General features: G+C 46.7%; 3 protein-coding genes, 1 non-coding gene and 1 pseudogene across 22 annotated transcripts; 2 read left to right on the top strand and 3 right to left on the bottom strand.

Moving 5' to 3' along the window:
• Positions 1–32,913: 32,913 nt before the first annotated feature.
• Positions 32,914–45,954, bottom strand: LOC145537786 (zinc finger imprinted 2-like). Its single transcript, XM_081568605.1, has 6 exons — positions 45,805–45,954; positions 41,309–41,412; positions 40,657–40,704; positions 37,175–37,301; positions 36,888–36,980; positions 32,914–35,466 (listed from the first exon to the last, which is right to left on the bottom strand). The coding sequence occupies exons 2-6, from the start codon at positions 41,339–41,341 to the stop codon at positions 34,514–34,516; spliced, it is 1,254 nt and encodes a 417-aa protein (XP_081424731.1). The 5' UTR covers positions 41,342–41,412; positions 45,805–45,954; the 3' UTR covers positions 32,914–34,513.
• Positions 45,955–65,205: 19,251 nt separating this feature from the next.
• On the bottom strand, positions 65,206–111,335 carry LOC145537702 (uncharacterized). The gene is made up of 6 exons (XM_081568551.1): positions 111,272–111,335; positions 78,038–78,496; positions 73,714–73,803; positions 73,306–73,388; positions 71,184–71,273; positions 65,206–66,216 (listed from the first exon to the last, which is right to left on the bottom strand). The coding sequence occupies exons 1-5, from the start codon at positions 111,333–111,335 to the stop codon at positions 71,241–71,243; spliced, it is 729 nt and encodes a 242-aa protein (XP_081424677.1). The 3' UTR covers positions 65,206–66,216; positions 71,184–71,240.
• Positions 111,336–113,551: 2,216 nt separating this feature from the next.
• LOC145537840 (ubiquitin-like modifier-activating enzyme 1) lies at positions 113,552–131,191 on the top strand. 19 transcript variants are annotated; one of them, XM_081568759.1, is made up of 25 exons: positions 113,552–113,675; positions 116,100–116,158; positions 116,260–116,429; positions 116,554–116,688; positions 117,320–117,426; positions 117,637–117,727; positions 117,834–117,966; positions 120,281–120,378; positions 120,481–120,627; positions 120,756–120,932; positions 121,035–121,139; positions 121,230–121,310; positions 121,668–121,823; positions 123,663–123,828; positions 123,948–124,144; positions 125,745–125,809; positions 126,175–126,370; positions 127,293–127,367; positions 127,481–127,667; positions 129,330–129,418; positions 129,646–129,738; positions 129,973–130,164; positions 130,433–130,534; positions 130,645–130,741; positions 130,900–131,191. In XM_081568759.1, exons 2-24 carry the CDS (start codon positions 116,134–116,136, stop codon positions 130,720–130,722), a joined length of 2,865 nt encoding a protein of 954 aa, XP_081424885.1. In that variant the 5' UTR covers positions 113,552–113,675; positions 116,100–116,133; the 3' UTR covers positions 130,723–130,741; positions 130,900–131,191. The 19 variants fall into 19 exon arrangements, with proteins under 19 accessions (XP_081424885.1, XP_081424881.1, XP_081424880.1 ...); XM_081568755.1 differs by having other exon boundaries at positions 130,641–130,741; XM_081568754.1 differs by having other exon boundaries at positions 126,175–126,373; positions 130,641–130,741.
• On the top strand, positions 119,847–119,919 carry TRNAW-CCA (transfer RNA tryptophan (anticodon CCA)). Its single transcript has one exon. It is a non-coding gene; the product is annotated as a tRNA-Trp (tRNA).
• A 3,636-nt stretch (positions 131,192–134,827) lies between the features above and the next one.
• LOC145537842 (testis-specific Y-encoded protein 1-like) lies at positions 134,828–136,965 on the bottom strand (annotated as a pseudogene).
• Positions 136,966–143,231: the final 6,266 nt, after the last annotated feature.

Genomic DNA, 143,231 nt, shown 5'->3' with positions numbered 1-143,231 from the left:
AACACTTGACATGCATTTAATTCTATTTAATCCTCATGTTTCATCATTCTGCTCATTTTGTGGATGGGAAAGCTGACAGCACAAGAGGTTAAATACCCCCAAACTGGGGTGTCCCAGGTAAAATACATGATAAATACTTAAATTGAAATTTCAGATAAACAATGAATTACCTTTTAGTACAAGTACATCGAAAGTAGTCCATGGGACATGCCAATACTGAAACACAATTTAGCAGAATAAATACAAAATGAATTTTTATGTCATGTAGGACATGACCCATGCAGTGTTTGGAGATACTTATGCTAAAAACTGATCTGTGTGTCTGAAACTCAAATCTCAGTGTGCTGTGCTTTCTTGTGCTGTTGGTAAACCTTGAGCTCTCTCAGCTAGTTACTGGCAAGCTGGAATCCCCCCAGTTCTCACCCCCAGACCCGCTGGCCCAAGTCCTGCCCAGGGAGATGCTGGGGCAGAGGTGAGGACCCCAGACTGAGCTTGTGCGGAGCACCCTCCCTGCAGGGCCGGTCCCTCCCCAGGGCTGTGCTTGGGGGTCTGGGGCTCGGCCCCTCCCTTTCACCTCAATCCTGAGGGCAGGACTGAAGCCCCCTGTTCCTGGACAGCACTGAGGACAGGGAGGGGAGGGCCTGTCTGAACCCTTTGGTCAGACTGCCTGGTAGCCCTGGGACGGAGCTGAAAGCGAGCCCTGGGAATGCTCCAGGAGTGCACTTACTGACTGCCTGCTGTATGCCAGAGTCCTGAGGCCCTTTTGATACCCAGTTGGCCAAGCTGCAGCTTCTTGGCCCCAGCACTTTGTGTCACAGGTTTTCTAGTTTTAGTGGGGGGTAAGCCCCAGGTACCACGAGCTCTGCCCTTGTCCTTGCCAGGCGCCATGACAACCGGTCTCCCCAGATCACATGCTGGGCCTTGGACGGAACCAGGAGGGAAGCATTGTCAACACGTCCCCTTGGATGTTGGGGACCTGGAGATGGGGGGAGGGGATGGACTGTCTGAGTCCACCTGACCTCTGAGAGCCACACCCAGGCCCCCGGCTCCACCGCCGAGGCACTGACTGCACTGTCTCCTGTCTGCAGGGAGCACCTGTGGAGTCACCATGTTGCCTCTGAGCACCATCGAGGGCCAGGAGACTGAGGAGGTTCAAACCAGGCCACCGGAGAAAGGAGGTGAGACCCACGTGGGGTGGGAACTCTGGGCAGGTGGGAGTGGGGAAGTGTCTGGGGCATGGGTCTCCAACCCCAAATATTTACCCTGGCTCTGCTAAAGGAGGAAGGGCCCTGAGTGGTGCCCGGGAGGAAGCCCGAGACATCACCGCATGCAGTAGGCCCCGTGACTCCCCTGCTTGTAGAATACTGAAAAGCGTGCCTGGCACATGGCAAGTACTCAACATGGGTTACTTTTTATCACTGGTTTCATGATGAAGACCTTATTACTGAGTTTTTCAAGCCTCAGAGGGTACGATGGCCTCACACCTCTTTCTCCCTCCCTCAGCTCTGCCTTCTGAGAACCCTGACAACCTGCTAAACAAAGAGGAGAGGAAGATGTCAGCCAAGCTCCTGCCCATCTGTCCCTTGGTAAGTCTGCTCCTTTCATCACTTTTACTGGAGCCCCCTTGGTTCTGAGACGAAAGGCACATACATCACCCTCTCTGCCCAGGAGAACCTGTGGGTGGCTAGGGACCCCTTATACCCTTGAGAATGTGGCCCCATCCTCTGGGGGCTGGTTTTCTTGGAGATGCTGCCCTCTCTCCTGCCTCCTCTCTCTCCTAACTCCAACTTCTGCTCCAGTGTCACCTTCTCCATGAAGCCTCCCTTAGACACTTCCTCCCCATCTGGCTCTAACCCTCTGCCTTGCTGAGTTTTCGTCAGCGTTATTATTGCTACCTGAGAACATGTCTTGTATCTGTGTGTTCATCATCTGTCTTCCCTCCTAGAGTAGTTCTGTGGGGGCAGGGCCCTCCTCCATTGTTCAGTGACATATCCCCCTCTGCCTAACACAGATGTAACCCATGTGAGGCACTGTATACACTCGGGCTGATTAAATGAAGGAACGAATTAGGGAACGGTCCCTCCTACGGAGGCAAGCGTGGCCTTGTCCACCTGGGTACCATTCCTCCTTCTCCTACTAACACCCTTGACCTTTCTGAGGGAGACCACGTGTCTCCATGCTCTTTGGATAAATCTGATCCCATCCTCAGACCAGCTCCAGGTACGCCCCTGACCAGTCAGAGCCGGCGGTGCCAAGGTTCCCTGTGATTGGACCTGGGCTGGGCACGTGACTCACCCTTGGCCAGTGAAGCATCTGCTCTGTCTCTGGGCTTCTTAACAGGCAGGTGGGGAGCCGGAGGGACCCTGGGGAGGACCAGGGAGACCCTGGGGAGGGGTCGGGGGAGGCAGGGGGTCAGATGTCTGCGAGAACGTCTTTCCTGTTAGTGCCTGCCACAGTCCCGGGAAGGTCTGGTTAGAAAATCTTATTAGAAAAGAACATGAGAGACACAGATTTTGCAAAAATAGTATAAAGTTCACCCAAATTCACCAACAGTTAATATTTTATTTGCATGTTCTAATAAATATATTTATACATCCATTCCTCAGTTTTTATGTTCTTAGATAGAGAATGCACTCTTACATAAGTGTGGGCTGTTTTAACATTCAGACTTTTCACCTTAAAACACACGTTCATCTAGTCTTTGTCCATATTCCTGTTTCGTGAATTAGCTACATGCTACCTTGTTTTCATTCTTTTCCCCAGACCACAGGGTACATTCTGGGCCAGGTGATGTGGTTATCTTTGTGTGAAAGTGTGAAAATGTTAGTTGTTAAGTGTGTCCAACTCTGTGTGACCCCACAGGCTGTAGCCCACCAGGCTCCTCTGTCCATAGGATTCTCTGGGCAAGAATGCTGGAATGAGTAGGCATTCCCTTCTCCAGGGGATCTTCCTGACCCAGGGATCCAGCCCAGGGATCGAACCTGGGTCTCCTGCATTGCAGGTGGACTCTTTCTCACTGAGCCACCAGGGACCCTAAGGGTAGAGGCCAGAGATATCTCCCAACACCCTGCGATGCCCAGTATGGCCCCCTGCTCCTCACTGCAAAGGATGATCTGGACCCAACATATCCTTAGTGTGGAGGCTGAGACACCCAGGAAGACAGGCAGGCTGGTTTTGGTCAGCCTTGTTCGGGCTGCCTGTTAGCCCTGGGACGGAGCTGAAAGACCACCCTGGGAATGCTCCAGGAGTGCACTTACTGACTGTCTGCTGTATGCCAGATTCCAGAGGCCCTTTTGATACCCAGTTAGCTGAGGTGCAGCTTCCTGGCCCCAGCAAATTGTGTCACAGGTATTCTAGTTTTAGTTGGGGGTAAGCCCCACATCCCAGAAGCCCTGCCCTTGTCCTTGCGAGGCACCATGACAAACGCTCTCCCCAGATCACATGCTGGGCTTGGATGGAACCAGGAGAGAAGCATTGTCAACATGTCCCCTTGGATGTTGGGGACCTGGAGATGTGGGGAGGGGATGGAGCTGTCTGAGTGCACCTGACCTCTGGGTTCACACCCGGGCCCCCTGGCTCTGCCACCCAGGCACTTACTGCTCTCTCTCCTGTTCATAGGGAGCAGCAGTGGAGTCACCATGCTGCCTCTGAACACCAGTGGGGGCCAGGAAAGGGAGGATGTGCAGACCAGGCCTCCACAGGGAAGAGGTGAGTCACACGTGGGGTGGAAACTGTGGGCAGGCAGGAGTGCGGAGGGCCTCAGGGAAAGGCTGATGGGGAAGGGATGACCCTGAAGACTGGCCACAACCCCAAGTATCTCCCACTGGCTCCTCTTAAGGAGGGGGGCCCTGGGGACACCCAGTCATGGTAGCTGACGTGATGATGGTACAACAGATATTGCCACAATCCACCATGTCTTTCCCCACGTATATTATCAAATCTGTAGCAGCCTATAACTATCACACAAAACAAAAGACATGCCTTTCCGTCACTCAGCTTTGTAGTTCCTTCCCCAGACATAGGTACTTTCCAGCTCCTTGTCCAGTCTTCTAGAATATTCTATGCTCACTCATGGAGACAAGGATGTGTGTGTGTCTGTTACTGTGTATTTATGTCTGATATATGGGTGCATACTACACATGCCACTTTCATTCATACTGGGCCTTATTTCATTTATTTCTGATCTGACAATAAGAATCTTCCAGTCACAGTCCCAAGGCTTTCCACACATCCAGTCATACATGGTTCACAGTGAGGGAGGGACAGGAATTACCTCCTTTTCAGATGGGAAATCTGAAGGGTGACAAGTGTGAATAATCAGCTCACGGTGGGATCTGAACCCTGGCCATCTGGCCTGGGGGTCTTTGACCTTAAGCACTTAAGGACAGTCCCCTGTCCATCTTGAGGACTCTCCCCCTCAGGATGCCCGGTTTGTGTTCCAGCTGCCTGGGATTCCACAGTCTCTCTGTGCTATGTGTGTGTGCTCAGTTGCTTCGGTCATGTCCGACTCTTTGCTACCCTTCAGACTGTAACCGTGCCAAGGTCCTCTGTCCATGGAATTCTCCAGGCAAGAATACTGGGGTGGGTTCCCATTTCCTTCTCCCAGGGATCTTCCTGGATCCAGGGATTGAACCCAGGTCTCCTGTGTCTCCTGCACTGGCAGGCAGATTCTTTACCACTGAGCCATCAGGGAAGCTTAACCAGGTTCGTGCAGGTGGCCATTTGGGTTATTCCCAGTGTTTGATGATGACAATATATGCAAGTAGAAACAGGACTCTACTTGGGTCACATTACACAGGGGAGTGGATCCAGGACCATATGTTTAGAAAGGGAGATGGCAGTGTCCGAGGGGACGTTTGCACAGGTGGCCTGGATGCTCCTCCAGAGAGAGGCCAGGAGTGGAGGAGTCTGTAAGGAAATAGATGGATTTGTGGGCAGCTTTGAAATAGCAGGAACTTGGACTCCAAATCGACATGTCTGTCTTCTTCGAGGAAACCTGAGTGTTTTCTGGAGAGATGTGCCCCACTGGCACCTGCATATCAGCTGTGCCTTCCTCCTGGGCACGGGCGCCCCAGGGCATCACTATCTCCAGAGCTCCTGTTGTCTAACTCTAGCCTCTCCACTCACTGACAAGCCCTGTCTGTTCCCTGGGGACCTTCAGGATGCAACTTCATGCATCTCTGCAGGCACTGCTGTGCAAACTCCCACAAGTGTCCCAAGCTCTCTGTTTCCTTATTGCTAAAGTTGGATGAATACAGTGCCCATCTCAGAGAGTTATTATGAACAGCCAAACAAGCTAATGCCTGCAAAATACTTAAAAACATGCCTGACACATAGCAGGTACTCCACAGGTATTAGCCGTCTTCACTGGTTTCCTGATGAGCATCTTATTATTATCGAGTTTCTCAAGCCTCAGCGGGCGAGATAGCCTCATGCCTCTTTCTTCCTCGCTCAGCCCTGCCTTTTGAGAGCACTACCGGTCGGCAAAGGGGGCCCACCGGAAAGAACGCAAGAGTGTCAGCCAAACGGGCGCCGACGTGTGGCATGGTGGGTCTAGTTGTTTTCTCCTTTGCCCAGAGAACCCTGGGCCTGAGAGGTCAGGCTTATCGGCCAGCCTCTCCGCCCAGCAGAGACCCTTGGGTGCCTGGGTGCCCTGTGCCCCTCCGCCGTCCCAGATGGGACCCCTTCCTGTGGAGGGGATGGTTTTCCTTGAGGGTGCTGCCCTCTTTCCTGCCTCCTTCTCTTTGTTGATTCCAACCTCTGCTCCTGTGTCACCTCCTTCATGAAGCCGCCCTTGACACTGCCTCCCCGATGCCTTGCCTTGCTGAGTTTCTTCAGCACTATTACTGCTACTTGAGATTACACTGTGTATCTATTTGCTCCTAATCTGTCTCCCTTAGGAGAGTAGTTCAGGGGGAGGATGCCAGCAGGAACCCCCATGTTGTTCAGTGACACATCCCCTGTCTAGATCAGGTGTAACCGGTGTCAGGCTCTGTATACACACGGGCTGATTAAATGAAGGAATGAATTCGGGAACGGTCCCTCCTGTGGAGGCAAGCATGGCCTTGTCTACCTGGGTACCATTCTTCTTTTTCCTACTAACCACTTTGACTTTTCCGGGGAGACCACGTGTCTCCATGCTCTTTGGATGGATCTGATCCCATCCTCAGACCAGCTCCTGGTCCGCCCCGACCAATCAGAGCCGGCGGTGCCAAGGTTCCCTGTGATTGTACCTGGGCTGGGCACGTGACTCACCCTTGGCCAACGAGGCATCTGCTCTGTCTCTGGGCTTCTTAACAGGCCAGAAGGGAGCCTGGAGGGACCCTGGTGAGAACCAGGGGCAGCCGTGAGGAGGAGTGAGGGGAGGCCCTGTGTCAAATGCCTGCGAGTATGTCTTTCCTATTAGTGCCTGTAGCACTCCTGGGAAGGACTCCTTAGAAACCACATTGGAAAAGAACGTGAGAGTCACAGACGGTGTAAAGATCACCCAAATTCGCCAATTGCTAACATTTTCTCTGTTTATGTATTTTCTTTAACAAAATGTAATATATATGTATATTTATTGCAGTATATCTGCACATAATATACCTAAGTGTGTATCGCCTGAGAAATACAATATTCTGTTATTTAAGGGTGGGGCTATGGTCACCTTCCTGCATTCAGCCCTGACACACACTTCATCTTATCCCTGTATCGGTTTTGATATTAATAATATGCTACATACTGTCCATTTGGCATTCTTTTCCCTCCAACACTAGGTCTAGTTGTGTATGCAGGGGTTGTACTTAGTAACGTATCTGTAGTTTTGTTTACGCTAGACAGTCTCCTAAGCCTTGTTTGCCTTTTATGAAGGCATTTTGAAGTCCAGAGTCACCCCCATCCCATATTGTGGTTTCTGGTTGTATTTTTGGCCATCTCCCTGTGAATGAGATTCAGGATAAGCTCTGATCTCTGGAGCACCACCTAAGTGATGCCGTGTCCTTCTCAGAACATCAGATTTTGATGCACATGAGGTCTGTGCGCCATCACTGGTGATGTGAATTTTGAGCCATTGGGCCAAGATGCTTGTCCCAGTTCTTTGCTGAATAATATCTGACTTTCCCCTTTCTAATAGGGACTCATTGGAGAGACACTTGTAGATGCACTAAATAACCTAGAAGCAGAGAGAATTCTGACTGTGCCTTCCAGGCCCTTGCTCACTTGTGTCCTCCACAGAACCAGTCATGAACTGAGGTGATGCAGGACCCCAATGGCCCCAGGCCAAGTCAGCTGACCATGGGAATGCAATGGGAAGACGATCCCTCCCTTTCCCCAAATCTGGAGAACACAAGGAAGGGATGGGGTGGTGATTCTCCTCCAGAGGCGGTTTGCCCCTCAGGGGACGCCTTCAATGTCTGGAAACATTTTTGTTTGTGACAATTGAAGGGGTCGTGCTAATGGTATCCAGTGGCCAGGAATGCTGCTTAGCATTTCTGCAATGCTCAGGACACCCCTGCCCCACCCATCGCAAGAAGGACCTGGACCCCAAATATCCCAAGTGGGAAGGGCTGGTAACCTTGGAACAGGAGAAGGATGGTTCTGCAGAGGTGAGGGCACCGTGTGGAGGGAATGCTGTCCTGCCCACCCCAAGCCTCCCAGCTGGCATCCCAGCCCTCTGAGGCTAAGGGCCCCAACTCCAGGGTCTCAGCGCTGGGTTCAAACCCAGCTTCAGCCACTACCAGCTGTGGGACCCGGGACCAGTTCCTGAAATTCTCTGTGGCTCAGTTTCCTCATTTGTGAAACAGGGCAGTAGGAACCCCACATGGGATTACTAGGAAAATGAAATGAATTCACATCTGTGCCGCGCTTACCTGGAACAATGGGCTTCCCAGGTGGTGCCAGTGGTAAAGAACCCATCTGCCAGTACAGGAGACACAGGTTTGATCCCTGGGTTGGGAGGATCCCCTGGAGGAGGGCATGGCAACCCGCTCCCATATCCTTGCCTGGAGAATCAAGAAGGTTATGTACTCACTTCTAATCCTGAGTGCCGCATGCTCCCAACCTATACGTCTGATCAAATGTCAGACTGGGAACGCTTACCAGGGCCTCCCTAGCCCTATTTCCTCATCTGCAGGATGGAGAAATAAGATCAGAGGCCACCTCGTGAGGATTAAATGGGACCTGACATGTCATTCAGGCTGAAGCGTCCTAAACGCTCAAAAACCGCGGGATGGAAATAGTAGTCCTCCCAGAAATTACTACAGCTTCAATACTGCCAGCACTGTGGGTGAAGCTTTCTGTTGGGAAGAAGTGTTTAATTTCTTAGGAAAGCAGGTGGTTTTAAGAAAATCAGCAAAGCAAACATTGTCACAGCTGACGGCTTTCCAGCTCTCACAAAGCAGCAAACTTTGTTACATTTAATGATCCATTTTTGGATTACTTTGTTCAGTCCTTATGCACCTGTGTGAGGGATCAGTTACTTATAGTCCATTATACAGAAATGCAAACTGAGGCCAGGGAGGGTCAGGTTATCTGCCTCAGGATCCCCAGCTGTACTGGGTGAAGAAGGAATTCAACCCCAGGTGGGTCGCCCCTGAAGTCTATTCTCAGCTCCTCAAACTAAGGGGGGGAGCCCTCTCCCCCTGGGCACTAAAGTTCTTCTCTCTCCTCTCTGTGGTCTTTCTTTCCTTCCAGCTGGGTTTTTGCTTCACCTTCTACATGGATTCGAGCGACTCCGAGTTTGACGCGCAACCTTCTCCTGGAAGTTCGAGAGCTGGCTCGAAGTACACCTCCCCTTCGAAGCCTCGTGCAAAGTATCAGGAGATCCAGGCCTGGGAGTGTCCCCTGTGCGGTCTCAACGTCCTCTACATCTCCTGAAACCTGAGGTCCCCCCGGCCTCCCGCTCCAGGCCACCCGCATGCCCCCCTATCATGCATGCTGGGCTACTGTCATGTGAAACCCCCAATATGGCGGCTTCAATGAACCCAACTTGCTGTCTCTCCCAAGGCTGTGGTCTGTGTGTGAAACTCCCAGGGCTGGGGCGGTGCAGCTCTGTGGAGTTGGGCAGCCAGGGTCCTTTGACCTTGGTGCTCTGTGCCACGTGTCTGGAGGGGGCTCACCCCCTACACTCAGTCCAGCTTCTGGTTCCAGGAAAAGTAGGGGGATGAGAAGAGGGGAAGACATGCTTCAGTCCTTCAAAGGGCGACTCCTAGAAGAAGCCCAGATCAGTGTTCCTCACCTCTCGTTGGCCAGAGCGGGTCACATGGCGACATGCAGTTGTAACGGATGCTGGGAAGTGTAGTCCCTAGCTGGGCAATCCTGTGTCACCTAATAGCTGCCATCACTAGAGGAAAGTTGTGTCTGTACTTAGTGCAACTCCGCGACCCCGTGGACTGTAGCCCACCAGGCTCCTCTGTCCATGGGTTTTTCCAGGCAACAATAGTAGAGTGGGCTGCCATCCCCTTCTCCAGGGGATCTTCCCGACCCAGGGATTGGACCTGCATCTCTTGTGTCTCCTGCATTGCAGGCAGATTCTTTACCCACTGAGCCATCAGGGAAGCCCTTTTATAGCAAAGGAGAATGGCTACGGTTTCCACCACTGACGAGATCTGTTATGTTTCATGTTTATGTTGATCTGTTATGATTTATCCCCAGCCACCAGGCTGTGCTGAATCCAGGAGTGAATAAAGTTATTCTTTAGTTCTGTATCTCTCTCCCACTGACTAGGATCTCCTCCCGTTATACACAGATATTTAGAATATTTAGAGCACCGTCCATGTGGGAGGCACTGAGCTGATGTCTTTACACATTTTGATTCCCTTAGTTGCATTCTATTATTCTCCCTCTTTCTGAGATAAGAGAACAGAGAGTCCACGTCACTTGCTTCAGGTCACACAGATCTGAAGGAGTCAAGCCAACTTTCAAACCCTCTGGAGCAGGCTGCCTCCAGAGTCTATGCCCTTAACCTTCATGGTATCCACCTCACAGAGGTGCATGGGGGGAGATTCCCAGACGGTCACACAAATGTGAGTCAAAAAGCCTCTTTCGACACCTAGACCTTCCAACACTCCCTTCATTTACCTCTTCAGATGCTGCAGAAATACTTGGAATATTGTGTGTAGCACGTATGTGTAGCCACAATAGTGCCAGTTAACAACCACCACCACAAAATCCATAGAAGGTGTTCACTGAGGTGAAAACGCACAACATTTGCGCTGTGAGTTCCCATTTTATCTGGGGGATTTATAGCCCAGTTGACAGCCTCTCAGAGAGTGGTGAGGAACTGCTCCAAACAGGTCGGTATGAGATCTGTTTATAAGGAATTTTTGCAAAAGGGGTCCACGCGATCACAGGCACCCCTCATTGCAAGGGTCATGTTGGTTATGTTGCATGGACATCTGCATTAAAGACTGTAGTGCTTTTCTAAGTAAAAAGTGCAGTTTTGGCAGAAATGTGAACAGATATGCTTTTTGTAAAAAACATAGTGTATGAAAACTTTAATCCTGTGAAGTGTAATATGAAAATAATAATATATTCTTGATATATGTGCAAAATTTGAAACAACCACCTTTAAAAACAGCTTTCATGAGCCTGGATACTTTCCTACAAATTGGGGGTCATTTTAGTTCCTATTTCATACGACTCTTGTGAGGGTTACTTGAGCTCGTCCATGTCCAGTGCTCAGCACCACACCTGACAGAAGGAAAGTGCCCAGGAAACCAATCATGACACAGACGTTTCAGTGACCACAGAATTGCATTGGAGAGGGATCCAGGTTTAGTTTTCTTGCCTCCAGCACAATAGCTTCCTGCGGATCCTTCAATGTAAAGGAATCCAGGACATTTCAGCGGCCCCACGTGGCCAGTGGCTACCGCACTGGACGCCGCAGATACAGAGCATTTCTGTGGTCACTAAAGGATCTGTGTCAGGACTGGCTTAGACCGCTTGTGCTGTGCTGAGTGCTCAGCCGTGTCCAACTCTTTGCGACCCCATGGACTGTAGCCCGCCAGGCTCCTCTGTCTATGGAATTTTCCAGGCAAGAATACTGGAGTGGGTTGCCATTTCCTTCCCCAGGGATCTTCCTGATCCAGGGATCGAACCCGTGACTCCTGCGTCTCCTGCACTGCAGGCAGATTCTTCACCAACGAGCCACCAGGGAAACCCTGTAGGTCTCTTAGATTATCAGAATGATCCCACACTGTAGCCCCAGAAAGTGAGGCTGTGGGCTTGCTGTTGGGAGAGCCTGAAGGAGCACAGTCTCATGGAGCATCTCATCGGTGGATCTTGGGGACTCTCGGGTCCACGCAGGGTCCTCTGGGCACTTTGAGTCTCACGGTGGCCAGTGCCCTGCCCACAGGACACCTCCTCTGCCTGGGCCAGATTAACCAGTCGGCGACTGCTGATGATAGATAAATGGTAATATGTCCTGAGAGCTTCTGCCTGTCCCACATGGTGCTGAGCACTTTACGGAGATGCTCTCATGGACCTGTCACCAGAGCCCTGTGAAATACGAGCTAATATGATCCCCAATTTATTGGAGAGAAACACACGGCTCAGAGGAGCTTTTTAAAAACACTACCATTTTAAATTTTCTGCCAAATTCCGCACTATCTGCCTATTTGTGTATTACATTCTTTCAATTCATAGGATTCAAATGTTCATAAAATATTTCTTTCTTTAAAGCATTTTATCTTTTCACTTTTCTTCACAAACTGTCCTTTTGCCAGAGAGCAGCTTGGTTTTATGTACTGCAGGGGCTGGTACAGAAAATTCTCCAGGTCAGAGGTGGGCAGACTATGACCATCCAGCCCAGAGCCTGTTTGTGTAAATGAGGGCATGTTGACACAGCCACACTCATCCGTAGGCACCGTCTGGGATGCTTTTGGGCAAAAGAGGGGCAGCTGCGACACAGGCCTGATGGCCCAGGATTCCAAAATACCTGCCACACACCCTGGCCAAAAAAGGTGACTGGCCCCAAAATGATTGGAGGCCAAACTGAAATCAATATGGCTGAGGGTGTGAGAATGGTTAGAAAAAGGAGGGAAACTCTTGAACTACCGTGACCGTGAGGCACACTGTAAAAGGTATTTTGTGTTTGAGTCCAGTACGCATGCTATTAACACATACGTGTGTTTCTACCTGTGTGGAATTTCTTCACACTCTAAGCACAAGTTTAGGACTACTACTCCCTCTTACTGAGTTATTACAAATCCTAAAGGATGATGCTCTGACAGTGCTGCACTCAATATGCCAGCAAATTTGGGAAGCTCAGCAGTGGCCTCAGGACTGGAAAAGGTCAGTTTCCATTCCAATCCCAAAGAAAGGCAAAGTCAAAGAGTGTTCAAACTACCACACAATCGCACTCAACTCACACACTAGCAAAGTAATGCTCAAAATTCTCCAAGCTAGGCTTCAGCACTACATGAACTGAGAATTTCCGCATGTTCAAGCTGGATTCCGAAAAGGCAGAGGAAGCAGAGATCAAATTGCTGACATCTGTTGAATCATAGAAAAAGCAAGAGAACTCCAGAAAATATGTACTTCTGCTTCATTGACTATGCTAAAGCCTTTGACTGTGGGGATCACAACAAACTGTGGAAAAGTCTTCAGGAGATGGGAATACCAGACTATCTGACCTGCCTCCTGAGAAATCTGTATACAGGTCAAGAAGCAGCAGTTAGAGCCAGACATGGGAAAACGAACTGGTTCAAAACTGGGAAAGCAATACGTCAAGGATGTATATAGCCACACTGCTTCATTAACTTATATGGAGAGTACATCATGCGAAATACCGCGCTGGATGAAGCACAAGCTGAAATCAAGGTTGCCGGGAGAGATATCAGTAACCTCAGATATGCGGATAACAACACCCTTATGGCAGAAAGCAAAGAGGAACTACAGAGCCTCTTGATGAAAGTGGAAGAGGAGAGGGACAACGTTGGCTTCAAATTCAACATTCCAAAAACAAAGTTCATGGCATCCGGTCCCATCACTTCATGGGAAATAGATGGGGAAACAGTGACAGACTTTGCTTTCTGGTCCCGAGGTTTTGGGGGCGGGAGGGGCAGACCCGGGGACTTTGCAATTTGATGGAGGAGGAGGAGGTACCGGGGCTGCTCTCAACCTGGGAAGCCAGCTGGGTGTCAGGGGTCAGGGAGCAAATGAGCCAAGTAGACCTCGGGAAGTGATGGCATGGGGATGTTGTGGGGAGTCTGGGGGGCACTTTGAGGGGTAGGGAGCAAGGCAGGCCCTCTGGACGTGTTTGCAGGTGCGCTGAGATGCATCAGAGGCTTGCAGATGAGAAGGGCACGCGAGAAACAGCTTTTGCGCCTCCGGTGGTTCTGTGCACCTGCAAGGCTGCAGGTGGGGGCTGGGAGCACCCGGTTTTGAGGGGCAGCCCCTGGGGGAGGTGCTGGAGCGAGGCTGAGGGTGGGCCTGGGTGTCCGCCAGAGCGAAGTTGTGTTGGGGAGTGTGAGGGGTCCCTTCAGTCTGTGGGTCTGCCTTTGTGCCTGTCTGGAGGGTGTGTGTGTGTGTGTGTGCACCTGCCTTTGTGCCTGTCTGGAGGGTGTGTGTGTGTGTGTGTGTGTGTGTGTGTGTGTGTGTGTGTGTGTAGGACTGCCTGTGAGGAGTGTGCGCAGTTCTGAGAAGCAGGCCTGCCCACCTGAGTGGTAGGGGTTTCTGAATTTCCCTGGACTTGTCTGCAGGTGTGTTTGTGTCATGAAGCCCTGGTTTCCACAGTCTGCATCTGAAAATGTGTATCACTAACAATTTTCGGTGTGTGTAACTAGTCGACTGTTCCCACTTCTGCACCTGGCTTTTGCACACTTAATGTGTGAGAGTCTGCGGTGGGTCAAAGGATTCTTTAAAAGCCTTAAAGGAAGAGGATTGACTCTACATTACCAGAGTGTTCTGAGTTTGTGTGTGTATGTAATTATACTTAATTTTCATGTTTAATCATTTAGAGTCCTCGTTTTCATGAGGGGAAAGCTGACAACACTGGAGGTTAAATAACCCCTGAATCAGGAGCTGCAGGTAGAATACAGGGCACCTGTTTAAATATGAATGTCATGTAAATAATGAATTATCTTCTGGTAGAGTTCAGTTCAGTTGCTCAGTCGTGTCCGATCTTTGCGACCCCATGAATCGCAGCACGCCAGGCCTCCCTGTCCATCACCAACTCCCAGAGTCTACCCAAACCCATGTCCATCAACTCGGTGATGCCATCCTGCCATCTCATCCTCCGTCCTCCCTTTCTCCTCCTGCCCCCAATCCTTCCCAGCATCAGGGTCTTTTCCAGTGAGTCAAATCTTCACATGAGGTGGCCAAATATTGGTGTTTCAGCTTCAACACCAGTCCTTCCAATGAACACCCAGGACTGATCTCCTTTAGGATGGACTGGTTGGATCTTCTTGCAGGCCAAGGGACTCTCAAGAGTCTTCTCCAACACCACAGTTCAGAAGCATCAATTCTTCGACACTCAGGTTTCTTCACCATCCAACTCTCATATCCATACATGACTACTGGGAAAACCATAGCCTTGACTAGATGGACCTTTGCTGGCAAAGTGATGTCTCTGCTTTTAAATATGCTATCTCGGTTGGTCATAACTTTCCTTCCAAGGAGTAAGCGTCTTTTAATTTCATGGCTGCAGGCACCATCTGCAGTGATTTTTGAACCCAGAAAAATAAAGTCTTGGCAATGTTTATGCCGTTTCCCCATCTCTTTCCCATGAAGTGATGGGACCAGATGCCATGATCTTAGTTTTTGGAATGTTAAGTTTTAGGCCAGCATTTTCACTCTCCTCTTTCACTTTCATCAAGAGGCTCTTTTGTTCTTCTTCGCTTTCTGCCATAAGGGTGGTGTCATCTGCATATCTGAGCTTATTGATATTTCTCCCGGCAATCTTGATTCCAGCTTGTGTTTCTTCTAGCCCAGCATTTCTCATGATGGACTCTGCATATAAGTTAAATAAGCAGGGTGACAATAAACAGCCTTGACGTACTCCTTTGCCTATATGGAACCAGTCTGGTGTTCCGTGTCCAATTCTAGCTGTGGCTTCCTGACCTGCATACAGATTTCTCAAGAGACAGGTCAGATGGTCTGGTATTTCCATCTCTTTAAGAATTTCCCAGTTTATTGTGATCCACACAGTCAAAGGCTTTGGCATAGTCAATAAAGCAGAGGTAGAAGGTTTTTTGGAACTCTCTTGCTTGTTCAGTGATCCAGCGGATATTGGCAATTTGATCTCTGGTTCCTCTGCCTTTTCTAAAACCAGCTTGAACATCTGGATGTTCACGGATCACGTATTGGTGAAGCCTGGCTTGGAGAATTTTGAGCATTATTTTACTAATCTGTGAGATGAGTGCATTTGTGTGACAGTTTGAGCATTCTTTGGCATTGCTTTTCTTTGGGAATGGAATGAAAAGTGCCCTTTTCCAGTCCTGTGGCCACTGCTGAGTTTTCCAGATTTGCTGGCATATTGAGTGTAGCACTTTCACATCATCTTTCAGGATTTGAAAAAGCTCAACTGGAATTCCATCATCTCATCATCTCCACTAGCTTTGTTCGTGGTGATGCTTTCTAAGGCCCACTTGACTCCACATTCCAGGATGTCTGGCTCTAGGTGAGTGATCACACCATGGTGATTGTCTGGGCCGTGAAGATCTTTTTTATGCAGCCCTTCTGTACATTCTTGCCACTGCTCCAACTATATCGTGGGACCTGCATATATACTTAGACATCATCCAGCCAAATAAATTTAAAAATATTAGTTTTTAGTAGACACGACCCATGTAGTGTTTGAATATGACATGTACTAAAAAAAAAAAAAAAAAAAGATCTGTGTGTCTGAAACTCAAATCTCAGTGTGCTGTGTCTTTCTTGTTCCTGTTGTTAAATTTCGAGCTCTCTCAGCTAGTGACTGGCAGGCTGGAATCCCCCGCAGTACTCACTCTCAGACAGGCTGGCACACGTCCTGCCCAAGTTTATGCTGGGGCAGAGGTGAGGACCCCACACTGCCGAGCACCCTCCCTGCATGCTGGCCCCTCCCCAGGGCTGTACTGGGGGGTCTGGGACCTGGTCTTTCCCCTTCACTGCAGTCCTGAGGGCAGGACAGATGCCCCCTGTACCTGGACGGCCCCGAGGACAGGGAGGGACAGGCCTGTCTGAAACCCTTGGTCAGGCTGCCTGGTAGCCCTTTGACGGAGCTGAAAGACAGCCCCGGGAATGCTCCTTGGTGCACTTACTGTGTGCCTACTGTATGCCAGACTCCTGAGGTCCTTTTGATACCCAGTTAGCCGAGCTGCAGCTTCCCGGTCCCAGCACTCGGTGTCACAGGTTTTCTAGTTTTAGAGGGGGGTAAACCCCAGGTACCATGAGCCCTGCCCTTGTCCTTGCCAGGCACCATGACAATCGCTCACCCCAGATCACAAGCTCAGCATTGGAAGGAACCAGCAGACAGGCATTGTCAACATGTCCCCTTGGATATTGGGGACCTGGAGACGTGGGGAGGGGATGGAGCTGTCTGAGCCCACCTGACCTCTGAGTCCAGACCCAGGCCCCCTGGCTCCACCGCCCAGGCACTGACTGCTCTCTCTCCTGTCTGCAGGCAGGGCCTGCCACGTCATGATGCTGCCTCTGAGCACCATCGAGGACAAGGAGACCAAGGAGGCGCAGATCAAGCCTCCAGAGAAAGGAGGTGAGACACACGTGGGGTGGAAAGTATAGGCCGGTGGGAGTGGGGAGGGTCTAGGGCAAGGGTGATGAGGAGGGGTTGACCCTGGAGACTGGACCAGTCCCAAGTGTCTCCTCGTGTCTCCTCCTGGGGTGGGGGGCCCTGAGGACACCCAGGATGGAAGTCACTGACATCACCTCATGTCAGTGTGTCTGTCACTCCTCTGCTCAGAGTCTGCAGCCTGCAGCAGCTGTCCTCACCTCTCTGTGCCTCAGTTTCCTCATCTCTAAAGCGGGAAAATGATAGTATCCATCTCAGAGAGTCATCATGAACGATCAGTTAAGCTAATACATGTAAAATAGGAGAGTGCCTGGACGTGGCAAGTACTCAGCACATGTTAGTGTCTGTCACTGGCTTCATGATAAACATACTGAGTGTCTCAAGTATGGCAGCTTCAATAAACCCAACTGCTGTCTCTCTCAAGACTGTGGGCTGTGTGTGAAACTCCCAGGGCTGGGGCAGTACAGCTTGGTGCAGTTGGGCAGCCAGGGTCCTTTGACCTCGGTGCTCTGTGCCACGTGGCTGGAGAGGGCTCACCCTCCCCCATACACCCAGTCCATATTTGGGGCAAGGTGGGGGATGAGGAGAGGGGAAGGCACGCTTCGGTCCTTCAAAGGGCGACTCCTACAAGAAGCCCGGATCACTGTTCCTCACTTGGCCACAGCGGGTCACATGGCGACAGCTAGTTGCAAGGGATGCTGGGAACTGTAGTCCTTAGCCATCCAGTAGCTTCTGTTACTATCGCAAAGGAGAATGAATAATGTGTCCACCTCTGACTGGGGGTGTTACGTTAATTTGTCCCCAGCACATGTTGTGATGAACACATGAGTGAATAAATGTATTCTTCAATTCTGTATTTCTCCTCCATGGGCCAGAATCTCCTCTCCTCTGTTTTTTTATGCAGATAATTAGAATGAGGACGTTTTCTTGGGTATTGACCATGCGGTAGGCACCAACCAAGTGTCTTTACACATGTCGATCCCCTTAATGCTCACGACCACGTGGCCAATTCTGTTATTCTGTCTCTTTCTGAGATAAGAGAACAGAGGCGCAGAGTTCCTGTCGCTTGCTTCAGGTCACACAGATCATAAGGAGCCATGCCAGGATTCAAACCCAAGGAGGCTGACTTCAGAGACTGTACCAACAGGACTTAGCAGTTAAACAACAACAACAAGCCTCTGTATCAGACTCCTTTGGTGGCAAGCAACAGAAACCCTGATTCAGGGCCTTTGCACTGGCTGTTTCCTCCCCCTGCAGTGCCCTTCCCCCAGGGTTTTTCTGTTGTTGATTCAATCAGCATCTTTTCCAGTTCTTCCTTGCATGCAGGTATTGTTGACTTCACCGCTTATGAGAAATTTATGGCAGTTCTTTGGTGCTGGCTGACTTGAAGATTATCACCAGTTTCCAGCCCTCTGTTACTTAGGAAAGCAGCCACTCATTTCTGAGAAGTCAAATGATCACCCATGAGCTTCAGCACTTCAACAATTTGGAAGATTATAGAGTGAGTTTTCTCTTTAAGATAACGCATGCATTTCACAAGAATCCCAAGTCATAACAAGGTGTATTCATTAAAACAAACAAACAAAAAGCCTCTCTCTCTCTACCTTCTACTTTTGAAGTTTTAATTTTGTGGATATGTATAATCTATTCATCTTGAGAAATTTCTTTCAAAAGTTTTGCCTTCAAAAACCAGATTCCAGGGGTACAAGCACATATCCTCCGACTGATTAAAGGAAAAGCAGGAGAGTCGGTGAGGTGGTGAAACCCCTGGAACTCTTGTGCATTGTTATGTAAGTGTGAATTGGTGCTGCTCTTTAGGAAAGAAAACTGGTGGCTGGCATAACTGCACATATGCATGTCCAACCCCAACAACCCCGTTCTTGGGTATATTCCCAGTAGAAATGCGTATTAAGCTAACAGAGGGTGTGTACGAAGATGTTTCACGACACCTCTCACACTGTTGGTGGGAATATAAACTGGCGCCGTCACTCTAGAGAACAGTGTGGAGGTTCCTTACAAACTAAAAATAAAGCTATCGTATGAGCCAGCAATCCCACTCCCAGGCACGTACCTGAAGAAAACTCTACTTGGAAAAGACCCATGCATCCCTATGTTCAGAGCAGCACTGTTTACAACAGCCAAGACATGGAAGAAACTTCAGGGTCCATCAGCAGACGAACGGATGAAGAAGATGTGGTACATATACACAACGGAGTATCACTAAGCCATCAAAAAGAATGAAATGATGCCATTTGCAGCAACATGGATAGACCTACAGATTATCATACCGAGTGAAGTCAGGCAGAGAAAGACAATTACCTTATGATATAGCTTATAGATGGAAATCCATACAAATGGACTTAGGAAACAGAAACAGACTCGCAGACATAGGAAACACACTTATACTTACTGAAAGGGAAAGGGGTTGGGGAAGGGATAAATTAGGCCTTTGGGATTAGCAGATACAAACTGCTATATACAAAAATACATAAGGTCCTGCTGCATAGTCCAGGGAGATCTATCTGATATCCTGTAATGAAAACCAATCTGAAAATTCATACATATTTCTATCCGAATCACTTTGCTGTGCACCAGAAACTAATACAACATTGTCGTAAATCCACTATACTTCTATAAAACAAAACCAAAAATTAACTCATATATATACACGTGCTGTCGCTTCGGTAGTGTCTGTTCTTTGCGACCCTATGGACTGCAGCCTACCAGTATACATAGGCTTCCCTCATGTCTCAGACAGCAAAGAATCTGCCTGCAAAACTATAGATTAACTCATATATATAGACTCAGTTCAGTTCAGGCCAGTTGCTCAGTCATGTCCAACTCTTCACGACCCCACGGACTGCAGCACACCAGGCCTGCCTGTCCACCACCAACTCCCAGAGTTGACTCAAAGTCACATCCATCCAGTTGGTGATGCCATCCAACCATGTCATCCTCTGTCGTCCCGTTCTCCTCCCACCTTCACTCTTTGCCAGCATCAGGGTCTTTTCAACTGAGTCAGTTCTTCACATCAGGTGGCCAAAGTATAGGAGTTGCAGCTTCAGCATCGATGTTTCCAATGAATTATATATATATATATATATATATATATATATATATATATATATATATATATGCATATAAACTTGATATACATACCTGCCTATGTTGAAAGCATGTTCCTAACAGGTCCATTCGTAATAGTCCCAAAGGGCCAGCTACCTAGATGTCTAGAGCATTTCTCAGCTTTGGGGCTGGGAATCCTCTGGATTAAGGTCTGACCAGAGTCCGTCCTTAAGGGTAAGGCCCGTCCTTCACACACAGGCCAGGCGGGGTGTGTTTTGGCAAGTGCGTGCCTGTTCCAAAAGACTGTCGCTTGCCACCATCTTGGGGGTTTTGCGAGTGGGCCATTGTGAGCACAAGTGAGTGTGTGGGTGTTTGGGAGAGGGGTCCACGCAAGCCTGGGTGTCACTGTGCATTTGGTGAGTCTGCAGGGCGGGACCTCAGCCCTCGGGCCTCCCCGCCCCACCCCCGGGCGTCCAGGCCCTTGTGTCTCTGCAGCTCGGCAGTAGAACACGGTTCTTCCCTGGCAAGCCCACGTCCCGTTTCCTGGAAGCATTGGGCCCCGGGCGGGGACCAGGTGGGGGAGGGGAGGGAGGGGCAGGGGTTGGGTACCGGGGGAACCCCCCGCCAGGGAGTCAGGGATGCCAGGACGCTAGGTTCACAGAGCGGGTGTGAGGCCAGAATTTCCAGTCCTCCGACCCTGATGACAACAAACTTGTTGCAGGCAGTTTTAAGCGCTCGATCTGAGCACCCGTGTGGACTCGGGGCGCGCGGGGGGGTCGTGAGCCGCTCCTTCCGCGCTTTTGCCCTGGTGGCTCCCAGGCACGTTTGGAGGACCACCGTCCAACGCGGGACGCCCCGGTCCAGCACTGCCCCAAGTCCCACGCCACCCCGACTCCGTGCCCCTGGGCACCCGTGCCAAGTCACAGCCGGGTTGGGGGCAGCGGGGGGCAGTCCCGCGCCGCGGCTCTGAAGGGTAGGGGACGGTGCTCAGCGCTGGGGGGCCGAGGGGACCGGGGATGCAGGGGGAGGCGCTTGCAGGCGCAGAGCAAAGGCAAGGGGGCGCCCTGGGAGCGCGTCTGCGGGTGCGGGGTGGTCTCGAGGGGGCGCGGCCCGGCAGCCTGGGAGGGGCCGGCCGGCTGGGCGGGCGCGCGGGAAGGCCCGCGTCTCTCGGCCGGTCTGGCGCGCCGGCCGCCTGGGCTCCCGCGGAGGCCTGCTGCCACCTAGAGGCGGGAGGCGGGGGCCGGGCCCGCGGCGGCCGGCGCGGAGGGGCCCTCGCGGCTGTGTTTTCCCGGCCAGCGGGCAGCGCGGACTTCAGGGCCGGGGCCACAGCAGGGACTCGGAGACCCCGCGGAGCGGGTGGTGGACGAGGTCTTCCGCCCCTCATCCCCTAAGAACAATACAATTGCCGTGTAGTTGCTCAGTCGTGTGCCACTCTGTGCGACCCCCGTGGACTGCAGCCCCCCAGGCTCCTCTGCCCAGGGGCTCCTCCAGGCAGGCACACTGGAGCGGGTGGCCATGCCCTCCTCCGGGGGATCTTCCCCACCCGGGGACCAAGCCCGCGTCTCCTGCATTAGCCAGCAGGGTCTTGAGCCCCGTGCCACAGGCGAAGCCTGAGTGACACGGACTCAGGAAGAAGTTTTCACTTTTGCAACTAGGTATGAAAGAAGCAGAGGCGGCTCTGACATCCCCCAGGGCGTCGCAGCGGGGGTGGGCGCAGCGCCACACTGTTTCTGTTCCCAAGCCGGGAGGGGGCAGCAAAGGCATTGGCGGCCAAGGAACTGCGGCTGCATTCTAACTCCCGCCGGAGATGTTCCAGGTGCAGTCACCCAAAGCGGGACCCTGAATCCTTGAGCTGAACCCCCTGAGGAGCAGAAAACAGGGTGGCGGGGGAAGCAGAGCGGGTGCAGAACCTACGTCAGGCGTCAGCTGCCGCGTGTGTATTTTTAAACAGGGACTAGGGACTCCTGGTTTCAGCAATGCCATCCGCTTCACGGTGGTGTTCAGTGCAGGGTTTCAAGTCACCTAGAGGCACAGCCTCCTGCGATGAATGTGAAGTCACGACTGGGGAAATCCTCGAGGGCCTTCGGAAATGATGTCGCTCTGCTTTCGGGAGGAATGAGGCCCGAGGGGGAGACGAGGGCCTGGGCTCACGTGCTCGCAGGTCTCCCTCCTGCAGGACCTGCCGGTCTCCTCTCCCCAGGGAGTCCGGGGAGGGACTCCTTTCACCAGCCTCCTGGCAGTCTGGGTTTGGTGTGTCCAAGGGAGGGAAAAAGGAACTCATGTTTGCCACCTTTGGGCCAGGTATCAAAATGGCCTGAGAATGGATTCACGTTATCTGTCTGACTGAGGCCCTTCGCTGTACACCTGAAGCTGATCCACAGCACAGACCTGCACAACAGTCCCCAGCCTCCCCAGCCAGCCAATCTCTCCCCAGGAAGAGATTCTTGAATGTCTCAGCCACCAGGGAAGCCCGTAAGTTAGGTACATAAACTGCAAATCCTGGCCGCTCTTTGAGGCACTCACCTCTGGGTGCTTCCCTGTGTCTCACACTAGGCAAAACACGTGCGAATAAGTCTTTGTTGATTTGGCTCTCATTCACCTCGTCTTAGCTCCATTTCTTTCACAGGACTTGGGGTCTATATACCTCACCTGGTGGGCGCGGGGACCACAAGACTGCCCTCTCTTTAGACACCAGACAAGTTTTGTGTGGGTTCTCAGGCTGCCCACCCTTGTGAGCAGTTGGCTACCAGGTCAGGATTCCTCCATTCCCTCAAGTTCTGGTGTTCACTAGAGGGGCTCGCAGCATTCAGAAAAGTGCCGTGCTCACAATGTAATATTATACAGATGAATATGTCCATTAATAGCTATTTGGATTCACTTGGCTGCGCCCGGGCTAAGTGGCAGCAGGCAAACTCTTAGTGGCAGCATGTGGGATCTAGTTCCCTGAGCAGGGATGGAACCGTGCCAAGTCACAGCCGGGTTGGGGGCAGCGGGGGGCAGTCCCGCGCGGTGGCTCTGAAGGGTATGGGATGGTGCTCAGGGCGGGGGGGCTCAGCCGTGTCCAACTCTTTGAGACCCCATGGACTGTAGCCCGCCAGGCTCTTCTGTCGATGGAATTTTCCAGGCAAGAGTACTGGAGTGGGGTGCCATTGCCTTCTCTGAGAATCATCATGAGGATTAAGTAAAGTTAGTATAGATGTAACTGTGAGAACCGTGCTTGGTATGTAAAACCCTGTGTCTCAATTGCTTTCTCCAAATCGGTGAATCTGTGTTTCTCAGAACTGTGTGGGACGGCCTCTTCATGGATATAAATAACAATACTGCAAACATCATGACTGGGGACTTCCCTGGGGGTCCAGCAGTGAAGATTCCGCCTGCCAATGCAGGGGGCCCGGGTTCGATCCCTGGTCTGGGAAGATTCCACATGCTGCAGGGCAGCTGAGCCTGTGCACCAGCCACGACTGCTGTGCCCATGTGCTGTAACTACTGAAGCCTGTGGACCCTGGAGCCCGTGCTATGCAACAGAGAAGCCGCTGCCATGAGAACGCCACACATCGCAACCCCAGGATGCCCTGTTCACTGCAACTCGACAAGGCCCTTTTGCAGCAAGGAAGACCCAGTGCAGCCAAAAGCAAATTAATAACCTAAGAAGCATCATAATCTGAAGCAGTGGAGGGGAGCAGACACCCTGGGTTTGAGCCATCTGCCAACGCGAGATGTTAGCTTGGCTGCTGAGTGGCATGGAAGCATCGCTTCAGGGGTAGGATGAGATTTTAGGAACTGCCTCTCCACGAGCACTGCCCGCAGTATTTCCATCCTGCCGTCTCACAGCTCTGGCTGACATGACTCCACTCACGGGGATCTCACGTAGAACAGTGCTTATTCAGACAAGGATGACCATGTCCCCCTAAAAGGGATCTGTGGCACCATATGGGGACACTTTTGGGTAGAGACAGGGGATGTTGGTCAATCTCCTGCAGTGCACAGGACCACCCCCACAGCAAAGACGGATCCGGCTCCCATGCAACAGAAGCACCAAGCTGGCCGCTTTAACCCCTCAGACTTGAATCCCTGATACTACATCAGCTGAGTGACAATGAGGATTTAAATATCCTTTCCTAAGAATTCCCCTTCCAATGTAGGGGGTGCAGCCTCGAGCCCTGGCCAGGGAGATAAAATCCCACATGCCTTGTGTCCAAAAATACCCCATAAAACAGAACCAATATTGTAAAAAAAAATGCAATAAAAAATGGTCCACATTTTGAAAATCTTTAAAAAAATACATTTGAATCGGTTCTACTGAGATGGATGAAACTGGAGCCCATTATACAGAGTGAAGTAAGCCAGAAAGAAAAACAACAATACAGTATACTAATGCATATATATGGAATTTGAAAGATGGTAACAATAACCCTATATGCGAGACAGAATAAGAGACACAGATGCATGGAACAATTTTATGGACTCTGAGGGAGAAGGTGAGGGTGGGACGTTCCGGGAGAATAGCATTGAAACATGTATATTATCATATGTGAAACAGAACACCATTCCATGTTCGATGCATGTGACAAGGGCTCAGGGCCGGGGCAATGGGATGATCCAGAAGGATGGGATGGGGAGGGAGGTGGGTGGGGGGTCCAGGAAGGGGAACACATGTAAACCCATGGCTGATTCATGTCAATGTATGGCAAAAACTATTTCAATATTGTAAACTAATTAGCCCCCAACTAAAATAAATAAATTTATAAATAAATAAATAAATAAATATTGCTTCCTGAGAGCCAGATACCAACCTGAGTGAGTGCTTTTGCATATGACACACTTTAATCTCCCAACCACCCCAAGAGGCAGGACACATTTTATCATTGCCTCTTTCACAGATAGAAAAACTGAGGCACAGAGCTTAAACAATTTGCTGAAGAGCTTAAACAATGGTGCTGAAGGAGACTCCTGAGAGTCACCTGAAAAGCAAGGAGACCAAACCAGTCCATCCTAAAGGAAATCAACCCTGAATATTCATTGGAAGGACTGATGCTGAAGCTGACGCTCCAATACTTTGGCCACCTGATGCGAAGAACTGACTCACTGGAAAAAGACCCTGATGCTGGGAAAGATTGAGGGCAGCAGGAGAAGGGGAAAATAGAGGATGAGATGGCTGCATGGCATCACCTTCTCAATGGACAAGAGTCTGAGCAAACTCGAATTAAATAAAATAGCATCTTTTTGGCCTCCCTTATATGCATTGTACATCTGCTTCAGTTATTTAGGAAAAGGGAAGCTTGACCAGAAATAATGTCCATGTTAAAAATAAAGATTAAGGACCCTCCTTCTGGGTCACTAGTGCTTGTGCTTCTTTGATAGTAAGAATCCCTTCCCAGGTACCAGGTCCACACTGACTCGATATGTATGTGCTGGTCTCTCTTTTAACACTGAAGAAATATAAGCCACCTGACTTGTTTACTGTTTTTGTTCTGTTGTTTTGCAGTGGCTGTTATGTCTGACTCACTGTGACATCATGGACCGCAGCACACTAGGCTTCCCTGTCCACCATCTTCCTGAGTTTGCATAAACTCACATCCATCAAGTTGGGGATACCATCCAACCATCTCAAACTCTGTCGCCCCCTTCTCCTCCTGCCTTCAATCTTTCCCAGCATCAGGGTCTTTTCCAGAGAGTCGGTTGTTCACATCAGGTGGCCAAAGTATTGGAGTTTCAGCTTTACTCCTTCCAATGAATAGAGGGTTGATTACCTTTAGGATTCACTAGTTTGATCTTCTTGCAGTCCAAGGGACTCTCATGAGTCTTCTCCAGCAAAACAGTTCAAAAGTATCAATTCTTCAGCACTCAGCCTTTTGACAGCCTTTGTTCTGACAATACATGAAACTGTGCTGAAAACTTGGAGCAGCTTGTCAGAATAATCTGGGAAGATGACTTTCAGGTAGGCCATGTTTGCCTTATAGAAATCAAGACATTTTTCTATCATAAGTAAACACAACTCTTCTCTCTTCTTATTATAGACTACTATTATTTTCATTGGTGCTGCTTGGCATACACAGCAGGATATCCGAAAAGCCCACCTGAGTTCACCTGGAGTCTACTTTGGACCAGTGCTCGGTACCAAGCACGGGACCCTTGAGCCCCTTCGGCATCACAGAGCCCTCAGGTGACTCTGTGAGTTTTCCCTTGTATCTGTCGTTCAGTCGTTCAGTCGTGTCTGACTCTCTGCGACCCCATGGACTGTAGCACGCCAGGCTTCCCTGTCCTTCACTATCTCCCAGAGTTTGCTCAATCTCATGTCTGTTCAGTCGATGATGACATTCAACCCCCTCACGTGCAGTCACCTCCTTCTCCTCCTACAACATCTGGATCTCCTTATATTAAGTGATGGTCCACTGAAGAGAGAGATGGTCTTTTTTTCTAGGCAAAGGACCTAGGCGGAAGTTCCAGGTAGGAAGGCCTGGAATTTTGGAGTGAACGGGGTTGGCATGTTTTTTTTTTAGCGTGGCTTAAAACAGGAAATCTAATTTTTGATTTGCATTCTATAATAGAATGAAACTAAAAGAAAGCAGGAGACAGTGCTACCCAGTGAGGCACCACCCTCTGGAGCACTGGCTGGCTTCTGCAATTGGTAGGGAGAACTAAGATCCCGTAGGTCATGTGGTATGGCCAATCCTGCCCCACCCCACAAGAAAAACCAAAGCCCAAGTAAACAAACGACGAAGCCTATGGTCAACTGATCCAAACCAGTCTTCTATCTGAAAGGCCTGAAGTGGGCCAGGTATCATGCCAGTGGGTCCTGTACTTCTTCCCTCTTTCAGGGACCCCCCTGGAGGAGACCTGAGAATCAGATGGCCTGGTCCCAGCACTGGAACCAGAGTGAGAGGAGATTCAAAACTGAGGCTGGGGGCGGGGCATGGGGGTGGTATTTATAAGTTGTGTCTATACGTGTGCTCACATACTTAATGCTATGCTTTTCCTGCATTTTCCTTCGGAGAATCTGTGGCCCCCACCTGCCTCTGGAAGCACAGGGTTTGGCTAGCTTGAGTGCATGCAGCGGGGCAACACTAGGAATAGTAACCCCATTCCTAGGATGCTGGCGTTTGGGGGAATTATAACCAACGAGAAAAAGCCTACACAACGAAGCCTACAACTGCAACAGTATGTGGGAATAACTAAGGAAAACTGATGAGAAAAACAAAAGCTTTGTTGAGAACACAAAGCTTTACCAGTTGATAAGAATGCTTGAATATATAAAAGAACATCATATTCCTGGATGCTAATAAATGCAACAATGTCAATTCTTCCTGATGTGTAAGTTCGCTTCAATAATCATCAAAAAGCTGTTTTTAGTTGGTAAACAAATTTTTTATCCAGAAGAGTAACCATCATATCTTTCTCATATAAGTACACATACATATAAATACACTTTTTAAAGGTACAATGACAGAAAGCTCACCTAAGGCTATATACAAGTTAAAAACATAGATCTAGGATGCGTAAAGGGTGACAAAACAATTTGGATGATACAGATATACAACTGTATTATAAAATAACATATTATGTCTTGATGTGTCATTTATTAAAATTGATGTTGGGGCAGTTAATGGGAGACCATTTATATTTTCACATAATACATTCAAAGTAAATTCAGTAACAGTTAAAGCACATTTTATAAGTAATAAAAACTGCAAGATAAAACATTAACATTTAGAGAAGGTTAGATTTTGTAGGTTTAGAAAAGACAGCAGAAGAATTGAGCTATATAAAAATTGAAACCTTCTGACAAAAATTATCCAAACAAACTGGGGAAAAATGTTTATGGCCAAAGTTAAGACAGAGAATGTCCTTATTATATAAAGAGACTGCTCAGATAGATTGGAAGATATTACAGCCACACAGACAATGAATGCAAAGAGGAGAAATATAATTGCTTAAGAAGCTCAGAGGAAACTATCCAGTGTCCTTAAAAATGAAATAAAAAAAATTAAAATTAGATGTCCTTTCTGTTGTTAAACTAGCAAAAGTGAAAAGTACTCTTACTACATAATGCCAGCAAGAATGTGTGGAAAGTACCATTATGAGTTAATGGTGGCAGTGCAAATTGATATGTTTTCGAATGAAAACTTAGATGTGTATCAGGAACCTTAGACAAGTATACCCCTTCCAATACAATTATTCCCCTTCTGATACAGGAACTCTCCTTTGGCAAAACCTTAAAGAATCCTAAGTTTAGAAAAATATATTAAGGCCCAAAATGTTCATCACAGTCTTCTTTAGAGTTGTAAAAAACCAGAACTACCTGAAACATTTAAACAGAGGGAGGGCCACACAGATAAATCTCTGGGCACATTGTGCAGCTATGAGCAAGGTGAAAACAACTGACCGGGGACAGAGCAGTATGTGAGGTGTACGATTACATGGAAAAAACATGCCATGCACACATGGGATGATCACAGCTAAATGAAAACTATAACCATCTTAAAATAGGTAACACAGACACATGTGTGAGTAGGTGAGACTGAACAGAGGTACCATGGAAGCCAGACTTCCTCCCCACTACTCCCTAGAGGCAAGCGCCTCCTTAGTCTAGTGATTAGTTTTAAATTATCAGAAAACAAGAGGACTTGCATGGCGGTCCAGTGGTTAAGACCCTCTGCTTCCCAACACAGGGGACTCAGGTTCAATCCCTGTTTAGGAAACTAAGATCCTGCATGCAGTATGTGCAGCCAAAACAAACAAACAAACAAACAAAAAAAAACGATGAGAAAACAAACCAAAATGACCAAAATGTTAACGCTGTTTATGGTGTATTGGAGTCAGGGGCGGGGGACACCAGGGCAGAGAGAGAGAGATCTACCTTTTCGTAAAATTGAAATTATTTTTAATGAGTCAAGTACTGCTCTCAAATGAACAATAGGAATCCTTTTAAAAAAAGGAAAACCATGTGACAAGGGCTCAGGGCCGGGGCAATGGGATGATCCAGAAGGATGAGAGGGGGAGGGAGGTGGGTGGGGGGTTCGGGAAGGGGAACACATGTAAACCCATGGCTGATTCTTGTCAATGTATGGCAAAAACTATTACAATATTGTAAAGTAATTAGCCCCCAACTAAAATAAATAAATTTATTAAAAAAAAAAAAAAAAGCAAAAAAAGGAAAACCAGTTTGTGCAATCAGTAAAAAAGAAAAAAAAGCACAGACACAATAGTAAAATGGGCAAAAGGCCTAGATTATACTCAGAGAAGTTTAAAAGCATACACGGGCAGGAGGGAATTCATCAGGTAGCAAGAATCACTTTTTTGGCTTATCAAACAGGCAAACATTTTCTTGGTTTAAGTAACAAATATCCAATGCTGGTAATGTTGTTCAAATGCTTATTTATACCAGGTGTGGGAAAGCCATTTCTTTGCAAATATGAACTGCTCAGTCTGTCTGATATGGAGTGCTATGCTGAGAAAGCCTGTGGGCCAGTCTTCAGGTTCAGGGCCAGCTTGACTGATTAGCTATACACATCCCTGCCCACCCGCCTCCTGCCCTGCCTGTAGCTGGCGGCTGTGAGCGCTGCCCCTCAGGAAACAAATTCTGCACCATCTTTGGAGAACCACAGAAATACTTTTCCTGTCTCATCTGGTAATACCACTTTTTGGAAATCTATCTTCAGAAAACAATTACAAATACAATTCTTTATGATCTGTTTATCGAACCTTTATATCACTGTCATTTTTAAATTGTCATTACAAATTAGTGAGAAAGAGAGAACTCCAATCTGTAATTATACGAAAAATGTTTACTCAGAAAAATTATTTTAAGTACAGTGAATAATCAAATATGCTAAGGTGTGGTTGTATCTGATGTATGGCTGTGGTCTAGAATTCTGTGGTTTAGCAACTGTCACTAAGAGAACTTTAAGAACACTCCCTGAGTGCCTACTATGTACCAGGCACTGTTAGGCTCTGTTGTACAGACGAGCGCCAGGCGTTTCAAGAGTTCCAAGGAGAGACACTGTTACCGCATTTCCTGAGAAAGGGAGGTTAATCAGCTTCTGAGGAGGGGCCTGGCTCTGCCTTCACATCGGCCTGGCTCCAAAGCCCACATTCTCCCTGCCCTGCCAAGGGGCTCCTCATCAAGTGAACACAAGCATGCTCCTGGGTGTGTGCTCTGATGAGAGCACCCCAGTGTGGTTATTAGCCTGTTGTGCTTCTGAAATTTTATTTAAGAAGGTCTATTGCTGGGAACTTCTCCTTGGGGAACACAACCACATGCAAAGACATCACAGCAAGATGCTGATGGAAATTCCAAGACTCAGGAGGTAATGGGGAAGCAGCGCACATGTACCAGATAAGTTTCAGGTGTACAACACAGGGAGTGAGCATTCTTACACATTCAGCAACAATCACCACAATCAGCACAGTTACCATCTGCCACCACAAAGCTGTCACAACAGTACTGACTATATTCCCTATTTGTACATTACATTCCTGTGACTTATTTTATAGCTGGAAGTTTGTACTTCTTAATCCCCTCACTTTTCCGGTCTATCCCCCCATCCTCATATAATACAGTATGTTAATTATAACTAAATAAAAAAAAATAAAAGGATCGCAATGGAATAAAAAAAGAGATAAAGAACAGTAACCCCATTTTCCAAACCTAGAAGTCTAGTGAAATAAATTAGGCCACATCTATGCAACCAAGTATGAGGTAGTCCTGAAAGATGAAACTGGGGGATACATTTAGGAATGTGGGAAGATGTTCATGATATATTACAAGAAAAATTGCCACCTTTAAAATAGTATGTATTTTCTTTAAAAATCTATAGAAACCTATACACAGGAAAAAATGTCTGAACAGTGTATACCTCTTCTGGCAGCAAGTATATCTAAGACAGGGAAATACAAATATTAAAAAAAAAAAAAAATCCTCAAAGATGATAGTATTTTCTCATCGTCTTCAACAGATATGTATTACTTGCATAATCAAAGAAAGCTTAAAACATGAGTGTTTCTACATTAAAAAACATAGCCTGAGTATAAGAGCAGTGCTCACACTGTCTGATATATCAGGAATTTGCTGGGAAAAGCCACAAATAGCATTATCCTTGAGTGCCCACTAGAATAGCAGCAAGAAAAGCAGCAAGGTGAAAGATAACAGGCTGAGGTTGCTGCCACCACAGGCAGCTAGAGTTCAGCTTGAAAAGGATGGAGGCAGTGGCTTGTGCATATTTTATAAATTCCAACTAGTACAGGGATGAGCGGGAGAGTTAACTATCCATGTTGTCACCGCTGCCATCTGTGGTATGAAAGCAGCATCGGAACAGAGTCAAGTCTGATGCTCCCTGGCTTTCTAGAGTTAAGGTCTCTTAAGAAGCCTTGGCCCAGGGCCCTCGACAAATGGCCCACAGCAGACCCCCTCGAGGAGTCTCCATCACCTCTTAATCCAAATATCTAAAGACCTGGATGGAGTAATGGGGGTAGGCACGTAAAGAAAAGTCTAGAAGAGGTGGTGAAGAAGGAACATGCAGCTGGATCATGAAGAGTCCACGGATGGTGAAAACTCTGAAACCTTCCTGCCTGTGAATGGTGCAGTGGCTTGGAGAATGACTTCAAGAGCCTAGACCTTTGGCAGGGCAAAAAACTTGACCGGGATATGATATAAAGTACACAAAACCACCTACGAGGTATTCCTGCCAAAGCAGCTGAAGACGAATCAAACTAAATTCTCCAGAGTTTAGCACTAACTTCCATTTACAGAAAATACAGGGAGAGAGGGACAAGGATACCACAGGAAGCAAACAGACACATTTACAAGGGGGGACATTCCACAGGACAACTGACTTAGTTTCTTTCAGGACTACTGGCTTAATCACACAAAGCTTTAAAAAAATGAGAGCTAGAATGATGGCTGCCATGGCTGGAGGGACGGGGAAATGGGGAGTTCTTGTTCCATGGATGCAGAATTTGAGTTTTTCAAGATGAAAAGTCCTGAATATCCACTGCACAATAATGTGGCTCTACTTAACACTACTGACCACTTAAAAATATCTGAGATGGTTAATTTTATATCTTGTGTTTATCAGAATTAAAAATAAATTAAAAATGAGGGCTTCTAAATTTAAACAGTTAAACCTTAATATAAGGAATATAAAAGCTGTTAGCTATACTAGGAATTGGGTGGAGAGAGGGGGGAAATATATTTCTACATTATTCTTGGGGTCACACAAGGCATTAAAAAAAGTGAAAAGAGATTGCTTTAGATTAAGAGAAACTTGAAATCAGACAACCAAATGCAATCAATAGAGCACATTTGGATCCAGGTTCAAACAAGCCAGCTATAAAAGCACATCTCGGCAATGACTGGGAAAATTTGATTGCGGTCTGGGTAAGACCCTTTGTTTGAGTTGATTTAAAATTTTCCTTTTTAGGTAGATATACTGAAGTTTAAAGAACAGAGATGACACAATTGAAAGAAAGTGTGTTAAGCTAATAATAATTGAGGCAATATGGAGATTTAGCAAAAATGGTGAAAGAAGAAATGCGATGGCAGACTGATAAGTGTGTGAGTAAAGCTATGATCCCAGGGAAAGCAGCAGATCTCACAAGGTAGTGGTGAGGTAGAAGTCATCATAAAGAAATGACAGGGTCTTCCTGGAGTGCATGGAGGTTACAGTTACAACCATTGAGAAAAGGATGAGGTCTTGTTGACAAGTCACAGGAGCCAACTCAAAAGGACTCCCAGTGGCCAGAGCTGGAACAATTCTAAAATAAGTAATGGTCATGTTGAATTACAGCCCGTGCCACAAATCCATGCTATATAAATAAATCACTGAATAAAAATCTAGGGGAGCAACTTTTCCTCACAGAATTCTAATTACTAAATGCAGAAGGGATGAGAAAAGTGAAAAAATCACCAGTACGACAAGTAAAAACGGCTGTAGGTAAAATCCACTTGCTAGATTCTAGAATTCAGTAGGTAAAAGTTGGAGGAGAAATTGGAAGCTCTCCTGAAAGTTTCTCCTGAGAGATATTTATTAATCACCAAGAGAAACAAATGAAGGTTAATTAACAACATCAACAATAAGCCATACTGACATTATCTTCCCTTGAGGTAGTGGTGGCAGGATCAGAAACAAATATACAGTGGGTGGGAGGGTGGTCCATGGGAGGAAACAGGGCCAGTCAGTGAGGGCTGTTCCACCAGGAACTTGGGAAACAAGGACGAGGGGCTGTGTAGTGAGCGCTCACGTGGATCAAGTGCTCATTTGGCTGGTGCAGGCCCTAATGACTCATGTTGGTTTTTAAGTTCATGACTTTGGAGCCACACATCATAGGTCAGAAACGGCAGGATGAGAAAAAGCACGGCGGTGAATAACGACAGACACAACCCATCCTGCCAGGCCAGGAGTCAGATTCTGAGACACTAGGTCACCTGGTTCCCAGGTGTGTTTGCATCTGACCATCATTCAAGTCAGTGATGCAAAACCTTTACATTAGAACACTATGGCATGAAAGAGATTTTTAGTGCAGTTCGTGGCTCATACTTTTGAGTGAGGTCTGCTCAGCACAGAAATAGGACTTTAGGTGAAGCTGGCTGTGCTGATGATGCCCAAGTCCAACAACAGAAACCGTTTTCAAATACTCCTTCTTTTTTCAAAAATACAAAACCCCAAGCCCTCAAATATAAAACTACAAAAAATTCTACTTGATCAGTAGCAGATTTATGATCTACAAGACCAATTATAAGAAAGTGTTTAGAAAAAATATACTTCCCTGAGCAGTGTCCCCAAAATTCATCTAATCCTAAATTGTAACAGAAATGGCTATGAGAACTTCACTTTAAAAATCTTTTTGACCCCCTAATACCACAAGTGTCCCCATCTGATTTAACATGAAATAACACTGAAATTACTAAAAAGAAAGGTGGCTTCGGTCAGTACAGATGTTACTTTTCTTCAGAGAGAATGTGGCAGGAATAAAACAAACCTGAGTTGAGCATCAAGATTTAAAATAAGTATCTCAGGGACTCTCAAAAATCAAACGATCGAACCAAACCAAGCTGCGGTTCTGTTTTTGCCCCATCACTTACAACCCAGGTCAAATCAAATGACAACCTGGAGTTTCAAGTTTGCTCTATCTGTACATATGAAATAAATATCCTCAACACAGGTGCGGTGCAGCATTCCTTAACAGATCAAATAATACACATGGCAATGTTTTCAAAATTATGAACGTCTATGTAAGTACATTACCAATTACTTCAGCTTTGTGGATTATCACCATAGGTACACCTCACACACCTTTTTACCATGCCCTTTGCTGATAAATCCCATGTGGTAAAGATATTGTAGGTCAATACTTCTGTAAAAATTCAGGCAACAGAGTTCCTGTCTGGAGCACACCTGCCAGTCACACATTTTTTGTCGGGATGTCAAAATCGAGGTTCTGTATTCTAGGGACACCACCAGAGAAGGACAAAATCTATTGGCTTCTTTCCCATGTGACAAAAATACGCTGTAAGGTTTTCTGCTTCAGTGACTGGCACACGTGCTGACTGTCCATCTGCAAAAAGACTGTTCTATTCCCTTGCAACCGCTTGCTGTTTTCTGACTACAGCATGACACGTTTTCAAGTTGTTAACAAGGTGGGAGGGCTGGTGCAAGACCTTCTTTCATTCAGAGCGCTCCAAGGGTCTCTCTCCAGGAGAAAGCCTAAGAGGTTGAGAATGTTCTGACTGGACGTGTTTCAACAGTAATGGCACTCCAGGGGCTTCTCTTGAGAATGGAGTTGGTAATGTTGAGTGAGGCAGGAGGGTCGGCTGAAACACTTCCCACACAGCTGGCACTGGTAAGGCCTCTCCTGAGCGTGAATCCTGTAGTGCTGGATGAGGCGTGAACTTTGACGGAACCTTCTGCCACAGTCGCAACACTGACGGGCTCTTTTTCCAACGTAGTCGTGCTGCCGCTTATATCGAATCAAATACATCTTGTCTCGGGGTAACTCACGTGGAAGGGCTCTTGCTGCTTCGTGGGCTTTGAGATGCTGGAGACGATGCACAGCCTGAATGAAAGCTTTGCCACACTCGAGACGCTCATGGCAGTCCTGCCTCTGAACGCTCATGGGGCGGTAGACATCTGCACGCTGGGTCAAGGACTTCCCGTCCCAGTGAGTCTTCTGATGCCTGCTGAGGTGCGGCATGAGGTAGAAGGCCTCCCCACACCGTTTACATACAAAGGGCTTCTTCCCCGTGTGGATTTGCTGGTGCTTCTCCCGGCCTCCTCGGGTACTGAAGTCTCTCCCACAAAATTCACATCTGTAGTGTTTGTTCTCTCGGAGGAAAAACGAGTTGTGCGCCAGGCAGGACCTGGTGCAGACTCCAAGAGTAGTGTGCTCCTGGGGACCCTCTCCTAGCAGACTCTCCGATGGTTGCTTAAGTTCTGAGCTTTTCTCTAGTTGATCACCCTCGTGGCTTCCTTCCTGAGTGAGGGTCTTGGGGTCACTCATATTTGGGGGACTCAAAACTTCTGCCGGCTTGACCTGGTGCGACTCCAGCAGATCATCAGCACAAGACTCTCTCGTGTGGGTACACACGGAGTCACCTGCCTCCAAATCCTCTATTCTTGCCCCCGAGGATGATTTCTCTACAGGCAGGCTTTGCTCTGGAGTTAGATCTTTGGTTTCAGATTGGTCCTCGCAACCTAAAACAAATGTAAAAGGTCCTCTACTATTTTTTACTCAGAGAAAAACATCATTATAGTAGAAACAGAAGAAAGAGACCTCTCATTACAGACGCGTTAGTACAGAGGTTTGAGAGTTTTCCAGGAACCTAAGGAGAGAGTGGGAGAAGGATGCAGAAGACAGCAAGCAAGGATAGATGAGGGTGAGGCAGCAAAGACCATCTAGATGGACTGAACATTGACAAAGATGCCAGAGGCACTGACAAGAGAATGAGAAGGAAACCAGAGAAAGAGGGGGGACTGGGGTTTGGCTGCAACTTCCAGACCATGCTTGGTACATCACTGCGCTTTGGAGGAACTAATACAACTGTGGCCATAAAGGGATTCTATTGTCAGGTCAATCCGGGAGATACCGTACGATGCAAGTCAGCTTTCACTCTTGTAGGACTCTTCAGATCCCTTAACCAGCATCTCAGATCTCAAAGAGGGGAAATGTAAGAGGTAGCATTTCTCGAACTGATCTTGTTAGGCAACACTTTTGGGTTTGTTTTTTTTTTTTTGTAAAGAACCCTGATTATCATAATTCTGTAGGACTATTGGGGAAACACTGGAGTACACCGGTCAACACCTTCTCACTCAGAATAAAGCAACAGAATTCCACTCTTTTCTTGGCTCCCAATCTCTTGTTTTACCCATTCAATTCAACATTTACTAAACGCTGATTCCGAGCAAAGCATTATCCACCTGGATGTTTGTAAGTCTGTACAAAGACTCTAATCAGGCTATAAATGTACAAAAGGAGAGTTTGGGGAATTTCATCTGGGAATGGAAAAAGATCAGGCAGGGAAAGGCATTAGGGCTCAGAAAGCAGTGAAATGGGCGGCAATCTTATTCTGAGCAGACACTGACTATGGAAGTACACAGTCCTGGGGAGCAGCAATATAGGGTTCTACTAGGAGTATCTATGAGAGATGAAGCTGGATGTGACTTTTGGGCCAGACTGGGACGGATTTAAATGTTTTGCTAGAAGTCTGGATTTTCTTTTGGGAGTGGTAAGAACCTGATGTGTGCTTTATAACATCAACTCCCTGAGGGCTGGAAAGAGCAGTGGTATCACACCAAGGTTTTCGCTTGTCTCAGTGACAGAGGAAAGACCTCTGATTTCTAGCTGTCAGGGGAAAGGGACAAATGAATGCAGGGGCTTGAACATTAGAGGATAGGGAAACTGGCCTCCCTGGAGCTGAGCAGGAGAGGAAGAGATGAGCTTCAGAGAGGAGACAAAAGAAGTACTGAGTGAGCATGATGTGGCGTGGCCACACGAGCCCCTAAGGTGAAAGCACCTACCGGCCCTCTGCCTAAGCTGAGTGGGCTCTGAGGACCAGCTCCCAGCCCCTGCTCACTGAGCAGGGTTGTCTCCCCAAGATCCCGGTCTCACTGCTCACCTTGACATGTCACTGCACTCCCGTCTTCCTCCCTAGCATGTGACTCCTCCTCTTCCAGCTGTGAGATAATGTCAGGTTTAGGGAACTGGTACCCTGTTGAAGAAGGAGACTTATAACTTGGGGGTTCTGTCCTGTACCCTCAAGAACTCCCAGCCTGGTTTCTAAAGGCTCTGAGATAACAGGCAAGTGCAAATTTACACACAAGAAACATAAAGCCTGTTTCCAAAGATTCTGCCACTAGGGACATATGCCAATGTCTGGAAACAATTTTGGTCATTACGGCTTACCGAGGGAGACCAGGTTCCTGTAATTTTCCAGCATCACCTCCCGGTAGAGCTTCCTCTGAGAAGCACTGAGGTAGGGTAATTCCTCTGGACTGAAGTCCACAGCCACATCCTTGAAAGTCACCAATTCCTGAAATACCAGATATACTCCTAAATGATTGAAACCCGGAATTATCCCAAAGAGGGGGAAAGGTGCCTGATAAGAGGGGACTGACCATGAAGCACACATTCAGACAAGCAGAAAGACTCTAATCCAAAGGTTTCAGGGACCTACAAGGGTTTCGTTCCTTTAAGTCTTTCTCATTAAAATGTTTTCTTCTCTGCAATCACCCTCTTGTTTCTTTCAGTCTTCTAACTTTATAGAGGCTTTCGATGGCTAAGTCAAAGATCTCTCTTGGGAAACATCACACTGCACTTGAAAATATGTGGGTTATTTTCCAACATCTTTTGGTATTAACTTCTAACATAATTCCACAGTGATACGAGAACAGACTGTATATGATTTCAATACCTTCAGGCCATGACATTTTTGCACTTTATCTCCCTGGATATGTTCCAGGGTCTCCTAGTTTATAGTCTATGGGAACTTGAACAGAATTTGGCGTCTCTTGTTGTGTGAAAACTATATAAATCTGAAGTATGTTGAATTTGTTCGTACTGCTTTCAGATCTACCACAGACTTCTACTTTTATTCATTCTATTAATTTTGAGTTTGATATTGAAAGTCCAACTAAAAACCTTAATTTATCTACTTAAACATTAATTGTAATTTATAGTAGGACTTCCCTCATAGTTCCCTCATAGCTCAGTTGGTAAAGAATCTCCCTGCAATGCAGGAGACTCAGGTTTGATTCCTGGGTCGGGAAGACCCCTGGAGAAGCAAATGGCAACCCACTCCAGTATTCTTGCCTGGTCAGAAGAGCCTGGCAGGCTACAGTCCATGCAGTCACAAGAACTGGACATGACTTAGCGACTAAACCACCAACCACCACATAGTGGAATTATATGGAACTTTGTTGTGAACTCTCCAAGCCTCCTGTAAATGTGTTATCATATTTTCATAATTTAAAACATAGAAAAGAAAGAAAAAATAAGTATATCTTTCTTTTGTCTTGAAGTCTGAGAGAAGTGGGACTATTTCTAAGACAGCTCCTGCTGCGAATTTCTAGAGATCTGTGTGGGAGGAGAAAGATCCTTTTAAGTTCCTTAATAAAGAGAGAAAAATGCAAATAAAAGTTGAGCAGTATACCCCAGTCTCAGGAAAAAGAGACAGTTGGGTTTACGTTCTGGTTCTCTCTCATAGCTCGGTGAGTGTGGCTAGGTTAAGCCTCAGTGACTCATCCACAAAACACAAACAGCGCATAAATATGCAGAGATAGACAATCTTATTATAATGAGAAAATGCATTTCAAAATGACACAGTATGACTTTATAACCATTCAACTGACAAAAATTAAGAAGTTTGACAATACCAAATACTGTGTAGAATGGGGACTGTTGGTGGTGGTGGTGGTGTAGTTGCTCAGTCGTGCCTGACTCAAAATTTTGAGACCCATCCACTGTAGCCAAGTTCTTTTGTCCATGGGATTTCCAAGGCAAGAATACTACACAGCGGGTTCCCATTCCTTTTCCAGGGGATCTTTCTAACCAAGGATTGAACCTCCATCTCCTGCACTGCAGGCAGATTCTTTACTGACTGAGCCACCAACGAAAATCTTAGAATGTGGGCTTTTGAGACCTCTTAAAAGATGCTAAAAGTGAAGTTGCTCAGTTGTGTGTGAGCTCAGTTGTGTGTGACTCTTTGCGATCCCGTGGACTGCAGCCTACCAGGCTCCCCCGGCCATGGAATTTGCCAGACAAGAGTACTGAAGTGGGTCGCCATTTCCTTCTCCAGGGGATCTTCTCGATCCAAGGATTGAAACCAGGTCTCCCGCGTTGCAGGCAGATGCTTCATCGTCTGAGCCACCAGGGAAATGTAAATTGGTAAACCACTTTTGGGTCCAGAAATATACCTATTCCTAGGTATATCTGCTCATGTGTACTGTCTTATAACCTCCAAAATCTAGGCAAGACCCAAACACTCATTTATGGTAGAAGAGATAAATGTATGATGATATTGGGGCTCCCCTGGTGGCTCAGATGGTAAAGAATCTGCCTGCAATGCAGGAGACCCAGGTTCAATCCCTCAGTCAAGAAGATCCCATGGTATAATGAATGGCAACCCACTCTAGTATTCTCGCCTAGAGAATTCCATGGACATAGGAGACTGTCAGGCTACAGTCCCTGCGGTTGCAAAGAGTCAGACACAACTGACTCACTCAGTTCAGTTCAGTTCAGATCAGTCACTCAGTCGTGTCCAACTCTTTACGACCCCATGAACTGCAGCACACCAGGCCTCCCTGTCCATCACCAGCTCCCGGAGTTTACCCAAACTCATGTCTATGGAGTTGATGGTGCCACCCAACCATCTCATCCTCTGTCGTCCCCTTCTCCTCCTGCCCTCAATCTTCCCCAGAAACAGGGTCTTTTCCAGTGTGTCAGCACTTTGCATCAGGTGGCCAAAGGACTGGGGTTTCAGCCTCAACACCAGTCCTCCCAGTAAACACCCAGGACTGATCTCCTTTAGGATGGACTGGATGGATCTCCCTGCCATCCAAGGGACTCTCAAGAGTCTTCTCCAACACCACAGTTCAAAAACATCCATTCTTCGGCACTTGGCTTTCTTTACAGTCAACTCTCACATCCATACATGACTACTGGAGAAACTATAGCCTTGACTAGATGGACCTTTGTTGACAAAGGATCGTCTCTGCTTTTCAATACGCTGTCTAGGTTGGTCATAACCTTCCTTCCAAAGAGTAAATGTATTTTAATTTCACGGCTGCAATCACCATCTGCCGTGAATTGGGAGCCCCCAAAAATAAAGTCAGCCACTGTTTCCACTCTTTCCCCATCTATTTGCCATGACGTGATGGCAACAGATGCCATGATCACTGGGCGACTAACACACACATAATCACACCTCAGAAAAATCCAGTAATACAAACTAATTAATTAGAATTACATGCAACATTCTTGGTAACAGAAAGCTGGATGTAAAAAGCAGGTATTGGAAGACTACCGAAGACCATGATACCTATTTTACTAATATACATCTTTTGTGTTTTCACGGAAACATTATGCAGATCAATGAACTAGAGAGCATGTACTGACTGCCCAGCTTTTATAGAGGGGTTTATTTGGCTCACATGTGTTCTTTATTCTTTCTTCAAAATTTGTTAGTTGCCAACACCAAAATATTAGTATAATTCATATTATTAGCTGGATTTGTTGACTTCACTTTAAAAAATCAGAAGATCTAGGGATCAGGGTCCACATTCTCACATGGCGCCATCAGCTGAAGCTGAGTCATAGCTGCCCCTTAGATGGGGCAGATGCCCCCCAGTTTGTCACAATATACCCACTTACAAATTCTCTTTTATTACCTCAGTCGTCTCTGTGGGCATCTTCACTTGGGATCCTAGACACGGACACTGCAGGGACAGAGGGCTGTTCTCAGGAACAGATCATCTAGAACAACGTTTCTCAACCCTTTTCCCCTTAGCTCTTCCTCAAGGAGCATTTTTAAACACTTTCTTTTCCTAATTGTCAAACGCCTTCCCCCTACCCGTGAATTTTTTTCTAAAGAAAGTGCAGCACAATAGCTTCTTCTAGGTTTCAAAACATGATTTAACAAGAACATTAAGGAGCAAATTTTTAAAAATTCACAACAGTTATTTCTTATACAAAAAGGAGCATAATAATAGTACAAATCACACGAGGGTTGCTTAGACTAAGTCAAAAGTGGAGAGAAAATGGAATAATAAACAATGAAAAATTAATTCAAGAGATAGGAAGAGAGAAAATATTAAAGATGTGGTATGTGGTGGTGGAAATAAGTGTGAGAAAAAGCAGGAAAGCAAATACAAAGAATCAGAAGAAAATTCTGATACAGAAGCCAGGGAAAGGCTCAGTTACGTAAAGTTTACATAAAGATTTTAAGGAAATGAGGAAGTTTAATTAGATAGAGGATGTCTAGAAATCAGAAAGGGGAGCTCCTCACACTGCAGAACTAAGTCAGAAGAAAACCTGACTCACCTGAGATCTAACAAATGGCTTCCTGTCAGACATCTTTGTGTCCTTCTTTTGGTGGTGTTTTGTGTTTCTCTCTTCTGCAAGGACACAGTTGGGAGCAGAGAACCCTAGAAGGGAGAAGGAATAACCACAGAGTTGAGTCCAGTCTGGCAGCACCCACAGACACAGAGAGTAGCCTGCCAACCCCTCACCTGCCATGGGCAGAAGCAGCACTTCCTATGACAAGAGAAAGACCAAAAAATCATTTCTCAGCTCAGTGTGGCAATTCCAGAAAAGACATTTGGTTATCTCTCACCTCTAAATGCTTCCATGGATTTTCAGTGCCTTCCAAATAAAGCAAAAGTTCCCTCTTTATTTCTATCAATGGTCCTAGTTTCACCACCCAGTTAGTCACCAGAGAACTTCAGTTTCTCAATTGTAACATGAAAATTACAATAATCTCTAGTTCTATGGGCGCCTGTAAGGGTTAAACATTACATATGTGGAGCACAAAGCAGGTATTAAAAAAAAAAAGACCACAACTCTTATTACTACATCTTTTTCACTCAGGGATCTAGAAGACAACCACCACCTTCCCTCAGGAAACCTGAAGTCCTTCCTTGTTTGTGGTCTCTTTCCAAGAGTAACTTTCACTATTCTATAGATTCTTTCTCATACCCTAGCAAGCTCTTTCCCTTCTCTTGAATTTGAGCTCCATCAAAGGCTCTGCCTTTGACCAAGTTTAAAAATTCTCTGGGACCATATGCCCTATGTCCACTGGAGGTGGTATTAACAGCCATGATTAATAAGATGACAGACTCTGGAGCCAGCCACGGAGGTCTGAATCCTGACTGCCAATTACTATTAATAATTGTGGACCACAGGCAAGTTGGGCTTCCCTGGTGGCTCAGACAGAATCCCTTGGAGAAAGAAATGACAACCCACTCCAGTCTTTTTGCATGGAGAATTCCACTGGCAAGGAGCCTGGCAGGCTACAGTCCATGGGGTCAAAAGTCAGACACGACTGAACGACTAACATGTTCACAGGTTAAGTTATTCAACCTCCCTGTGCCTCTGTCTTCTCATTTGTGGAAGGAGGGTAATACCTATCTCAAGAACTACTAAGAGAAGTAAAGCACTGTTATAAAATATTTAGAATGTAGTACATTTTAAGTGTCCAACATGTTTACTATTAGCATCTTCAAAATCCTTTTAATGAATGCAGGTGCACAAAACTGGACTAATCATAATCCTTGATACATCACCATTCAGCCATACATGACCCTCATGTTTATTTCAAATTTACTTCTTTATATTTTTCAATGTAATCAACCCATCCCACTGGTCCACTTCCCCGTCTTGTGCCCTTGCCTTTCTCCCCTTGTCTATTTTTATATATGTGTATATATATGTATATATATATATATATATATATATATATACACACACACACAATGCTTTGCTTTTAGTATCAGTTTCATTCAAAGGGCTATTAGGAGTGAATGGCTTTCTTCTATCATCAGTGAGATGCCCTTAGTTCCAATCTAGTTAACTTTGAGTTTCTAAGAGACCAGTCAAATTTTGGCAGAATTTAAATTTCAGGCCTCATATCTCCCATACTGCATGCCCTCTTTTTTTTTTTTCTTTGACTGTGTATTTGTTTTGACTCCATCATCTGCTCCATGGTGCGGATCTTTGGCTGCAGCCATCGCCGGCAGAGATCCTGGATTTGGCTCACAGCTTGGGGAGGTCCTGTAACCGACAGGGACTGAAAAGACCTAAAGTTTTGATGAGAAACTCTTGGAGCCTCTGGGTTTGTTTTTGGGGTGGTTTCTGGATTTTTTTCTTGATCACATAGATGAACAAGCTGGGGATTCCTCGAGATATCCAAAACCTCTTTCACGTGGAGCATTTTTACAGCTTGACCCTTCAAAGGATGGAGATACTCTAAAAGGCAGGCTGCTTCAAAGCACACTGTTGTGGAAGATGGTGGGCTGAGTCTTATCAGATGAAGAAGAGAGTCAGAAACCTTCGGATCTGCAGAAATTACACAGAGAGACTCACAAATGGTTTGCAGAGTTTAACTGGACAGTAGAGGTTATGTGAATCAAAGGAAGTTAGCTCATTTCACACAAATGCCTAAATGAATATTCACACAGATTTGCACATCTGCAGAACGGTTGTTCCCTCAGTCAGTGTCAGGTCGAGAAGATCCACAGACACAGGCTAGAAAAATCTCAGAAATGGCACTGAAGGGAAGAGACTTGAAGCCCAAACCATAACGAACTGAACAAATTGATCAACCACCTAAGAAGATCCTTTTAAAAACGAGTTCATACAAAATGAGGAAAGATCATTACAATACATTCATCCTACAAAGGACTGGATCCCTATGCAAAACATATAAAGATATCATACAAATCTGTAGAAAAAGGCAGAGATCACTTAAATATTCGAATATATTTTCTTATTTCTTTATTTAAACATTTTAACTCTCGAACTAGAAGTTAGTCTGGGATAACATATGATGCTGCTGCTGCTGCCAAGTCGCTTCAGTCGTGTCCGACTCTATGCGACCCCATAGACGGCAGCCCACCAGGCTCCCCTGTCCACAGGATTCTCCAGGCAAGAATACTGGAGTGGGTTTCCACTGACTTCTCCAGTGCATGAAAGGGAAAAGTGAAAGTGAAGTTGCTAAGTCGTGTCCCGGGATAACAAATGAGAAGACTATAATTTTTTCTTAACACTTTTCCGCCTACCATGAATTTAAAATTTGCTATTACTTCCTTTTTTTGCATGTATGATACCCCCACTGAATTTCTATCTCTATAGGCTGCAGCATAAGATTATGAGAAAGGAGTAGCAGAAATGACTGTGAAATCCTGGCAGCCTGCTTCTCTAGGCTAGCCAGGTCCCAAGCTAGAGCAGAGAGTCACAATCCCTTCTCCTCACCAAGAGAGGGAAAAGTAGGCATAAAAGCAGCTAATGTTAAATACTTGGGGGAAAAAAAAGCCAAAGAGTCCCTAAAACCATGAGTGGTGGTGGGTTCCTTGATTTCAGAGTAGGGAAGAAAGTTCAGAGAAATGGGGATGAGTGCTGGGAGAAGGGAGTGGAGACCAGGAGATTCCAGGTGAGCTGAGGCTGTGGGAGGAGGAAGCAGGGACTGAAGGGAGCCACCAAAAGAGAAGTGCTGAGGAATGGGGAAAGGAGGAAAGCAAGGCCAGGCAGAATGCAGAGCTGGACCAGAGGAGGAGGAGGGGGGCAAGGTAAAGAGGAAGAACCAGTCTGGGCTAGGAGAGGTGTCCAGGGAGTAGGCGCCCAGAGAGAAGGGGTGGGACTGAGGCAGAGGAGCAGAAAGGAGAGGCAGAACTAAGGAGAGGAAGGGGGCCAGGACTGAGCGAAAGGATATAGAGAGGAGAGGTGTGATGGAGGGAGGAGGTCTGAGGCAAGAGGGGCAGGAAGGAGGGACCAGGGCCAGGGCAGAAGTGGGGGACCGCAGGAAGGCTGAGGGAGGGTAAGGGCTGGGAGAGGAGAGGTGGGCCAGAGCCAGGGGGAAAACACAGAGGAAGGTGGGACAGGAGGTAAAGGGGGAGCTGAAGGAAGGAGCGCCTCTGACATAAAGGGGGTGGAGCTCGGAGAGAGGCAGGAGCAGGACAGAAGGGAGGGATAATGGCAGGGCCAAGGCTGAGGGCACTGTGTTGAGGGGAGAGGAGGGGTCCTAAGAAAAAGGGGGAGTTTGAATGTGGGGGAGGCTGGGGGGAGGGGACAGGGGGTCTGCAGAGGAACGGGGGGTCTTCAAAGGCGAAGAAGGGTGGTTCTGGTGGGGGACAGCGAGAGTGGGGTCCTAGAAGAAGAGGGCTGAGGGGCATCCTCGAAGGGGAGGGTGGAGGTCCTCATGGAGGAAGGAGGGTGTTCTGAGGGGAAGGCAGGGGGTCTCTGAGGGGGTAAACTGGGGGGATCCTCCAAACGGGGGGGGGACGGGAAGGGAAGGGAGGTCCTCAGAGGGGGAAGGAGGGTTTTCTAGGGCGGGAGTCCTTGAGGAGGCCAACAGGTGTGTCTGAAGGAGAAGGCCCGTGGGGGTCGTCGATGGAGAGGGCAGGGATCCGAGAGGAGGACGGGGAGGGTCCTCAGGGACCAAGGAATGCGTTCTTGGGGGTGAGAGCAGAGAGGCCCTAAAAAGGGAGGGTCTGTGGGGTCCTGGGGCGGGGAGGAAGGTGCGAAGCGGGAGGAGGAGGGCGGGTGGAAGGCCTTCCGGCTGGGGAAGCATTGGCAGGAAGCCAGGGCGTGAGCAACAGGGAGGCCGCCGCGTCCTCCTCAAAGCTGACTTGGCCCGCGCGGCCTCCCGCACCCCTTCCCCTCAGGGCCGCTACTTCGGGCCTCCCTTTCCGTCGACTTCCCCGCGAAGAGGAGCGTGTGCCCCGGCGTCCCTGAGGGGACGCCCGCGCCTCCTTGCCCGCGAGCCGGGCCCTCACCCCCAGGGCCCCTCCCTCGCGTCCGGGCCCTGGACGCCGCGCTATCACCTTGCAGACGGACACCCTCGCCTGACCGAACCTCTGCACCTCGGTCTTGCAGCGCAAACCCGCCAGGCAGGCGCTACCGGCGGTCTGCGCATGCGCCCTGTGGGACGGCCGGTGCAGAAAGCGCCGCGCAGAAAACGCAGGCCGCTTCTGGCCGGCTCCGCTGGGCGGGCCCGCGAGGACCACGCGGCCTAGAGAGGGCTGGGAGGGGCCCGAGGACTACTTCCTTTAGATGCTTTACGAGTTTTGGCAGTAGTTAGCACGTGGTTTAAAACGGTTTCAAAATAAACAGTATGCAGTGAAAAGCCTTCTCACTTTGTGTGTGCCACCGACCAAATTCTCATGCTATAAAACCACGGAACACTCAGGTGACCGGTGCAATTACTTGAATATGTATGAATAATTATACTGAATAATTATGAAAGCGTGAACATGATTTCAGTGTCCTTCCACAGTGTCTTTATGTATATGTAAATAGAGATATGTGCGTATATACATGTGTGCATTATACACACATAGATGTGATTATCATTGATGCATATTATAAATATCTATACTATAAATTCGGTACATATTTATCTGTAATAGATATAAATATTTTAAAATATAAAATATATTTTCTAAATAAGAAGTGTGACGATGTAACACAACCTATAATGTGACACAATGTGGTATATGCTGTAGCTTAAAATGTGTACTGAAGTGATATTAGTACTTCCTTGATAGTAATATAAGGCTTCCCTGGAAGCTTAGTTGGTAAAGAATCTGCCTGCAATGCAGGAGACGCTGGTTCGATTCCTGGGTCAGGAAGATCCACTGGAGGAGGGATAGGCTACCCACTCGTGTTCTTGGGATTCCCTTGTGGCTCAGCCGGTAAAAAACCACCGGCAATGCAGGCAGACCAGGATTCAATCCCTGGGTAGGGATGCTCCCCTGGAGATGGGAACGGCTATCCACTCCAGTATTCTTACCTGGAGAATTTCATGGACTGTTGAGTCCATGGGGTCTCAAAGAGTCAACTATAACACATATATCATGATGCCACACAGATTCATATTATATGTAACTATTTGTTTGTACAAATACAGTAGAAATATTTTTAGTTTGCAAAAATACTCATAGTCTCATTTCCTACTTTTTTTATACAAAAAGTGGCAGACTGTACCCATTGTTCTATGCCTTCATTTTTTCCTATCTTGGAGACCTTTTTATATCAGTACAAAGAGAATATGCCTAGTGTTTTTGAAGAGCTATTTGAATTCTGTTGTACTGTTGTTGTGAATTGATTTACTTAACCCATTTCTGACTACTGGGTGATTGCGTTGTTTTCAGCCCTTTGCTTCCAGTATTCTGTGCACAACTAGGAGCTTCAGCAGTTCTGCTGGTGTGTGCAATTGTTGAGTGGAATTGTTGAGCCACAATGCAAATGTGTGTGTCATTTTTACAAAGATTTCTAAACTGCCTTCCATAGACGCTTGCATATCAGACCCCCACCAGCCTGTGTGAGCAAACCAGCATTCTCAGTGTTATAGGATGCTTTTTCAGTTTTTCCAAAACTAGGGTTGAGAAAGTTTTCATGAGCAAGGTAGAATATGTTTTCCTGTGTTGAGGAGCCATTTGTATTTAACTAAAGAACATTTATCAGGGCCTCGAGATATGTAGGGAAAGTATAGTGAAAGGTGCAATAAGTATTTTAGGCATGGTGATGTGGATTATGATTATGATGACATAATGGTTAATATTCTTGACACTGGCCTTATACCTGTGACAAAAATTAACTCAAAGTGGATCAGACACCCAAATGCAACACCAAAACTAGAAAACTCCAGGAAGAGAACTTAAGAGGAAACCTATGACCTGAGATTTGGTGATGACATTTTAGGTATCCACGTGCAGCTCACAAACCCCTGGTGTGGGGGATTCCCCAGAAGTGCCCTTCTATGCATTTTATCTGAAAACCTACAATTTGGAGGTCATTCAAGCTCCCTGAGCCTCAGTTTGTCCTTCTACAATAAAAGGAAAGCAAGTTATTAAATGTAAGAATCAAAGTATGTATAGGTGGAAAATCTTTATTTCCACGTGCTGAGGGTCGCTGTGTGGGTCTGAAAATGAATCAGCAAAGACAGATTAAGAGGAGACAAGCTTACAACTTATTTTAATATGCTTTGAGTGACAGAGGAGCCTTCCTAAGGAAATGAAGACCTAAAGAAACACACTGAGTATTTCAAGCTAGGTTTGATGAGGTGTGGACAGTTGTGGAAGAATATGATAGGTTAAGGAACAAGAGGTGAGTGTAATAAGAAACTTATTACAGAAACTTAGCAAGGCCTGTGTGTTAGGCTTCCTCTTGGAAGTGTTCCTCACCCTTTGGAGATAAGAATGCTCCTGTCCTCCTGCTATAGGGAGGGTACCTCTCGCACGAGGGGATTATGGCTTGTTTCATGGAAGAAGGGGGAAGGGGAAGAGAGTGAACCTCTTCCTTCTGCTGTTTTCTCAAACTGCTTCACCTTCAATATGCCAGGTGCCATATTTTGGGAGTGAGGTATCCTGAACCCCATCACATGTCAAATGATTAAAGTGGTGTCTGAGATCCACACAGGCAGTTTATATATGTTGGCTACAATTCTATTAGAAGACTCTTGAGAGTCCCTTAGACTGCAAGGAGATCAAAGCGGTCAATCCTAAAGGAAATCAACTCTGAATATTGATTGGAAGGACTGACATTGCAGCTGAAGCTCCAATACTTTGGCCACCTCATGCGAAGAGTGGACTCCTTGGGAAAGACCCTGATGCTGGGAAAGACTGAAGGCAAGAGAAGAAGGAGGTGGCAGAGGATGAGATGGTTGGATGGCATCACCAACTCAATGGACATGGGTTTGAGCTAACTTCAGGAGATGGTGAAGGAGAGGGAAGCCTGGCATGCTGCAGTCCGTGCGGTAGCGAAGAACTGGACATGACTTGGTGATGAACAACAAGAGCAACCCAAAAAGTAAGAAATAACAGTGGTTGAGGGAGGAATGGAGGTAAGGGGGAAGCAACAAGGGCATTTCCAACAGGGATCACTGATTCCTGATTAGAAGTCATCGAGGAATTAACACAGCTTGGGGTCCAGAGGAAAAATAGGTCAACAACCCAGCTTGGAGGGTCCCAGGGAGTCATGCACTAAATGTGAGACTTGATGCAAAGCTCTCTGTGGTTGTGTACATTTCCATCTAATTAAAGAAGCAAACACTTTTTCTCAGAATCCACATGAAACATCCAGAGGTCAGGAGACTGCCATCTCTAAGTCACACACATACCTTAAGTGCATGTCAACTTCTTGGAAATTCATATCTTGTTCTGGATCTTGTTTTTCTCCCTTCTTCTTATTTTCTAGGCTGAAGGTAACTCACAAATATTTTCTTATGTGTGGGTGTCTTGTCCAGGGTGCCTTCCAGGGGCAGGACACAGAGTCAAGTGTTGAAAAGCTGTATGTTCAGCTTATGGTTGCTGAGGGGAAGGATGCAGGGAAGGGATGATCAGGGGGTGTGGGACAGACATGTACACACGGCTGTAGTTAAAATGGAGAACCAACAAGGATCTGCTGTAGAGCACAGGGAACTCTGCTCAGTGTTCAGTGGCAGCCTGGATGTGAGGGGAGTTTGGGGGAGAATGGATACATGTGGATCTGTGGCTGAGTCCCTTTGCTGTCCGCCTGAAACTATCACGGCATTGTTAACTTGCTATACTCCAATATAAAATAAAAAGTTAAAAGCTTCATGTTCGATTTATTAGTGGCACCTCTTAAGAGAACATAAGTAGGAGGTTACATTGTCTTAAAAGGTTTTCTAACCCCTTATGTTAAAATCAGAGCAGTGAGAGTAGATAAAGGGATTATATACTCATACATATTTAAGATGTCACAATATGTAATCATATAAAAGCAATTTATGCACATTTGAATCTTGATTTTTATTTGCTGAAAGAAACTATTATTAAGACAAAAGGGAAAATCATCCCCCTGAACATGATATCACCCCCGTTGTTCTTGCTCCCATGCAAATATTTCACTCAGTCATCATATCTTTATACAACTTAAAAAAAAAAAACTTTTTGTTTTATATTGAGGTATAGCCAATTAACAATGTTGTGATAGTTTCAGGTAAACCACGAAGGAACTCAGCCATATGTATATATTTATCCATTCTCCCCCAAATTCCCCTCCCATCCAGGCTGCCACGTAACATTGAGCAAAGTTTCCTGTGCTATACAGTAGGACTTTGTTGGTTATCCATAAGTTTATCCATAAGAACACAGCATAAGTTTCTTCTCTAAGTCCGAGAGTCTTTCTGTGTTGTAACTTCATTTATATCATTTCATTTTAGGTTCCACATATGAGGGATGCCATATGATATTTCTCCTTCTCTGTCTGATTTACTTCATTCAGTATGACAGTCTCTAGGTCCACACACGTTGCTGCAAATGGCATTATTTCATTCTTTTTAATGGCTAATATTCCATTGTACTGTGTACAACTCTTATTGTATGTGTATATTTTATGCTTTGCATAATTTATTATGCTGTCTATTTAAAATTAGTATACCTAAGATCTACTAAGAGAACATCATGAGGAATGCCGAGCTGGATGAAGTACAAGCTGGAATCAAGATTTCTGGGAGAAATATCGATAACCTCACATATGCAGATGACACCACCCGTATGGCAGAATGTGAAGAAGAACTAAAGAGCCTCTTGATGAAAGTGAAAGAGGAGAGTAAAAAGTTCGCCTAAAGCTCAACATTCAGAAAACAAAGATCATGGCATCCGGTCCCATCACTTCATGGGTAATAGTTGGGGAAATAGTGGAAACAGTGTCAGACTTTATTTTGGGGGGGCTGCAAAATCACTGCAGATGCTGACTGCAGCCGTGAAATAAAAAGACGCTTACTCCTTGGAATAAAAGTGATGACCAACCTAGACAGCATATTAAAAAGCAGAGACATTGTTTGCCAACAAAGGTCCGTCTAGTCAAGGCTGTGGTTTTTCCAGTATTCATGTATGGATGTGAAAGTTGGACTATGAAGAAAACTGAGCACCAAAGAACTGATGCTTTTGAACTATGGTGTTGCAGACGACTCTTGAGAGTCCCTTGGTCTGCAAGGAGGTCCAGCCAGTCCATCCTAAAGGAAATCAGTTCTGAATGTTCATTGGAAGGACTGATGTTGAACCTGAAACTCCAATTCTCTGGCCACCTGATGGGAAGAGCTGACACATTTGAAAAGATCCTGATGCTGGGAAAGATTGAAGGCAGGAGGAGAAGGGGATGACAGAGGATGCAATGGTGTGATGGCATCACCGACTCAATGGACATGAGTTTGAGTAAACTCTGGGACTTGGTGATGGACAGGGAGGCCTGACGTGCCTGGGGGTAACAAAAAGTCGGACATGACTGAGCGACTGAACTGAACTGATGATCTAATAAATACCCGAATCCATAGAAAAGCTGAATGTTCAAGTGAATTGTAGAACGCATCCCACTCAGTCTACTGGAGGCCTCCTTAAGTGCAGAGCGTTGTTCACGGGGGCCTGGGTGACTGGGGGGACGGCCTGGGCATCCCAGGCTGCTGGAAACAGCGTCTTCTGCCTCTTACCCACGGATGCCCTGTCCTGAAACTGTGATCAAATGCTGCCAGGCACCCTCCGGGGACAGACAACCACTCCCAGCTGAGACCCAGTGGGCTGAGTGCTATGCAGCATATGCTTTTGTACAGTGTGATCGTCTAGTGCATATCTTTGAACATGTATGAGCCCGAGCACGTACACAAACACACAGCACATCTGAAGGGCCGTGAGCCTAGGGATTGAGAATGTTCGTGCTGCTGCTAAGTCACTTCAGTTGTGTCTGACTCTGTGCGACCCCATAGATGGCAGCCCACCAGGCTCCGCTGTCCCTGGGATACTCCAGGCAAGAACACTGGAGTGAGTTGCCATTTCCTTCTCCAATGTATGAAAGTGAAAAGTGAAAGTGAAGTCGCCCAGTCTTGTGCAACTCCTCCCGACCCTGTTGAGCGGCTGATAAACAGCACCCTGACCTCCGGTAAGGAGAAGGCGGCACAGGAGATGGAATTCAATCATGTCGCAAATGATTCAATCAACCAAGCCTCCATAATGAAATGCTAACAAAGACCAGGGACCCCCATAATGAAACACTAACAAAGACCCTGGACCCTCAATGCTTGAATGAGCCTCCCTGGAGACACTCCTGGATGTGCAGGAAGAGGAGGCGCCCCGAGGACCACAAAGTGCAGTGCATCTCTGCATTGGAGCATTGCAGCGACTTCTCTGGTGGTCCCGAGATGGGGCCTCCCCGCTCCCAGTGCAGGGGGCCCGGGTTCCATCCCTGCTCAGGGAACTAGATCCCACATGCTGCCACTGAGAGTTTGCCTTCTGCCACTTGGACCGGGCGCAGCCAAAGGAATAAAAATTGCTATTAATGTATATATCCATATATATACTATTACATTGTGAGCACGGCACTTTTCTGAATTCTGTGAGCCCCTCTAGTGAATAGCAGAACTTGAGGGAATTGAGGAATCCCAAACTTGTAGCCAATAGATCAGAAGTGTCGGCAGCCTGGGAATCCACAGAAAACTTCTCTGGTGTCTAGAGAGAGGGGAGTGTTCTGCCCTCCCCCAAATAAGTTAGGTATATAGACCCCAACTTCTGTGAAAGAAACTGAGCCAAGACAGGTGAATGAGAGCCAAATCAACAAAGATTTATTAGCATGTGTTTGTCTAGTGTGAGACACAGGAAAGCACCCGGAGGTGAGTGCCTCAAAGAGGGGCTAGGATTTGCAGTCTATGTACCTAACTTGCAGGCTTCCCTGGTGGCTGAGACATTCAAGAATCTCTCCCTGGGGAGAGATTGGCTGGCTGGGGAGGCTGGGGATTGTTGTGCAGGTCTGTGCTGTGGATCAGCTTCAGGTGTACAGTGAAGGGCCTCAGTCAGACAGATACGTGAATCCATTCTCAGAAAGGCCATTTTGATACCTGGCCCAAAGGTGGCAAACATGAGTTCCTTTTTCCCTCCCTTGGACACACCAAACCCAGACTGCCAGGAGGCTGGTGAAAGGAGTCCCTCCCCAGACTCCCCGGGGAGAGGAGACCAGCAGGTTCTGCAGGAGGGAGACCTGCGAGCATGTGAGCCCAGGCCCTCGTCTCCCCCTCGGGCCTCATTCCTCCCGAAAGCAGAGCGACATCATTTCCGAAGGCCCTCGAGGATTTCCCCAGTCGTGACTTCACATTCATCTCAGGAGGCTGTGCCTCTAGGTGACTTGAAACCCTGCACTGAACACCACCGTGAAGCGGATGGCATTGCTGAAACCAGGAGTCCCTAGTCCCTGTTTAAAAATACACACGTGGCAGCTGACGCCTGACGTAGGTTTTGCACCCGCTCTGCTTCCCCCGCCACCCTGTTTTCTGCTCCTCAGGGGGTTCAGCTCAAGGATTCAGGGTCCCGCTTTGGGTGACTGCACCTGGAACATCTCCGGCGGGAGTTAGAATCCAGCCGCAGTTCCATGGCCGCCAATGCCTTTGCTGCCCCCTCCCGGCTTGGGAACAGAAACAGTGTGGCGCTGCGCCCACCCCCGCTGCGATGCCCTGGGGGATGTCAGAGCCGCCTCTGCTTCTTTCATACCTAGTTGCAAAAGTGAAAACTTCTTCCTGAGTCCGTGTCACTCAGGCTTCGCCTGTGGCACGGGGCTCAAGACCCTGCTGGCTAATGCAGGAGACGCGGGCTTGGTCCCCGGGTGGGGAAGATCCCCCGGAGGAGGGCATGGCCACCCGCTCCAGTATGCCTGCCTGGAGGAGCCCCTGGGCAGAGGAGCCTGGGGGGCTGCAGTCCACGGGGGTCGCACAGAGTGGCACACGACTGAGCAACTACACGGCAATTGTATTGTTCTCAGGGGATGAGGGGCGGAAGACCTCGTCCACCACCCGCTCCGCGGGGTCTCCGAGTCCCTGCTGTGGCCCCGGCCCTGAAGTCCGCGCTGCCCGCTGGCCGGGAAAACACAGCCGCGAGGGCCCCTCCGCGCCGGGCGCCGCGGGCCCGGCCCCCGCCTCCCGCCGCTAGGTGGCAGCAGGCCTCCGCGGGAGCCCAGGCGGCCGGCGCGCCAGACCGGCCGAGAGACGCGGGCCTTCCCGCGCGCCCGCCCAGCCGGCCGGCCCCTCCCAGGCTGCCGGGCGGCGCCCCCTCGAGACCACCCCGCACCCGCAGACGCGTTCCCAGGGCGCCCCCTCGCCTTCGCTCTGCGCCTGCAAGCGCCTCCCCCTGCATCCCCGGTCCCCTCGGCCCCCCAGCCCTGAGCACCGTCCCCTACCCTTCAGAGCCGCGGCGCGGGACTGCCCCCCGCTGCCCCCAACCCGGCTGTGACTTGGCACGGGTGTCCAGGGGCACGGAGTCGGGGTGGGGTGGGTCTTGGCGCAGTGCTGGACCAGGGCGTCCCGCGTGGGGCGGGGGTCCTCCAAAGGCGCCTGGGAGCCACCAGGGAAAAAGCGCGGAAGGAGCGGCTCACGACCCCCCGCACACGGGTGCTCAGATCGAGCGCTTAAAACTGCCTGCAACAAGTTTGTTGTCATCAGGGTCGGAGGACTGGAAATTCTGGCCTCACACCCCCTCTGTGAGCCTAGCATCCTTGCATCCCTGACTCCCTGGCAGGGCGTTCCCCCTGGTACCCAACCCCCGCCCCTCCCCTCCTCTCCCCCACCTGGTCCCCGCCGGGACCCAGGGCTTCCAGGAAACGGGAGGTGGCCTTGCCAGGGAAGAACCATGTTCTATTCCTGAGCTGCAGAGACACAAGAGCCTGGACGCCCGGGGGTGGGGAGCGGAGGCCCAGGGGCTGAGGTCCCGCCCTGCAGACTCACCAAATGCACAGTGACACCCAGGCTTGCGTGGACCCCTCTCCCAAACACCCACACACTCACTTCGGCTCACAATGGCCCACTCGCAAAACCCCCAAGATGGTGGCAAGCGACAGTCTTTTGGAATGGGCACACACTTGTAGTAACACACCCCACCTGGCCTGTTTATTGAAGATGGTCCTTACCCTTCAGGATAGACTCTCGTCAGAACTTAATCAAATGGAGTCCCAGCACAAAACCTGAGAAATGCTGTAGGTATTTGGGTAGCTGGCACTTTGGGCCTGTTATGAATGGAACTGTCAGGAACATTCTTTATACATATGCAGGTATATATGTAAAGTTTATACACACACACATATATATATATACACACAGACACACACATATATATGATTCATTGGAAACATCGATGCTGAAGCTGGAACTCCTATACCTTGGCCACCTGATGTGAAGAACTGACTCAGTTGAAAAGACCCTGATGCTGGGAAAGATTGAAGGTGGGAGGAGAATGGGACGACAGAGGATGACATGGTTGGATGGCATCACCAACTGGATGGATGTGACTTTGAGTCAACTCTGGGAGCTGGTGGTGGACAGGGAGGCCTGGTGTGCTGCAGTCCGTGGGGTCGTGAAGAGTTGGACATGACTGAGCAACTGGCCTGAACTGAACTGAGTCTATATATATGAGTTAATCTATAGTTTTGCAGGCAGATTCTTTGCTGTCTGAGACATGAGGGAAGCCTATATATACTGGTAGGCTGCAGTCCATAGGGTCGCAAAGAACAGACACTACCGAAGCGACAGCACGTGTATATATATGAGTTAATTTTTGGTTTTGTTTTATAGAAGCATAGTGGATTTACAACAATGTTGTATTAGTTTCTGGTGCACAGCAAAGTGATGCAGATAGAAATATGTAGGATTTTTCACATTGGTTTTCATTACAGGATATTAGATAGAGCTCCCTGGGCTATGCAGCAGGACCTTGTGTATTTTTGTATGTAGCAGTTTGTATCTGCTAATCCCAAAGGCCTAATTTATCCCTTCCCCAACCCCTTTCCCTTTCAGTAAGTATAAGTGTGTTTCCTATGTCTGCGAGTCTGTTTCTGTTTCCTAAGTCCATTTGTATGAATTTCCATCTATAAGCTATATCATAAGGTAATTGTCTTTCTCTGCCTGACTTCTCTCGGTATGATAATCTCGAGGTCTATCCATGTTGCTGCAAATGGCATCATTTCATTCTTTTTGATGGCTTAGTGATACTCCGTTGTGTATATGTACCACATCTTCTTCATCCGTTCGTCTGCTGATGGACCCTGAGGTTTCTTCCATGTCTTGGCTGTTGTAAACAGTGCTGCTCTGAGCATAGGGATGCATGGATCTTTTCCAAGTAGAGTTTTCTTCAGGTACGTGCCTGGGAGTGGGATTGCTGGCTCATACGATAGCTTTATTTTTAGTTTGTAAGGAACCTCCACACTGTTCTCTAGAGTGACGGCACCAGTTTATATTCCCACCAACAGTGTGATAGGTGTCGTGAAACATCTTCGTACACACCCTCTGTTAGCTTAATACACATTTCTACTGGGAATATACCCAAGAACGCGGTTGTTGGGGTTGGACATGCATATGTGCAGTTATGCCAGCCACCAGTTTTCTTTTCTAAAGAGCAGCACCAATTCACACTTCCATAACAATGCACAAGAGTTCCAGGGGTTTCACCACCTCACTGACTCTCCTGCTTTTCCTTTAATCAGTCGGAGGATATGTGCTTGTACCCCTGGAATCTGGTTTTTGAAGGCAAAATTTTGAAAGAAATTTCTAAAGATGAATAGATTATAAATATCCACAAAATTAAAACTTCAAAAGTAGAAGGTAGAGAAAAAGAGAGAAACTTTTTGTTTGTTTGTTTTAATGAATACACCTTGTTATGACTTGGGATTCTTGTGAAATGCATGCGTTATCTTAAAGAGAAAACTCACTCTATAGTCTTCCAAATTGTTGAAGTGCTGAAGCTCATGGGTGATCATTAGACTTCTCAGAAATGAGTGGGTGCTTTCCTAAGTAACAGAGGGCTGGAAACTGGTGATAATCTTAAAGTCAGCCAGCACCAAAGAACTGTCATAAATATCTCATAAGCGGTGAAGTCAACAATACCTGCATGCAAGGAAGAACTGGAAAAGATGCTGATTGAATCAACAACAGAAAAACCCTGGGGGAAGGGCACTGCAGGGGGAGGAAACAGCCAGTGCAAAGGCCCTGAATCAGGGTTTCTGTTGCTTGCCACCAAAGGTGTCTGATACAGAGGCTTGTTGTTGTTGTTTAACTGCTAAGTCCTGTTGGCACAGTCTCTAGAGTCAGCCTCCTTGGATTTGAATCCTGGCTTGGCTCCTTATGATCTGTGTGACCTGAAGCAAGCGACAGGAACTCTGCGCCTCTGTTCTCTTATCTCAGAAAGAGACAGAATAACAGAATTGGCCACGTGGTCGTGAGCATTAAGGGGATCGACATGTGTAAAGACACTGGGTTGGTGCCTACCGCATGGTCAATACCCAAGAAAACGTCCTCATTCTAATTATCTGCATAAAAAAACAGAGGAGAGGAGATTCTGGCCCATGGAGGAGAAATACAGAATTGAAGAATACATTTATTCACTCATGTGTTCATCACAACACGTGCTGGGGACAAATTAACGTAACACCCCCAGTCAGAGGTGGACACATTATTCATTCTCCTTTGCGATAGTAACAGAAGCTACTGGATGGCTAAGGACTACAGTTCCCAGCATCCCTTGCAACTAGCTGTCGCCATGTGACCCTCTCTGGCCAAGTGAGGAACAGTGATCCGGGCTTCTTGTAGGAGTTGCCCTTTGAAGGACTGAAGCGTGCCTTCCCCTCTCCTCATCCCCCACCTTGCCCCAAATATGGACTGGGTGTATGGGGGAGGGTGAGCCCTCTCCAGCCACGTGGCACAGAGCACCGAGGTCAAAGGACCCTGGCTGCCCAACTGCACCAAGCTGCACTGCCCAAGCCCTGGGAGTTTCACACACAGCCCACAGTCTTGAGAGAGACAGCAGTTGGGTTTATTGAAGCTGCCATACTTGAGACACTCAGTATGTTTATCATGAAGCCAGTGACAGACACTAACATGTGCTGAGTACTTGCCACGTCCAGGCACTCTCCTATTTTACATGTATTAGCTTAATTGATCGTTCATGATGACTCTCTGAGATGGATACTATCATTTTCCCGCTTTAGAGATGAGGAAACTGAGGCACAGAGAGGTGAGGACAGCTGCTGCAGGCTGCAGACTCTGAGCAGAGGAGTGACAGACACACTGACATGAGGTGATGTCAGTGACTTCCATCCTGGGTGTCCTCAGGGCCCCCCACCCCAGGAGGAGACACGAGGAGACACTTGGGACTGGTCCAGTCTCCAGGGTCAACCCCTCCTCATCACCCTTGCCCTAGACCCTCCCCACACCCACCGGCCTATACTTTCCACCCCACGTGTGTCTCACCTCCTTTCTCTGGAGGCTTGATCTGCGCCTCCTTGGTCTCCTTGTCCTCGATGGTGCTCAGAGGCAGCATCATGACGTGGCAGGCCCTGCCTGCAGACAGGAGAGAGAGCAGTCAGTGCCTGGGCGGTGGAGCCAGGGGGCCTGGGTCTGGACTCAGAGGTCAGGTGGACTCAGACAGCTCCATCCCCTCCCCACGTCTCCAGGTCCCCAATATCCAAGGGGACATGTTCACAATGCCTGTCTGCTGGTTCCTTCCAGTGCTGAGCTTGTGATCTGGGGTGAGCGATTGTCATGGTGCCTGGCAAGGACAAGGGCAGGGCTCATGGTACCTGGGGTTTACGCCCCTCTAAAACTAGAAAACCTGTGACACTGATTGCTGGGACCGGGAAGCTGCAGCTCGGCTAACTGGGTATCAAAAGGACCTCAGGAGTCTGGCATACAGTAGGCACACAGTAAGTGCACTCAAGGAGCATTCCCAGGGCTTTCTTTCAGCTCCGTCAAAGGGCTACCAGGCAGCCTGACCAAGGGTTTCAGACAGGCCTGTCCCTCCCTGTCCTTGGGGCCGTCCAGGTACAGGGGGCATCTGTCCTGTCCTCAGGACTGTGGTGAAGGGGAGAGACCAGGTCCCAGACCCCCCAGTACAGCCCTGGGGAGGGGCCAGCATGCAGGGAGGGTGCTCGGCAGTGTGGGGTCCTCACCTCTGCCCCAGCATAAACTTGGGCAGGACGTGTGCCAGCCTGTCTGAGAGTGAGTACTGCGGGGGATTCCAGCCTGCCAGTCACTAGCTGAGAGAGCTTGAAATTTAACAACAGGAACAAGAAAGACACAGCACACTGAGATTTGAGTTTCAGACACACAGATCTTTTTTTTTTTTTTTTTTTTAGTACACGTCATATTCAAACACTACATGGGTCGTGTCTACTAAAAACTAATATTTTTAAATTTATTTGGCTGGATGATGTCTAAGTATATATGCAGGTCCCACGATATAGTTGGAGCAGTGGCAAGAATGTACAGAAGGACTGCATAAAAAAGATCTTCACGGCCCAGACAATCACCATGGTGTGATCACTCACCTAGAGCCAGACATCCTGGAATGTGGAGTCAAGTGGGCCTTAGAAAGCATCACCACGAACAAAGCTAGTGGAGATGATGAGATGATGGAATTCCAGTTGAGCTATTTCAAATCCTGAAAGATGATGTGAAAGTGCTACACTCAATATGCCAGCAAATCTGGAAAACTCAGCAGTGGCCACAGGACTGGAAAAGGGCACTTTTCATTCCATTCCCAAAGAAAGGCAATGCCAAAGAATGCTCAAACTGTCACACAAATGCACTCATCTCACAGATTAGTAAAATAATGCTCAAAAGTCTCCAAGCCAGGCTTCAGCAATACGTGAACCGTGAACTTCCAGATGTTCAAGCTGGTTTTAGAAAAGGCAGAGGAACCAGAGATCAAATTGCCAATATCCACTGGATCACTGAACAAGCAAGAGAGTTCCAAAAAACCTTCTACCTCTGCTTTATTGACTATGCCAAAGCCTTTGACTATGTGGATCACAATAAACTGGGAAATTCTTAAAGAGATGGAAATACCAGACCATCTGACCTGTCTCTTGAGAAATCTGTATGCAGGTCAGGAAGCCACAGCTAGAATTGGACACGGAACACCAGACTGGTTCCATATAGGCAAAGGAGTACGTCAAGGCTGTTTATTGTCACTCTGCTTATTTAACTTATATGCAGAGTCCATCATGAGAAATGCTGGGCTAGAAGAAACACAAGCTGGAATCAAGATTGCCGGGAGAAATATCAATAAGCTCAGATATGCAGATGACACCACCCTTATGGCAGAAAGCGAAGAAGAACAAAAGAGCCTCTTGATGAAAGTGAAAGAGGAGAGTGAAAATGCTGGCCTAAAACTTAACATTCCAAAAACTAAGATCATGGCATCTGGTCCCATCACTTCATGGGAAATAGATGGGGAAACGGTATAAACAGTGCCAAGACTTTATTTTTCTGGGTTCCAAAATCACTGCAGATGGTGCCTGCAGCCATGAAATTAAAAGACGCTTACTCCTTGGAAGGAAAGTTATGACCAACCGAGATAGCATATTTAAAAGCAGAGACATCACTTTGCCAGCAAAGGTCCATCTAGTCAAGGCTATGGTTTTCCCAGTAGTCATGTATGGATATGAGAGTTGGATGGTGAAGAAACCTGAGTGTCGAAGAATTGATGCTTCTGAACTGTGGTGTTGGAGAAGACTCTTGAGAGTCCCTTGGCCTGCAAGAAGATCCAACCAGTCCATCCTAAAGGAGATCAGTCCTGGGTGTTCATTGGAAGGACTGGTGTTGAAGCTGAAACACCAATATTTGGCCACCTCATGTGAAGATTTGACTCACTGGAAAAGACCCTGATGCTGGGAAGGATTGGGGGCAGGAGGAGAAAGGGAGGACGGAGGATGAGATGGCAGGATGGCATCACCGAGTTGATGGACATGGGTTTGGGTAGACTCTGGGAGTTGGTGATGGACAGGGAGGCCTGGCGTGCTGCGATTCATGGGGTCGCAAAGATCGGACACGACTGAGCAACTGAACTGAACTCTACCAGAAGATAATTCATTATTTACATGACATTCATATTTAAACAGGTGCCCTGTATTCTACCTGCAGCTCCTGATTCAGGGGTTATTTAACCTCCAGTGTTGTCAGCTTTCCCCTCATGAAAACGAGGACTCTAAATGATTAAACATGAAAATTAAGTATAATTACATACACACACAAACTCAGAACACTCTGGTAATGTAGAGTCAATCCTCTTCCTTTAAGGCTTTTAAAGAATCCTTTGACCCACCGCAGACTCTCACACATTAAGTGTGCAAAAGCCAGGTGCAGAAGTGGGAACAGTCGACTAGTTACACACACCGAAAATTGTTAGTGATACACATTTTCAGATGCAGACTGTGGAAACCAGGGCTTCATGACACAAACACACCTGCAGACAAGTCCAGGGAAATTCAGAAACCCCTACCACTCAGGTGGGCAGGCCTGCTTCTCAGAACTGCGCACACTCCTCACAGGCAGTCCTACACACACACACACACACACACACACACACACACACACACACACCCTCCAGACAGGCACAAAGGCAGGTGCACACACACACACACACACCCTCCAGACAGGCACAAAGGCAGACCCACAGACTGAAGGGACCCCTCACACTCCCCAACACAACTTCGCTCTGGCGGACACCCAGGCCCACCCTCAGCCTCGCTCCAGCACCTCCCCCAGGGGCTGCCCCTCAAAACCGGGTGCTCCCAGCCCCCACCTGCAGCCTTGCAGGTGCACAGAACCACCGGAGGCGCAAAAGCTGTTTCTCGCGTGCCCTTCTCATCTGCAAGCCTCTGATGCATCTCAGCGCACCTGCAAACACGTCCAGAGGGCCTGCCTTGCTCCCTACCCCTCAAAGTGCCCCCCAGACTCCCCACAACATCCCCATGCCATCACTTCCCGAGGTCTACTTGGCTCATTTGCTCCCTGACCCCTGACACCCAGCTGGCTTCCCAGGTTGAGAGCAGCCCCGGTACCTCCTCCTCCTCCATCAAATTGCAAAGTCCCCGGGTCTGCCCCTCCCGCCCCCAAAACCTCGGGACCAGAAAGCAAAGTCTGTCACTGTTTCCCCATCTATTTCCCATGAAGTGATGGGACCGGATGCCATGAACTTTGTTTTTGGAATGTTGAATTTGAAGCCAACGTTGTCCCTCTCCTCTTCCACTTTCATCAAGAGGCTCTGTAGTTCCTCTTTGCTTTCTGCCATAAGGGTGTTGTTATCCGCATATCTGAGGTTACTGATATCTCTCCCAGCAACCTTGATTTCAGCTTGTGCTTCATCCAGCGCGGTATTTCGCATGATGTACTCTCCATATAAGTTAATGAAGCAGTGTGGCTATATACATCCTTGACGTATTGCTTTCCCAGTTTTGAACCAGTTCGTTTTCCCATGTCTGGCTCTAACTGCTGCTTCTTGACCTGTATACAGATTTCTCAGGAGGCAGGTCAGATAGTCTGGTATTCCCATCTCCTGAAGACTTTTCCACAGTTTGTTGTGATCCCCACAGTCAAAGGCTTTAGCATAGTCAATGAAGCAGAAGTACATATTTTCTGGAGTTCTCTTGCTTTTTCTATGATTCAACAGATGTCAGCAATTTGATCTCTGCTTCCTCTGCCTTTTCGGAATCCAGCTTGAACATGCGGAAATTCTCAGTTCATGTAGTGCTGAAGCCTAGCTTGGAGAATTTTGAGCATTACTTTGCTAGTGTGTGAGTTGAGTGCGATTGTGTGGTAGTTTGAACACTCTTTGACTTTGCCTTTCTTTGGGATTGGAATGGAAACTGACCTTTTCCAGTCCTGAGGCCACTGCTGAGCTTCCCAAATTTGCTGGCATATTGAGTGCAGCACTGTCAGAGCATCATCCTTTAGGATTTGTAATAACTCAGTAAGAGGGAGTAGTAGTCCTAAACTTGTGCTTAGAGTGTGAAGAAATTCCACACAGGTAGAAACACACGTATGTGTTAATAGCATGCGTACTGGACTCAAACACAAAATACCTTTTACAGTGTGCCTCACGGTCACGGTAGTTCAAGAGTTTCCCTCCTTTTTCTAACCATTCTCACACCCTCAGCCATATTGATTTCAGTTTGGCCTCCAATCATTTTGGGGCCAGTCACCTTTTTTGGCCAGGGTGTGTGGCAGGTATTTTGGAATCCTGGGCCATCAGGCCTGTGTCGCAGCTGCCCCTCTTTTGCCCAAAAGCATCCCAGACGGTGCCTACGGATGAGTGTGGCTGTGTCAACATGCCCTCATTTACACAAACAGGCTCTGGGCTGGATGGTCATAGTCTGCCCACCTCTGACCTGGAGAATTTTCTGTACCAGCCCCTGCAGTACATAAAACCAAGCTGCTCTCTGGCAAAAGGACAGTTTGTGAAGAAAAGTGAAAAGATAAAATGCTTTAAAGAAAGAAATATTTTATGAACATTTGAATCCTATGAATTGAAAGAATGTAATACACAAATAGGCAGATAGTGCGGAATTTGGCAGAAAATTTAAAATGGTAGTGTTTTTAAAAAGCTCCTCTGAGCCGTGTGTTTCTCTCCAATAAATTGGGGATCATATTAGCTCGTATTTCACAGGGCTCTGGTGACAGGTCCATGAGAGCATCTCCGTAAAGTGCTCAGCACCATGTGGGACAGGCAGAAGCTCTCAGGACATATTACCATTTATCTATCATCAGCAGTCGCCGACTGGTTAATCTGGCCCAGGCAGAGGAGGTGTCCTGTGGGCAGGGCACTGGCCACCGTGAGACTCAAAGTGCCCAGAGGACCCTGCGTGGACCCGAGAGTCCCCAAGATCCACCGATGAGATGCTCCATGAGACTGTGCTCCTTCAGGCTCTCCCAGCAGCAAGCCCACAGCCTCACTTTCTGGGGCTACAGTGTGGGATCATTCTGATAATCTAAGAGACCTACAGGGTTTCCCTGGTGGCTCGTTGGTGAAGAATCTGCCTGCAGTGCAGGAGACGCAGGAGTCACGGGTTCGATCCCTGGATCAGGAAGATCCCTGGGGAAGGAAATGGCAACCCACTCCAGTATTCTTGCCTGGAAAATTCCATAGACAGAGGAGCCTGGCGGGCTACAGTCCATGGGGTCGCAAAGAGTTGGACACGGCTGAGCACTCAGCACAGCACAAGCGGTCTAAGCCAGTCCTGACACAGATCCTTTAGTGACCACGGAAATGCTCTGTATCTGCGGCGTCCAGTGCGGTAGCCACTGGCCACGTGGGGCCGCTGAAATGTCCTGGATTCCTTTACATTGAAGGATCCGCAGGAAGCTATTGTGCTGGAGGCAAGAAAACTAAACCTGGATCCCTCTCCAATGCAATTCTGTGGTCACTGAAACGTCTGTGTCATGATTGGTTTCCTGGGCACTTTCCTTCTGTCAGGTGTGGTGCTGAGCACTGGACATGGACGAGCTCAAGTAACCCTCACAAGAGTCGTATGAAATAGGAACTAAAATGACCCCCAATTTGTAGGAAAGTATCCAGGCTCATGAAAGCTGTTTTTAAAGGTGGTTGTTTCAAATTTTGCACATATATCAAGAATATATTATTATTTTCATATTACACTTCACAGGATTAAAGTTTTCATACACTATGTTTTTTACAAAAAGCATATCTGTTCACATTTCTGCCAAAACTGCACTTTTTACTTAGAAAAGCACTACAGTCTTTAATGCAGATGTCCATGCAACATAACCAACATGACCCTTGCAATGAGGGGTGCCTGTGATCGCGTGGACCCCTTTTGCAAAAATTCCTTATAAACAGATCTCATACCGACCTGTTTGGAGCAGTTCCTCACCACTCTCTGAGAGGCTGTCAACTGGGCTATAAATCCCCCAGATAAAATGGGAACTCACAGCGCAAATGTTGTGCGTTTTCACCTCAGTGAACACCTTCTATGGATTTTGTGGTGGTGGTTGTTAACTGGCACTATTGTGGCTACACATACGTGCTACACACAATATTCCAAGTATTTCTGCAGCATCTGAAGAGGTAAATGAAGGGAGTGTTGGAAGGTCTAGGTGTCGAAAGAGGCTTTTTGACTCACATTTGTGTGACCGTCTGGGAATCTCCCCCCATGCACCTCTGTGAGGTGGATACCATGAATGTTAAGGGCATAGACTCTGGAGGCAGCCTGCTCCAGAGGGTTTGAAAGTTGGCTTGACTCCTTCAGATCTGTGTGACCTGAAGCAAGTGACGTGGACTCTCTGTTCTCTTATCTCAGAAAGAGGGAGAATAATAGAATGCAACTAAGGGAATCAAAATGTGTAAAGACATCAGCTCAGTGCCTCCCACATGGACGGTGCTCTAAATATTCTAAATATCTGTGTATAACGGGAGGAGATCCTAGTCAGTGGGAGAGAGATACAGAACTAAAGAATAACTTTATTCACTCCTGGATTCAGCACAGCCTGGTGGCTGGGGATAAATCATAACAGATCAACATAAACATGAAACATAACAGATCTCGTCAGTGGTGGAAACCGTAGCCATTCTCCTTTGCTATAAAAGGGCTTCCCTGATGGCTCAGTGGGTAAAGAATCTGCCTGCAATGCAGGAGACACAAGAGATGCAGGTCCAATCCCTGGGTCGGGAAGATCCCCTGGAGAAGGGGATGGCAGCCCACTCTACTATTGTTGCCTGGAAAAACCCATGGACAGAGGAGCCTGGTGGGCTACAGTCCACGGGGTCGCGGAGTTGCACTAAGTACAGACACAACTTTCCTCTAGTGATGGCAGCTATTAGGTGACACAGGATTGCCGAGCTAGGGACTACACTTCCCAGCATCCGTTACAACTGCATGTCGCCATGTGACCCGCTCTGGCCAACGAGAGGTGAGGAACACTGATCTGGGCTTCTTCTAGGAGTCGCCCTTTGAAGGACTGAAGCATGTCTTCCCCTCTTCTCATCCCCCTACTTTTCCTGGAACCAGAAGCTGGACTGAGTGTAGGGGGTGAGCCCCCTCCAGACACGTGGCACAGAGCACCAAGGTCAAAGGACCCTGGCTGCCCAACTCCACAGAGCTGCACCGCCCCAGCCCTGGGAGTTTCACACACAGACCACAGCCTTGGGAGAGACAGCAAGTTGGGTTCATTGAAGCCGCCATATTGGGGGTTTCACATGACAGTAGCCCAGCATGCATGATAGGGGGGCATGCGGGTGGCCTGGAGTGGGAGGCCGGGGGGACCTCAGGTTTCAGGAGATGTAGAGGACGTTGAGACCGCACAGGGGACACTCCCAGGCCTGGATCTCCTGATACTTTGCACGAGGCTTCGAAGGGGAGGTGTACTTCGAGCCAGCTCTCGAACTTCCAGGAGAAGGTTGCGAGTCAAACTCGGAGTCGCTCGAATCCATGTAGAAGGTGAAGCAAAAACCCAGCTGGAAGGAAAGAAAGACCACAGAGAGGAGAGAGAAGAACTTTAGTGCCCAGGGGGAGAGGGCTCCCCCCCTTAGTTTGAGGAGCTGAGAATAGACTTCAGGGGCGACCCACCTGGGGTTGAATTCCTTCTTCACCCAGTACAGCTGGGGATCCTGAGGCAGATAACCTGACCCTCCCTGGCCTCAGTTTGCATTTCTGTATAATGGACTATAAGTAACTGATCCCTCACACAGGTGCATAAGGACTGAACAAAGTAATCCAAAAATGGATCATTAAATGTAACAAAGTTTGCTGCTTTGTGAGAGCTGGAAAGCCGTCAGCTGTGACAATGTTTGCTTTGCTGATTTTCTTAAAACCACCTGCTTTCCTAAGAAATTAAACACTTCTTCCCAACAGAAAGCTTCACCCACAGTGCTGGCAGTATTGAAGCTGTAGTAATTTCTGGGAGGACTACTATTTCCATCCCGCGGTTTTTGAGCGTTTAGGACGCTTCAGCCTGAATGACATGTCAGGTCCCATTTAATCCTCACGAGGTGGCCTCTGATCTTATTTCTCCATCCTGCAGATGAGGAAATAGGGCTAGGGAGGCCCTGGTAAGCGTTCCCAGTCTGACATTTGATCAGACGTATAGGTTGGGAGCATGCGGCACTCAGGATTAGAAGTGAGTACATAACCTTCTTGATTCTCCAGGCAAGGATATGGGAGCGGGTTGCCATGCCCTCCTCCAGGGGATCCTCCCAACCCAGGGATCAAACCTGTGTCTCCTGTACTGGCAGATGGGTTCTTTACCACTGGCACCACCTGGGAAGCCCATTGTTCCAGGTAAGCGCGGCACAGATGTGAATTCATTTCATTTTCCTAGTAATCCCATGTGGGGTTCCTACTGCCCTGTTTCACAAATGAGGAAACTGAGCCACAGAGAATTTCAGGAACTGGTCCCGGGTCCCACAGCTGGTAGTGGCTGAAGCTGGGTTTGAACCCAGCGCTGAGACCCTGGAGTTGGGGCCCTTAGCCTCAGAGGGCTGGGATGCCAGCTGGGAGGCTTGGGGTGGGCAGGACAGCATTCCCTCCACACGGTGCCCTCACCTCTGCAGAACCATCCTTCTCCTGTTCCAAGGTTACCAGCCCTTCCCACTTGGGATATTTGGGGTCCAGATCCTTCTTGCGATGGGTGGGGCAGGGGTGTCCTGAGCATTGCAGAAATGCTAAGCAGCATTCCTGGCCACTGGATACCATTAGCACGACCCCTTCAATTGTCACAAACAAAAATGTTTCCAGACATTGAAGGCGTCCCCTGAGGGGCAAACTGCCTCTGGAGGAGAATCACCACCCCATCCCTTCCTTGTGTTCTCCAGATTTGGGGAAAGGGAGGGATCGTCTTCCCATTGCATTCCCATGGTCAGCTGACTTGGCCTGGGGCCATTGGGGTCCTGCATCACCTCAGTTCATGACTGGTTCTGTGGAGGACACAAGTGAGCAAGGGCCTGGAAGGCACAGTCAGAATTCTCTCTGCTTCTAGGTTATTTAGTGCATCTACAAGTGTCTCTCCAATGAGTCCCTATTAGAAAGGGGAAAGTCAGATATTATTCAGCAAAGAACTGGGACAAGCATCTTGGCCCAATGGCTCAAAATTCACATCACCAGTGATGGCGCACAGACCTCATGTGCATCAAAATCTGATGTTCTGAGAAGGACACGGCATCACTTAGGTGGTGCTCCAGAGATCAGAGCTTATCCTGAATCTCATTCACAGGGAGATGGCCAAAAATACAACCAGAAACCACAATATGGGATGGGGGTGACTCTGGACTTCAAAATGCCTTCATAAAAGGCAAACAAGGCTTAGGAGACTGTCTAGCGTAAACAAAACTACAGATACGTTACTAAGTACAACCCCTGCATACACAACTAGACCTAGTGTTGGAGGGAAAAGAATGCCAAATGGACAGTATGGAGCATATTATTAATATCAAAACCGATACAGGGATAAGATGAAGTGTGTGTCAGGGCTGAATGCAGGAAGGTGACCATAGCCCCACCCTTAAATAACAGAATATTGTATTTCTCAGGCGATACACACTTAGGTATATTATGTGCAGATATACTGCAATAAATATACATATATATTACATTTTGTTAAAGAAAATACATAAACAGAGAAAATGTTAGCAATTGGCGAATTTGGGTGATCTTTACACCGTCTGTGACTCTCACGTTCTTTTCCAGTGTGATTTCTAAGGAGTCCTTCCCAGGAGTGCTACAGGCACTAATAGGAAAGACATTCTCGCAGGCATCTGACACAGGGTCTCCCCTCACCCCTCCCCACGGCTCCCCCTGTTTCTCATCAGGGTCCCTCCAGTCTCCCCTCCTGCCAGTTAAGAAGCCCAGAGACAGAGCAGATGCCTCATTGGCCAAAGGTGAGTCACGTGCCCAGCCCAGGCCCAATCACGGGGGGAACCTTGGCACCGCCAGCTCTGACTGGTCAGGGCATACCTGGAGCTGGTATGAGGATGGGATCAGATCCATCCAAAGAGCATGGAGACAGGTGGTCCCCCTGGAAAAGTCAAAGTGGTTAGTAGGAAAAAGAAGAATGGTACCCAGGTAGACAAGGCCATGCTTGCCTCCACAGGAGGGACCGTTCCCGAATTCATTCCTTCATTTAATCAGCCCGTGTGTATACAGAGCCTGACACCGGTTACACCTGATCTAGACAGGGGATGTGTCACTGAACAACACGGGGGTTCCTGCTGGCATCCTCCCCCTGAACTACTCTCCTAAGGGAGACAGATTAGGAGCAAATAGATACACAGTGTAATCTCAAGTAGCAGTAATAGTGCTGAAGAAACTCAGCAAGGCAAGGCATCGGGGAGGCAGTGTCAAGGGCGGCTTCATGAAGGAGGTGACACAGGAGCAGAGGTTGGAATCAACAAAGAGAAGGAGGCAGGAAAGAGGGCAGCACCCTCAAGGAAAACCATCCCCTCCACAGGAAGGGGTCCCATCTGGGACGGCGGAGGGGCACAGGGCACCCAGGCACCCAAGGGTCTCTGCTGGGCGGAGAGGCTGGCCGATAAGCCTGACCTCTCAGGCCCAGGGTTCTCTGGGCAAAGGAGAAAACAACTAGACCCACCATGCCACACGTCGGCGCCCGTTTGGCTGACACTCTTGCGTTCTTTCCGGTGGGCCCCCTTTGCCGACCGGTAGTGCTCTCAAAAGGCAGGGCTGAGCGAGGAAGAAAGAGGCATGAGGCTATCTCGCCCGCTGAGGCTTGAGAAACTCGATAATAATAAGATGCTCATCAGGAAACCAGTGAAGACGGCTAATACCTGTGGAGTACCTGCTATGTGTCAGGCATGTTTTTAAGTATTTTGCAGGCATTAGCTTGTTTGGCTGTTCATAATAACTCTCTGAGATGGGCACTGTATTCATCCAACTTTAGCAATAAGGAAACAGAGAGCTTGGGACACTTGTGGGAGTTTGCACAGCAGTGCCTGCAGAGATGCATGAAGTTGCATCCTGAAGGTCCCCAGGGAACAGACAGGGCTTGTCAGTGAGTGGAGAGGCTAGAGTTAGACAACAGGAGCTCTGGAGATAGTGATGCCCTGGGGCCCCCGTGCCCAGGAGGAAGGCACAGCTGATATGCAGGTGCCAGTGGGGCACATCTCTCCAGAAAACACTCAGGTTTCCTCGAAGAAGACAGACATGTCGATTTGGAGTCCAAGTTCCTGCTATTTCAAAGCTGCCCACAAATCCATCTATTTCCTTACAGACTCCTCCACTCCTGGCCTCTCTCTGGAGGAGCATCCAGGCCACCTGTGCAAACGTCCCCTCGGACACTGCCATCTCCCTTTCTAAACATATGGTCCTGGATCCACTCCCCTGTGTAATGTGACCCAAGTAGAGTCCTGTTTCTACTTGCATATATTGTCATCATCAAACACTGGGAATAACCCAAATGGCCACCTGCACGAACCTGGTTAAGCTTCCCTGATGGCTCAGTGGTAAAGAATCTGCCTGCCAGTGCAGGAGACACAGGAGACCTGGGTTCAATCCCTGGATCCAGGAAGATCCCTGGGAGAAGGAAATGGGAACCCACCCCAGTATTCTTGCCTGGAGAATTCCATGGACAGAGGACCTTGGCACGGTTACAGTCTGAAGGGTAGCAAAGAGTCGGACATGACCGAAGCAACTGAGCACACACACATAGCACAGAGAGACTGTGGAATCCCAGGCAGCTGGAACACAAACCGGGCATCCTGAGGGGGAGAGTCCTCAAGATGGACAGGGGACTGTCCTTAAGTGCTTAAGGTCAAAGACCCCCAGGCCAGATGGCCAGGGTTCAGATCCCACCGTGAGCTGATTATTCACACTTGTCACCCTTCAGATTTCCCATCTGAAAAGGAGGTAATTCCTGTCCCTCCCTCACTGTGAACCATGTATGACTGGATGTGTGGAAAGCCTTGGGACTGTGACTGGAAGATTCTTATTGTCAGATCAGAAATAAATGAAATAAGGCCCAGTATGAATGAAAGTGGCATGTGTAGTATGCACCCATATATCAGACATAAATACACAGTAACAGACACACACACATCCTTGTCTCCATGAGTGAGCATAGAATATTCTAGAAGACTGGACAAGGAGCTGGAAAGTACCTATGTCTGGGGAAGGAACTACAAAGCTGAGTGACGGAAAGGCATGTCTTTTGTTTTGTGTGATAGTTATAGGCTGCTACAGATTTGATAATATACGTGGGGAAAGACATGGTGGATTGTGGCAATATCTGTTGTACCATCATCACGTCAGCTGCCATGACTGGGTGTCCCCAGGGCCCCCCTCCTTAAGAGGAGCCAGTGGGAGATACTTGGGGTTGTGGCCAGTCTTCAGGGTCATCCCTTCCCCATCAGCCTTTCCCTGAGGCCCTCCGCACTCCTGCCTGCCCACAGTTTCCACCCCACGTGTGACTCACCTCTTCCCTGTGGAGGCCTGGTCTGCACATCCTCCCTTTCCTGGCCCCCACTGGTGTTCAGAGGCAGCATGGTGACTCCACTGCTGCTCCCTATGAACAGGAGAGAGAGCAGTAAGTGCCTGGGTGGCAGAGCCAGGGGGCCCGGGTGTGAACCCAGAGGTCAGGTGCACTCAGACAGCTCCATCCCCTCCCCACATCTCCAGGTCCCCAACATCCAAGGGGACATGTTGACAATGCTTCTCTCCTGGTTCCATCCAAGCCCAGCATGTGATCTGGGGAGAGCGTTTGTCATGGTGCCTCGCAAGGACAAGGGCAGGGCTTCTGGGATGTGGGGCTTACCCCCAACTAAAACTAGAATACCTGTGACACAATTTGCTGGGGCCAGGAAGCTGCACCTCAGCTAACTGGGTATCAAAAGGGCCTCTGGAATCTGGCATACAGCAGACAGTCAGTAAGTGCACTCCTGGAGCATTCCCAGGGTGGTCTTTCAGCTCCGTCCCAGGGCTAACAGGCAGCCCGAACAAGGCTGACCAAAACCAGCCTGCCTGTCTTCCTGGGTGTCTCAGCCTCCACACTAAGGATATGTTGGGTCCAGATCATCCTTTGCAGTGAGGAGCAGGGGGCCATACTGGGCATCGCAGGGTGTTGGGAGATATCTCTGGCCTCTACCCTTAGGGTCCCTGGTGGCTCAGTGAGAAAGAGTCCACCTGCAATGCAGGAGACCCAGGTTCGATCCCTGGGCTGGATCCCTGGGTCAGGAAGATCCCCTGGAGAAGGGAATGCCTACTCATTCCAGCATTCTTGCCCAGAGAATCCTATGGACAGAGGAGCCTGGTGGGCTACAGCCTGTGGGGTCACACAGAGTTGGACACACTTAACAACTAACATTTTCACACTTTCACACAAAGATAACCACATCACCTGGCCCAGAATGTACCCTGTGGTCTGGGGAAAAGAATGAAAACAAGGTAGCATGTAGCTAATTCACGAAACAGGAATATGGACAAAGACTAGATGAACGTGTGTTTTAAGGTGAAAAGTCTGAATGTTAAAACAGCCCACACTTATGTAAGAGTGCATTCTCTATCTAAGAACATAAAAACTGAGGAATGGATGTATAAATATATTTATTAGAACATGCAAATAAAATATTAACTGTTGGTGAATTTGGGTGAACTTTATACTATTTTTGCAAAATCTGTGTCTCTCATGTTCTTTTCTAATAAGATTTTCTAACCAGACCTTCCCGGGACTGTGGCAGGCACTAACAGGAAAGACGTTCTCGCAGACATCTGACCCCCTGCCTCCCCCGACCCCTCCCCAGGGTCTCCCTGGTCCTCCCCAGGGTCCCTCCGGCTCCCCACCTGCCTGTTAAGAAGCCCAGAGACAGAGCAGATGCTTCACTGGCCAAGGGTGAGTCACGTGCCCAGCCCAGGTCCAATCACAGGGAACCTTGGCACCGCCGGCTCTGACTGGTCAGGGGCGTACCTGGAGCTGGTCTGAGGATGGGATCAGATTTATCCAAAGAGCATGGAGACACGTGGTCTCCCTCAGAAAGGTCAAGGGTGTTAGTAGGAGAAGGAGGAATGGTACCCAGGTGGACAAGGCCACGCTTGCCTCCGTAGGAGGGACCGTTCCCTAATTCGTTCCTTCATTTAATCAGCCCGAGTGTATACAGTGCCTCACATGGGTTACATCTGTGTTAGGCAGAGGGGGATATGTCACTGAACAATGGAGGAGGGCCCTGCCCCCACAGAACTACTCTAGGAGGGAAGACAGATGATGAACACACAGATACAAGACATGTTCTCAGGTAGCAATAATAACGCTGACGAAAACTCAGCAAGGCAGAGGGTTAGAGCCAGATGGGGAGGAAGTGTCTAAGGGAGGCTTCATGGAGAAGGTGACACTGGAGCAGAAGTTGGAGTTAGGAGAGAGAGGAGGCAGGAGAGAGGGCAGCATCTCCAAGAAAACCAGCCCCCAGAGGATGGGGCCACATTCTCAAGGGTATAAGGGGTCCCTAGCCACCCACAGGTTCTCCTGGGCAGAGAGGGTGATGTATGTGCCTTTCGTCTCAGAACCAAGGGGGCTCCAGTAAAAGTGACGAAAGGAGCAGACTTACCAAGGGACAGATGGGCAGGAGCTTGGCTGACATCTTCCTCTCCTCTTTGTTTAGCAGGTTGTCAGGGTTCTCAGAAGGCAGAGCTGAGGGAGGGAGAAAGAGGTGTGAGGCCATCGTACCCTCTGAGGCTTGAAAAACTCAGTAATAAGGTCTTCATCATGAAACCAGTGATAAAAAGTAACCCATGTTGAGTACTTGCCATGTGCCAGGCACGCTTTTCAGTATTCTACAAGCAGGGGAGTCACGGGGCCTACTGCATGCGGTGATGTCTCGGGCTTCCTCCCGGGCACCACTCAGGGCCCTTCCTCCTTTAGCAGAGCCAGGGTAAATATTTGGGGTTGGAGACCCATGCCCCAGACACTTCCCCACTCCCACCTGCCCAGAGTTCCCACCCCACGTGGGTCTCACCTCCTTTCTCCGGTGGCCTGGTTTGAACCTCCTCAGTCTCCTGGCCCTCGATGGTGCTCAGAGGCAACATGGTGACTCCACAGGTGCTCCCTGCAGACAGGAGACAGTGCAGTCAGTGCCTCGGCGGTGGAGCCAGGGGCCTGGGTGTGGCTCTCAGAGGTCAGGTGGACTCAGACAGTCCATCCCCTCCCCCCGTCTCCAGGTCCCCAACATCCAAGGGGACGTGTTGACAATGCTTCCCTCCTGGTTCCGTCCAAGGCCCAGCATGTGATCTGGGGAGACCGGTTGTCATGGCGCCTGGCAAGGACAAGGGCAGAGCTCGTGGTACCTGGGGCTTACCCCCCACTAAAACTAGAAAACCTGTGACACAAAGTGCTGGGGCCAAGAAGCTGCAGCTTGGCCAACTGGGTATCAAAAGGGCCTCAGGACTCTGGCATACAGCAGGCAGTCAGTAAGTGCACTCCTGGAGCATTCCCAGGGCTCGCTTTCAGCTCCGTCCCAGGGCTACCAGGCAGTCTGACCAAAGGGTTCAGACAGGCCCTCCCCTCCCTGTCCTCAGTGCTGTCCAGGAACAGGGGGCTTCAGTCCTGCCCTCAGGATTGAGGTGAAAGGGAGGGGCCGAGCCCCAGACCCCCAAGCACAGCCCTGGGGAGGGACCGGCCCTGCAGGGAGGGTGCTCCGCACAAGCTCAGTCTGGGGTCCTCACCTCTGCCCCAGCATCTCCCTGGGCAGGACTTGGGCCAGCGGGTCTGGGGGTGAGAACTGGGGGGATTCCAGCTTGCCAGTAACTAGCTGAGAGAGCTCAAGGTTTACCAACAGCACAAGAAAGCACAGCACACTGAGATTTGAGTTTCAGACACACAGATCAGTTTTTAGCATAAGTATCTCCAAACACTGCATGGGTCATGTCCTACATGACATAAAAATTCATTTTGTATTTATTCTGCTAAATTGTGTTTCAGTATTGGCATGTCCCATGGACTACTTTCGATGTACTTGTACTAAAAGGTAATTCATTGTTTATCTGAAATTTCAATTTAAGTATTTATCATGTATTTTACCTGGGACACCCCAGTTTGGGGGTATTTAACCTCTTGTGCTGTCAGCTTTCCCATCCACAAAATGAGCAGAATGATGAAACATGAGGATTAAATAGAATTAAATGCATGTCAAGTGTTGAGAACACAGTCTGACCCAGACTCAGGCAGTCCCGTGTCGGATCAAACTCTATCGCTGTTGGTGGGGGGTGGGGGGGCGGTGTCAGGAGGCCTCCCCCCACCGTCTCCCACCCACCTTCCCTGAATCACTGTCTCTGACCCTGGGACCCTCTAGCCTGACCTCTGACCTTTGATCTCTCTCCCATCAGTCCAAGGCCTCGTTCTGGGCCAGGTTTTCTGGGGGAGAGAAACCCTGCGGGAGGGAAAAGGCCCCTGGGTCACCAAGCAGCTGAGGCACAGGGACAAGGTGCTGGTCAGTAGGGCATGTGGGCTTCAGAACTGGGGCAGCCCTCCAGGGCCCTCAGAGCTGGGACAAACCCCCAGGAATGGGGTGCCCCCCTCGGGGCTTCTCACACACTCTGGCTCTCCATGACATGCTCAAAGCGCTTGGGGCACCTGGGGCGCCCAGAAGTTTATTCGAAAGAACCGAGAGCCACAGGCGGACACACCGCCCTGCAGCCCCAGAGGGGAAGACACAAGAGCCGTGTGCCCACCGTCCCCTCCGCTGAGCCTGTCCCCCAGCCCTGGCACCTCCCCCAGAGGCTGCCCCTCTGACACAAGCTGCCCTGTACCCACCGTCCCCGCCCACTGACCCTGGCCCGCCCGGGCCTGGTGCTTCCCCCAGAGACTGCCCCTCAGAGAGGCACCCGGGCCCCCAAAACCAGACACGACCCCCCAAAGTCCCTGGAGGTCGACAAGCCCATTTCTAAGGGCCGTACTTAGCAGCACATCATCACAGCCATCCTCCAAGGACCTCCAAATGCCTCCAGAAATTTCTCTGCCCCTATTTGTCCCAACAGGCTCCCCCCAGAGATAATTTCTCAATCTTCTCTTTGGTCAGGGCTGTGCCTGGACCCGTGATTCCCACCTGACCTCTCCTGTGTCCTGCACAAAGTCCCGCCTCCTCCCCCAAACTAACAAGTCCACAGGTCTGTCCCTTGTGCTCCCTAAAACCTGGGGACCAGGACCCAGCTCCCCCTCCGCTGTCCTGGAGGGGGTCACCGGCATCCCCTCTTGCAGATACCCCAGCCTCCTCTGCCCACTGCAGTCGTGGCTCCTCCCAGTGACCCCAGAAACCCTCAGACTTGGGAGGGGCCAGGAGGCTCAGAAGGTGAGATGGCCCTCAGGGAGGCCTGGTTCCTCAAGGGGCACCACCGCCCTCCCCATTGGGTCTCAGTGACCCCCAGGCCACGCCCCTGTGCCCCCTCCGCAGGAGGCCCCCGCACATCCTCCCTGGGTGCCCCCTACCCCATGCTCCCCGTGGTGACCCCCACAGCACCATCCCACCCGAATGTGAAAGGTGGAGACCCTTCAGGACCATGGCCAAGGAAGTGACCTCAAGACTACCATCGCAACCCAGGTCTTCCACCCTGGGCATGAGCGGGATGGGGGCCCCGGTGCTTTTGCTTGACGCCCGGACAGGGCTGGCTCTGGGGATGCTGGCTGTATGGACAAATGCGAGAGAATGAATGCGCCTGGGTTGCCCAGTCACACAAGGCCCCCATCCCTGCCCCCAACCCCCAAATATTAAGTCAAGTGGTTAACAGGGTCTGTGACACCCGCACAGGCGTCAGAATGTTCACTGCAATTCCGTTATTCGTGGGGAAGGTCCTGGGCCTCTTCCTCCAGGAAGACCCCCAGCCTGCCAGCATCACTGTCCCTCTTATGAGCTGTCCCTACTGGACCTCAGCGCCCGGCCCCTTCCCCAGTGCCCCTCCCCCACTGGGGGGCCAGGCCTTCCTGGGAAAGGCACAGAGGCTCAGGCTTCCGAGACCCAGGGTTGGGGAGAGCTGGGGACCCCTGGGGGTGGGGGGAGGGGCTGGGTCCTGCAGGATCACAGACACACAGTGACTCCCTCTCTTGAGCTGACCCCCTGCCCGGGACTCACAGGGGGACATTCTCAACAACTCCCAGCCACACCCCTGGGCCCAGAGCCCCATGTGTGCAAATGAAGACACACTTGTAGATCCTGAAACACATGCAAATGGGCAGTAACATCCTGAGGTTCAGGAACGCTTAGGCACATGCATGCACGCACACACACACACACACACACACACACACACACACACAGACGTGCAGATACACACAGCTTCAAATACTGGGCGCTTCCAGGCACACACACTCAGGACACACATATTTGCACAATTAGATCTGAAAGGACACTCAATGGGACACCCAGACCACCTCTGTCTGACACCCCAGACTCCACCCCCAGTCTCATCTGGGGACCCATCCCTCAGAGCCCTCCCCTCTCCGACCACCCCCTGAGGTTCACTCCCCTTTACACTCTCTCCCAATGGTTTTCTTAAACCTCAGAATTACTCCTTTGTAGTTACAGGCTTGGAAAAAAGTGAAACCTACTAGGAAATCAAATCAGACAGATATGCAGAGAGAAACCCTGGCGTGTCTCTCTCAGACACCCTCAGAGACACCCAGGCATGCACACAGACACACACATACCCACACCCACACCGCAGTCACAGACATTCCTGGAAAATCAAAGACACCCCTTCAGCTCGCGGGCCTTTTGGAAACGCTAAGACCCACTCACAGATCCACACACACACAAACGTTCAGGTTCTGGTTCATGGAGCTTGAAAGAGCAGACAGTCCGGGCAGATACACACACAGACACACGCATGTACGGACTTGCAGAAACACCTATTTTCAAACAGACACTTTGGACATGGGGGCATAAAGACACAGACGCCTTGGCAGACACGTTTCGAAAGCCGGAATAGGCCTCCAGACACAGGATCCCCTCGGGCTGGCCTGGTCGTCCCCCTCAGATGTGCATCTCCGGCGCGCTCCAGGCACCCGCAGGCCGCAGGCCGCAGGCGCGGGAGCGGACGCGGGCGCGGAGACACACGAGGCTCCATAACGCTCTGGCAAGCATGCTTCTCGCCAGCTTGCTCTGGTGCCCCCGAAAGGCTCCGGAGGGGTTCCACGCCCCTCCGCACTCCCCCAGGCCCCCGTCTAGGCTCCCCCGAGTCAGCCTCCTGAGCTGCCTCCGGCCGTTCCGGAAGGAGGCCCTGGCCCTGCCGCCTCCCTAGAGCGCCTCGTCCCCTAAGGGAGCCGCGCGGCCCGCAGACCCGCGCTCCTACCTCCTGGCGTCTTCGGGCTGGGCGCCTGCTCCTCCTGCACCTGCCCAGGGAGGAAGCCCAGCCAGGCCCTCACCCACACGGCCCAGTCCTCCTCGCTGCTCTCCAGCCTGCTCTCTTCCCGGCTGCCCGAGGAGCCCTCGAACCACGAATCGCCCGCCTCGCGCCTCAGAAGGGTCTGAGGACTGCGGCGGCCCTCGGGGAGCCGCGGGCTCCTCGGGGGGGCTCCTCGGCGCGCGCGCCCGCGCCCCGCTGCCAGAACGCACCCGCACCTCCGGGCGGGCCGCCTCCGCCCTCCCCGCGGCGACTCCGCAGCGCCAGACCGCGGCCCGCCGCCCTTCGCCCGCCGCCCCGCACAGCGCACTCGCCCGGATGGTGCAGACCCTTCGAAGCCCCGGCAGCGACTCGGCTCTGGGCTGCCCAGAAGCACAGAGTCGGGGCGGGCTGGCTCCGCGCCGCTTCCTGGCGTCCCGCGGGGGTGGTGTGGGCGGTGGGTTCCCTGAAAACCCGCCTGGGGACACCCTGGACAAAAGCACGGAAGGAGCGGCTCCAGACCACCGACCCCGCCCCGGCCCACAGGGACTCAGATCGGGTGGTTACAACAGTGCCCAAAACAGAGAGCAAGTGCTAGTGCTGGCTGTGGTTTTATTACCAGGGTTGGAGGGTTGGAAATGTTGTTCTCATACCTGCTCTGTGAGCCCAGCGTCCCTGGAATATTGTCTCCCTGGCGGGGGTTCCACCTGGGCCCCCCGCCCCCAGTGCCCCTTCCCCTCCCCGACCTCGACCCAGCCCGGGCCCAGGTCTTCCAGGAGGCAGGTGGGGTTGACAGGGAAGAACCAAGAACCGTGTTATACTGCCGAGCCGCGGAGACCCAAGGGCCTGGATGCCCGGGGGTCGGGGGGGGGGCGGTGGCGGCACTGATGTCTGGGCCCTGGGGGCCCGCCCTGTGCCATCTTCAGATACACAGTGACCCCCAAGGCACGCCCACCCACACACTCACTGCTGCTCACAGTGGCCTACTCTCAAAGCCCCAAGATGTATTTCTCCTCCATGGACCAGAATCTCCTCTCCTCTGTTTTTTTTATGCAGATAATTAGAATGAAGACGTTTTCTTGGGTATTGACCATGCGGTAGGCACCAACCCAGTGTCTTTACACATGTTGATCCCCTTAATGCTCACGACCACGTGGCCAATTCTGTTATTCTGTCTCTTTCTGAGATAAGAGAACAGAGGCACGGAGTTCCGGTGGCTTGCTTCAGGTCACGCAGATCATAAGGAGCCAAGCCAGGATTCAAATCCAAGGAGGCTGACTCCAGAGACTGTGCCAACAGGACTTAGCAGTTAAACAACAACAAAAGCCTCTGTATCAGACTCCTTTGGTGGCAAGCAACAGAAACCCTGATTCAGGGCCTTTGCACTGGCTGTTTCCTCCCCCTGCAGTGCCCTTCCCCCAGGGTTTTTCTGTGTTGATTCCATCAGCACCTTTTCCAGTTCTTCCTTGTAAGCAGGAGGAGCCAAATTTCGTAAATGAAGAATTTATATAGTATCAGTGAAAATGTACCCATTACCAAATCCTAGAAGAAATAAAGGTGTGAAAGGAAAGGAGATAATAAACTTGAATTGTGTGTAAAGAAACAGTCAAAAATAAGGGGATATAAATTTAGTTTTTAATACATTTTTAACATACTTTAATGTATAGTTTAATTAGACAGAGTCAGTCACTCTACCATGTCTGACTCTTTGCCACCCCAGGGATTGCAGCATGCCAGGCCTCCCTGCCCATCACCCACTCCTGGAGTTTACTCAGACTCATGTCCATTGAGTCGGTGATGCCCTCTGACCATCTCATCCTCTGTCGTGCCCTTCTCCTCCTGCCTTAATGAGTCACCAAAAGAATTAGTGGAATTGTTGATATTGGAGGTATTCAGCAAAACCTCTAGCCGGACACCTGATGGGAAAGCTATACAAATAAAGTTCCCTCAAGTAGTACGCAAGAGAACGACATGCACCAAGTGATCTGATAAGATTAATGTTAGAACATGTTCCTCATCTAAGTGGATTTACTACACACTTTGTTACACATAAATAGCACCTGCCCTTTCCAGAAATGTCGTTAATGATGACATTAATACAAATGAAGATGTGTGTGTGTTAGTCACTCAGGTGTGTCAACTCTTTATGCCCACGTGGAGTTCAGCCTGCCAGGATCCTCTGTCCGTGGAATTTTCCAGGCTCCTCTGTTCATGGAATACTGGAGTGGTTTGCAGTTTCCTACTCCAAGGGATCTTCCCAACCCAGAGATCAAATCTGGGTCTCTTACATTGCAGGTAGATTCTTTATGGTCTGAGCTACTAGGGAAGCCTAGTGGCTTCCTAATCCAGTTATATGAATGGTAAAGAGGAGCGAATTTTAGAGATGAGGTATAGTTTAAATTTTAAAAGTAGACAAATTGCCATAGAGTCAGTCTCTACTGTGAAATCTTAGCCCTACTAGACTGCTGGCTCCAACACAGTGCACAAGTATACAAAGTCATGTAATAGACTGGACCAGTAGCTCTCAATATTTTGATTAGTTTCCATATGTGTGATAGAAAGCATTTTCATAAATGTATCAGGATATTTATTTTTTATAATCATATTTATTTATGTATTCATTTTTGGCTGTGCTAGGTCTTTGTTGCTGCACTTGGGATTTCAGTAGTTGCCAAGATCAGGGGCTACTCTTCATTGTGGTCCAAGGGCTTCTCATTGCAGGGGCTTCTGTTGTTGCCGAGCAGTCTCTAGGATGTGCAGGCTTCAGTAATTACAGGGCAGTGAACTCATTTGTTATTGCCAAATACAGACTTAAATTGAAGAAAGTAGGGAAAACCACTAGACCATTCAGGTATCACCTAGATCAAATCCCTTATGAGTATACAATGGAAGTGACAAATAGATTTAAGGGACTAGACCTGATAGGCAGAGTGCCTGATGAACTATGGACAGAGGTTCATGACATTGTACAGGAGACAGGGATCAAGAAAATACCCATGGAAAAGAAATGCAAAAAAGCAAAATGGCTGTCTGAGGAGGCCTTACAGATAGCTGGGAAGAGAAGAGAAGCAAAAAGCAAAGGAGAAAAGGAAAGATATTCCCATCTCAATGCTGAGTTCCAAAGAATAGCAAGGAGAGATAAGAAAGCCTTCCTCAGTGATCAGTGCAAAGAAATAGAGGAAAACAACAAATTGGGAAAGGCTAGAGATCTCTTCAAGAAAATTAGAGATACCAAAGGAATATTTCATGCAAAGATAGGCTCAATAAAGGACAGAAATGGTATGGACCTAACAGAGGCAGAAGATATTAAGAAGAGGTGGCAAGAATACACAGAAGAACTGTACAAAAAAGATCTTCATGACCCAGATAATCACGATGGTGTGATCACTCACCTAGAGCAGGGCATCCTGGAATGTGAAGTCAGGTGAGCCTTAGAAAGCATCACTACGAACAAAGCTAGCGGAGGTGATGGAATTCCAGTTGAGCTATTTCAAATCCTCAAAGGTGATGCTGTGAAAGTGCTGCACTCGATATGCCAGCAAATTTGCAAAACTCAGCAGTGGCCACAGGACTGGAAAAGGTCAGTTTTCATTCCAATCCCAAAGAAAGGCAATGCCAAAGAATGCTCAAACTACCGCACAATTGCACTCACCTCCCATGCTAGTAAAGTAATCCTCAAAATTCTCCAAGCCAGGCTTTAGCAATGTGTGAACTGTGAACTTCCGGATGTTGAAGCTGGTTTTAGAAAAGGCAGAGGAACCAGAGATCAAGTTGCCAATATCCTCTGGATCATCAAAAAAGCGAGAGAGTTCCAGAAAAACATCTATTTCTGCTTTATTGACTATGCCAAAGCCTTTGACTGTGTGAATCACAATGAACTGTGGAAAATTCTGAAAGAGATGCGAATACCAGACTATCTGACCTGTCTCTTGAGAAACCTATATGCAGGTCAGGAAGCAACAGTTAGAACTGGACATGGAACAACAGACTGGTTCCAAATAGGAAAAGGAGTACGTCAATGCTGTATATTGTCACCCTGCTTATTTAACTTATATGCAGAGTACATCATGAGAAATGCTGGGCTGGAAGAAACACAAGCTGGAATCAAGATTGCTGGGAGAAATATCAATAACCTCAGATATGCAGATGACACCACCCTTATGGCAGAGAGTGAAGAAGAACTAAAGAGCCTCTTGATGAAGGTGAAGGAGGAGAGTGAAAAAGTTGGCTTAAAGCTCAACATTCCGAAAACTAAGATCATGGCATCTGGTCCCATCACTCCATGGGAAATAGATGGGGAAACAGTGGAAAGAGTGTCAGACTTTATTTTTTGGGGCTCCAGAATCACTGCTGATGGTGACTGCAGCCATGAAATTAAAAGACACTTACTCCTTGGAAGGAAGGTTATGGCCAACCTAGATAGCATATTTAAAAGCAGAGACATTACTTTGCCAGCAAAAGTCCATCTAGTCAAGGCTATGGTTTTTCCAGTGGTCATGCATGGATGTGACAGTTGGACGGTGAAGAAAGCTGAGCGCCGCAGAATTGATGCTTTTGAACTGTGGTGTTGGAGAAGACTCTTGAGAGTCCCTTGGACTGCAAGGAGATCCAATCAATCCATCCTAAAAGAGATCAATCCTGAGTGTTCATTGGAAAGTCTGATGTTGAAGCTGAAACTCCAATACTTTGGCCACCTCATGCGAAGGGTTGACTCATTGGAAAAGACCCTCATGCTGGGTAGGATTGGGGGTGGGAGGAGAAGGGGACGACAGAGGATGAGATGGTTGGATGGCATCACCGACTCGATGGACATGGGTTTGGGTAGACTCTGGGAGTTGGTGATGGACAGAGAGGCCTGGCGTGCTGCAATTCATGGGATCGCAAAGAGTCGTACACGACTGAATGACTGAACTGAACTGAACTCATTTGTTGCAGTTCCAGGGTTCTAGAGTGCAGGCTCAATAGTTGTGGTACAAGGGCTTAGTTTCTCCCAGTATATAGGTTTCCAGGACCAGGGATCAAACCCTGCATCTACCATATTGGCAGGCAGAATCTTTACTACTGAGCCACTAGCCAACTATTCAAAATTCTTGTCTTCTTTCTTATAAGTCCTTTCTCTCCCACTGGCAAAGTATAGCTAATGCAAGGGAGCAAACAGGGTAGTTATAAAGGACAATCATAGGGATTACTTTCTCAGTTTACATGTCGATGTTGCCAATTTCCAGTTTCCATTTCATACAAATGCCCCAAAATTTATTGTTTTATTCAGTCATGTTATTATGAGTAACTAACTTCACAACAAAATCACCAAACTTTATGAAGCCAGTAGTCGACCAGTAAATATGCTTAAAGACCATAATTCAATCATCCTTGAGGCTCAACTCACCATTAGACACTTCGAAAGCTGACAAGGTATCAAAGCTGAGCCTATCCGATTTCAATGGCATATATGGAGAATAGCTACTCTACTTCTCTCTGCTTTATAATCATTCTCTAAGCATTGGTTCTTACCTCCTTGGCAGATAGAACTGCTTTCCTCTAGAAACCTGTTAGGATAATTGAGATTGTAACATTGCTTTACCACCAAAAATTTCTAATACAAATGAAATATTTAAAATATTGTCTTTCTTATTCATTTGGCATTCTAAATTATCAAAGATGGAATCCAACTCTCAAGAGGAGAACAATAAACAAATTGCAACTGCACTGATGCAATAGATTTCTCAACTATTGTGCTACTTTAAGAAGAATAAAAATTACACTTAACCACTTGAGTCCAAGAGATGTAAATTTCAAGGTAAAAAAAAAAAGCCATGGATAAATGATTAAAAATGTTAATATCAGGTTCCTGAGGATGCCTGAAAATAAGCCCAAACAAAGGATTGAAACTTGGAGTCTCTGCCTTATGTCCTAGTCCTAAAAACAAACAAACAAACAAACAAAAAAGCAACTATGAAATTATGTAAAATGGAAGCCGCAAATAACATATTTTGTCCTTTCTGGTGGAAATAATTGTATTAAAGGTTGTGAAATAACTCTATTAGTAGAACTTGTACTGGCTACCCAGGAAATTTTGAAGCCACAATTTTAACACCTGTCTCTGAATCAATTTATACTCAGAAGCCACCCTAAGTGTCTGCTTCTCCTCTAGATTTTGACCAATTAACTTCTGGCATATTACACGTCTCTCAAGTTCCCCTGACTAGATAAGGAGCACAGTTGGAGAGTAGTTGAGTGTGTTGGGGTCCATGGCAGGCTGTCCCAAAATGTGCCTCAGTGGTGTGCTGATTCCTTTGAATTAAAGTTACTGAAGAAAGAGGCAACCCAACAGGGACAATGTCTCTATGTTTCCCTAAAGCAAGAAATAAAACTCTCATATAACAGGTGCCCTCCATGTGTCTAGAGGTAGAAGGATACTCTTATCACCAGAAATTGGGAACATGGGGCCAAGAAGTCTATGTAAACAAACCTTGCTACTTCTTTAATTTACAAGCCCAAACTCTGTTTAGATTCTTTACTCATTAAGTACCCAAAGGCTATATTTCTTTGTCCTGTCCATAGCTTCACAAGAACGCTGTTTCCTTGTCTAAAAAGCACAAAAGTTTCCTGCTGTGGCCACTAATATGAAATCTCCATACACATGATTTAAAATGTGTTTCTTTTTTCCAGTTAACCTCTCTTGTGTCCAGCTTGCTTTCCTGGTGGGTCAGACAGTAGAGAATCTGCCTGCAATGCAGGAGGCCTAGGTTCAATCCCAGGGTCAGGAAGATCCCTAGGAGAAGGAAAATGTCAACCTGTTCCAGTGTCCATTTTATTATTTGTCCAGCCATGAGAACTCAAGAGAGGTAGAGGGGAAATTTTTTCCCTTCTAGACAGTTGGTGAGCCACCAGAGGGCTAGCTGAATGCCCACTTCCTACCCTGAGACTGCTGCAGCTGATAAGAACTGGGACTTCTGACAAAGGTGGTAGTTGGTGGTGGTGGTGGTGTTCAGTCACTCAGTTTTGTCCAACTCTTTGCATCCACATGGACTACAGCATGCCAGGCTTCTCTGCCCATCACCATCTTCAGAAGCTTGCTCAAACTCATGGCTGTTGAGTCAGTGATACCATCCAACCATCTCGTCCTCTGTTGTCCCCTTCTCCTCTCACCTTCGATCTTTCTCAGAATCAGGATCTTTTCTAATGAGTCAGCTTTTCTCATCAGGTGGCCAAAGTATTGGAATTTCACCTTCAGCATCAGTCCTTCCAATGAATATTCAGGGTTGATTTCCTTTGGGATGGACTGGTTTGATCTCTTTGCAGCCCAAGGGACTCTCAAGAGTCTTCTCCAACACCACAGGTCAAAAGCATCAATTCCTCAGCTCTCAGCTTTCTTAATGGTCCAGCTCTAACATCCATACATGACTAAAGGTGGTAGGAGGTTAAATTTCTTACCAAATGCCTGCAAGGGCTGGTGGCAGGAAAAGTGGTGAGACTCTCTTTACCCTCTATAAATTTAAAATTAGCAAGGGAAAATGTTTATAGAGCTAGTTTCTTGGACTCTGTGAGCCCTGGAAATCCTGGTCTCTGATAGTCTCTTTTTTTTCTTTCTAACTGAAGTACATAGTTGATTTACAATGCGTTGTGTTGGTTTCAGGTGTACAGCAACGCGATTAAGTTTTCCACATACGTACAAACAAATATTTTAAGATTATTTTCCTTTATAGGTTATTATAAGATACTGAATCTAGTTCCCTGTGCAGTAAGACCTTATTGTTTATTTTATGTACAGTAGTGTGTACCTGTTAACCTTAAATTCCTAGTTTATCCCTTTTCTTAGATAAACTCTGGGAATGAGCTTTCTGGATTTTGTGAGGGTTCTCTTGTGAGATGCCTCTTTGCATCTTTAGTTAGGCCACAGAAAAAGGCTTATTGGTTTGAGTCATTATTTGAAATTAATAAGAGATCCTACTCATCAGTGGAAAGACAATGGACCTTTAAAATGGTTATATTTAAAAGAAAAAGTTTGAGAGCTCTCGTTGGAAACAACTATCATAGGAGTACTCAAAGTGTGGGAGGGGTTGGGAAGTGTAATGTCTAGCCTTAAGGATCCCTTATTCTGGAAAAACAAAAACAGAAACAAAAAAACAAAATTAGCCTTAAGGATGCAACATAAATTCCTCCTCTTAGGGGGAAAAAAAGGACCATCATCAGACTCTCCAACAAACTATCAAGAAATAGATCATCGGAACTCAATACCAAGGACCATTAGAAACAGCTGTCTTTGTCTTACAAACCTCAACAGCACCAGAAATGCAACTCTAGAAACAAATCAAGGCCCACTTATTTTTACCAATCCCAAAGCTTTGCCTATTCTTCTCAAAATGCTTGTTGATAGTATAAAAGATCAGGATATTGAAGTAAAATTTTCCACACTTAAAATAAACTTTTTTTTTTTTTTTTTTAGTAATGATTGCCCTGAGACTTATAATAGACAAATACACTCCAAAATTCCTAGGAGAAAACTTGAATTTTTTTCTCTGTCCATTAAAGACATAAATCTTATGATGTCTTGGAAATGTAAACATAGCCCATGTTGCTTGAGACTGAGCCCGCATTAGTTCCATTTGTTGAATGTGAAACAAACAACAAACAAAAAAGGAAACAGGTCTTTTTAAATACAAATTGTTAAAAGGATACTCTTGTATCTCTAATAAATCACAGCCTCCTTATAATTGCTTGGGCCGGGCAAATACAGATATTAAAGTATTCTCCATAAAGATTAAGAGAATTTAGTTATATGAGCAAGTAAACTTCATTTAACTGTTATTGATAAACTAGCAAGTGTTTTAGATTACCTGATTAATGACGAAAGTTTTAAAATGATAACTGCAATCTCTGATGGTACCTTTCTACACACCTATACATGTACATTGTAGATACCATATTTTTCTACACTCATATATTTGACAAAATTAATTTGCAAAAGAGGTCTATTTATTTGACCTAAACAAGCAAGTGCCGAGGGAGGTGGGTGGGGGGTCCAGGAAGGGGAACACATGTAAACCCATGGCTGATTCATGTCAATGTTTGGCAAAAACTATTACAATATTGTAAAGTAATTAGCCCCCAACTAAAATAAATTTATAAAAAAAAAAAGAAAAATTCAAAATACAATAAAATCTAACCCAAATATTTTTTCAAGTTCACATAATCTAGGATAATCTTTGGTAAATAAAAGCTAACTTTAAGCTTGTTGGTTTAAGTGGCTGAATTAACTCAGTTGGCAGAGCTCTAGACGGAAACCTTTTGGTTTAATTCATACAGATATGACTTCAGAGTTGCAGGCACTAAATATAGTGCAGATAAACAACTTTTGTTCTACCTGGGTATACTAGTCAAATGGCCTCATGGCAATGGCAACCCACTCCAGTACTCTTGCCTGGAGGGTCCCATGGATGGAGGATCCTGGTAGGCTGCAGTCAATGGGGTTGCCAGGAGTCAGACACGACTGAGTGACTTCCCTTTTACTTTTCGCTTTCATGCATTGGAGAAGGAAATGGCAACCCACTCCAGTGTTCTTGCCAGGAGAATCCCAGGGCCAGGGGAGCCTGGTGGGCTGCCGTCTATGGGGTCGCACAGAGTCAGACACGACTGAAGAGATTTAGCAGCAGCAGCAAGCTAGCTTTATGACAAATGCTAAAGGAAACTCTCTGGGCAGTAAACATAAGAGAGGGAAAAGATCTACAAGAAATAACACCAAAACAATTAAGAAAATGGTATAGGCACATACATATCATTAATCACCTTAACTGTAAATTGGAAAGACATACACTGGCTAGGTGTATGTAAACGTGTGCATGTGTACACATCTGCTTCCCACATCACTCTACTCAACCCCCCAAACTGTATGTAGTTATTTTATATAGTTAGGTTAATTGTGTTGCCATTATGCCTTGCAATTGTAATTATCTTTTATCTTTTCTCTGACTATTGATTGTGAATACTGATAAATATTTTTACTGTGATTGTGAAACTATTATTTGTTTTAATATTCTTGCATTTGTCAACAGAAAACAATAGCATTCTATATTACTAAAACTGCCATTTAATAAAACAACTTGTAGTCACTTTTAAATTCCATGTGCATAGTAAAATTATCTTTGAATTTTTTGAAAAATGCAAATGCTGAATAATGGTTTTTGTCCAAAGCCCAGATGTGATTCTAGTGAGCATCCATGTCTAAAAACAACTGGACTATATAGGATGATCTACTTTTTTTCTAGTTTGTTTCACTTTTCCTACTTCATATTCATTTCTCCCATTTCATTTGGTTTGTTTTCCATTTTGTCCATGCTTTTTGGTTGCTGTTATTGTTATCATCATCTTGCAAGTCTTTATCAAGTGTAGTGAAAGAGCTTCTGTATATACATACGCATATATATATATATATATATATATATACACACATATATATATATATATATAGAGAGAGAGAGAATGTGAATTTTGCTTAGCTAAAAAATTAGCTAGGTTCCACCTACTTGACTAAATATGAATTGAATGGTATATTTCTACTTTTTCTAATGTAATTTTTCTATTTTTATTTGTTTATTTTATTTTATTATATTTTAGTTTTTTGAATTTATCTCAGTTTTTTTTCTTTTTTTTTTTTTTTACTTTACAATATTGTATTGATTTTGCCTACGTTGACATGAATCCGCCATGGGTGTACATGTGTTCTCCATCCTGAACCCCCCTCCCACCTCCCTCCCCATCCCATCCGTCTGGGTCTTCCCAGTGCACCAGCCCCGAGCACCCTGTATCATGCATTGAACCTGGACTGGCGATTCGTTTCACATATGATAATATATATGTTTCAATGCCATTCTGCAAATCAATCAATGTAATACACCACATTAACAAATTTAAAAATAAAAACCATATGATTATCTTAATAGATACAGAGAAAGCCTTTGCCAAAATTCAACCTCCATTTGTGATTAAAAAAAAAAACTCTCCAGAAAGCAGGAATAGAAGGAACATACCTTAACATAATAAATATATGACAAACCCACAGCAAACGTTATCCTCAATGGTGAAAACCTGAAAGCATTTCCCCTCAAGTCAGGAACAAGACAAGTGTGCCCACTCTCACCACTACTATTCAACATAGTTTTGGAAGTTTTGGCCACAGCAATCACATGAAAAAGAAATGAAAGGAATCCAGATTGGAAAAGAAGAAGTAAAACTCTCACTTTTTGCAGACGATATAATTCTCTACATAGATTTTTTTTATCTTTAAATGGAGGATAATTGTTTTACAATATTATGTTGGTTTCTGCCACACATCAACACGAATCAGCCATAGTGTACCTATGACTCCTCCATCTTGAGCCTGCCTCACCTCCCACCCCATTGCACCCCTCTAATTGTCACAGAGCACTGGATTTGAGCTTCTACATCACATAGCTTGTTTGCAGTGGCTATCTAATTTTATGAATTGTAATATATAGGTTTTGATGCTATTCTCTCAAACCGTGCCAACTGCTCCTTTCCCTGCTGGGTCCAGAAATCTGTTGTCTATGTTTTCGTCTCCAATATTTCCCTTCAGATAGGTTATTGGTACCATTTTTCTAGATTCCATTCTAGATCTATGCTTTAATATACAATATTTGAAGTCCTCTCTCTGATTTGATTCATTCTATATAACAGGCTGTAGTTTCATCCCCCTTATTCAGTTCAGTTCGGTCCCTCAGTCGTGTCCAACTCTTTGTGACCCCATGGACTGTAGCATGCCAGGCTTCCCTGTCCATCACCAACTCCCAGAGCGTACTCAAACTCATGACCAGCGTGTCGATGATGCCACCCCAAACTCTCATCCTCTGTCATCAACTTCTCCTCCTGCCTTCACACTTTCCCAGCATCATGGTCTTTTCCAATGAGTCAGTTCTTCACATCAGGTGGCCAAAGTATTGGAGCTTCAGCTACAGTATGAGGCTTTCCAATGAACATTCAGGACTGATTTCCTGTAGGATTGACTGGTTGGATCTCCTTGCTGTCCAAGTGACTCTCAAGAGTCTTCTCAAACACCACATTTCAAAAGCATCAGTTCTTCAGCCCTCAGCTTTCTTTATAGCCCAATGTTCACATCCATACATGGCTAATGGAAAAACCATAGTTTTAACTAGATGGACTTTCATTGGCAATGTAATGTCTCTACATTTTAATATATGCTGTCTAAGTTGGTCGAAGTTTTTCTTCCTAGGAGCAAGTGTCTTTTAATATCTTGGCTGCAGTCACCATCTGCAGGGATTTTGGAGCCCACAAAAAATAGTCTGTCACTGTTTCCTTTGTTTCTCCATTTGTTTGCCTGGAAATCATGGGACCTGATGCCATGATCTTTGTTTTCTAAATATTGAGTTTTAAGCCAACATTTTCACTCTCCTCTTTCACTTTCACCAAGAGGCTCTTTAGTTCTTTTTCACTTTCTGTCATAAGGGTGGTGTCATCTGCATATCTGAGGTTATTGATATTTCTCTCAGCAAGCTTGATTCCAGCTTGCGATACATCCAGCCAGGCATTTCACATGATGTACCCTGTACATCAGTTAAATAAGCTGGGTGACAATATACAGCTTTGAGGTAATGCTTTTCCAATTTGGATCAAGTCTGTGGTTCCATGTCCATTTCTAACTCTTGCTTCTTGACCTGCACACAGATTTCTCAGGAGGCAGGTAAGGTAGACTTCTCATGAAGAATTTTCCACAGTACGTTGTGATTGCCACAGTCAAGGGCTTTGGCATAGTCAATCAAGCAGAAGTAGCTGTGTTTCTGGCACTCTCTTGCTTTTTCTATAATCTAACAGATGTTGGCGATTTTATCTTTGGTTCCTCTGCCTTTTCTTAATCTAACTTAAACATCCTGAAAGTCACGGTTCACGCCCTGTTGAAGCACCTTATTAGAAATGGGTCAAATGCATTTTTTTTTTTAGTGGCTGAGTAATGTTCTATTGTGTATATGTAACACAACTGCTTCATTCATTCACCTGTCAATGGATAGACATTTAATATTCTTCCATGTACCAGCTATTGTAAACAATTCTGTGAGCAACACTGGAGTACATGTGCCTTTTTCAATAACAGTTTCCACACGGTATACGTATCCCAGCAGTGGAACTGTTGGGTTAATGGTAGTTTCCTTCCAAGATTTTGAGGAATCTCCCTCCTGTTTTCCACAGTGTCTATCCATAATGGGAATAATTTTCTTTCCCACTAATAGAGCAAGAGAGTTCCCTTTTCTCTACTCCTTCTCCAGCATTTACTCTTTGAAGATATTTTGAAGATGGCCACTATGACCAGTGTAATGTTATTTCTCATTTAAGCTTTTTTTAAGTTTATTTATTTTTTCATTGAAGGATAATTTCTTTACAGAATTTTGTTTTCTGTCAAGCCTCAACATGAATCAGCCATAGACACGCATATATTACCTCCACTTTGAGTCTCTGTCCCATCTCCCTCCCCATCCCAGCCATCTAGTTTGATGCAGAGTCCCTTTTTGGGTTTCCTGAGACATACAGCAAATTCCCATTGGCAATCTTATTTACATAAAGTAATGAAAGTTTCCATGTTACTTTCTCCATACATCTCACCCTCTCCTCCCCTCTCCCAGTGTCCGTAAGTCTATTTCCTGTGTGCATTTCTCCAGTTCAATTCAGTTCAGTTCAGTCGCTCAGTCGTGTCCGACTCTCTGCGACCCCATGAATTGCAGCACGCCAGGCCCCTCTGTCCATCACCAACTCCCGGAGTCTACCCAAACCCATGTTCATCGAGTCAGTGATGCCATCCAACCATCTCATCCTCTGTCGTCCCCTTCTCCTCCCACCCCCAATCCTACCCAGCATGAGGGTCTTTTCCAATGAGTCAACCCTTCGCATGAGCTGGCCAAAGTATTGGAGCTTCAGCTTCAACATCAGACCTTCCAATGAACACCCAGGACCGATCTCCTTTAGCATGGATTGATTGGATCTCCTTGCAGTCCAAGGGACTCTCAAGAGTCTTCTCCAACACCACAGTTCAAAAGCATCAATTCTTTGGCGCTCAGCTTTCTTAACCGTCCAACTCTCACATCCATACATGACCACTGGAAAAACCATAGCCTTGACTAGACGGACTTTTGTTGGCAAAGTAATGTCTCTGCTTTTGAACATGCTATCTAGGTTGGCCATAACCTTCCTTCCAAGGAGTAAGCGTCTTTTAATTTCATGGCTGCAGTCACCATCAGCAGTGATTCTGGAGCCCAAAAAAGTAAAGTCTGACACTGTTTCCACTGTTTCCCCATCTATTTCCCATGGAGTGATGGGACCAGATGCCATGATCTTAGTTTTCTGAACGTTGAGCTTTAAGCCAACCTTTTCACTCTCCTCCTTCACCTTCATCAAGAGGCCCTTTAGTTCTTCTTCACTTTCTGCCATAAGGGTGGTGTCATCTGCATATCTGAGGTTATTGATATTTCTCCCAGCAATCTTGATTCCAGCTTGTGTTTCTTCCAGCCCAGCATTTCTCATGATGTACTCTGCATATAAGTCAAATAAGCAGGGTGACAATATACAGCCTTGACGTACTCCTTTTCCTATTTGGAACCGGTCTGTTGTTCCATGTCCAGTTCTAACTGTTGCTTCCTGACCTGCATACAGGTTTCTCAAGAGACAGCATTTCTCCAGTGCTGCCCTGCAAATAAATTCTTCAGTACCATTTTTCTAGATTTCATACATATGCGTTGGTGTACGATATTTATCTTTCTCTTTCTGACTTCCTTCAGTCTGTATAATAGGCTCTAGGTTCATCCACCTCATTAGAACTGTTTCAAACTTGTTCTTTTTATGGCTGAGTAATATTCCATTGCACATATATACCACAATTTCTTTACCCATTCATCTGTTGAAGGACATCTAGGTTGCTTCCATGTTCTAGCTATTGTAAATAGTGATGCAATGAAAAATGGGGTACATGGGTCTTTTTCAGTTTTGATTTCCTCAGGGTACATGCCTTGGAGTGACATTGTTGGGTTATATGTTGGGTTTATCCTTAGTTTTTAAGGAATCTCCATAACGTCTTCCATAGCAGCTGGATCAATTTACATTCCCACCACAGTGTACGAGCATTCCCTTTTCTCCACACCCTCTCCAGCATTTATTGTTTGTAGACTTCTTGATGATGGCCAGTCTAACCAGTGTGAGGTGATATCTTATTCTACTTTTGATGTGCGTTTTTCTAATAATGAGTGATGCTGAGCATCTTTTCATGTATATTTCTTAGCCATCTGTTTGTCTTCTTTGGAGAAATGTCTGTTGAGGGCTTTTTCCCACTTTTCGATTGGGTTGATTGTTTTTCTTGTATTCAGTTCTATGGGCTCTTTGTATATATTGGAAAATAATCTTTTGTCCTTTGCTTCTTTTCTATTATTTTCTCCAATCCTCAGGGTTTTCTTTTCACCCTGCTTAGAGTTTCCTTTGCTGTGAAAAAGCTTCTAAATTTAACCAGGTCCCACCTGTTACTGTTGTTTCTATTTCCATTACTCTGGGAAGTGGGTCATAGAGGATCTTGCTTTGATTTATGTCATCAAGTGTGCTGCCTGAGTTTTCCTCTAAGAGTTTGGTATTTTCTGGTCTTACCTTTAGGTCTTAAATCCATTTTGAGTTTATCTTTGGCTATGGTGTTAGGAAGTGTTCTGATTTCATTATTTAACATGTAGCTGTCCAGTTTCCTCAGCACCGTTTATTGAGAGGCTATCTTTCCCTATCATATATTTTTGCCTCCTTTGTCAAAAACAAGGTATCCATAGGCACCTGGATTGATTTATGGGCTTTATATCTTGTTACATTGGTTTATATTTCTGCTTTTGTGCCAGTACCATACTGTCTTGAGGAATGTAGCTTAGTAGTATAATCTGAAGATTGGAAAGTTGATTCCCCACTTCTCTTCTTTTTTCTCAAGATTGCTTTGGCCATTTGGAGTCTTTTTGTGTTTCCATATGAATTGTGAAAATTTTGTTCTAGTTATGTGAAAAATGCCGTTGGTTATTTGATGGGGATCACACTGAATCTGTAGGTTGCATTTGGTAGTATAGTAATTTTCACAATATTGAATCTTCCTACCCAAGAACAGGGAATATCTCTCCACCTATTTATGTCATCTTTGATTTCTTTCATCAGTGTCATAATTTTCTGTGTACAGTTCTTTTGTCTCCTTAGATGAGTGTATTTCCTGGTATTTTATTCTTTTTGTGGCAATGGTAGTGGGCTTTATTCCTTAATTTTCTTTCTGATTTTTCATTGTTAGCATATAGAAATGCAAGTGATTACTGTGTATTGCTTTTGTATCCTTCAATGTTGCCAAATTCACTGATGAGCTCTAGTAATTTTCTGATACTTTCTTTAGGGTTTCCTATGTACAGTATCATCAGCAAACAATGACAGATTTCCTTCTTCTTTCCCAATCTGATTTCCTTTTATTTCTTTTTCTTCCATGATTGCTGTAGCTAGGACTTCCAGAACTATGTGGAATAATAGTGGTGAAAGTGGGCACCCTTATACTGTTCCTGAAAATAGGGGGAATGCTTTCAGTTTTTCACCATTGAGAATAATGTTTGCTATAGGCTTATTATATGTGGCCTTTACTGTGTTGAGGTGGTTCCCTCTATGTCCATTCTGAAGCATTTTAATCATAAATGGGTGCTGAAAAAGGCTTTTTCTTTGCCTGTATTGTGATTACCATATAGTTTTTATCTTTCAGTTTGTTAATATGGTGTTTCATATTGATTGATTTGCATATATTGAAGAATCCTTGCATCCCTGGAATAAGCCAAAGTGATCATGGTGTATGAGCTTTTTAATGTTTTATTTAATTCTGTTTGTTAAAATTTCGTTGAGGATTTTTGCATTTGTGCAGAGTATATTTTGAGAACGCTGGGCTGGAGGAAGCACAAGCTGAAATCAAGATTGTCGAGATTGCCGGGAGAACTATCAATAACTTCAGATATGCAGATGACACCACCCTTATGGTAGAAAGTGAAGAGGAACTTAAAAGCCTCTTGATGAAAGTGAAAAAGGAGAGTGGAAAAGTTGGCTTAAAGCTCAACATTCAGAAAACTAAGATCATGGCTTCCGGCCCCATCACTTCATGGCAAATAGATGGGAAAACAGTGGAAACAGTGTCAGACTTTATTTTTCTGGGCTCCAAAATCACTACAGATGGTGATAGCAGCCATGAAATTAAAAGACACTTACCCCTTGGAAGGGAGGTTATGGCCAACCTAGATAGCATATTAAAAAACAGACATTACTTTGCCAACAAAGGTCTGTCTAGTCAAGACTATGGTTTCTCCAGTGGTCATGTATGGATGTGAGAGTTGGATGGTGAACAAAGCTGAGCACCGCAGAATTGATGCTTTTGAACTGTGGTGTTGGAGAAGACTCTTGAGAGTCTCTTGGACTGCAAGGTGATCCAAGCATTCCATCCTAAAGGAGATCGGTCCTGGGTGTTCATTGGAAGGACTGATGTTGAAGCTGAAACTCCAATACTTTGGCCAACTCATGAGAAAAGCTGACTCATTGGAAAAGACCCTAATGCTGGGAAGGATTGGGGGCAGCAAGAGAAGGGGACGATAGAGGATGAGATGGCTGGATGGCATCACCGACTCGATGGACAAGACTTTGGGTCAATTCCAGGAGCTGGTGATGGACAGGGACGCCTGGCGTGCTGCGATTCATGAGGTCGCAAAGAGTCAGACACGACTGAGCGACTGACCTGAACTTTGTGTTTATTTTCATCACGGATATTGGCCTGTAGTTTTCTTTTTTGTGTGTTGTCTTTGCCCAGTTTTGATATCAGTGGGATAGTGACCTCGTAGATTGAGTTTGGAAGTGTTCCTTTCTCTGCAATTTTTTGAAATAATTTTAGAAGGACAGGAGTTCGCTCTTCTCTAAATGTATGATAGAATTCTGTGAAGACATCTGGGCGTTCATTTTGGGGGAGAGTTTTGATCACAGCTTTAATTTCAGTGCTTGTAATTTGCTTCCTCAAAATATCTATTTCTTCCCAGTTCCATCCTGGAAGATTGAACTTTTCTAAGAATCTGTCCATTTCTTCCAGGTTATCCATTTTATGGTCATATAGTTGTTCATAATAGTCTCTTAGAGTCCTTTATATTTCAGCATCGTCTTTTTTAACCTCTTCTTTTTCACTTTTAATTTTCTTGAGTTGATTCTCATCTCTTCTTATCTTGACGAGTCTGCCTACATGTTTGTCAATTTTGTTTATATTCTCAGAGGACCAGCTTTTAGTTTGATTAATTTTTATTATTGTTTCTTTCATTTCTTTCTCAATTATTTCTGTTCTGACCTTCATGATTTCTTTCCTTCTGCTAATTTTGGCTGTTTTGTTGTTGTTGTTGTTGTTCTTCTTCTTCTTCTTTTTCTAGGTGTTGCAGGGGTAAAGCTAGGCTGCATATTCAATGTTTGCCATTGTTCTTGTTGTTTGCTCCTTAAGGTAGGATTACTTTGCTATAAACTTCCCTCTGAAAACTGCTTTTGCTGCATCTCATACGTTTCGAGTTGTCATGTTTTTACTGTCATTTGTTTATAGAAATATTTTGATTTCTTCAGTAACCTGTTGGTTATTTAGACAAGCATTGTTTAATTTACATGTGTCTCTGTTTCTCACAGGTTTTTTTTTTTTTTGTAATTGATATCTAGTCTCATAGCATTGTGGTCAGAGCAGTTGCCTGAAACAATTTCAATTTTCTCAAATTTACTGAGGTTTAACTTGTGACCCAAGATGCAGTCTATCCTGGAGAATGTTCCATGTGCATTTGAGAAGAAGATGTAGTCTGCACTTGGATGCAATGACCTGAAGATATCAATGAGATTCATCTCATTTAATGTATCATTTAAGACTTGTGTTTCCTTGTTAATTTCTTAGTTCGATGATCAGTCCATTGATATGAGTGGGGTGTTAAAGTCTCCTATTCTTACTGTGTTACTGTCAAGTTCTTCTTTTATGTCGTTTAGTGTTTGTCTTATGTATGGAGTTTGTTCTATGTTGAGTACACATCAATATTTATAATTGTTATGTCTTCCTCTTGTATTGATCCCTTGAGCATTATGCAGAGTCCTTCCTTATCTCTTGTATTGTTCTTTATTTCAAGGTATATTTTGTTTGACATGAGGACTGCTACTCCAGCTTGCTTTTGCTTTCCATTTGCATGGTATATATTTGTCTACCCTCTCACTTTCAGTCTATATAGGTCTTTAGGTCTGAAGTGGTTTTCTTGTGGACAGCATATACTTGGGTCTTTTTGCTTTTTAATCCATTCAGCCAGTTTGTGTCTTTGGTTGGAGTATTTATTCCATTTACATTTAAAGTTATTATCACTATGTATGTTCCTATTGCCATTTTGTTAATTATTTGGGGTTGATTTTGTAGGTCATTTTTCTTCTGTTGTATTTCTTGACTATATAAGTCCCTTTAATGGTTTTTGTAAAGCTGGTTTGGTGGTAATAAATTCTCTTCACTTTTGTTTGTCTGAAAAGCTTTTGGTTTCTCCATCAACTTTTAATGAGATCCTTGCTTGGTAGAGTAAGCTTGTATGTAGATTTTCCCCTTTTGATATTTTAATCTATTCTGCCATTCCTCTCTGGCTTGCAGAGCTTCTGCTGAAAGATCAGCTGCTAAATGTACGGGGTTTCCTTTTTATGTTACTTGTTGTTTTTCCCTTGTTGCATTTAATATTCTTTCTTTGTTTAATCATTGTTAGTTTGATCAGTATGTGTCTTGGCATGTTTCTTCTTGGGTTCATCCTGTATGGGACTCTTCGCCCCTTTTGGGCTTGATTAACTATTTCCTTTTCCTTGTAGGGGAAATTTTCAACTATAATCTCTTCAAAAATGTTCTCATACCCTTTCTTTTTCTCTTTTTCTTCTGGGACGGTATAATTTGAATGTTTATGCGTTTGATGTGGTCCCAGAGGTCTCTGAGACTATCATCAGTTCTTTTCATACTTTTTACTTTATTCCGCTCTTCAGAAGTTACTTCCACCATTTCATCTTCCAGCTGCCTGATTTATTCTTCTGCTTCAGATATTCTGCTATTGATTCCTTCTAGGTATTTTTAATTTCAGTAATTGTGTTCAGTTATTGTGTCTTTGTATATTTGTTCTTTCACTCTTCTAGGTCTTTGTTAACTGATTCTTGTGTTTTCTTCATTTTGTTTTCAAGGGTTTAGATCATCTTACTATCATTATTCTGAATTCTTTTCCAGGTCGTTTGCCTATTTCCTCTTCATTTATTTAGACTTCTATATTTCCAGTCTGTTCATTCATTTGTGCAGTATTTCTCTGCCTTTTCATTTGTTTAACCTTATTGTGTTTGAGATCTCCTTTTCCCAGTCTTCAAGGTTGTATTCTTTCTTCCTTTTGGCTTCTGCTCACCTAAGGTTGGTCTGGTGGTTTGTGTAAGCTTCACATAGAGTGAGATTTGTGCTGAGTTTTCTTCTTTGTTTCTTTGCTTGCTCGCTTGTTTTGATTTGTTTGTTTTTCTTCTGATGGGCAAGGCTGAGTGTGCTGGTAATCCTGTCTGCTGATGACTAGGTTTGTATTTTTGTTTTGTTCATTTTTCAGATAAGCCGTCCTGCACAGGGTGTTACTTGTGGTTGCGTGATGCCAGGTCTTGTGTCAGCTGGTTTCCTTTGTGGGAGTTCTCACTATCTGATACTCCCTGGGGTTAGTTCTCTGATAGTCTAAGGTCTTGGAGTCAGTGCTCTCACGTCAAAGGCTTGATCTCTGGTCAGGAACAAAGATTCCACAAGTGGTTTGTTATGGCACTAAATGAGTTTAGGACAAATACCCAAAAACAACCATCCAAAGATGAACCCCAGGCAAATGGCAGTTACGAAATCAGACAAATAATAAATAATGGAATATAAACATATACATATACACCCATAAACAACATGAAATAATCCAACAAAAATAAAGTACAACAGATTGACACAGTGATCAAAGGAAACCAAAAATTATATCTACCGGTGAAGAACACAACTCTCTAGAGCAGAAACTAGGAAACAAAATTAAAGCAAGGTGCCAAGTGGGGAATAAAGCAATGAAAAAACCAGCAAATATGTTCAGAGGAAAGGAAGGAAAGAAAAGAAAGAAAGGATAGACTTGCAAAGTTAAATAGATGTACATATAGAAGATGTATATACATTAAAGATTAACTGCAAGGGGAAAGGACAGTAGAAAAAATCAAATGAAGGCATAAATGTGGAAATAGCAATAATAGGTTTAAAGAAATTAAAATTTGAAAAAAGAGAAAAGGAAGAGGAAAGAAAAGAAAAAAAAAAGGAAAAAATAGAACAGTGGAAGCCCAACGAAGACTCAGCATTTATAACAACAATGAAAACTGTGATTTAAAAAAGAAATTAAAAAGCTTAATTAGATTTCATGGTGCCATTAACATTGATGACTACAGCAGAGTGGCAGGGGAGGAAAAAGAAAAAAAAATCCAAAACAAACTACAGATAAGTCAATGCATAAGAATAATAAGTTTCTTTCTTGAGTCACTGCTGTCAGGGTCCTTTCCTTTACTGGGAGCCACAGTTCACCTCATCTCCCTAGAATACTCTCCAACTCTGTGCTAGTCTTTGGACCTGATGTGAGGGAAGCTCAGATTCTAATCTGGTCCTACTCCTGTGTGTGCTTGCCTCCAGTATCTACAGCTATCAAAAGTAGTGTGTTTTCTTTTGTGGGAGCTCTCAATGTTCCTTTTATATAGTAGTAGTGTTTTCTTGAGTCACTGCTGTCGGGGTCCTTTCCTTTACTGGGAGCCACAGTTCACCTCATCTCCCTAGAATACTCTCCAACTCTGTGCTAGTCTTTGGACCTGATGTGAGGGAAGCTCAGATTCTAATCTGGTCCTACTCCTGTGTGTGCTTGCCTCCAGTATCTACAGCTATCAAAAGTAGTGTGTTTTCTTTTGTGGGAGCTCTCAATGTTCCTTTTATATAGTAGTAGTGTTTTCTTGAGTCACTGCTGTCGGGGTCCTTTCCTTTACTGGGAGCCACAGTTCACCTCATCTCCCTAGAATACTCTCCAACTCTGTGCTAGTCTTTGGACCTGATGTGAGGGAAGCTCAGATTCTAATCTGGTCCTACTCCCGTGTGTTCTTGCCTCCAGTATCTACAGCTATCAAAAGTAGTGTGTTTTCTTTTGTGGGAGCTCTCAATGCTCCTTTTATATAATCTGTGGACACAGAACCTACCTAGTTGATCACATGGATTTAATCTGCAGCTTGTACAGCTGGTGGGAAGGATTTGGGTCTTCTTCCTTACCCACAGTGCCCCTGGGTTCCAATTTTGGTTTTAAACATCTATTTCTGCTTTATTGACTATGCCAAAGCCTTTGACTGTGTGGATCACAATAAACTGTGGACAATTCTGAAAGAGATGGGCATACCAGACCATCTGACCTGTCTCTTGAGAAACCTGTATGCAGGTCAGGAAGCAACAGTTAGAACTGGACATGGAACAACAGACTGGTTCCAAATAGGAAAAGGAGTACGTCAAGGCTGTATATTGTCACCCTACTTATTTGACTTATATGCAGAGTACATCATGAGAAATCCTGGGCTGGAAGAAACACAAGCTGGAATCAAGATTGCCGGGAGAAATATCAATAACCTCAGATATGCGGATGACACCACCCTTATGGCAGAAAGTGAAGAAGAACTAAAGAGCCTCTTGATGAAGGTGAAGGAGGAGAGTGAAAAAGTTGGCTTAAAGCTCAACGTTCAGAAAACTAAGATCATGGCATCTGGTCCCATCACTCCATGGGAAATAGATGGGGAAACAGTGGAAACAGTGTCAGACTTTACTTTTTTGGGCTCCAGAATCACTGCTGATGGTGACTGCAGCCATGAAATTAAAAGACACTTACTCCTTGGAAGGAAGGTTATGGCCAACCTAGATAGCATGGTTAAAAGCAGAGACATTACTTTGCCAACAAAAGTCCGTCTAGTCAAGACTATGGTTTTTCCAGTGGTCATGTATGGATGTGAAAGTTGGACGGTGAAGAAAGCTGAGCGCCGCAGAATTGATGCTTTTGAACTGTGGTGTTGGAGAAGACTCTTGAGAGTTTCTTGGACTGCAAGGAGATCCAATCAATCCATCCTAAAAGAGATCAATCCTGGGTGTTCATTGGAAGGTCTGATGTTGAAGCTGAAGCTCCAATACTTTGGCCAGCTCATGCGAAGGGTTGACTCATTGGAAAAGACCCTAATGCTGGGTAGGATTGGGGGCGGGAGGAGAAGGGGACGACAGAGGATGAGATGGTTGGATGGCATCACCGACTCGATGAACATGGGTTTGGGTAGACTCCGGGAGTTGGTGATGGACAGAGAGGCCTGGCGTGCTGCAATTCATGGGGTCGCAGAGAGTCGGACACGACTGAGGGACTGAACTGAACTGAACTTGTGTGTGCGTCATCCACTGGGGTTTGCTTCTGAGGCTGCCTTGGAAGATTTGGGTCTGACCCAGTGAGGGCAAGGGGCAGAGGTGGTACAGCTGCTTGGATCACAGGGCTTCTGGCAGCAACAGGTATTCAGAGGAGTTGGCAGATAGGGCAGCAGGCAATACCGTGCTCTAGAAGGGTATGGTAACCACACTCCAGTATTGGCTAACACACTCCAGTATTCTTGCCTGGAGAACCCCCCTGACGGAGAAGCCAGGCAGGCCTCAGTCCACATGATCACAAAGAGTTGGACACGACCTAAACGACCCCACGTGCATTGATGAAAGACATTTTTTTTTTTTTTTTGCCTGTGGCAGTTCTACCCCAGTGAGGGATGAGCATGAAGGTGGTGCAGCTGCTTGGGTCACAGGGACCCTGGTAGTGCCAAGTGTGCAGGAACATGGACTGCCTCAGCTGCAGGAGTTATGACCATATCAGAGTCTGTTTTTGAGCCTCTGGTAGCTGCTGATCAGAATGCCTCTTTGGCTAGTCTTTCTTCATAGCCTCACCCATTCAGCCACTTAGAGAGCTCCCTTGCCTGGTGTCCTTCCCTGTTGTTAGCACATCAGGCACGTAGAGGGGACTCCCTGGCTCGGGTCCTACTCTGTAGTTTGGCACATCAGTCACTTAAAGGAGCACCCTGGGTAGGGTCTACTCTGTATTTAAGTGTGTCAGGTCCTTGATGGGCCACAGTCTTTATTATTCAGCTGCCTACACTGGCATGTGGGGAGAGAGAGGCTAAAGTGATGGCTCCACCCCCTACACAAGACTCAGTAGTATTGCCTTGCTTCCATGCTTGCCTGCTTTTCCTCCACAGGCATTTCCAACCACGATCTCCTGCCTCACATCCCTGCAGTCCATCTCTCCACAGTTAATAACAGTTAATCCCTCACCCTGGGATGGCTTCACAACCCCTAAGCTCAGGCTCCCAGCTATGTGCCTTCTAGGGCATCTGCATCCATGTCTGGGGTATGTATGGCCGCAGCAAGGACTATCTGTTTCTCATTTCATTTAGGCTGCCACAGATCAGTTGTTTCACTCTCAGACTTGAACACTTCTCAGTTACACCACCCTCTGAGGGCAGGTTCATTCCTAGTAACACTCCTGTGTTTCCCCCTAGTTCCCTTGTCCTACTGAGTTTTGGTGGTTCTAGTTATTCTGTTCTGCGGGTCCGGTACTCCTGTCCACTCTCAGCTGGTGTTCTGAATGCACTTATGTATCTGCAGGTGTATCCCTGATGTATTCATGAAGAGAGATGTACTCCACATCCATGTACTCCTCTGCCATCTTTTTCTCTCATCATTGTAGATTTGATTTGAATTTCTCTAATAATGAGTGAGGCTGAGCATCTTTTCATGTGTTTATAAGCCATATATGTGTCTTCTCACCCTGCTTACTTAACTTATATGCAGAGTACATCATGAGAAACGCTGGGCTGGAAGAAACACAAGCTGGAATCAAGATTGCCGGGAGAAATATCAATAACCTCAGATATGCAGATGACACCACCCTTATGGCAGAAAGCAAAGAAGAACTAAAGAGCCTCTTGATGAAAGTGAAAGAAGAGAGTGAAAATGTTGGAGAGCTCAGAGAATCAGCTGGTGCTTAGGCCTGCATTTCAGGCCCCAACTTCTTATCCAAGACCCACTGAGTTGCAGGAGAACATGGCAACCTATGTCCTGGAGGAAAGAAAATGTGGAGGAGAGTCTGGATCATTTTGCCTACTCTCTGCCACCACCATCTTCTCCACAGTGGGCCACAGAGTGGAGCTAACCTGACAATACACAGTGATCATCCGGAAGACAAAGTTATTCTGCAAGAGTCATGTGATCCTAGAGAAATTCTTGTGACTGTGCTGTTCTCCCATGATTCTGGGTAACGTGTAGAACAAGCTCTTTTGAGGCCTGTTTCCAGATAAACTGTGTTCTCTGCCCCTTTTCTACTCAAACTTGTTCTGTCAGTCTTCCTCCCTGACATTCAAATTGATTATGCAGCTAAGCAAGTCTTCATCTTGGTCACTGACCCTGTCGAACACCATGGGGTGGTTCATTCTGCTTTAGGTCAAGGAGTTTTGGGAATCTGAGAGTGAAAACCTAGATGCAGAAAGAGTATGTCTGGGAAGTCACTATGCTGTGAGGTAGGTTGTCTCCCAGATCTCTGCATTTGCACAGTCTTTGACCCCACAATTCCAGGCCTTCACCAAGGGCTGTCTTAGAGCCCGTGAGATTTTATATACAGATTTAGTGGGATGGGGTGAATGTGTTTCCTGATGCATTCTTATCTCCGCCAGCTAAAAGCTGTCACTGGCCACCTGCCTCTACAAGGACTGTGTCCCTGGTGAGTGCAACTAAACTGCTGCTTAAACACATCCAAAAGGCATTCAGGGTGGAGATCAAGTATGAGGAACTCTGTGCTCTGGGAAGAACTGGCAGAACCAGCCTTTAGATGGTGACATACTTTCAGAAAAAAGTTTTATTTCCCTCCCCTCTGATGAAGCCACTTGCTTAACAAAAATTCATCCTGATTTACATTTCTCTGAAGATGAATGTTTACAAGATGTCCTAAGTAGTCTCTGGGCCACACAGATAACTGAAGTTGAAGTAGAGTTGTGACTGAGGACAGAACCTGTGTGCATAACCTGGAAAAATAATAAGCCATTTACATCAGTAGCTCAGTCAATAGCCTCTCTCTAGAGATGCAGAGGGATGAATTAACCTTACGATAGAGCTTCTCTCACAGCAGATATACTAGGGTGTACTTCCCCACCCTGTAACACTGCTGTCTTGTCAGTAAAGAGAGAAGGATAATTTGATTAATACAGCAATCTAATCAGATCTATCAAATTGTACAAGACCAAAGGCCACAAACTGTTTGCCAACTCCTCCTCACCCTTTTGACCTTAGCCTAGAAATTTTAGCTTCCCTTGGGCTCAGCTGGTAAAGAATCTGCCTGTAGTACAGGACACCTGGGTTTGACTCCTAGGTTGGGAAGATCCCCTGGAGAAGGGAAAAGCTACCCACTCCAGTAGTCCAGTGAGGAGAATTCCATGGACTGTACAGTCCAGGAGGTCACAAACAGTTGGACATGACTGAGTGACTCATTTTCTTTTCTCAGCAAGGTTATGAGTTCTCCTCAAAATTTTGTCAAGTTCTCAAGGCCACTATACACCCTGTAGCATTCACCCTGGGCTCCATGCTTACCTAGTGGGTTGATGCCCTTTTACTTGGAGCTAAACTAATCAGGTTGTGCTTATACCCTCCCTCATTCTCTTAAGAATACATGTATGAGGCCAGGTAGCCCCAAGATCTAAGCTTCAATATGTGCAAACAACTGTTACTTGCCTGAGACGTGAGATGTCAGAGAATGTTCAGAGAGTCACCCGTACTATCAGCTGGTATCTGTCCATAATACTTCGTCTCCTCCAATACTAATAGTCTTTTTACAACCCATTGGTACTCTTATTAACTTTGACTTTTTCAATACAAAGAGTACAATCCAAACTGTTAACTTATGCCAGGTTACCACTGCCTGACAAAATTGGTCTGACTGATAGTCATGCTGGCCTCTAGACACTGGCTAAAGAACCTGGAGTATTCTTTGTTCCTACAGATGTGAACATTTGATGGTCTAAATATGGGAGATGAATGAAGAAGTTATGGAACCCACAGCTAAGAAAATGTTCCTGTGATTCTTTTTCTGCTGAGTTGATGGATCTTGGATAACCTCTGTGGAAGTTCAAGAACTGTCCCTTGTACAAATGAAAACGGTCCCTTTACTGTGAAAACAAACTTGATACTAGGCCTATCCCTAGTGACACCCCAGGACCGTGGTACACTTAAGAGTGTACCACAAATGGCACTTCAAATCTTTGAAAAGGACTGTAAGTGACTGCAGTAGGCTATATATAAACTGCATCTGGGTGAAACAGTGCAAAAAGTTAGACGCACTTGGCCACAGAGCTGGCAATGGCAGAGTTCAGACCTCCTATACCAACTCTTTTGCAACCCATTCTGCTCTCACGGGAGCACATGGACAATGGAGGCATAGGGATGCTTGCATTAACAATGACAAAGATCAAGGAATACACCAGACCCTGGAGATAACAGGTTCCATTCTATCCTTGTCTACCAACCACACTGGTCTTTTTCAGCTGGGGGCAATGATGTATATAGAGTGCCCCTCTGAATGGTCAGGACCATGGGGACTTGGGTAACTGAGTCCTTCTGCCACCCTAAATTCCAGTCAAATTAGAAAACCTGGCTCCTTTGCTCATGTATCTCTGCCCCATAAATGTCTCAGCGGGGAAATCATAGACAGTCCACACTATATCAGAACTCTTAATTTCCTTTCAGTTTTCAGGATCTTATTCCCCGTCTTTGGAGACTGTAAATTAGAAAAGCCATCTTCTCTCTCTCCATATTAGTGGAAGAAGAGTTCAGTTCTTTTTCCCTATGCAAACTTAGAAAAAGCTTCAGCCACAAGTTAACAGCCTAGCCTCAGTCATCCTCGAATAGACTTGCTTTGAGCATCCTGACTCCTCATCCTAGAAAAGCTTGTGAATCGTTTCACTAAAACTGCTGCTTCTATGTAAATCAAATGAGGAAAATGATGCACAACTTATGGAAAGTGAAGAAAACACTTTTGTCAGGTAAAGCAAAGCCGTTTTATTGGACTCACGTACCCCCAGGAATGCAGAGCTGTTTCAATAGGGTTTGCGAAGGTGTACTTTGACTTGACTTGTTCTTTTCAGTTCCTTCATCTTCATTCTAGCCTACATTCTTGTCTCTCTCTGCAGATCTCTTAACACTGAGCTACTGACCCAGTTTTGCTCTCCACAGCCTCCAACTTAGCTTTGAGTTTGCGAAACTGCCAGGGAAGTTGCAGAGGTGGACACTCTTGGGGCTCATAGCAGGCTTCTCAAGACATACCTTACTGGCATGTTGACTGTTTTGAATAAAGCCAGCCTGGGAAATGGTCAATGAGGTAAAATGATTAAAAAGAAAAATAAAAATATTACAGCCCCCTGCCTCCCTCTGCATGTGGGAAATGAATTCATATGATGTTACCATCCCTATGGCACGAGCCTAGAAATGATCCTTGTCCCCATCCCGGCTTAGCCCCTCTCGGCCGCCGCCCCCGGCTCCCGGCCCCCGGCCCGGCCTAGCTCCTCTCGGCCATGCTTCTGCGCCGAGACGTCGCAGCCGCCTCGCTTCTGGTTAGATAAACAAAGTCCTTGTCCCCAGAGTTAGGGAATTCAAGGGTAAGAAAGCTACATAAACAAACTCTTATAGTTGTCTATGAATGTACTTTTCCAAGCACACGCTTCTTTGTTTGTGAAAACTGCAAATAAATATCTGTCCAAAAATCATACAGAGTCCTCTTTCATCTTGCCTAGGGGTTAGATATTTTTTTTCCCGGTTTCTGGAGAAGACATTAGTTTCTTCTCATGATTGGAGAGCTGTATATTTTATCTTTATTAAAGATAAAATCATATAGATTGAGCATGCTTTGGTCACTTCAGGCATCCCGTTTCCTTGAGACCTCTGTGTGCATGAATTAAATTCGTTGATTTTTCCTGTCTCCATGCAAGGTTACGTGAGTGGGTTGCCATTGCCATTGGAGGAGGATCCCACAGACAAGGGAGCCTGGTGGTCTATCTTCCAAGTGGTCACAAAGAGTCATGCATGACTGAAGCGGCTTAGCACACAAAATATCACTTTAACTGATGGCTAATATATATTGTACACCTGTGCTTTTCATATTTGCCCATTTACATGCACAGAAAACCATTGGGTACAGTACACCTTAAAAAATATCTGGTTCTATGCTTTTATTTATGGAAAATAGGATTACTAATTCATCTGCTTTGTTGTTAAGTCCACTCAGATTTTCCCACTTTTTAAATTGTTTCAGCCAGTCTGTTCTTATAGCAATTTGACTGTGTCACACAACTTAACTTCTCTTAGCATAAATATTTGTCCAAAGTACCTAACAACCTTCTTTATTTAGTATGATTTCATAGCAAGACCATCTTATTTGTTCTCCTTTCAGTAACTGATTCTCTTCCCCTTCTGTTTGTTCAGTTTACCTACTTTTCCCCCCATTCTTATTAACTTTGTTTTTTCAACTTTTGTTCTCTTCTTTCTCTGTTTATTTTATTGCATTTCAATTCTAAACTTGATTACTTTCTTCTTTCACCTTTCTTTGGGGTTAGATTCCAGGCCCAAAGTTTCTCAAGGAGATATTAGCTTCTTCTCTTGATTGGAGAGCTATATATATTTATCTTTATTAAACAGAAATGCACTGGGTTCTTATTGTGTATTGAGAAGTTCATTAAAGGATGGTGCCTCGGATGACACTGTGTTTTACTGAGTTCGTTGTAGTAAAATAAGAAATCACATTGGTAACATCAGCATTTTGCTACTGAAGCTCAGTCTGGACAGGTATTTTACAGCCTTATTATAAAATCATGTTCTCAAATGGAGGTTTCTCTGGTACCTGGGTATATCATAATCCATAACTAATTTTATATGACTATGGAAAAGAGGCAGTAAATTCAGATGGTGAAGTATCCACCTGAAGTAAGGGACCTGACTTCCATCACTAGGTCAGGAAGATCCCCTGGAGTAGGGCATGGCAACCCATTCCCATATTATTGTCTGGAGAATCCCATCAACAGAGGAGGCTGGTGGGTTACAGTCCATAGGGTTGCAAAGAGTCGGAGACAATAGGGAGTAATTCTTTTAGTTTCATGGAAAAGGTGTATTAATAAATTTTATAGTAATCTTTAAACTTAACAGTGTTTACTCCTAGAGAACACTAACTTTTCTGTAGCAAGTTTTTACACAATACTGACTACATAATATATCTTATTTCTATACACCTAGTATTTCAAATTTCATAACTGACTGAACATATGAGAGTGCTGCTGTCATCATAGTTGTATAAAAAGAGGTCAGTGAGGCATTCGTCCATAGCGAAGTATTCAGTTCAAGAGTGAGGAACGGAAATCAGCCAGCTGAAGCCACAGACGTGAAATTTTAGGCTGTTATAGTATGTCCTCTAGTCTTTTCCATTCTATGGTTCTCCTCTATTTCTTTGCACTGGCCACTGAGGAAGGCTCTCTTATCCCTCCTTACTCTTCTTCGGAACACCACATTCAAATGGGCATATCTTTCCTTTTCGCCTTTGCCTTTTGCTTCTCCTCTTTTCTCAGCTATTTGTAAGGTCTCCTCAGACAACCATGTTGACTTTTTTGCATTTATTTTTCTTGGGGGTAGTCTCAATCACTGCCTCCTGTACCATGTGATGAATCTCCGTCCATAGTTCTTCAGGCACTCTGTCTATCAGTGAATCTGTTTTGTCACTTTGACTGTATAATCATAACAGATTTGATTTAGGTCATACCTGAATGGTCTAGTGGTTTTCTCTACTTTCTTCAATTTCAGTCTGAATTTTCAAATAAGGAGTTAATAATCCGAATGAGAATCAACTCCAGGTCTTGTTTTTGCTGACTGTCTAGAGCTTCTCCATCATCAGCTGCACAGGATACAATCAATCCGATTTTGGAATTGACCATCTGGTGATGTTCGTGTGTAGAGTCATCACTTGTGTTGTTGGGGGAGGGTGTTTTCTATGACCAGTGTGTTCTCTTGGCAAAACTCATGTTAGCATTTGCCTGTTCCATTTTGTACTCCAAGGCCAAAATTTCCTGTTGCTCCAGATATCTCTTCACTTCCTACTTTGGCATTCCAGTCCTCTATGATGAAAAGGACATTTTTCTTTTAGTTTCTTTTTCGGTCAACTTCAGCTTCTTCAGCTTTACTGGTTGAGGGATAGACCTGGATTACCATGATGATGAACAGTTTGCCTTGGAAATGAACAGAGATCATTCTGTCATTTTTGAGACTGCACCCAAGTACTGCATTTCAGATTCTTTTGTTGACTAGGAGGGCTACTCCATTTCTTCTATGGGGATTATGGCCCACAGTAGTAGATACAATGGTCATCTATATTAAATTCGCCCATCCCAGTCCATTTCACTTCACTGATTCCTAACGAGACGATGTTCACTCTTGCCATCTCGCTTGACAGCTTTCAATTTACCTTGATTCATGGACCTAACATTGCAGGTTCCTAGGCAATATTGTTCTGTACAGAATCGGACTTTATTTCTCTCACCAGTCACATTTACAGCTGGATGTTGCTTTCCCTTTGGCTCCATCTCTTCGTTCTTTCTGGATGTATTGCTCCACTCTTTTCCAGTAGCATATTGGTCACCCTATGACCTGGGGAGTTATTCTTTCAGTATCCCATGTTTTTGCCTTTTCATACTGTTCATGGGGTTCTCAAGGCAAGAATGCTGAAGTGGTTTGTCCTTCCCTTCTCCAGTGGGCCACATTTTTTCAGAACTCTCCACCGAGACCCGACTATCTTGGATGGCCCTACACAGACGGCATGGCTCATAGTTTCATTAGTTGCACAAGGCTGTGGTCCACGTAATCAGTTTGGTTAGTATGCTGTGATTATGGTTTTAATTCTGTCTGCCCTCTGATGGTGAAGGATAAGAAGCTTATGAAAGCTTCTTGATGGGAGATACTGACTTTGGGGGAAACTGGGTCTTGTCCTGATGGGTGGGTCAGGCTCAGTAAACCTTTAATCCAATTTTCTGTTGATGAGCAGAGCTGTTATCCAAACTGTGGTAGGGGTAAAGAAGATAGCATCCTCCTTCAAAAGGGCTTTTGCAGGCACTCTTGTATTCAGTGCCCCTGACCATTCAGGAGGACACTGTTCACCCACGCCTCCACCAGAGACTCCAGGACACTCACAGGGGAATGCAGCTCAGTCTCTTGTGGGGACACTGTTCCTTTCCCCTGGCTCCCAGTGCACACAGTGTTTTGTTTGTGCCCTCCAAGAGTCTATTTCCCCAGTCCTGTGGAAGATCTGTAATCAACTTCCACTGGCCTCCAAAGTCAAAGGGTTTCTCAGTTCCTTTGTCAGATCTCCAGGTAGGGAAATCTGTTATGGGTCCTAGAACTTTCTTAACAGTGTGATAATTTCTTTGGTATACTTGTTCTTCAGTTTATGGGTCATCTGCTCAGTGACTCAATGGGGGATAATGGATACCTCCTCCAAGAGGGCTTATGCTACATGTTCCGTGAACCTGGTCTGCTGCACCCAGAGCCCCTGCCCCCGCAGCAGGCCACTGCTGATCCAGTCCTAAAAGGAGGCCCTCAAACACTCAAAGTCAGGACTGGCTCATTCTCTGTGGGGTCTCTGGCTTTTGGTGCACACAAAGTTTGTTTGAACCCTCTGAGCATCTCTAGTGGGCATGGGATTTGATTCTAAAGGCAATTCTGTCCCCCCTACCAACTTGCTGGGGCGTGTCTTTTGCCCTTGGATGTGTGGTATCTATTTTTGATGGGATCCAACATTCTCCTCCGATGGTTATTCAGCAGAGTTGTTATTTTGGAGTTCTCACAGGAGAAGATGAGTATAGGTCCTTCTACTCTGCCCTCTTGAGAGAATGGTACTGCCCTTAAGCAATGTCCTAGGCATGGTCATTGATAAAGAATCCAATACACAGCAGAAAATCAAGAAGACAATTCAGGAGACAGTTTCACTCACATCCCAGATCAAATTCAAGGGAAGCTGAGAAGCTCACTGTCCTTGTGGTAGCCCACATTTATGGAGAAGCACTGTGGGTAGTGTCGACTAGTAGCCACCATGTGTTGGGTCCTCTGGATGACCTTCAGTAACAAGTCTTCACTCAGTGCCCTAATGCCGCTGGGGTGCCAGAGACCCACACGCCAGGTCTTTCCTATGGGAAAGACTAGTGGTCTCTTCAGGAAAACTAGAGATGCCAAGGGGAGATTTCATGCAAAGTTGGGCACAAAAAAAAGACAGAAGTGGTTTGGACCTAACAGAATCAGAAGATATTAAGGAGAGATGGCAAGAATATGCAGAAAAACTACACAAAAAAGATCTTAATGGCCCAGATAACCACGAGGGTGTGATCACTCACTTAGAGCCAGACATCCTGGAGTGTGAAGTCAAGTGAGCCTTAAGAAGCATCACTATGAGCAAAGCTAGTGGAGGCAATGGAATTCCCCAGCTGAGCTATTTCAAATCCTGGCTATGATGCTGTAATAATACTGTACTCAATATGCCAGAAAATTTGGAAAACTCAGCAGAGGACTGCAAAAGGTCAGTTTTCATTCCAATCTCAAAGAAAGGCAATGCCAAAGAATGTTGAAACTACTGCACAATTGCACTCACCTCACACACTAGCAAAGTACTGCTCAAAAATCTCCAAGCCAGCCTTCAACAGTATGGAGACCAAGACTTCCAGATATTCAAGCTGGATATTTAAAAAGGCAGAGGAACAAGAGATCAATCACCACCATCCGTTGGATCATACACAAAGAAAGAGAGTCTCAGAAATCATCTATTTCTGCTTTATTGCCTATCTCAAAGCTTTTGATTGTGCAGATCATGACAAACTGTGGAAAATTCTTACAGGGATGGAAATACTAGTCCACTGTACCTGCCTCCTGAGAAATCTGCATGCAGGTCAGGGCGCAACACTTACAACTGGACATGAAACAGTGGACTGGTTCCAAAGTGGGAAAGGAGAACGTCAGAGCTGTATACTGTCACCCTGCTTATTTAACCTTCATGCCGAGTACATCACGGAAAAGCCAGGCTGGATGATGCACATGCTAGAGTCAAGATGGCCATGAGAAATTTCAACAACCTAGGTATGCAGATGGCATCATCCTTATGGCAGAAAGTGAAGAGGAACTGAAGAGCCTCCTGATGAGAGTGAAAGAAGAGACTGAAAAAAGCTGGCTTAAAACTCAACACAACAAATTAAGATCATGACACCCAGTCTCATCTCTTCTTGACAAATAGTTGGGGAAACAAGAGGTACAGTGGGAGACTTTATCTTCTTGGACTCCAAAATCACTGCAGATGGTGACTGCAACCATGAAATTAAAATACACGTGCTCTTTGGAAGAACAGCTATGACCAACCTAGACAGCATATTAAAAGGAGACATTATTTGGGGAGGAAGGTCTACTCAGAACTACGGTTTCTCCGGTAGTCATGAACAGATGTGAGCACTAGACCAGAGAAAGCTGAGAATCCAAGAATTGATGCTTTTAAACTGCGGTGTTGAAGAAGACTCTTGAGAGTTCCTTGGACTGCAAGGAGCTCAAACCAGTCAATCCTGAAGGAAATCAGTCCTGAATTTTCATTCGAAGAACTGATGTTGAAGCTTAATCTCCAATACTTTGGCCACCTGAGTTAACAACTGCCTCATTGGAAAAGACCGTGATGTTGGGAAAGACTGAAGGCAGGAGACAAAGAGGAGGATAGAGGATGAGATGGTTGTATGGCATCACTGACTGGATGGCCATAAGTTTGCCAGAACTGGGGGAGTTGCTGATGGACAGGGAAGCCTGGCATGCTGCAGTCCACAGGGTATCAAGGAGCCTAACACGACTGGGAATGAACTGAACTGAAAGTATGTGTTGCTAGAAGAAGAAGAAGAAGAAGAAGAAAAGCAGCTATGGGAAAGGTTACTTCTTTAAGATTTCTGTTTCCACCCAAATACACTGAACTCCCGGGTTCCTGAACTTTCTCTATTTCTTGCTTTGATAGGCCAACACTTTACCACTGAACTACGAAGGAAGCCCACAAAAACGATGTAACTATTGTATTTTACCTTGTACCAATTTTAAAATGGCAAACCACTCCAATATTATTTCCAGGAGAATTCCATGGACAGAGCAGCCTGTGGGACTACAAGCTCTGGAGTCACAAAGAGGAGGAAACGACTGAGCTATTAACACTAGTGCATGCAGCCACCAGAGGGAGCTATCTTCCCCTTTCCTGCAGCATACGTAATGACGTGTCTAATGCGGCTGACGTCAGCCGTGATTCACCAGTTGGCGAGACAGAGAGGAAGAGCAAGCTTTCCGCGATAAGCCTAGTGGCCACCATTTTGTCTCTGCGTTGGAGGTAAAAAGGTGTATCAGTGAAAGGGGCAGCAGGGAGAGCAGGTAAGGCTGAGGCTGCAGCAACTATCTGTTAGTTAGTCGGCGGGGAAGGAAGAGTAAAAAGAGTGCTTTGGCTGGGTTTGGCTTCTGCTACACGTGGAGTAGCCGGCGGAGCCACGTGGCGAACTGGCATTGGTAACAGATGGCTTTTGTCTGCTGCTCTCCTCTGGCAGCACTTTCGGGCAGCGATTTTTAGCCAGCTTTTTTCGGAAGGGTTTTGGGGAGTTCTTGGGATTCAGGAGAAGAAGGGGACGACAGAGGATGAGGTGGTTGGATGGCATCACCGACTCAGTGGAAATGGCTTCGGGTGGACTCCGGGAGTTGGTGATGGACAGGGAGGCGTGGCGTGCTGCGGTTGATGGGGTAGGAAAGAGTCGGACACGACTGAGCGACCGGACTGAACTGCTGTGCTGCTGCTGCTGCTGCTGCTGCTGCTGCTGCTGCTGCGTCGCTTCAGTCGTGTCCGACTCTGTGCGACCCCATAGACGGCAGCCCACCAGGCTCCGCCGTCCGTGGGATTCTCTAGGCAAGAACACTGGAGTGGGTTGCCATTTCCTTCTCCAATGCATGAAAGTGAAAAGTGAAAGTGAAGTCGCTCAGTCGTGTCCGACTCTTCGCGACCCCACTGGACTGCAGCCCAGCAGGCTCTTCTGTCCATGGGATTTTCCAGGCAAGAGTACTGGAGTGGGGTGCCATTGCCTTCTCCCGAACTGAACTGGGATACCCTAAACTGAGTTTAAGGGGCCGTGTAAGTGCTGGTGCAAGGGCATAACAGCCAAGTGCAGGGTGGATGTTACCCTTTCTTCCCTTGGGTTCCAAAATCGCACCTCAGGGCTCCAGAGGCCCCGATTTCTGCCTTTAGAGGCTCAGGTCCACATGTCTAGTCAAAAATCTCACTGCCTAGTATCTTACAGCACCAGGCTCAGAATTGCTAGGCATATATTCCTATGAAGACCTTAAATCAAAATTAGTACCTTCACAGCTTCCAGGAGGAACCCAAGCCTGGGCCCGGTGTGTTTACCCTTCAGTTCCCTCAAAGAGACTTTTCTCGAACATCTTTGCTGACACACCATTTCACTCACTCGTTTTCTCCTCCTAGCAACCTTGCAGAGATTAAAAAAAAGTACAAGACCAGTGAATACTACTGACCCTAACTAACCCCTGCTGAGAGACCCCGTCCACACAGCTCACCTTCATTGTAATCTCTTATCACAGAGATCACTCTGGACCCAGTATTTCCAGTTAAAATACAATCTTTCTTTAGCATGTCAGTTTAAAGACCTTTCATTTCTACATCTCCTTTAAGAAATGTTCCTAAGGCCAAGATTTCTGCTTAGTGGCCCAGCTCCACAAACTCCACTTTAGCATTTCCATAAGGAAACACCTCTGAATCCAATATTGTTGTTCACTAATATGCTTTACTCCTAAGCCATTATCTGCTGTTGGAGAATACCCAGGTTTTTCACTGTGGCACAGTTCTTTTCAAATAATCCCAGGTATCATCCCTCAGAACCCCCTAAGAGATAAGACACCAGGCAGAAATTCTTTGGATATATACTCCTTCAGACATCCTTCCCCAGTTCTTCCCCAATTCCCCCCATTTCTGTGGCAGCATCTGATAACACCCTTGCAGATTTTGGTCCTAATCATCCCTGGTAGAGGCTCATCTTCCCAGTCTTGCTGGTGCTCTATCTGTGCATTCGAAAAGTAGCTAATTTTCTAGCTTTTTAAAAAATCCTGTTACTCCACATCTTGCCTTATACTACACCCTGAGGGCCTTGGGAGGCCCCCAGCATCCTCATTCAGAAGCTGCAAGTCTTCACTTGTGGTCTCATTGGCCCATAGAGCATTATCATATCCCCTACTCCAACAGCCTTACATCAGCCTGCATCCCCTGCTCAGCATCTATTCAGCCTGCCTGAAACCCAGGCAGACGTTGTGATCTAGCCGGGGTGTGGTCCTGAGTCTTCAGTCTGTTACTTCCTGAAACTCTTTTCTCTTCCTAGGGAATGTCAGCTGTCTGAGCTCGGCTTTCTGTTTCCTTCCTCTCAGTGGCTTTAGTACCTAGCATGTTTTCATTCTTCTTTTCTTAAAATGAGATTATTAGTACTAAACCCCTTCTCTCCCTTAGAGTTACCATTAACAAAAAGAAAAGTCTGCCTACATCTGGCTCATCTCTGACCCTTTTTCTAAAGATGCCCAGCTTGCCACTGTCGAAACAATGCATGTCTGGACCTGATTCAAAACCAAGTCCTGATTTCTCCTCTGCTTGTTCTGTGATGTCCACAGAGCCATCAGGATCAGCCAGTGTCTCTAACATAAATCTTGGAGGTGGGATGGTGTTGTAGTTGGTGGTCGAGTAGCAGTATCTCTGTTATTTAAGCCCTTATTTTATCTTGCTGAAACTTTTTTTCCCTCCATTCCTAGGAAATGCCAAAGAAGTGCAGTGAAACAGACATAGATGAGGGTCTTTACTCTCGACAGTTGTAAGTGTGCCTAAACCTGGGTATATGAAGCAGCAGAGGGACATAGAAGACAAAGGAGGGTGGGCCAAGCCCTGACCCAGAGTCTTCTTCAAACCTGGCAGATAATGTCCTCGGCCACGAGGCTATGAAGCATCTCCAAGCATCCAGTGTGCTGGTATCAGGCCTTCGGGGCCTAGGGGTGGAGATTGCCAAGAATATCATCCTCGGTGGTGTCAAAGCTGTCACCCTGCATGATCAGGGCACTGCTCAGTGGGCTGACCTCTCGTCCCAGGTACCCCTTCCTGACTCCCTTTCCTTGCACAGGCACCTAACTGCTTGATCTCTGCATTCACTTCACTTTGTTCCTTTCTGTACCTTCTTCTAGTTCTCGCGTTCCTTTCTGTACCTTCTTTTAGTTCTACCTGCGAGAGGAGGACATTGGTAAGAACTGGGCTGAAGCCTCACAGTCCCGCCTTGCTGAACTCAACCGCTATGTGCTAGTCAGCACCTACTCTGGGGCCCTTGTTGAAGACTTCCTTAGTGATTTCCAGGTATCTGCAGCATCAACCTGCCTTACTTTTCTCAGATCCATTTTCTAGTTTGTTCACTATTTTTTTTTTCAATGGATTGGGCCTGTGGGTGCTGATACACTGCCTGGGGTTTCCCAGAGAACTTGGGTACTGGGTACCCATCTACCCTTGTTGTAGTGGTAGAAACGTACCCTTGTGATTAGGGAGGAACATTTGGACAATGATTCTTTCCACATCATTGCTGAACAGGGTTAGCTTTGTCCTATTTTGTTTAGTCTGAAAATGGAAACTAATGAAAGCGTAGGATTGGAGGTGAAATGCCAACTTTTACAGAGTATGTAAAAGGGCACGCATGGTTGTAGGAAGGTAGGAGTGGGTGTTTGCTTTTCAAAAAAGTGAATTAGTTGGTCTTCACATTCTGTCCCACTACTACCTCTTTACTTTTCTTGTCATAGTCTGGGAATTCATATTCATCTTGAGATTTCGCCCTCACTGAGTGTGATACGTGTATTTTATATTTGTAGAACAGGTCAGAACTAGTAAGCCTGAGCCCTGAACATCTGGCAGTTCCTGACCTGCCTTTCTCCTTTATTTTCTTACTCCCCTTCCTCAGTGCCAGTCCTTTTTGCAGTGAGCTTCTTTCTTGTTACAGGTGGTGGTCCTTACCAACTCTCCTTTGGAGGACCAGCTGCAGGTGGGTGAGTTCTGTCACAGACACGGAATCAAGCTGGTGGTAGCAGACACTCGAGGTCTTTTTGGGTGAGTGCCTGCTTCTCCCTTTATCCTAACTCCTTCCTAGCCCAGGCCCAAACCCCCTGGCTCTCAGTGCCCTAATGATTCTCTTAAGGAAACCAGGTGTGCAAGTCTGCATGTCCACCTCTGCCCATACAGCGTAAGCACTGTCTGATTACCAGCATGATGCCTCAATACCCAGGTTCCTGGTCTCAGTCTTGTTTTCTCCTTTTACAGGCAATTGTTCTGTGACTTTGGAGAGGAAATGATCCTCACAGATTCCAATGGGGAACAGCCTCTCAGTGCTATGGTTTCTATGGTTACCAAGGTATGGAGTCTGGCCCCAGGATGGTATGTTTGTAGCCGTGGTCCTTGTGTATGCTCCTGGTACCCTGATCTACATATGAGGTTTTCTTTACTTCTCTTCCAACCAGGGCAACCCTGGTGTTGTCACTTGCCTGGATGAAGCCCGACATGGATTTGAGAGCGGTGACTTTGTCTCCTTTACAGAAATTCAGGGCATGAATGAACTCAACGGCATCTGTCCACTAGAGATCAAAGTGCTGGGTATGCTAAGCCTGGGGTCAAGAAGTGATTACCTAGAGCAAAAGGAGAATTGTCCCTGTGGTCATACAGACGTGTGCTGAATTATATATACCACACGCCAAGGGGAGATAAGTCTCTAATCTCTCACCTGGGATTTATAATACAGGTATCCAAGTAGCCTTAGTTGAGAACTGTGAACTGAACCTAGAAGCAGAATAGATTAATACCACTAGCGTTTGATTCCATCTGGCTCATTGATTGCACCTCTCTTTTTTTTTTTCTTTAACTTTCAGACTGTATAAAAGTAAGTTCTGCATTGACTTTTCCAAGTAATACTTCATCACTGCACACACACAACAAAATATTTGCAATTTCATACATGTCATAAAGTTCTTCAAGCATGAAAAAGCTCGAAGAGCATTTTTATTTTATAATGCTCAAATTAAAATTATTTGATTCTGTTTGACAGTTACATGTTCTCTAGGTTTACATGTGCATCCAGTGTCGTTTTGCTTCCGCCCAAGCGCTTTATCTTATGTTGTATTTTAGTGGTGACTCTTCTTGCTTTTTGATGTTTGAAATTGTCTTTCTTTCAGAATGCTTGATTTTGAAAAACAATTTTTTGCAGAGTGTAGCATTCTAAAAATGTGGTTCTGTTCTTTCTTGCCTGTTTTCCCTGCAAAGTCTCCTGTTCTTTTCGTTGTTCCTTTGTCTTTAACGTGCTTATATTTTCTGTCACTGATCTTCAGCAATGTATTGATTATGATACACCTGAATGTAATTTTGCACTTATGATAGACCTTTGTGTAATTTTCTCCATGTTTCCTTTGTGATTTATCAAATTTATATTAACTCTGAGTTCATAGCTTTATCAGATTTGGAAAATTGCTGTGTCCTCCCCACCCCTGTTTCCTTGGTCAAAATACTACTTTCTCAGCTCACTCCCCACTCCATCATGTTGCAGATCTCCAATTGCACGTATTTTAAGCCACATTACTTTTTTGGTTTTTCTACCCCCCTCTTTGTTGTATTGTGGATAATTTCTCCTACCGTGTTAAATCTACTACTTTTTTCTTGTGTGTTAATTTGGCAAACATACCAAGTATATAAAGTCAGTGCACACACGCATGCATGCATGCACGCTAAGTCACTGAAGTTGTGTCCAAGTCTTTGCCTCGCTACAGACCATAGTCTGCCAGGTTCCTTTGTCCATGGGATTCTGCAGGCAAGAACACTGGAGTGGGATAGCCTTTCCTTCTCCAGGGGATCTTCCCAACCCAGGGATCCAACCTGGAACTCTTTTAACATCTTCTGCATTAGCAGGCAGGTTCTTTACAACAACAACCCCTGTCAAGTCATAAAAACATTTCATACATCAGTGGAGTTCTCAGTAATCATAAATTAAGTAAAGAGTGATTTGGAAGATAGAAAAAAACACAAGCTGCTTCAAGTGAAAAATAATACATGGAATTTAATGAATCCCAACAAAGGCATGAGCAGAAAAATGTTTTTTAAAGATATAATGCTTCACAGTTTACAGACTTGATGAAAACTAAAGCCAGAGATCCATAATCTGGAAATTTTTGATGGAAGCAACATAATTGTGGATTTTAGAGTTGTCAAGCTACATTTTCTTGTTTTCGTAAGTTTTGAGCTTATCTCGTTGATGTTGGATCCTGTAAGAGCTCGCTGCTTTTTCTTCAGAGTGACAATTTAGACATCGAGTAGCTATGGTATTGAAGAAGTCAGGATTGTGGAGTTTTTTGTTTGTTAGTTTTTAATGAAAGTATTTTTAATTGAAGTGCAGTTGACTTAGCATCTTTTGTGTTGGTTTCTGTTTTATAGGAAAGTGATTTAGTTGTATATATATTCTTTTATGTATTCTTTTCCATTATAGTGCTTCCCTGGTGGCTCAGAGGTTAAAGCATCTGCCTCCAATGTAGGAGACCCGGGTTCGATCCCTGGGTCAGGGAAGATCCCCTGGAGAAGGAAATGGCAAACCACTCCAGTATTCTTGCCTGGAGAATCCCACAGACGGAGAAGCCTGGTGGGCTACAGTCCACGGGGTCGCAAAGAGTCGGACACGACTGAGCGACTTCCCTTTCTTTTCTTTCTTACTTTCTTTCTTTCCATTATAGTTTATCACAGGGTATTGAATATGGTTTATCTCTCCTGGGTGTAATAGTTTGCATCTGCTAATCCCATTTCCAATCCAAGGTAGAGGTAGGTGGCGAAGAGTGAGAGTGGGAGGTTTTGCCATTCTGGTTTTGATAGTCCTGTTGATCTTGGGATGGTGTGAATTGACAGATAAGCCTTCATGCTTTTTATCCTCTAGGTCCCTACACCTTTAGTATCTGTGATACTTCAAATTTCTCTGATTATATCCGTGGAGGCATTGTCAGTCAGGTCAAAATACCTAAGAAGATAAGCTTTGTGAGTATGTATGGGAGGGTATACTGTAGGGTTCCAGGTATGTTTTCTTTTGTTTCATTTTGCTTTTCTAGTTCTGATGTGCTATTCTCTGTTCTCCACCAGAAATCCTTGCTCAACTCACTGGCAGAGCCAGACTTTGTGATAACAGATATTGCCGAGTATTCTCGCTCTGCTCAACTGCACATTGGTTTCCAGGCCTTGCACCAGTTCTGTGCTCAGCATGGCCGGCCCCCTCGGCCCCACAGTGAGGTAGGTGGGTGATCAAGCCAGCCTGGGTCCTTGCACCAAAGCTCCGCCATTACTTCTTCCATCTCTTTACTTTTTCTCCCTCTCCCCACAGTGGCATGACTGAGCCTTTGTTTCTTGTGTCCTACCAGGAGGATGCAACAGAACTGGTGGTCCTAGCAGAGGCTGTGAGTGCTCAAGCCCCGCCAGCAGTGCAGCAAGACAGTTTGCGTGAAGACCTCATCAGGAAGCTGGCTTACGTGGCTGCTGGGGATCTAGCACCCATGAACGCCTTCATTGGGGGCCTGGCTGCTCAGGAGGTTATGAAGGTAGGTGTGGTGGGAGTGGGCCAGGTTTCTTCCTGACTCTGCTACTTGCTGTCAGGCTATGATTAGCCAGGGATCACTTCCCCTTTCTTACCTCCTCTTCAGGCCTGCTCTGGAAAGTTCATGCCTATTATGCAGTGGCTGTACTTTGATGCCCTTGAGTGTCTCCCTGAGGACCAAGAGGCTCTCACAGAGGACAGATGCCTTCCAGTACGTGATGGGGGCCCACAGAGTAGGTATTACTTTTGTCCTCTCTAATGGACCTTTTCTCTAATCCTCTCCTCCCTTCACATGACGCAGTGCCAGAACCGTTACGATGGGCAAGCGGCTGTATTTGGCTCCAGCCTGCAAGAGAAGCTGGGAAAGCAGAGATACTTCTTGGTGAGAATGCCTGTTGGGCAAAAGCTACTTTTATTTATTCTAGCTCTGGCCACCTCTTCTGGAGTCTCCCCTTGCCTTAGAAGGGAGGGTGTTTGATTGTACTATCATCTCTTCTGTTTACTGTTGTTGTGTTTTTGTTTTGTTTTGTTTTGTTTTCATACCATGTCCTTGATTCCTGGTCTTCTGCCTTTTTCCTGATGAGCATGCATTTTTATGCTCCTGGGCCTTAAATATGCAGTCTTAGATTCTGTTAACCAACCTCTCTTACAGTCTCCAGAAAGAATAAGGACTGAGGGGTGGCTTTGTTACCCAAGGCCCCCTAACCATTACCTCTCTCTCTTCTTGACTGCCTTTCAGGTGGGTGCAGGGGGCATTGGCTGTGAGCTGCTCAAGAACTTTGCCATGATTGGCCTCGGCTGTGGGGATGGTGGGTCAATCACAGTTACAGACATGGACGTCGTTGAGAAGTCAAATCTGAACCGACAGTTTCTGTTCCGTCCTTGGGATGTCACGGTGAGTGAGATGGACAGGGTTAAGTTGTTGAGTTTTTCTCCTTTTTCTTGTTATCCATCATACTGACTTAGGTCTTTTGTGTTTCCCCCTTTCCTTCAGCTCTTCCCTTAATTTTTCTCTACAGTTCAGTTTTTCAGCAGGTATTCACTGAGTACTTATATCTTGCATTTGCCATTTTACATCTCTCCCTACTCTTTTTTTCCTTTGATTTTTAGTTACTGCTTATGTGAGATTACAGAAGCTAGGTTATAGAGGAAAGTCTTTTGTTAAAGTCAGGGTTATTTTTTGCCTGCTCGGTGTCTGCCTTTCATTTTATCATGCAGGTGCTAGGCTCTACTTTGATAGTTGAGATATATAAGAAAGTAGAGAAGTTTCTGCTCTTCTCTGATGTGATGACATAACATTGAGAGAGTCTCAAAGTTCGGTGGAGGTAGACAGCGCTCTTTCCTCAAGTCCACAGCTGTGTTAAGACTTACGGGGATATTATTTTCTTCTTATTCTCATCTCACCAGTGGGATGGGGAACCTTCCTCTCTGCTTTTGAAAGCTGTCTGAAAAGGACACAGTGTTTTCCAAATGACTAGATCAATGTATGATGGTACAGAATTGTGCATTAAAGGAGATCCTTTCAAAATGCATTGAAAACCAGTGGATGTTGCTATGGATTCCACATTTCACCTTGCAACTACATTTGTAAACACTTGTCTACTTTTATGTATTTTTTTAAATATCACCTGAAAACTGTTACTGGAACTTTTTTTGGCAAGGCTGAATACCCCTTATGTTCTTTTAAGCAACATATACAATGCATTGACTGCAGTACTTGTGAAAATTCATCTGTCTTCTAAAACAGCTTAAGACAAATTTGCAAAACTGTTAATACAGTTGATTCCTGTCTAATATTAAAGTTTCATGTTGCAATGTTTTTCTTAACATTTGTGTTATGTAATGGAATTATCTGATTTTTAAACAGACTTATATAATTTAAACATTTCTCTGTTTAAATGTCTAATGTAGGGAATCTTGATGGCTTTGCATCACATTAAAAAAACCTTTCTAAGAGCTCTGCTTTTGCCAAGTGCTAGAGTGGATAAATAACAATAGCACAATGTATAGTTCAAACATGGGGTGAAAAATAATGTTTTGGGCTAAGGATGAAAAGCAAGATAAAGAACAAGTACCATGAGAGGATAGTTTGCAGTGTGGTAAAGAAAGTTCTCATTGGAAAGGTGGCATTTCCACAGAGAATTAAAGATAATACAGGTGAAGTGGAAGAAATCTCAGGAAAGAGTATACCACATAAAGATAGCAGCATGAGGAAAATCTCAAGGTTGAAATATTCTTTCTGTGGTTGAGAGACAGAGACAGTGGGAGATCATGGGAATAAAGAAACTTGTAAAAGTAATAGGGGCCACCTCATCTTATCCTTAGTTGAAAGTGGGAACCGATAGAAGGTTTTGAACAGACCACGAACTTGCGCTGACACGGGGTTTCAGAGGATTGTGCTTTTGGTAAACCAGAGGATCTTGGTTTTCTCGCAGTGAATGCACACCATGTGCATTCTGGGTGCTGGCAACTAAAAATAACAATGCATATTGGGTAGATAGAAGAAACAGGGGCTCGACCGATTGTCTCCTATCGTATTACTATTTTCTTTTTCAGCCCTGTTCCCAATTTGTTTCAGCCTCAGGTCTGTGGCACTTGTCATATGCCACAGGGCCCCCTGAACTAACAGTGTTGGTCTTGAGCATCATTACTTAATCAGTTTTCAGAAGAGGTCTGCACAGGTGTGTTGGGTGATTTTATACATGACAATTCTGTTTCCCCTGCCCCTAACCAGAAATTGAAGTCTGATACAGCCGCTGCAGCTGTGAGCCAGATAAATCCACACATCCGGATTATAAGCCATCAGAACCGTGTGGGCCCTGAGACAGAGCATGTATATGATGATGATTTCTTCCAAAACCTGGATGGTGTGGCCAATGCCCTGGACAATGTGGACGCCCGTAAGTGCGCTGGATGGGTGAGAACAAGGCCAGAGCCGTGTTTGTGTTTTCGGGAGGGAGTGTCATCTTCTCCTGTACTGATGTTTACCTCCCCTTCATCTGTTGACTCTTTCCCACAGGCATATACATGGACCGCCGCTGTGTTTACTACCATAAGCCACTTCTGGAGTCAGGTACACTGGGAACCAAGGGTAATGTACAAGTGGTTATCCCCTTCCTGACAGAGTCATACAGCTCCAGCCAGGACCCTCCTGAGAAGCCCATCCCCATCTGCACCCTGAAGAACTTCCCGAATGCCATCGAGCACACTTTGCAGGTGATCAGCTGTGGGGGTAGAAAGAGGTGGAACAAGACAGGCCTCTAGACAGTGCCAAGCTCTTTTTATTCCAATGATGCAAGCCTCAGTGTATATAAAATGTGCCCTCCCTTCAAATCTCCTCCCTTCACTTTAAACCTAGTACCCTAAACTTTTTGGAATGCTTTTTCTTAACATGGGAATTTTATTTTGGTAACATACAGGAAAGTATTATGTATACTATATAAAACATTTTACATAAGAAGTGTATATCTAAAAAGTGAAGATGTCTTTCTTTATATACAGAATACAGTTTTCTTGCTAAAGAAAATCAACTTCTTAATATCAGCTCTGCTGGTTATTTAAACCTGTCTCTACTGCGTACATATTTACGACTGATGTTCTGATTTTTTGTCCAAAATACATTTAGCAACTTGTTTGTCAGACTAATTCTGTTTATGTAACGTGCATATATAAATGTATGAACATATTTGTCATCAAGATTGACAATGTAAAAGCCTCCCTTTAACTGGAACTCAGAAGCTAGCCCTAATTCCTGTCTCCTTTTCGGTCCCAAAATAACCATCATTTTACCCAAATAATTCCTAATGCAGTTTTTGAGGATGTGTCAGAAGTATGAGATTAGTCAGAAAATGAGAAGAAACAGTTGAATCTGTCACTTTTCCTTTCAGGATGAGTTTATACTTATGGACTCAGTACACAGTGTGTCTCTCTGCCTGTCCATGCCTCCCATGTCTGTGTGTGTATGTATATATTTATAGTCAGAGACAGACGGAGGGAGAGGTAGAAAGATGTGTTGGTGTGTATGTGTCTGTTTCTCTCAATATGTAAAACCTATGCAAGGTTATGTTTCCGTTACTCTGTTTCTTTCTACTAACATATAGAGAGGCCAATAAAAGAGCTTTGTGAAATGGAAATTTTACATTGAGAGTTACTCACAGGACTTTTGCAAAGCATTTACATTGGTATGTCCTTGTGACATTCAAAATAAGTTTTAAATACACACCTGTGTGCTTATTCTTTGATATTCACTCCTTGAGGTATAGACAGTAGTGATACAGACTTGTGAAAGGAGGATACAAAAGTCAAGATGTACATGAAGGTCACAAAAGTGTGGCAGAGCTGGCATTTGAATCTGGATCTCCACCAACAGGATGCCTCATATCACTGTGCCTGGGACTGTATTTATTGATCTCTTTAATTCTCAGGGGCAAAGTGCTGTTATTATTTCTCCCAAGTCCCCAGAAGATCATTGTGGAGAGATAATGCATGTTTCCTTGTTGGGGTGAACTTTTTTTTATAATTTAGGCATGACATACCTAGGGTAACGTGTTCAACCTCAGAATAAGTTTACCACAAACTTCGGCTTGTGTAGTAATCTCTGCCCAGATTAACATCATTGATTTTTAAATAGAATGGGGGTTGGGGCTTCAAAAGTTTGAGGTGTCCCATTGGGATGGCTTCATGCCTGTTTTCCCATAGCAGCCATGCTCTTCCTGTTTGCTTTATTTCCCTGATGGTCTCTCTTATGCCTGCAGAAACTTTTTGTTATCTCATTCGTTTCCTGTACCTCACGTAATGTTTTCTGCCCTGTCTGCAGTGGGCTCGGGATGAGTTTGAACGTCTCTTCAAGAAGCCAGCAGAAAATGTCAACCAATACCTTACGTGAGCACTTTGGTCCAAATGCCTCCTCACCCTGTCTCTGGCCCATCAAAGCACTCTGTAACTTCTTAACAGTTAGGAGCTACTGTACTTTTTTTTTTTTTTTTTAGGGGGCTTGGGGGACACACCAAGAATCACACAGTAGTACGTGGACACTTAGTTCCCCAGTCAGGGATTGAATCCATACCCTCTGTGGTGGAAGCACAGTTAGAGGACCACCAGGGAATTCCCTGGTCTACTTTCTGAATAAATTAATGGTTGCTTGGGCCTTATACCTTTGGAAGTCAGGACTGACTTTCCACAGACATAAGCGTACTCCTGGGATCACTGTGTAATTCTGCATTGGTTTCCCCTCTGATTCTTGATAGAGACCCCAAGTTTGTGGAACGAATGCTGCGCCTGACAGGCACCCAACCTCTGGAGGTGCTGAAGGATGTGCAGCGCAGCTTAGTGCTGCAACGGCCACAATCATGGGCTGACTGTGTGACCTGGGCGTACTACCACTGGCATACCCAGTACTCCAACAGCATCAGACAGCTGCTGCACAACTTTCCTCCTAACCAGGTAGTAACACAGTTGCAGGGACCATTTGTCAACAGGTTTACCGGAAACAGTCTGCCCCAGCGTTTTATAATTTTTTTAAATTTATTTTTAAATGGATGATAGTTGCTTTACACTATTGTGTTGGCTTCCGCTATGCTTTTGACATGATTCATTCCAGTTAATCCCGCTGTGGCAAGCTCAGCAAGGCTTTGAGAGCTCTTAGAATGATTAAGCAAGTGATTTTTGAGGTCAAAGACTCCCACCCTTCTTCTCTAATCCACAGTCACTCTTTCCTCTAGCCGTCAGATACTTGGTTATCAGTTTCCCTTAGACATAGGATGTGTCATTGCAGAAATACCAGTCAAGACTGTCAAAAGTGTAGAAGAAAAAAGTCAGGGTAAATGGCATAGAATCTAGCTGTGTTCTCTTGGAACAAGTTATGCAGTTCCTCTCTTCACCTCGGTATCCTCATCATGGAATTAGGCATAGTGATTCCTAATTTCATGAGAGTTTTATGAAGGTTAATTGCTATTTAATAGTAAATTGTTAGTACACTGCCCAGTGGGCTTCCCTGGTGGCTCAGTGGTAAAGAATCTGCCTGCAGTGCAGGAGACCTGGCTTCAATCCCTGCGTCGGGAAGATCCCCGGGAGAAGGGAATGGCTACTCATGCCAGTATTCTTGTCTGGAAACTCCCATGGACAGAGGAGCCTGGCATGCTGCAGTCCATGGGGTCACAAAGAGTTGGACATGACGTAGTGTCTGAACAGTAAGAACAAAGTGGCTGGCTGTCCATAAAAGGTTCATAAATATCTCTCTATCTGGCAGAAAGTGAGTGTCAAAGGATAGTGAGTTGGGCCTTCCAGGACTGAAAATGAGGAGTCACGGTTATGAGAGAGGCTTCTTGTGGCAGGTTCTGCTCCCCCAAATCTTTCTGTTTTCTAGCTCAAAGGTTCAGGAGCCCCTTTCTGGTCGGGGCCTAAACGCTGCCCACACCCGCTTATCTTTGATGTCAACAATGTAAGTCTACTCTCCTGGGTCTTCTGTGGTTGGGTGCAAAGTCGCTGAAGGAGGCTGAGCCTCTGTAGGGGAGTACTGATGTTCTTACCCCTCCTTACCTTGCTTTCTCTTAGCCCCTGCACCTGGACTACGTGATAGCTGCTGCCAACCTGTTTGCCCAGACCTATGGGATGGTGGGCTCTCAGGACCGGACTGCTATCACCATACTCATTCAGTCTGTGCAGTTGCCTGAGTTCACCCCAAAGTCTGGCATCAGGATCCAGGTTTCTGACCAGGCGCTGCAAACCGGTTCCTCCACTGGTGAGAGCACATTTGTTGGGCTGGAGCCACCACACCACTTCAGCCCATGTCCATGCAAGCCTCCTGTGCACTGATGTTTTGCCCCTGGCTCTTCTCTGTCATCTCCAGTCTGAGATTTATCCAGTGCCCTTTTTCCTTGCTTCTTCTGTTTCCAGTAGGGTTTGATTGAGACAAATTCTCTCTTGCACTACTTCTTTCTTCTCCTTCTCTCAGGTGGACCATGTCTTTTTTTGTGTTTTTTCTTTGTTTTGTTCTATTTTCCTCCACTACTTTTTGTGTTCTTCTGAGGTAGAAATGGATGTGATTTCTACCACTAGTCTCTCTCTGCCTGATTTCTTCCCTGGTTCGTCTTGACAGATCTTCTCATCTACATCCCTGCTTCTCTTTGATATGTATCTGTAACCTGTTATTAATCGCTGGGTATCTTTCCTCACCTCTCTCTCAAGATATTCCTCATCTCCCCATCTGTAACTGTCCCCCAACTTAAAATTCCATGTCTCCCCTACCCGTCTCGTGATCTATAAGCCCCTGTCTACATTTTATCTTCTTTGTATGTATCCCTCAATTTCTTCCCTTGTATATCTCTCCCCTCCTCATATATCTCTTGCAGTTTCGGTCGAAATAGCTACTCTCACCGACTCCTCTTTAAATTTCTCTTTATGCATCTCCCTACCTGTCTCCCCTTCAGATACTTTCTACTGTCTTCTTTCCTATACATTTTTTTTTTTTCAATCTGCACTGTTGTTCTCCTCCTTCCTTCTCAGATGTGTCCTGTTTATCCCATTTCATACTACTCTCTTCTTTCCTATTGGTGCATTTCCCAGCAATATCCCTTTCTGTATCTTTTATCCCCTGGTCTCCTGTTTGCCTTTGTGGTTTCTTTCTTATCTCCACTTGGCTCTGTCTTTCTTCTTTAAAATGTCTTATATTTATGTCCTCATTGACATCCTGTGTTTTTCTTTTTTATTGTGGTAAAAAACACAAGAGATTTACCGTCTTAATCATTTTTAAATAGACTCCTAAGTAGTATTAAATACAGTTATATGGTGCAGCAGATTTCTAGAACTTAACTTGCAAATCTTCAACTCTATACCCATTAAACAGTAACACCCCAGACCTCTTCCCCTCTGCCTCTGGCAAACAATACTGTATATTCCATCTCTATGATTTTGATTTTTAGGTACCTTATGCAATATTTGCCTTTCAATCTCCGGCTAAGCATGTAGTTCTGAGTGCATTTATGCTGGTAAACTGCCAGGATTGCAAATGTTCCTCTTTTTAGGAGGCTTAATGTTTCACTGACTGGATAGACCACATCTTTGCATCCACTCATTCATCAGTGAGCAAGTTGGGCTGCTTCCCTCGTTATTACAAATAGTATCGCTGTCTAAACCTTTCTTAGCCTCAGTCTTTTTCCCTCAGTGTCTCTAGATGTACTCAATTTTCATGACCCACACACCTGTCTACTTCTTTTTTCTTTGGGGTGTTTCTGCCTTACCTTTCCCGCTTTGTTTTACTCTTTTCCAAGGTGTCTTCCCTTTTTAAATCCTTTATCTGTGTGAACTTTCTCTGCCTTACTTTGGACTCCTGCTTTCACCTCAGACCGTGGCATGGAATCGAATATGTATCTGAGGATTGACATGTACTATCTGCTCTCTGCAGATGATAACAGCTTACAGGAGCTCAAGGCCATGCTGCCGAACCCAGAGAGACTTTCTGGGTTCAAGATGTACCCCATCAACTTTGAGAAGGTGATTAGGAGGAGGTGACTCTCAGCAGGAGAACAGGACGGGCTGAGCCATCTTTAGCTTTTGTGAGGTTTACATGCCTACCATATGGCCCAGTTATTTTGTGGTCTGGACATCTTTGGCTGGACTGGCAGGTGATGGAGGAGAATAGAAGTCAGTCCATACTAGCTGAAAACCTTTTGTTCCTAATCTGCTTCCTCTATTCTTCCTCTGTCTCCACTCAACAATAGGATGATGACACGAACTTTCACATGGATTTCATTGTGGCTGCATCCAATCTCCGGGCAGAGAACTACAACATTCCCCCCGCAGACTGGCAAAAGGTAACTAAAAATTTGGATCTAACCTGGAACCCTTTCCAAATTTTTTTTTTTTTTTACATCTTATTTCATTTTCTTGAAATTCTTTATTTTTTTTTATTTTTATTTTATTTTTATTTTTTATTTTTTTTTTTGTTCTAACCCTTTCCAAATTTGAATCTGCCACATAACGACCTTTTCTGTGGCCCCTCAGCCTCTCATAACAACCACCTCTGCTCATCACATTCTGTGTCCTAGAGTAAGCTGATTGCAGGGAAGATCATCCCAGCCATTGCTACAACCACAGCAGCTATAGTTGGCCTTGTATGTCTGGAGTTGTACAAAGTGGTACAGGGACACCAACAGCTTAAGTCCTATAAGAATAGCTTCATCAACTTGCCCCTGCCCTTTTTCTGCTTCTCTGGGCCCCTTGCCCCACCCCGTCACCAGGTAAACTCTTGTTTTTATGGAAACTTTTGGTATTACGCATCAGTGAGTGATACTATATGTGTATATGAGTAGGTGGTATATGTATCTTACCCTTGGAGAACTGGCTCTAGTTTTCATCATTCTGGAGGGTTGCTTTAATTTTGTGCATCCTGTGTTCATTGTTTGAACCTGTGCACTGTGGAAGTGAAACTGGCATATTTGTGATTGAAAGAGGAGAGTAAAACCTGGGCTTCTCCTCCGATTTACCCTACTGTGCTTTATCCCACAGTTTTATAACCAAGAGTGGACACTATGGGATCGCTTTGAGGTGCAGGGGCCGCAGCCTAATGGTAAAGAGATGACCCTCAAGCAGTTCCTTGACCACTTTAAGGTAAGGCCCCCTTCTTCACTTACTACATGTAGGGTAGTGCTTGCCCTGGTTCCTGGTTTTGTCCATCCTAGTGACATGGTTGTCCCTCCTTTTTAACTATCTTCAGACAGAGCACAAATTGGAGATCACCATGCTGTCCCACGGTGTATCCACGCTCTACGCCCTTTACATGCCATCCAGCAAGCTGAAAGAATGGATGGATCAATCGTGAGTTGGGCTCCCTGGGCAGGGAGAAAGAGGTCCTGTCTGGGCTAGGAAGTAGCAGCTCTCTATGCAACTCATATTTACTGTTTTCCTTAGTTATTTGCCCCTATATGTCCTTTTCTCTTTTTCTACTTACCTGACCCTGTTATTCCTCATACTAGGGTGACAGAAATTGTGAGCCAAGTATCAAAGCGAAAGCTGGGACACCACGTGCAAACATTGGCGCTTGAGCTGTGGTGCAATAATGAGGATGGCAAAGATGTGGAGGTTCCTTATGTACGATACACCATTCGCTAATTCCTTTATGCTCCTCTTCCAAGTTTTCATTCAACTCAGTGTTTCCATTTTCCCTATATTTCTGGCAAAAGCTGAGCCTCAAGTCCTTTGGAGAACTTGTTGTTGTGGCTTCCTGTGTTTAGTGTTGGAATTCTTAATAAAGAGGTGTTAATCCAAGTGTGCCGTATCCTTCCTTTTGCAAAGGCCTGAACCTAGTTGCCTTTGGAAGGAGCAAGTTCACATATTAATCCAAAAGGCTCCGCACTGCGCCAGCATGGAATTTGTCTTAAATCCAGGGTTATCAGATAAGATTAAATCCAGTTGTTTTGCCAGAGCTTGCTTTGCTCCATTTTCCTCCTGTCCTCTGCTTACAGACAAATAGAGACACTTGTAGGTTGGATGTAGAGCATATCTAGCCTTACCGCATGCATTATATCTGATTCAAGTTCTACTCTCTTGCAATAACAGTTTGCAAGGTGGTAGAATTTGGGTCTGGATTATGGGTCTGAATCTTGCCAGTGTGAATATTCTTTGTTTCATCTCTTGAGTGATCAGATAAAGAGTTGTTTGCAAGAAGAAAAAGATTTAATTAATACCTATAAGTGTTGCAAGTAGTACTGCACATGATACTATTTTTTTTTTTTTTGAGAATATACTTTAGCTTCTCTGTGTCCTAGAGCTTGGTCCTCTTCTAGCTTACTTGCACTCGGATGGTTTATAACCGTGCCTTTTTGCTGTGCGGGATCCTCATCTTAAGCTCTGCTCAACTGAGGTTTCATGGCCTTAAGATGTACACTTATGAAGAAATTACTGACCGGAGAAGAAAAGTCCTTGTCTGCTGTACCCTGATGCCCTCATCCCTGGGTCTCCCTGTTTCCTTCTTCGATATCAGCAGACTGGGAAAACTTAAAAGGGTTTTATCATAGATGAACAGTGAGAGTACACACAACCACTGCAGAGCACAGAGCACAGCAGGCACACTGACCAGACAGCTGAAGGAACGAGTGTGTTCAGCTGCCACTGTATTTCTTCCTTACCCTCTGGTACCAGCTTGGGTGCTTAAAGGTAACTACTCAAACCCTCGGTATGTCACCCAGATATGTAAGACCCTTGTTCTTACACAGCAGTTAGAAACAGCCCTCATTCCTAACTCAAACCTGGATATTGGAACTAGCTAAGCCAGTCCATGAACCAGGCAGGCCTGTCAACATCCAGGCTACTGTCTGGGCCAGCTGCAGGCCAGACACTGTGTATGTCCTTGACTCTTCATCACCACAGTATTAATCTTCCAGGTGACCTCAGTTCTTCCATAGGTTCTTTTTGTTCCCAGAAAAGCCATGGACACAATGAGCAGATTTTCTTTACCTCTGGTATCTTACTGAATGGTGGTGCTAGTTGTCGAGTTTAAATGGAGAAGTTTCTCCAGGATTGGCACTTGGGCATCCTCATTGCTCTACAGCACTGAAGACACTAACATTTATCCATGGTTTCCATCATCCTAGTGTTCGAAGGCTGCCTAGAAACTGTATTCTTCTACCTCTTTTCTCCACTCTCATAGGTCCAGATCCTCAAGCATGGCATTACGGGACTGTCTGGGCAAACAGTGCTCAGCACTACAACCCTTAAACCTCATGGGGCTGTTTAGCACTTGAAATGAGGCTACTGCTACTGATTAACTTAATGCTTCATTTTTTTGTAACTTGAAATATATACATGTAGAAAGGGGCTATTGCAATGAACAGCAAAACGTCCCTGCTCCTTGGCCTTCATCTCCCATCAACTTCTGAATCACTCAGGAGACAAACAAATTGCCAAGGACAAGACCCCAGACAAAGCAAAGAATTCACGTGAGGACTTTAAGGCCGAGGAATGGAGCATCTTCAGAAGGACCGCTATTGCCTAGTCCCTGGAACTGGATGACAGCAGGCTCTGAACTGACCCCCAGGGAGCTGACATGCCAACGCGTCTCTCACAATCCCAAGGACTCTGCAGGCAACCAGCCCACCACCCTTGCTTTCTCCTTGGTCCCTCCCTCACAGGCACACCCTGCAGAGGGGCACACACGTACACCCTACTCCTGCACCTTCCTCGCCTTTCTGCACTGCCAGGGAGGCTGGAAGTGCCTGGTGGCATGCCACACACACAGCCCGTCTCTCCTAGGATGACTATGTTTTCGCACAGACATCCTCCCTCAGCACGTCTCGCATTCCGTCTCGCATTGTGCCAGGGTGTGCCACCCTCAGGGAGGCAGGGTGCTGGCTGATGGGCTGATCCTTGGCAGCCCTGCCCAGTACCTTCCCCAGTCTCCTCCTCACGTGTGTGGAACAAATCTCCAGTGAACCTGGCTCTCTGTGCCTCTTCCTCCTTTGGGTCTCAGCCCTTGTCCGCGGGACCTTAGCCTCCTCACCATCCTGGGTCTGTCGTAGGCATGGCCAGCATTTCCGCAGGCCGGCTCACATCCCCAGAAATGGAGGGGTCCACAGGCATGGGTTTCAAAGCCCCAAGCCGCATGATTTGCTCTGGGTGACTCCTCAGACCCTCCACCCCTCTTCCCGGTCCAAACACACAAAACAACTCGGCAGAAATGCTGAGCGTGTTTTTGCCTTTTGGTCTAATTGCATATTTCTGGAGTCACGGTCCTGAGTTATCACTCACCATCCTTTCCTTGTTCCCGTCCTGGACAGGGTCACTGCGGAGATACGTCGACCAACCACAGTCAGTCTGGTCCACAGGCATGGGTTTCAAAGCCCCAAGCCGCATGATTTGCTCTGGGTGACTCCTCAGACCCTCCACCCCTCTTCCCGGTCCAAACACACAAAACAACTCGGCAGAAATGCTGAGCGTGTTTTTGCCTTTTGGTCTAATTGCATATTTCTGGAGTCACGGTCCTGAGTTATCACTCACCATCCTTTCCTTGTTCCCGTCCTGGACAGGGTCACTGCGGAGATACGTCGACCAACCACCGTCAGTCGACCAACCACCGTCGACCAACCACCGTCAGACGCCTCATGCCTCCTCTTCTGGTTGCTCCACGCCTCCTCTCCTGTCACCTTCATCTCTGAGTCTGCCCTGGGCCAGACACACACGCACAGACCCACACAAACACAGGTCAGACAAGCACACGTGTATATACACACACATGCACGGCATGGGGCCACAAACCCAAAGAGGGAACGCAGGTGTGTCACTAGCTGAAGACACCTGTGTCCAGCAATGTAGGAGATGGCGTCAGTAGGCACCATGTCCTTCCCTTGGGGCTCCTTGTCCACCTCCTCTCCCAGCTCTTCCGTATTTTCCCCAGCGAGCCTGAAGCTGTTTCCAGTGCTGCCTGTGTGGTGGTGGTGAGAGGCCGAGTGGTGGATGTGGAAATTCACAGAAGACCCCAAAGTCAGCACACAAGTGCACTGCGAACCTGGAGAGGACACCCTTCCAATGATAGGCCTTCAAAGGAGGAGGCGCAGGAAGGAAGGGACCAGGCAATCTCAAACTCAGTGAGCAGCAGGAGGCCGGGGTTTGGCAGGACCCGGGGGAGGATGATTCTGACAAAGATCGTTAATTCATCCTGCCTCTAGCAGAATCACCTAGGACTCTCGCGCTGCAACCACAGCTGCTTTGAGGGAGACTTGCTTCCCTCACACACACATCGACTCCCCAAGCCTCCAGTCTCAGCAGGTCACCTGCCAAACGTATGACCCGAATCTAGGCTCCGCAGCCAGCTTGCATGAAGGCATTTGGGAAAGGAGAGTGTCCCAGCCTCTACACGGCTGACCCATCAGGGCCCACCACCTGACCCCCTCACAACCCGTGTTTCTGTCAGTTACCTCTCATGGCAGGACCTTCCTCCCTGGGGTAGGACTGCAGGGGATCCTCCCACATGTCTTTGCCAATGATCTGCTGGCAACATGAGCAAGGTCAGCCCAGGGCTGACCAGTCCCTGTACCCTCCCGTGAGCAGCCAAGAACTCCAACATCAATCGCCACCTGTGCGCGGGCCCAAAGCAACCCCACCTCAGCAATCCTGTTCAATTCTGGGCAGTTGTGGTCTGACAACCAGTCGAGAAAGTTAAGACTCCTGGCATCCAGCCTGCGGCTGGGTGCTCCCCGTTCAAAATCCCAGAACCACTGGACTGGAGTGGAATGATGCGCCCTATACCCTGGAGGAAGACAGGGGAGACAGGGGAGGGTCCCGCGGGTGGAGAATCCACACACTTGCACACCCACCCACACCAGCCCAGGAGCCTCGCCGTACCAGCGATGTCAAGTTAATACTCCTTAATGATCGCCATGTCCCCGAAGTAGGGGTTGTCCTGAAAGGAAAATATCAGCTTGCAGTGGGACCGTGGATGGCTCAGCACCTGCACCTGCCAGGACAGGGAGGAGGAAAAAGGTGCAAGCTTCTTGGGGCCTCAGCTTGCCTCCCAGGCGGGCATTAAATGCTTCTGTGATGCCTCTCCAAGGACTCACAGCACAGGCACACGGATAACACGATCCATCAACTCCCTGCCCAGGGCCCCCACCCACCCGTCGTCAGCCTCACTGACCTTCAAGTCCATCATGTAGCTAAGAAAGTCTTCATCTTGGTCACCGATCATGACGGACACCTGGGGGTGGTTCATAATCTGCTTTAGGTCAAGGAGCCAGTCAGACCACATGCTGGGCCAAGAAGAACCACGAGCAACAGCCCTAGTCTGGGGCAGAAGGATGACACTACGACAGGCATCTGTGAGGATTCTGGGCACTTCCGCTTGCCCAGCCACCACTGACTCCTCAGGCCCTGCAATACCACCAGACAGGCTCATGGCTCTGGGTTCCCTGCAGTGTTCTGCATCCGAGGTGGTCTGCATCCCCCAAGCAGGGTCTCTTTCTGACTGCTCCTGTCCTCCTGGCCTGTGTGTGCTGGGTAGCGGCATGTCACTGCTAACATGGTCCAGATTTGCAGTTCCTGTGCAAACAGCATCTGAAAGCTATGTGGGGGGCAGTGTGTGTGTGTGTGTGTGTTACAAGGGGTGTTATGTTTGTGTGTGTGTGTGTGTCTCCCACTGTCTCAGCTATTTGCTGTGTTCATCCACATTTGCAACAATAACTCTTTGGGGTTGCTGCTCTCTTCTCCTGTCTCTAGTCATTCCTGACCACGAGGTTTCGACTACTACTCCTGCTCAGACGTAGGCCTAATGGAGACACCCAAAGTCCTGGCTGGGACACTTACAGGTGTGGCACTGTGCCTTGGGAGCTCACCACTCCCCGGCCCCCAGTTCCTTCAGGGGCCTCCGTCATCCTCCCCCTGCCCTTGCCGCCTCACCCCTCCTGCACCTGCTCCTGCCCCTAGGGCCTCCTCCTCCTCCTTGGCCGCGGACGAAGATGCAGCAGTAAGGATATGCTTTGGCCTAGAAGCCAGGGATGCCCGGGATGATGGCGCTTCTCTGAGCCAAGTGACACTTCCTCCTCCGACGGTTCCTGTGCAGTAGGCCCAGCGGTTTTTCTCATTATCAGAGCTCAGTTCCACCTGCAGGGTGTTTACTTCCGGCCGCTCACTCGCGGGCCTTTCCTGGCCCTGCTCCTCCTCCATCTTCCCCTCTCGCTCCTGGGTGGACCCCTGGATCTGCTCCTCGTCCGCCACAACCTCCACCTCCTCCATGAGGTCGTCCGCCAGCAGAGGGAACTCCCGTCCAACCCCGGAAACCTCTCCTTTCCCCAGGCCACGCCTCCCTCCACCGCCTCCAGCCTGAAGAGGGTGGCCTCTCCCCCTGGCGTGCCACCTGGTGCCTGCAAGTTCCCAGCCGCGCACAGCATCGCGACGGCAGGCTGCGTGGACCCCACGCCCTGAGCACCCGGGCTCCCAACTAAGAAGGTCCAGAGTCCCGGGACTCTCCCGCCTTCTTCGGGCCGCCTCTGACGCTCCTCTCAGCCCTGACCATGACCCCGAGCTGGGGCCGATGCGAAGGGGCCGGACATGATAGCAGAGCAAGTGGTGGGCACCGGCGGCCCAGGCTGCAGTCACCCTGCCGCGACCACTGGCTCTTTGGGGGCGGGGAGTGGGGGAGATGGTCGCAGGGCGGGGGCTGCTGTGTGCGGGGGTGGGGTGGGGCCTGAGGCTGAAGAACGGGGTGCCGGATGTCCTGGGGCAAGGCGCCCTGGCCCTGGGAGATGGGCCCAGCACGCAGGATACCCCGGCTGTGAGCCAGGCTGGACCCATATCTAGTCCAATGGCAGAGAGGGTAGTGGGCGGCACCCTCGATGGACACGCCCCTAGGCCAGAGGCATCGTCCCAGGCTCCTGGGCTCCAGCGCCCCCACGTGGCCCAACTCTGCTCCCGGGCGGCGGCGGGTTTTGCATCTTGCGCTTCCCCGGGCCTCTGACGTTGACTTGGCCTCTGGAATTTCTATCCACATCTTTCCGCTGCACAATCCGAACAGCACACTCCGGTGTCCCACGGGACCTTCATCCCTGGGAGCTCTCCCGGAGTGTCCAAGGAAAGGCAGGGACGCAAAGTGGCTGGATAGTTTTCTCCGTGGGACAGAGAGCCTGTTGCTGTCCGGATGGTAGGGGAGTGGGTTCAAAGCCTAGCGTTTGCTACAGTCGAGCCCCACCGTTCAGGGGCACCAGAGACGTAGGATACAGAGCTCTCTCCGTGTCTCTTTGTCTTTGCTTCTGGCACAGCACTGTTTTCTCTGGCCATCTTTCTGTGTGTGTGCTAGGGGCTGGTGTCTGTGTGTCTCCCTCTCTCTAAGTGGTGCTGTTGACCTCTGCCATGCTCTGGACACCAGCGCTCAGAAGAGACGCTTAACCTCAGCGTGAAGCCAAGCCCTTTTCCTCCTGAGTAAGTCGCACCCACGGGAGATCAGACTTGGTCAGTCCACACGGTCGGAGAGTGCTTTCTCAAACTTGAGAGCCAACAGCGGGTGGTCTCTGCTGAACCGCAGAAGGGGACGGCCGACCCTCCCTCCCTCGCTGGGCAGACGTGAACGCTGCACAGGAGTAAGGTGGGTTGGCCCCACTTTGGACAGAGGGAGAATCGGGACATGCTGTTGCTGGCATGAGGGAACTCCCTGAACCTTGTTCGAATGCCAGCCAGGGAGATGCTAAGGACACCTCCCCGTTACGTTCCACGACTCACCGGTGCAGGAGGCATGGACGTCTGCCCATTTACCCTACCGAGCCCCTTTCAAAGTGGTTCTGTTCTCCAGGTGAGGACACATCCCAGCCTACCCTGTCGCCCTATCCTAGGGGCCGGGAGCAGCGAGGAGATCAACCTATGCCATCCTTCCCATAGTCCCGATAGCCGATATACGCGTTCTGCAGAGTACAGAGAGATATTTCAAACTGGCAGGCTCTGCAGGTAGCGGGTGCTTATGCAACAGTGCTGGTCCATCTCTGAAAGCTTCCAAGAGAGGCAAGGGGTGCTCATGCTCCTGGCAAGGTCATGGAAAGAATGCCCCTGTGCCTGAGAAGGATGTAAAGGTCCTCGCAGCTGGGTGTCCAATGGTTTGTGGGGCCACCCACCCCGTCTTCTGTGCCAGGGAATGCAGCCTGTTCTGTGTCTCGGCTCCTTTGCATCCTCACTGATCGCCCCCAGGTGCTTTCCTCCTGCCTCTCTTTTCTGCCGGGGATCCTGGGTGCAGCACCGTGTTTCCACTTAGAGCTTGCTCTCTCAGTGAGATCACGGGGCTTGTTTCCCTGGCCCAGGGTCTATGCACCTTTCACTAGCTCCTTCACGTTTTTGCTGTCCATCCTTCCATCCCCCGGCTAGGCCTGTACTGACAGGTCACACTCAAGTGTCCTGGCAGGAGCTTACACACACATGTGTGCTCACCCCCCCACACACACATGCACACAAGCGCACGAGCACGTACACACATCACTGAAACGAAACCTGCAGATATGCAGAAGTACAGGCTTTCTTCTCCAGGAAAATAAATTTTGGTAAGCACCCGTCTTTCTTTGTCCTGGTTATTTTCTTTCACTCGCTCATCAATCACGTCAGGTTGCACTTCTAATTCTGTGCCTTTGCCTCCAAGGTTACAAAATGTTGGCATTTGCTCGTGACGGGGACCGAGCTGCAGAGCAGCAGCCAGGGTTAGAAGCGCTCGCCGTGGACACCTGAGTGACATGCATATGTGTTCTGCATTCTCCCATCGCCTTGGACAGGTTCACACTTCCAGTCATGTTGGCTTGATTCCATTGCCTGTGCTTTGCTTCCAGGAACCAGAAAACCAAGGGCCTTTGGGCTCAGCTGAGTTGCAGCACCCCTTTCTCGGTGTGCACCTGTCTCGGTCATTCCTTGTTAATGTTGCAGCCCTGTTGTAAGCCTACCACCCCTTAGGGCCCACGAGCTACTGAGTGAAGGGCCACTGCTCTTCCTAACTGTAGCTTTCTGTGTGCACCTGTCTACCTCTGCCCCCAAGCGCTATCTCCCTGTGGCAGAAAAAGGCCAAAGAGACACCCGAGCCTCCAAGGGCCCCAGGAGAATGTGACAGGCCTGGATCTGATACAATGTTGTGGAGAAGGCGCACTTGGATCTACAGGACCTCTGCCGATACAAGGCATGGAACCTGAGGCCCAAAAGGAAAGGAGGCATCCTTACCCTTCAGCCCTTCCGTTTACTACTACCCAGACCCACGGAGCCCCCACATGGATGGTGCCCTGGGAAACCGGCCCTCTCTGGTGCCTTAGCTCATGCCTCCCTTGTGCAGAAAGCAGCATTTCTCCCCACATGTACCACGACGGCTTGATTCCACCCCAGGCCTCAATGATTTGCTAAATGCCAAGGCTCTCTTTCAGTTGCACTCAGTAGGCTGAGGTAGGATTCATTATAGTCGGGCATCCCTGCTAGCCTACACAGCCCATGCGCCAAGGAAGCCAGGCCCCGATTGGGCCCAGAGACAGCCAAGATGCTCACTTGGAATCCAGGATCCCTCTGAGTGTCGCCTATTGCCGATTCGCTACGACAACATCAGAGTTTCTGCTCCAGCGAGACTGTCAGAATCTTCCCTCAGGGGAAGACCCACACCTTTGCTCCTGTGGCCTCCACAGCCAGGGACGAGTCCCCAGAGAAAGGAAGGAATTCTCGTCAGGACTTTCAGCATGAGCAATGGGGTATTTTTGGCCGGATCGCTATGGCCTAGCCCCTGGAACCTGAAAACCAGCAGGCTCCGAACCGCCCCCCGGGGCATCCCTGTCTCCCACTGTCCCAAGGTTCCTTGCAACATGCAGCCAACCCACCACTCTTGCTTCCTCCCTTGTCCCTCCCAGTGTCAAAACAGAGCAACTGCAGGCAGGTGCTAATGTCTCTAGAGTATATGCTGTCGGCTTTACAGCAACAAAAAATGTCATGACAAAAGTTCTGAAGCTTTTCAAAGGTAAAGCCTGTATGTTTAGAAGATAGTTGTTGACTTCACCGCTTATGAGGTATTTATGACTGTTCTTTGGTGCTGGCTGATTTTAAGATTATCACTGGTTTCCAGCCCCCTGTTACTTAGGAAAGCACCCACTCATTTCTGAGAAGTCAAATGATCACCCATGAGCTTCAGCACTTCAACAATTTCGAAGACTAATGAGCGAGTTTTCTCTTTAAGATAATACATGCATTTCACAAGAATCCCAAGTTGTGACATGGTCTGTTCATTAAAACAAACAAACAAAAAAGCCTCTCTCTCTACCTTCTACTTTTGAAGTTTTAATTTTGCTGATATTTATAATCTGTTCAGCTTGAGAAATTTCTTTCAAAAATTTTGCTTTCAAAAACCAGATTCCAGGGGTACAAGCATATACATTCAGACTGATTAAAGGAAAAGCAGGAGAGTTGGTGAGGCAGTGAAACCCCTGGAACTCTTGTGCATTGCTACGGAAGTATGAATCAGTGCTGCTCTTTAGAAGAGAAAAGTGGTGGCTGGCATAACTGCACATATGCATGTCCAACCCCAACAACCACGTTCTTGGGTATATTCCCGGTAGAACTGTGTATTAAGCTAACAGAGGGCATGCAAAAAGATGTTTCATGACATCTCTTACACTGTTGGTGGGAATATAAACTGGTGCAGTCACAGTAGAGAATAGTGTGGAGGTTCCTTAGAAACTACAATAAAGCTATCATATGAGCCAGCAATCCCACACCCAGGCATATATCTGAAGAAAACTCTACTTGGAAAAGATCCATGCATCCCTGTGTTCAGAGCAGCACTGTTTACAACAGCCAAGACATGGAAGCAACCACAGTGTCCATCAGCAGACAAACGGACAAAGAAGATGTGGTACATATACACAACGGAGTATCACTAAGCCATCAAAAAGAATGAAATGATGCCATTTGCAGCAACATGGATAGACCTAGAGATTATCATACTGAGTGAAGTCAGGCAGAGAAAGACAATTACCTTATGGTATAACTTATACATGGAATCTCATGCAAATGGACTTAGGAAACAGAAACAGACTCGCAGACATAGGAAACACACTTATGCTTACTGAAAGGGAAAGGGGTTGGGGAAGGGATAAATTAGGCCTTTGGGATTAGCAGATACAAACTGCTATATACAAAAATACATAAGGTCCTGCTGCATAGTCCAGGGAGCTCTATCTGATATCCTGTAATGAAAATCAATCTGAAAATTCATACATCTTTCTATCTGAATCACTTTGCTGTGCACCAGAAACTAATACAACATCATAAATCCACTATAATTCTATAAAACAAAAACAAAAATGAACTCATATATATATGTGCTCTTGCTTCAGTAGTGTCTGCTCTTTGTGACCCTATGGACTGCATCCTTCCAGTATATACAGGCTTCCCTCATGTCTCAGACAACAAAGAATCTGCCTGCAAAACTATAGGTTAACATATATATATCAGTTCACTCCAGTTGCTCAGTCGTGTCTCACTCTTCGCGACCCCATGGACTGCAGCACACCAGGCCTCCCTGTCCACCACCAACTCCCAGAGTTGACTCCAAGTCACGTCCATCCAGTTGGTGATGCCATCCAACCATCTCATCCTCTGTCATCCCGTTCTCATCCCACCTTTAATCTTTCCCAGCATCAGGGTCTTTTCAAATGCGTCAGTTCTTCACATCAGGTGGCCAAAGTATTGGAGTTTCAGCTTCAGCATCAGTGTTTCCAATGAATCATACATATATATATATATATGTGTGTGTGTGTGTGTGTGTGTGTGTATGTAAACCTTACATATATATGTAAACCTTACATATATACCTGCATATGTCTAAAGAATGTTCCTAACAGGTCCATTCATAATAGGCCCAAAATGCCAGCTACCCAAATGTCTACAGCATTTCTCAGCTTTTGTGCTGGGAGTCCATTTGATTAAGGTCTGACGAGAGTCCATCCTTAAGGGTAAGGACCATCCTTAATAGACAGGCCAGATGGGGTGTGTTTCGGCAAGTGTGTGTCCATTCCAAAAGAGTGTCAGTTGCCACCATCTAGGGGTTTTGTGAGTAGGCCATTGTGAGCAGCAATGAGTGTGTGGGTGTTTGGGAGAGGGGTGACCGCGTGCCTGGGGGTCACTGTGCATTTGGTGATTCTGCAGTGTGGGACCCCAGCCCCCGGCCCTCCCTACCCACACCCCCGGGCATCCAGGCCCTTGTGTCTCCACAGCTCAGCAGTATAACATGGTTTTCCCCTGTCAACCTCATGTCCGGTCTCCTGAAAGACCTGGGTCCGGGCGGGGACTAGGTAGGGGAGGGGAGGGGTGAGGGTCGGGGCCCAGGTGGAACCCCCCGCCAGGGAGACAGTGATGCCAGGATGTTAAGCTCACAGAGGGGGTGTGAGGCCAGAATTTCCAGTCCTCCAACCCTGATAACCACAAACTTGTTTCAGGCAGTTTTAACTGCTCGATCTGAGCACCCGTGTAGAACGGGGGTGTGAAGGGGTTGTGAGCCGCTCCTTCCCCGCTTTTGTCCTGGTGGTCCCCAGGCACCTTTGAGGAAAAAGGTACCTTTTCCTAAAAGGTGCCCTTTTCCTAAATAATTGAAGCAGATGTACAATGCATAGAAAGGAGGCCAAAAAGATGCTATTTGAGTTAGTTCGAGTTTTCTCAGATTCATGTTCATTGAGTCGGGGATGCCATCCAACCATCTCATCCTCTGTTCTCCCCTTTTCCTCCTGCCCTCAATCTTTCCCAGCATCAGGGTCTTTTGAAATGAGTCAGTTCTTCGCATCAGGTGACCAAAGGATTGGAGCATCAGTCCTTCCAATGAATATTC

The sequence above is a fragment of the Giraffa tippelskirchi genome, chromosome Y (assembly GCF_054371585.1).
Source record: "Giraffa tippelskirchi isolate mGirTip1 chromosome Y, T2T-mGirTip1v1.2.pri, whole genome shotgun sequence".
NCBI classification, from domain to species: Eukaryota; Metazoa; Chordata; class Mammalia; order Artiodactyla; family Giraffidae; genus Giraffa; species Giraffa tippelskirchi.
Note: the sequence above shows the minus strand (reverse complement) of the source record. Positions and strands in the feature narration are given on the sequence as shown.

Excerpts from the sequence above, each read along its gene's own strand:
- LOC145537702 (XM_081568551.1), bottom strand. The coding sequence starts at position 111,335 with ATGGTGGCTACTAGTCGACACTACCCACAGTGCTTCTCCATAAATGTG. Across the intron at positions 73,389-73,713 it reads CAGGCCACCGGAGAAAGGAG|CTCTGCCTTCTGAGAACCCT; the intron begins GTGAGACCCACG and ends TCCCTCCCTCAG. Across the intron at positions 71,274-73,305 it reads TCCTGCCCATCTGTCCCTTG|GGAGCAGCAGTGGAGTCACC; the intron begins GTAAGTCTGCTC and ends TCCTGTTCATAG.
- LOC145537786 (XM_081568605.1), bottom strand. The coding sequence starts at position 41,341 with ATGTCTGACAGGAAGCCATTTGTTAGATCTCAG. Across the intron at positions 40,705-41,308 it reads AGCCATTTGTTAGATCTCAG|TGTCCGTGTCTAGGATCCCA; the intron begins GTGAGTCAGGTT and ends CTGTCCCTGCAG. Across the intron at positions 36,981-37,174 it reads CAGGAACCTGGTCTCCCTCG|GGTACCAGTTCCCTAAACCT; the intron begins GTAAGCCGTAAT and ends CTTCTTCAACAG.
- LOC145537840 (XM_081568753.1), top strand. The coding sequence starts at position 115,868 with ATGCCCAGCTTGCCACTGTCGAAACAATGCATGTCTGGACCTGATTCA. Across the intron at positions 117,427-117,636 it reads GACACTCGAGGTCTTTTTGG|GCAATTGTTCTGTGACTTTG; the intron begins GTGAGTGCCTGC and ends CTCCTTTTACAG. Across the intron at positions 117,967-120,280 it reads ACTAGAGATCAAAGTGCTGG|GTCCCTACACCTTTAGTATC; the intron begins GTATGCTAAGCC and ends TTTATCCTCTAG.